At 41.1% G+C, this 123,169-nt stretch overlaps 10 protein-coding genes across 27 annotated transcripts in view; 5 read left to right on the top strand and 5 right to left on the bottom strand.

Annotated features, from left to right (window-relative positions):
- The window catches only part of dlgap1b (discs, large (Drosophila) homolog-associated protein 1b), an 80,914-nt gene extending 49,617 nt beyond the window's left edge, over nucleotides 1-31,297 (bottom strand). For 5 of the 9 annotated variants that reach the window (XM_081695781.1, XM_081695773.1, XM_081695777.1 and 2 more), the window contains exons 1-2: nucleotides 31,106-31,297; nucleotides 7,854-7,924 (exon numbers count right to left, since the gene is read on the bottom strand). The gene's annotated coding sequence lies outside the window, so the exon portion shown is untranslated. Of the gene's footprint in view, nucleotides 1-7,853; nucleotides 7,925-24,471; nucleotides 26,841-31,105 lie in introns of all 9 variants that reach the window. The other 4 variants (XM_081695774.1, XM_081695776.1, XM_081695778.1 and 1 more) reach the window with 4 other exon arrangements.
- An 8,834-nt stretch (nucleotides 31,298-40,131) lies between these two features.
- Nucleotides 40,132-54,780, bottom strand: pdcd6 (programmed cell death 6). The gene is made up of 6 exons (XM_027007253.3): nucleotides 54,544-54,780; nucleotides 50,857-50,918; nucleotides 45,514-45,558; nucleotides 43,764-43,922; nucleotides 41,399-41,508; nucleotides 40,132-40,805 (listed from the first exon to the last, which is right to left on the bottom strand). Exons 1-6 carry the CDS (start codon nucleotides 54,624-54,626, stop codon nucleotides 40,707-40,709), a joined length of 558 nt encoding a protein of 185 aa, XP_026863054.2. The 5' UTR covers nucleotides 54,627-54,780; the 3' UTR covers nucleotides 40,132-40,706.
- Nucleotides 54,781-57,414: 2,634 nt separating this feature from the next.
- Nucleotides 57,415-66,887, top strand: rec8b (REC8 meiotic recombination protein b). Its single transcript, XM_081697031.1, has 18 exons — nucleotides 57,415-57,547; nucleotides 58,904-58,979; nucleotides 59,134-59,254; nucleotides 59,467-59,521; nucleotides 59,701-59,768; nucleotides 60,079-60,160; nucleotides 60,246-60,330; nucleotides 60,802-60,878; nucleotides 60,998-61,103; nucleotides 62,136-62,313; nucleotides 62,404-62,556; nucleotides 63,304-63,376; nucleotides 63,701-63,923; nucleotides 64,045-64,093; nucleotides 65,093-65,268; nucleotides 65,669-65,791; nucleotides 65,872-65,978; nucleotides 66,162-66,887. Exons 1-18 carry the CDS (start codon nucleotides 57,415-57,417, stop codon nucleotides 66,239-66,241), a joined length of 1,965 nt encoding a protein of 654 aa, XP_081553157.1. The 3' UTR covers nucleotides 66,242-66,887.
- Nucleotides 66,888-67,985: 1,098 nt separating this feature from the next.
- si:ch211-196f5.2 (uncharacterized) lies at nucleotides 67,986-70,599 on the top strand. The gene is made up of 4 exons (XM_035530703.1): nucleotides 67,986-68,062; nucleotides 69,000-69,242; nucleotides 69,640-69,869; nucleotides 70,514-70,599. Exons 1-4 carry the CDS (start codon nucleotides 67,986-67,988, stop codon nucleotides 70,597-70,599), a joined length of 636 nt encoding a protein of 211 aa, XP_035386596.1.
- A 36-nt stretch (nucleotides 70,600-70,635) lies between these two features.
- Nucleotides 70,636-83,208, bottom strand: ipo4 (importin 4). Its single transcript, XM_027007293.3, has 30 exons — nucleotides 82,783-83,208; nucleotides 82,355-82,441; nucleotides 82,147-82,226; nucleotides 82,008-82,049; nucleotides 81,727-81,856; nucleotides 81,372-81,551; nucleotides 80,990-81,055; nucleotides 80,669-80,770; nucleotides 80,497-80,580; nucleotides 80,240-80,392; nucleotides 80,081-80,134; nucleotides 79,772-79,881; nucleotides 79,576-79,684; nucleotides 78,434-78,563; nucleotides 78,097-78,210; nucleotides 77,788-77,901; nucleotides 77,524-77,647; nucleotides 76,925-77,036; nucleotides 76,435-76,550; nucleotides 75,848-75,925; nucleotides 75,563-75,620; nucleotides 75,101-75,206; nucleotides 74,585-74,778; nucleotides 74,244-74,294; nucleotides 74,002-74,127; nucleotides 73,689-73,915; nucleotides 73,423-73,555; nucleotides 71,910-72,014; nucleotides 71,747-71,816; nucleotides 70,636-71,642 (listed from the first exon to the last, which is right to left on the bottom strand). Exons 1-30 carry the CDS (start codon nucleotides 82,846-82,848, stop codon nucleotides 71,512-71,514), a joined length of 3,252 nt encoding a protein of 1,083 aa, XP_026863094.2. The 5' UTR covers nucleotides 82,849-83,208; the 3' UTR covers nucleotides 70,636-71,511.
- A 1,591-nt stretch (nucleotides 83,209-84,799) lies between these two features.
- Nucleotides 84,800-86,605, top strand: nanog (nanog homeobox). Its single transcript, XM_035531143.1, has 4 exons — nucleotides 84,800-85,187; nucleotides 85,464-85,843; nucleotides 85,928-86,047; nucleotides 86,285-86,605. The coding sequence occupies exons 1-4, from the start codon at nucleotides 84,800-84,802 to the stop codon at nucleotides 86,603-86,605; spliced, it is 1,209 nt and encodes a 402-aa protein (XP_035387036.1).
- A 1,326-nt stretch (nucleotides 86,606-87,931) lies between these two features.
- tm9sf1 (transmembrane 9 superfamily member 1) lies at nucleotides 87,932-93,559 on the bottom strand. Of its 3 annotated transcripts, none has more exons than XM_027007308.3 (9): nucleotides 93,437-93,559; nucleotides 92,441-92,661; nucleotides 92,181-92,312; nucleotides 91,904-92,026; nucleotides 91,279-91,625; nucleotides 90,572-90,726; nucleotides 90,192-90,377; nucleotides 89,746-90,019; nucleotides 87,932-89,536 (listed from the first exon to the last, which is right to left on the bottom strand). In XM_027007308.3, the coding sequence occupies exons 2-9, from the start codon at nucleotides 92,651-92,653 to the stop codon at nucleotides 89,143-89,145; spliced, it is 1,824 nt and encodes a 607-aa protein (XP_026863109.2). In that variant the 5' UTR covers nucleotides 92,654-92,661; nucleotides 93,437-93,559; the 3' UTR covers nucleotides 87,932-89,142. The 3 variants fall into 3 exon arrangements, with proteins under 3 accessions (XP_026863109.2, XP_081553013.1, XP_026863108.2); XM_081696887.1 differs by lacking the exon at nucleotides 93,437-93,559 and adding an exon at nucleotides 92,933-93,313; XM_027007307.3 differs by lacking the exon at nucleotides 93,437-93,559 and adding an exon at nucleotides 93,048-93,313.
- A 151-nt stretch (nucleotides 93,560-93,710) lies between these two features.
- fen1 (flap structure-specific endonuclease 1) lies at nucleotides 93,711-100,328 on the top strand. Of its 2 annotated transcripts, XM_027007252.3 has the most exons (12): nucleotides 93,711-93,746; nucleotides 93,900-93,998; nucleotides 94,236-94,338; nucleotides 94,466-94,568; nucleotides 95,786-95,849; nucleotides 96,108-96,217; nucleotides 97,539-97,675; nucleotides 98,160-98,226; nucleotides 98,330-98,461; nucleotides 98,654-98,805; nucleotides 99,365-99,479; nucleotides 99,675-100,328. In XM_027007252.3, the coding sequence occupies exons 2-12, from the start codon at nucleotides 93,917-93,919 to the stop codon at nucleotides 99,750-99,752; spliced, it is 1,143 nt and encodes a 380-aa protein (XP_026863053.1). In that variant the 5' UTR covers nucleotides 93,711-93,746; nucleotides 93,900-93,916; the 3' UTR covers nucleotides 99,753-100,328. The 2 variants fall into 2 exon arrangements, with proteins under 2 accessions (XP_026863053.1, XP_081552375.1); XM_081696249.1 differs by lacking the exon at nucleotides 93,711-93,746 and having other exon boundaries at nucleotides 93,753-93,998.
- Nucleotides 100,329-101,448: 1,120 nt separating this feature from the next.
- esco1 (establishment of sister chromatid cohesion N-acetyltransferase 1) lies at nucleotides 101,449-110,978 on the bottom strand. Of its 5 annotated transcripts, XM_081696243.1 has the most exons (11): nucleotides 110,884-110,978; nucleotides 110,701-110,776; nucleotides 107,881-109,855; nucleotides 107,542-107,623; nucleotides 107,019-107,094; nucleotides 106,799-106,886; nucleotides 106,579-106,710; nucleotides 106,008-106,097; nucleotides 104,339-104,482; nucleotides 104,025-104,209; nucleotides 101,449-103,609 (listed from the first exon to the last, which is right to left on the bottom strand). In XM_081696243.1, the coding sequence occupies exons 2-11, from the start codon at nucleotides 110,736-110,738 to the stop codon at nucleotides 103,462-103,464; spliced, it is 2,958 nt and encodes a 985-aa protein (XP_081552369.1). In that variant the 5' UTR covers nucleotides 110,739-110,776; nucleotides 110,884-110,978; the 3' UTR covers nucleotides 101,449-103,461. The 5 variants fall into 5 exon arrangements, with proteins under 5 accessions (XP_081552369.1, XP_081552368.1, XP_081552370.1 ...); XM_081696242.1 differs by lacking the exon at nucleotides 110,884-110,978 and having other exon boundaries at nucleotides 110,701-110,839; XM_081696244.1 differs by lacking the exon at nucleotides 110,884-110,978 and having other exon boundaries at nucleotides 110,682-110,712.
- On the top strand, nucleotides 110,898-122,472 carry rbbp8 (retinoblastoma binding protein 8). 3 transcript variants are annotated; one of them, XM_081696247.1, is made up of 20 exons: nucleotides 110,898-111,036; nucleotides 111,211-111,377; nucleotides 111,810-111,852; nucleotides 112,358-112,453; nucleotides 112,639-112,745; nucleotides 113,943-114,006; nucleotides 114,082-114,236; nucleotides 114,513-114,608; nucleotides 115,836-115,906; nucleotides 116,634-116,713; nucleotides 117,092-117,278; nucleotides 117,437-117,545; nucleotides 118,468-118,538; nucleotides 118,617-118,722; nucleotides 119,591-119,665; nucleotides 120,099-120,302; nucleotides 120,508-120,568; nucleotides 120,664-120,751; nucleotides 120,940-121,081; nucleotides 122,211-122,472. In XM_081696247.1, exons 2-20 carry the CDS (start codon nucleotides 111,248-111,250, stop codon nucleotides 122,306-122,308), a joined length of 1,983 nt encoding a protein of 660 aa, XP_081552373.1. In that variant the 5' UTR covers nucleotides 110,898-111,036; nucleotides 111,211-111,247; the 3' UTR covers nucleotides 122,309-122,472. The 3 variants fall into 3 exon arrangements, with proteins under 3 accessions (XP_081552373.1, XP_081552372.1, XP_081552374.1); XM_081696246.1 differs by having other exon boundaries at nucleotides 117,092-117,299; XM_081696248.1 differs by lacking the exon at nucleotides 119,591-119,665 and having other exon boundaries at nucleotides 117,092-117,299.
- The last annotated feature ends 697 nt before the right edge of the window (nucleotides 122,473-123,169 follow it).

Below are 123,169 nucleotides of genomic sequence, written 5' to 3'. Positions count from 1 at the left end.
AATCTTTATTAATAAAAATTGTAATTTTGCGTTATGGATCCCATGAACTACGTGCGTCCCATTATCCTTGAGACCCTGTACTAACTATCGGCTCTCAACTGTTGTCATGGTACGGCCCCTCCCTCCGAACGCCTCCTCTTGTGTGTGTGGCCACGCCCTCCCTGCGTCTCACACCTGCTCCTCATTGTGTCGTTAGTATACGTGTATAAATGTCTATCGTTTATGTATCTGTGCAGTTGGTGTTTGAATCCAATAGCCTGCATGCTACGTCGTGTGTGTTATATGTGCAAATAAAACGTGTGTTCTTGTTTATGCGACTCGTCCCCGCATCCTGCTTAACCTCCTCGTAACAACCGTGAAATGCTCCTATAATACTCCTACTTTCTGCCTCTCATCTCAGTGACCCATAAACAGATGTTAGATGTCACAAGCTTTGCAAAATTAGACTTGCAAAGTGCCTACAATCTCATATACATATGTGACGGTGACTTTTATAATAGTGTGGGCTATGAGCACCTAGTCATGCCTTAAGGTCTGTCCAACAACCCCTCTATTTTTCAGGCATTCATGGACAAGATCTTTCAGATACATAGTAGGCAACTTCCTGATTGTTTACACTGATGACATTTTTTCGCGGTCGGAAGCAAAACATGAACACATCACAGCGGACCTGACACATCACAGACAACATCACCTGTACGCAAAGGCCAAGAAGTGTGAATTCCACCGTAGTTCTAGTACTTTTCTAGGCAGTACCATCAAGCCTGGTAACATCTTTATGGAACTAGATAAGATCTCAACACTATAGAGTTGGCCTAAACCCACCACTCTTATAGTGGGTTTGCTCATTTTTATAGAGGGTTCATAAAGGGGTTTGGCACCATCTCCCCTCCCCTTAGTGACTGTCTCAGACACCAGGGCAGAAGCTTCAGTGGCCCACAGCTGTCAACTAGGCTTTTCAGATCTTGCAGAAAGCCTTCAGCTCCGCACCTGTTCTCCATCAGTCTGAGCCCTCTCCACCCTTTATGGTAGAGGTTGATGCATCTGAAGTGGGGGTAGGGGCTATTTTGTCCCAGACACAGGGCACTCCACAATGGTTATACCCCTGCACTTCTAATTCAAAGAAAGTGCAGCCAGCTGAGAGGAATTACGATGTAGGAAACTGGAAACTTCTTTCCATTAAATGCTCTAGAACAGTGGAAACACTGGCTAGAGTGAGCAGAGCTTACATTCGTGAATTTTACTGACCTCAAAAGCCAGGAATACCTCAAGTCAGTACAGCGGCTCAAGTCTGGACGAGCCAGATGGGTGTTGTTGTTTTGACGGGTTCGTTTTTCCATCTTTTTTTACAGGCTCAAGGAATCATTATGGCAGTCACTCTCTCTCATGTCTATGACAAGGGAGACACCAACCATGATCCTGAAGCCATGCTGACGAGCAGCCATTTCCTGGCTCCTATCACTTAGTGTTTTCATGGAGACTTAGAAGAAGCTCTTAAGAATAACCCCAGCCTGGAGGAATAACCCCAGGAAAACAATAAGTGGCTGCTACTCTCAGAGAAACTCTCTTGGAATGGGCTCATACTACACTGTGTAATGGGCATCCAACCATCACACATCCTACACGCATACTGTCCAGAAAGTTTTGGTGATCCTCCCGTAACGATGACGTGTATGATTGTATTATGTCCTCTGTCAACTGTGCACAATCATGTATCCATTATGCTCTTCCGGCCTGGGGAATTACAGCCCCTGCCACATCGACCATGGACCCACCTAGCAGTGGACTTTATCACAGATCTTCCAGCTTCCGGGGGGACACGTGGTAATAATGGTAGTGGTGGACAGGTTTTCTAAAATGTGTCTCCTCATTCCTTTTCCCTGTTTGCCCATTGCACTAGAGACTGATGAAGCAATATTTCGCTATGTTTTTTGTATCTACGGCCTACCAGAAGAAATAGCATCTGATTATGCTTTACAGTTCCCTTTGCAGGTATGGAGACAGTTCTGTCTCCTTCTGACGATGACCTGACAACAGGTCATCGTCCCCCAGTCTAACAGTAAAATCTAAAGGGTTAACCAAGAAATGGGAAGATTCCTCAGTCAGTATTGTGCCTCCCATGGGCAGAAACTGGCACAAATACCTCCCATGGTTAGAATATGCACGTAACTCTCTCCCTCACTCTTCCATTAAAATGACACCTTTTCAATGTGTTTACGGTTACCAAGCTACCTTTATCTCATGGGATGACTTCCCCACAGACATACAGGCGCTAGATCAGTGGCTCCAGCACAGCTCTCAGACAGGGGAAACAGCACACATCCATCTCCAGTATGTACGCAACAGGAGTCCGCCAACCCTGGAATTTCCACCTGGTCTGGTCTGAGTATCCACTCCAAGCAGGAAACTCAGTCCCTGATACATAAAGCCATTTAAGGTACTCCAACAGATCAAGTGTGTGTCAAACTCCAGATTGCCCCATGGTACTGGACGGCCCACTTTTCATGCTTCCCCTGCATTCTTCCGCCCTGTGTCAGCAGCAGTGGCCTCTGTCAACCCTCCGATACCAGTGGAGATTGATGGCGGCCCTGCCAGTGCCGCCCGGGAACTCCTGGATGGCAGGAGACGCAGGAGACGTTTGCAGTACCTCGTAGACTGGAAGTGGACATGACTAGCTGTCCTAGGTGTCTGGGGCTGACGTCTTGGACCCATCTCTGATCGCGGAGTTTCACGCCACTCACCCATATCGCCTGTTCCAACAGTGCCACGCCCACCTCCTCTTCCCATGGCAGGAATACTAACTAGACACACCTGTCTCTCCCTTACCTAGGTCTCTGATTTAAGCTTCCCTCTCTCACACTCTCTTTGCAAAGTATTGGTGCTCTGGCTTGGCCTGACTTACATTCAGGATCCTGCCGAAACCTCTTTAATAAGTACAAGCCTGCTTCACAATCACAATAAAACCGCTTGCATTTCAGATCCTCGCTCTATCTCTCATGCTTGCATTCATTACATTTTGCTAGAACAAATCAAATTCTGGATATCAAAAATTCTTCATTTCAAAAATATTGTTTCCACATTTGGAAAATAAGGGGTTAAAAAATAAGGGGGTAAACAGAATGATTTATAATATTTAGATATTTTAATTCAAGATAGCTTATGTTTTGAGTCTTGGTTCTTGATATGTCTCATTTGTTAAAATCGTCTGATGAGCCATAGACACTATATATACGACCATATACACACTATAGCGATATTGACCCTGAGATGACGAACATCCACTAAATGTCTGGCAGCAGATAAAGCTGGCGTTGTGTCAGGTGTGAAGCCTCTGAAGCCTCTCCAAAGAGGCGGTTTATTCTTTTAAGTACTTAAATTCATATGGTACATTCAGTAACGCAGCGGTATTGTATACCGGCGCTATTACACTGGGCAAAGAACGAAACATGTGGCACATTTCCAACAGTCACTGAAGGCAGTAATGCATGCAGAAGCTCTAACAATGTTTCCATGCTCAATTAATGCTCAATATGATGCAAATTAGCAATTAGAGAATCAATAACGCCAACAACATTCAGACCTGTCCTTACCTTGCTGTAAATGTCTTTAAATTGTCCTGAGTCTCCTCATAATTTGTCCAAGAAATAAGTGCTCCATTGCCAAAGCTTTTCCAGGTTTTAGTCGGCTACGTTTCAAATCTGCACCAGTGTGCCCCATCAATGTCTAATTGCTTGTGCGTTCTGCACAACTGGTTTAAACAGGGCAGTCAAACACTGGTACTCGCTGTTGTCTCCTCAAGGAAAGCACAGTGAATATAAACCCCACATTCATATCCACGCCACTTAAAGTCCTTAACTTTCTATCATTTAAAAACTGAACTATTACATGTTACAAATGGAATAAAAAGGTTTGACTAATAAGACATTAATTTCCATATGTAACAATGTAATTCTCCATATCAAATATTGAATTCTTCATATCAAAAACTCTCTAGTAAAAATACATAAGAAATGAAAAGTAGCAATTGAATTTTTACTAGTAAAAATTTTATTAGTGAAAATTATATTAGTACTAGTCAAAACTGAACTACAACAAATAAAATTTTGAATATAAAAAATGAATTCCTGAGAGTAGGATTAAAAGCCAAAATGGCGTTTCATAAAGTTTTGGACTTGCTGTGCTGAACATCATGGTAAACTGAAAAGCAGCGAAGGACATAGTGCTCACACCTTCAACAGGTACATTAGTGCCACACTACACACTCACCATGGAGACCCAAATGCTTTTTAGACTGAATATTAATTAGATGTTTCACTAAGAAAATCTGTGAATCCATTCAAGAATTTAAATTAGTCATACAAAACACGTGACTTCTGTCCCAGTTGGCAGTTCAGGCAAAATAATTTTTCCTGCATATGTTCACTGAAATCTTATAAAGATTTATATCTATAAAGAAAAAACATGGTACTTTTTTCATAATGTAATGTTAAATTATTTTTATTTCTTAAAATGGACTGTGTTCAAGTATCTAGCATTTTGTCTTCAGTATATTGGTCATCAGTTACAATGCTCTCTAAAAATCAGCATGGCATCAGCCCTTGAAAAACCCATACCAGTCTATTGCAAATAAGATAACGTGTATTAATCTGACTTCTTAACATATTGGTGCAGTGAAAATATACACTCTGCCATAAATGCACACACACACACACACACACACACACACACACACACACACACACACACACACACATACATTTTATTGGTTGCCTAATAAACATTTGTAGTGAAAATTCTTGGTCCTCATTAATCTAATTCTAGAACACACATACCTCCTGTAATCGCACACAAATCAAGTTCCTGAAAGTTTCAATTGTGGATTTTAAAGTTTGCTATTGAATATCTAAACTAAAGCATTACTCTTTTGGGCCTTTTTTGCCCTATCCATAATGTTCACACATCACACACACACAAATCTGTCTCAATAACCATATCCTTCACCCCTTTCATTTATACTAATTGAATCACTGTGCATCTGCAGTAACACCCATGGTGCTTCTTTGATGTGCTTCATCTGGGCTTCCCTTTCTCTTGTTCAGAAATCCTCCATGGCGTGAAAGTGATCCCGTTGTCCTCCAGGGGTTCCGCTCTCGGAGCTCTTTTCCTATTATTTCCCCAACCCTCTGCTTCCAGAATGCTCCGGAACACTCTTCCGCCCCACAGTTCCCCAGTGCATTACAAATGGCCTTTCAGGGTTGGCGCTAGGCAACAACACTTTGAACATCAAAAAGGCTGGTGCACCAAATCTGGAAGAAGGCATGAGATCTTCAGAGACCTGGCTGTAGTGGGTCATAGTCTAGCCCAGACTGCACTGCTCAAGGACAGAGGACGACACGTTTCCAGTTCTCATGTCACTCAGAGCCTTCTTATGTCGCACAGAGATGCTTGCTTTCTAATATCTGTTCATTTTAATTACAGCCAACATTTGAATGATGAGTTCGTCTAAAGTGCAAATAATTTCTTTATGACACATTGATTAGATGTTTTTAGCTTTCTGTCTGCCTGATTTGTACTGTCTAAAGAAGAGAGTCTGACCGATGCTAATCCAACTGAAAACTGACACAGAGATAATACACAGATCTCCCAGTAGAACTGTGCATCAGTAAAACTACAAATAAAAATCATAATTTCAGTTCCATGTCTCTAGTAGGTACTGTTCCAATAGCTACAGAACTGTCCCAGCCTGGTTGCCTAAACGTTTCCACGAATGCTGTTGCAGCTCTGTGTGTGTGATGCCATGGAGACTGTGTGTGTGTGAGTGTGTGTGTGTGTGTGTGTGTGTGTGTGTGTGTGTGTGTGTGTGTGTGTGTGTGTGTGTGTGTGTGTGCGCGTGCATACATTTCCACAATGCTAAATTCTTCAATTCAAATTAAGTCAAAAATCAAGCCTTTTTCCCAAGAAAACACAGTATGCAGGCAAAACCTTCAGCTTTCCTTTCTAGTGATGAAAATTCGTCTGAAATGTCCTTACAGCTTTTATAGTCAACATCTCAGTGCTGTGATCCGAACCCCAGCAGAAGAGTCCACAGGCCTCTGAAGGATCTGGAGAGATGTGGCATGACTGAACGGTCTCAGATGCATTTATACGTGCTCTCCTGCGGTCGCCAACTTTATGCTCAACTTCCACTTCATTAACGCTAAGTGCTTTGGCACCTGCACCCAAGATACACTTATAGGTGCCCTTTATAGATGCACAACTGCGGACTAGAGCCTATGGGGCAAGCTGGAGGGTTTATATTGTTAATACACCTACAATGTGAAGTAAAAGCCATGATTTTTATCCATGCCACTCAGAAATGACTCCATACCTCATACCCAGATTTATTGGGATGTGTGAAAGCTATTTCCCTTTTCAGAGAACTCACAGTGCTGGGGACTACCGACCTGACAGACACACCACACGGTGCAACGAATATTGAGGACCTCTTTGCCAAGGTTGAGTGTGTGAAGCGCTCTTTTCCTCTGTGTACATACGTGAGAGACACTCAAAATAATTCACTCAGCTTGAAATGGCTTATCACCTGACACTGCACAGTCATAAATACTGAATAAGTACTTTCTAATATGTCCTTAAACAGTGACTGACAAAACATTCCTCACTTAACAAATATTTGGAGCAAATCATGACAAATCGTGTCCCAGTAAAATTTCGGCTAGATTACAAAATACGTCAGGTCAGGTAGCAGCTGATTCTCAGAGCCATTTGGTCATCTGATGGAAACCTATAGCTTGAGAGGTACGAACCAAATCTGCAGCACACACAGAAAAAAACAAACAAAAGCCACAGTTCTCTCGCAATGTTCTGTCGCGCAAGCTTTCCTTAAAAAGCAGGAGCCAATACCTCCGAAAAATTCAACTCAGTTTCCCTTCTCAAGCCATGGACAGGAAGCAGATTGTGCCTTACGAAATTCATTGTTAAAAACCCCAAAACTGCTCTACAATGTGCTTTCAACCTCCGTAAACAGCATTGTAATGGTAATCTTGGAGATGCAGGAAGCAGGTGCATGAAACAATGTAGTGGATCAGAGGCGAACAAACAGAGCACACAAACAGGCCTTGTTTGAATGACTGTGTCTGGGAGTTCATGTCTAAAGCTCTATGTAATAGGTTATATTCAGAACAACACAGAAGAAAAAAACATCAGACTGCCAGTGAAAGAAAGAGTAAAGTGTGTAAATGGACTCCACCAGCTCTAGATATGGCAGCAGTAGTGACAAGCATCAACCATGGACCTTCATTTTGTCAAATTACAACAGTTTATTATACCTGCAGCTCACCACTCAAAACCAAAAGCAAGGAGTGGGACACTTTGGATTGTGCCTATTTGGGGGAGTGTAATAATGTTAAAAAGATAATATTGTAATGTTTGTTGACATTTTTATGACACATGTATATCAAAGATACACTTTCTATGTAGGGTTAGCAAGGATTCATTTAGGGTTAAATAATTCACTAAATTCCCAAAGACTAAGAACACAAAGTTGCATCAACATTTCTGCTCCGTTAACATTTCTGAGCCTTGAAGGATTGGACATCCATACCTAAAGCTATCAAAAACTTTTCATTCAACTTTTCACACTTTCCAAATTCTCTGAACATTGTCCAGCCCGGTTCCAGTGATTACAAAAACAGTGGAGCCTTCGGCAAACCAGTGTGCAACAAAAACAAACGTTAATGCCGACATGTCCAGCTCGAGCAGCAGGGTTTCAGCGCCGGGTGGCAGCGTCTGGTAAAAGGACCAGATTGCTCCTCTGCTCTGTTTAAAGGTTTTCGTCCTCCCTTCACTTCACTCACCTGCGCTACTTGTAGCTTTTGTCCATTCTTCCCACCATCGCCCTCCTTCTCCTCGCAGGATGTGCACCTCGCTGGAGGATGAGGAAGAGAAGAAACATGAGACATCTCCCAAAGAACACGTCCACTGGCCAGGACACGGACAGCGATGTCCTTTTTTTGAAATCGAAGATGTGTTTGAACAGAACAAAAAGACAAAGGAAAGGTTTGTAGTGCTCAGGCAGACCGGTTGCTGGGGTGGTTATTACATTTAAACATTTTCAAAGGGGCTTTCATGAAGTTTATATGATTCGCCTTATACAGGTGTCACTAAAAGCTAAAATGCAGACGCACAAAGAGTTCTCATTGGATTGGTCCGTATGGATCACTCACTGTTATTATGTTGCCAAGACATCAGAGTAAAGGACAGTTCTCTGTGGTATTTATGTAATCCAGGAGTGTCCTTGTGGTGTGTATGCATGTGTCTGACAGAGAGAGAGAGAGAGAGAGAGAGAGATAGAGAGAGAGAACCAAGATGCAGACTCCGCTTTTGTGGGTCAGGTCGGCTCACCAAGAAAATCAAAACGGCAGTTTCTTGATGAACTGGTCAGGGAATGTAAAGGAGGTCACAAATATGAAAGGGAGAGAGAGAGAGAGAGAGAGAGAGAGAGAGAGAGAGAGAGAGAGAGAGAGAGAGAGAGAGAAAGAGAGAGACTGAGGGAAAGACAGAGAGCGAGCAGAACAATGCTTTGAAAAATCAGCTCTGGCAAAAAGAGAGAGAGAAGCACAAGTCTTTTTAAGCCTGTTTGTTGCCCTTGACGATGACTGTGGCTCTTGAACCATCTGTCCTCTGTGATTGCACACAGTGATCCGGCTGGAATGAAAGCAGCCTCAAAGCCTCACCGTAACCCAATCAGCAGGAACATGCCAGCTTTTCCCACAATAATTTTTGTTAACTCAGTTATCAACCCCAGGACATACTTCCAATGAATACCCAAGACACCTAAGACACACTTCAAATAAATATTTAAATGTGAGAAGTGCATACATTATGAATATGTAAATATGCATATGGGTGCTATGGTGGTGACAGTTTGGCAGTCTCCAGGCGACAATCCCAGCAGATGGTAGAGTGGGGATCACTGAGGCAGGGGGCATGTGGGTAGGAGAAGGTGATGGGGTCCAATCCCCCTCTTGGGGGCTCTCCTAGGGACCCTGCGAGGTTTAGGACCATGCCGAGTTTGACTGGACGAGGTCAGGGAAAGCAGAAGTAAACGCTGTGTGGAGCATTTGCATTTGAGATGTATTCAGGTGTAATGATATTACCCTCATCTGCTCTCAGCTTTCCCTTACATCCTTTCTTTCTCTCTCTCTCTCTCTCTCTCTCTCTCTCTCTCTCTCTCTCTCTCTATCTCTCTCCCTCTGCCCCCCACCCTGCATCGTTCTTGGAAGAGTTTTCAATTTCACACACAGCTGGGGTGCATCACGTACATACTGCACATGCCGCAGGTTTACACCTTTGGTAGAAACGCTGTAGATCCGCATCAACACATCCTGAAAAGCATCAACAGCTCGCGCATGCACGCGTGAGCATCCATTTACAAGTCATTTGTATTTATGTATTCATTTGTCACACAGATGGAGGTGCAGGTAACCGCTTAACCACGTTACATATGTGTTTCAGTTTAAACGCCTGCAGTTTATCTTATGAGACTGGTTGAGAAAGGAGTTCTCCCGACACCATCACCAGCAGATTCTGATGCAAGTACTTGAGTTCAATTAATAAATAAGTGAAGAATTTAAAGGAAAATAATTATTTTGTTTTGCCAGGATTCAATTCAAGAATAAATGAAAAATGGGATTTACCAGCAGTGCCATATGTGCGTAATTATCCAGTAACTTTGACAAGTGTCAGCAAGCTTAAAAGAGGGAGAATATTTGACATGTAGAGGAGACTGCTGCATTCCACAACAACGATGCTTTACTGAATACTGAATTTCCCCTTTTTACTAGCAGAATGTGTAACGAGTTAGAGACTGAGGCTGTGCTTCGGTGTAAGATGGTCCTTCCTGTAATAGCAACCACGGTGTCTCCAGTTAAAAAATTCTGTCTCCTGTGTGATGACCCTGATTAATCATACGTAATATGCACCGGCACCATGTGAATTTTTCATCATTGTGTTTAAAACATATCTGAATAACCTGCCTCTGAAGGCAGTATTGAGGCAGGCTTATAAGCACAGGGAGAAAGCATAGAGAAGAGTTAGAAGAGTTAGAGGAGTTAGACAGTTAGAGTTCATTACAAGAGTCTAATTCTGATAAAACGAATAGTGTCTGAAGTGATGCAGGACAGCAGTCGGATAGAGAGATGCCTGTATTAAGGCTCAGCCAACAGTCGTAAGCAGACATGCTCTCCAAAGTTATGAAACTGGTTGGTGAACCCAGGTGCACAGAAAAGCAGGAAACAAGGCAAACAGGAGTAAAAAAACAAGAGAACAACATTAGCTTCAAGTTAGACTGAAATGTGAGAGGTGTAGATGAACAGACGAGCGGGACTAGCAAGACACAGGTGAGGAACACAGACCAAGATTTAAGAAGCACACCTATTAAAGAAAATGTTGAAATTTGAACACTGGAAAGAAAAAACAAACACAATTTCAATCATAACCACAGCACAAAATTTGAGCACAGTAATAGCAACAGCACATAATTACTAACAAGCAGGACAGCTGAGGGGGACAAACCGTAAATGAGGACAGAAAGATGAACAGGCCTGGGTCTGCCAGAGTCATCGTTAACACAAAGGACATCACTAACTGACAAAGGTGACCATACCGTTCACCCTACTACTGTCGCTACTACAATAATGTTTGTCCTTAAATACCTGAAACAAGATCAAAAAGAACATGCTAATGTACTTCTACACAACACAACATACTTAAGTGAATGTAGGTAGATCACCCAAACAACCTCAATTCCATTCAAATGCATATGCAAAAACTTTCCATGCATATGCAAATCTAGTCATTTCATATGTGCTTTAAGTCTTCTCTGCTCTTTTCTCTCAGTAACAAAGTCACCCATGTACAGAGCAGTCAGTATTCATGAAGACTAGCAGTGATAAGCATACATGCACACGCAGGGATATGTGCACGCACACACACACACACACACGCACACGCGCACGCGCACACGCACACGCACACGCACACGCACTTACACGCACACACACACACTCACACACACTTACACACACATACACACACACACACACACGCACGCACACACACACTCACACACACACACGCACATACACACACACACACATACACATGTCCGCACACACACACACACGCACACACGCACACACACGCGCGCGCACACACACACACACGCGCACGCACGCACACACACACACACACGCACACACACACACGCCCGCACACACACACACGCGCACACACATACACGCGCACACACACACACACGCGCGCACGCACGCACGCACACACACACACGCGCACGCGCACGCACTCACACACACACGCACACACACGCACGTACACACACATATGCACACACACAAAAATTTTGCTGATTGTCTGTACTGTGCCCTCGAGAAAGAGGATTATGCTGGCCGTAAAGACAGTGAATTATTGACAGGGAAGGGCTGGATTTAAATTTTAAGGCAGCCAGGCTAGAAAGACAAAGAAAGATGAAGAGAAAACAGAGAGAGAACGCGTACTCTTCAGTCAGAGCAACCTGCCTCCTCACTCTTTGTTCTGAATTAACTGAACATCTATACAAGGGACAGCTGTAGTCATCTGCTTTCTAACTTTGTACAATAGTTTCGCTGCTAGTTTGTTGTGCTTGTGTAAGTGTGTTTTTGGAGCAGAAACATTCCCCAGAAGAGTAAGCCTCTATGTGCCTCCATAATTACCAGAACGTTCCATTAGTATTTCTGGAGCCAAAGTCGTTTTTGCGATATCCTCGAGTCTAATTTAAAATGTTTCTCTTATTGTATTTCTCCATTTTTTTCCCTGGAATTTGAATTATAGCACTACAATTCATAATACTGCTTCATTTATCAAGAGAATTGATAAATCCTGCTACTGGTGCACTAGAACCACCCCACCACCCCCAACGTGTACATTTTTCATTTTTTTATATAGTCTACAGACCTCCTCATATGACACACATGCAGAAATCAAACACTCACCGTTATGTTAGTCTTACTTTCCAGTGTCCAGTGTTTCACCCCAAACAACCCACCCCATCCTCCTCCACCTAAAAAAAGAGGGCTGATTCCATAACTATCAGAGGCAGAAGATCAAGGCTAAGGAGCAGGGCAGATGAAAGATTAATGTGACATAGTAAAAGAAAGCGCCCGCTGTTCCTTCATGGAGCCACTTTACACATCTGAAGCCGTGACACCGTCACCAGCGATCAGACACCTGACATACCGGCTCTGCACTCGGCTCCTCCTCTCTCCCCTTCTAATGAGTCACGTGATCCTTTCCTCCTTACACGCGTCCACCTCCCTTTTGATAGCTTTTGATATCCTAAACTTAACTTGCGCCAATATTTCCTGCATACATCGCACACCTACATCTGCCCCTAGGCCTTTAACGCAGCATTGATCGCTGGATTATCTTGCAGATCGTTCCTCCACGTGGGCTGAGTCTGTTTCTGTTTTATTCCTGTTTAAATCTCACTTACGTAAATGGTTATCCATGATTATGATTCCAGGACGGCTTCCCTTTTGGAGTATCGCACAGCAGTACTGTCTTTATCACCCGAGATCAAAAGGGACCGGGACCGTGGTTCCACATGCAGGGCTCCTGCAGTGGGAAGGATGTGTGTTGCCAACAAAAGCCTGCGATTTGCAAGTAAAATTCGACACGTCCTACTAGAGGCAAGACTGTGGATTTGCTTTTGTGCTGTGTGGACTATGTAAAAGGTCCTGCAATGAACTCGCAATGAACCCCTAGCGCACCCCCCTGCCCCCAACATCACCACCACCACCCGATTTCCACACCAACAGTCCCACCATCTGCAAGTCGGCTAACACATACAGCTGGACAGGCCCAGGCTTCACCGGGGCATGCACACATCCACACCCGTGCGGTCACGCTCTGCAGAATCTGGCCGGGAAGCATCTGTGCAGCTGCCGACTCTGTTGCTAAAAGACGCTGTTTGATATAGAGTCAAATGTACTGAAGCAGAATACTGAGAGACATAATGGAGTTACATGCGCAAACCTTCATTCAGCTTCTAAACTGCTTAATCTAATTCAGGGTTGCTGGGTGCGGAGTCTATCCCAGCATCACCAACCCCGGGCAGGGTGCCGATCCATCACACGGCACAGACACCATATGGACACAGTAAACAAGACACAGAGGGCTGTACTGGCTTTGTTCAGGTACTGTATCATCTTAAAACCAGGACCATTTTGTGCACATGTATTAGGAAATTTACACATAAACATCTTTCATAGCAGGTCTGTGTAGTACATGCTCACACACACACACATACTTGTATTACAACTTTTGTAGGGTATATTCATTATGTATCAATGTAGCTAAATAATGGTATTGATGCACCTAAATCTAATTCTAACCTTAACTTCAGTAAACCAAAGGGGAAAATGGTGACTGTTGAGGTTTTTTAAATTAAACTGCAATTTTGTAATTAAAAAAGATTCCTGGATCCAATGTCTTCCCAATGGTCCAGTTTTACATTTTTATTTCCTATCATCCTGAGGCACTCATTCCCTAGACTGAGGATATGTGTGTGTGGACTTACGAGCAGTACCAGTGTCCACATGAGAACAAAAGAAAAGCGAATGCAGTCTGAAGTGGAGCCTGGAAGATCACAGGAGAACTATTCCCTAAGAAAGAACCCAGTCAGCACAGCTGGGAAACTTCCGTTCTTCCCCTCCCTTTACCAGCGTGGGCTGTTGGGAAAACTGGACACTCCTATTCTGTTACATTCAGCACTAATGTGTCATCCAGTGTACTTTTGTATTTGACTTTGCCTGCCGATTTTTGACTGGTCTAAAACTGCCAGTTGGCGGCGAAGTGAGGAGGGACAAACACGTGATTGTATTGCTTGTCCCACCCTGCCCCTGCCATTCAGGAGGAGAACCCGGACAAACCCCTGACAGATGGCAACCCTAGCCGCGCATTCTGAGAGGCAGCTGACCTCCAGTCAGTTCTCAGTCTCCATAAACAACATTTCTTCTTAAAGGGCCTTGGTCTCTACCAGCTTCCTGTTCCCAGAAACACAGGCCATGGGGAGCAGAACAAATAAAGTAACATGCAAAGTTAGGAATATGCAAGGCCTGAGATCTGAACTCTGATTTGATTAGCTTCAGGGCACTGAGCTACAGAGGAGAATGGTATGATGATTACAAGAGGGCCACTGCAAGCTTGTGTATCATGAAGCTACAGCATCTAACCTGTACCCGGATTACATCACCTCTACCCGGATTACATCACCTCTACCCAGATTACATCACCTCTACCCAGATTAGATCACTTTACACACACACACACACACACACACACACACACACACACACACACACACACACACACACACACACACACAGTGGATTAGAATTACAAGATCAAAAAATAGATTAATACACGTGCACGTGCAGAATACGGACACTAATAGACAGGTACTTAATTCTGGCTTTTACAGTGATGGTACTCAGAATTGTGGAAAGAAAAATAAGACAGACAGCGTGGTCATCACAACGAAGGACAAAAATGAAGACAAACCTAAAAAAAAACACTGCATGGGGATGAAAACAATGACTAAGATCTTCCTCTGTGCGAATGTAATGATCTAAAATGAAAAACAGCACCTTCCAGCTGCTGACACATGCTGTCAAAAAGAGCTCTAGGCACATATCTTACAGTATGTGCCCTGTGTGAGCTCTGTGTGTGCACTGGTCCCCCAAACAAAGTCAGGGAGGCTGTGTTCTGGGACATGCACCAATTGGGCTTTACAGTGTCTGACAAATTGACGAGTCTGTGAAGACTGCTCACACACGGTGGGCCGTTAGTCTAAGCCCCGCCCACATCACACTGCATCTCCTGTGATACACATCATGTGATTTTACAGCATTCCGTCTTTTCCAGGATTCTTCTAGACCAAATCAATCGCCAAATCAATCACCAAATGTGCCATGTTTGATTTAGCGCTCGTGTGCCATCTCCAGCTGGAACCGTGTGAAACAGTGGGGTGGCCCGCCAAACTCAATGACCTACTGAACTAGTTCACGCACTTCACAGTGCTCTAAAACCTCGCACAGACGTGACAAGACACTGACACCCTCAGCCTTCCCCCTAGAAAGTCCCCTAGGAGGTAATACAAGGTAATACCATCCATATCGAAAAAATAATCAATAAAATAAAAATCAATAAACATGCTATCACAAATTCTGTGAAAAACTACAATGTATTTTAGTCTACGGACTAAATCAGAAACGAACAGTGCCCAGGTGTTTGAGAAGAAGGGAGCACTTTTAAAGTGTGAACACGGTGTTATTTTGATCCAATTACAGGATGTTCTCCCAACTGAATTCTACAACACAATTTACAACACAATTTTGACCTTCAGGCAAAACACTTTGGGAATTACTCAGTTTTGCCATGTTCAAGTCACTGATTTGCTTCCTGAAAGTCCAGATATTAAGTGCTTTGATGATCAACAAATTGCTCATGTAATTCCCTCTATGTGATAAAGAATATATAGATGTATGATATGTTATTTTTCTTCACAAATAATGCTTAATTAAACACAAGGCTTTAGCTGAGTGTGTGTGTGCACGTGCGTGCGGAGGGAGAGTAGAACGATGGATAGAACCAAAGGAAGAGCTGGATGAGACTTTTAGTCTAACCTTTAGCCGGCAAATTGCTAAAAACTACAAGGGAAAGGTTACAGACTCCCCATGTGTGTGTGTATATGTGTACGTGTGTGTGCTCCGTTTGGCGTGCAGCCTTTCCGGCTCACTAGGAGTCATATTTTATTAAACAAAAATGGCGCCCAAAAGTCACACTCCAACACACACATATACCACCCTACCCACACTCAGGCACGCATGCTCAACCACAACCAATTGCCCTCACAGAATCTGACAATGCATTTAAGACTTCAGGGGAAAGGTTATAGACTACAGGGGAAATTACAGTGAGTTATAGTCCTGCAGCACAACCTGATAAAAAAGGTGTATGGAATTAATGAGCTAATGGTAGTGAAAGGTAAAATGATACAGACAGGAAGATAAAGGTATTGATGGGTGTCAGAGACCAATTCAAACAGTCCACCTTAAACAGACCAACTCAAACAGACCAACTCAAACAGACCACCTTAAACAGAAGCCAGGCCCATTAACCTACAACTGCCAGAGGTTTATAGGATTATGAGTTTCATCCACGTTTCTCCTCCCTCTCTCTTTCTCTCCATTTCTCACTAACTGAATCAGTAGTGGTGGATTGAGTGAACGCAATAGGGCTGATGTGATTATCGCGTTAACATTTGTGTGTGTGCGCATGTGCATGTCTGCGGGAGCGCGTATCTGTGACTGTGCAGGCGTGTGAGCTCTTCATGGCTGCTGGCGGAGATGAAGCTGTTGCCTGGGGGTTATATCTCATAAATAAACAAATAAATGAGAGCGTAAACATTTACATAAACAGTTGAACAAACCGCCCTCCGAAGGTCTGACTCATCACTGGCTCACCATCACTCAACCCCAGTGTGTCAGCACACTGACAACACACACACACACCCTTCAATTAGTCTCTCTCGTTCACTCATCCCTCCCTCCATCATTCTTCCACACCCCTCCATTTTTTCCATCCCTCTATCATTCTTTCTTCCTTCTCACCATCATCTTTCCCTCCTTTTCTGTCATCTTTCTCTCCATCTCTCTCTCTCTCTCTCTCTCTCTCTCTCTCTCTGTATCACTGCATGTTTGTCCACTCAGATTTGTTGTTAGTTAAAGCTTAACAGATGCTCTGGTGTGTAAGCTTGTGTGTATCATGGATTAACTTCAGTAACTTTACCATATGGCCTAAAAAGCAGTGTTGTTTAGTACACAGTCAGTTAAATAATACAGGTCATACACACACAGGGAGTGAGACAATAAGGCAGAGACATGAGCTAAATGCCACAATGGTTCCACCCAGCACAGGTTTGTATGTCAGACGATGCATCATTCACACACACACACACACACACACACACACACACACACACACACACACACACACACACACACACACACGCGCACACACACACACACACACACACACACACACACATACAACTTTATAATTGCAAAAACACACATTTAGTATTTAGGTTCCAAATAAAATATGTTTGATTATGCTTTCCCACGTTCCATGTTAAAGTGTCGACAGGATAATATATATATATATTTTGCACTGCTCAGATTCTATCTACAGTCCATCTAATCAAAGGAAATGATTTAACTGCCAAAAAGCTGAACTGATAAACAAGAAATAAAACTGAATGCTGCTGTTTTACAGTATATAGGCACAGACTAAAGGAATAGATTATATTCCCTTCATGGGAACTGTGTGCATCCTGTGATGCTAGGAGTTCAGAACTAGGAGAATCTACCTGTTATCACACAGACCTTCAAGGACACACAGACCTGTGAGGACCAGATAGACCTGCGAGGACACACAAACGTCTGAGGACACACATATCTGTGAGGACCACACAGACCTGTGAGGAACACATTGACCTGCGAGGACCACACTGACCTGCGAGGACCTGAATGAAACAGGAAAGCAGACCAGGCCAAGTGTCATCAGGCCCTTCAAAGTAGCCTATAGGACTAATGCTAAAATGCAATGGATTGACCTGACTGATTTGATTTTATTGGGAGTGAATTCAGCTGTTTTCAAGTCAGCTACAGGACAAGAAACATCTGCTCAAATACATAATTTAACATAGAATGAACATAACATTCTTTATTCTTCACAAGAAATTACAGATTGTTCTGTGGTTCATACATATTGGAATTATTTTCAGGCATACGTGCGTGCATACGCATGCACACACACTCTCTCTCTCTCCCTCTTTGTCCATGGTCCTGAAAGCCTAATCATCATAGTTCATTTAGGTTTCTCAGGCATAGCAACAACTCTAGTCTATAAACACACCAAATGCAACTGATACAAACTGATAAGAAGATATAGCAATCAAACCCACATATAACCTGCAATTTCTCTTCATCAGTTAGTGATTAGTGATGTTGTTAACAAAAATGTTTGCTGGCAAAATAAATCTTGGAGTGCCTTAAATTGCAAGTTCCTTGAAATTTCTGTAGCTTTCTGCTTACATAGTGATCACCTAGCACCCATCTTACCTTTATAAATCCATCCACCTAAGAGTACCTAATCATGGCCAGTGCTTTTGCAATGATACACTTAAAATAACAAGCAGTGTTCTACGGAGCGTAGTGGTGATATACCTGGAGCCCCAATGAGGATCAGTGAAGACATAAGAATAGGATTTGGATCAGGGTAATAGTTAAGGTTAGGTTTAAGTGGGGGAAAAAAAAGAGAAAATAGATAGATAGATAGATAGATAGATAGATAGATAGATAGATAGATAGATAGATAGATAGATAGATAGATAGATAGATAGATAGATAGATAGATAGATAGATAGATAGATAGATAGATAGATAGATAGAGATTTAATTTAAAAAATTCAAGCAGAAAATAAAGCACATTCTTTCATCAGAAACACCAGATTTCTTACTTCTAAACCACAATTCGCTTAATTCCATTTGCATCATTTTTGTGCCTTCTTCAAACACACACACACAAACATAACAATCACTGTATTAAGAAAACTATTACATGAGCTTGATTTACTTTCTACTTTACTTCATTCCATCAGCAGCTTATTAATACACTCATCTAGTGTGAATGCTCTCTCCTGCTCATGCTAACATACACACACATGCACACAAAAATCTATAAAATGATATTAATCTATGGCTATTTGCAGGTAATAAGATAACATTTTTCTCAAATGTGGAGGGGGTTGTTGGTTAATGGTTTTCTACGCATCAGGGAGAGAGCCACTAAAACAGCTATAATTAATATGTGTGCATGTGTTTGCGTGCGTGCGTGTGTGTGTAGCAACACCATTTCCATTAAAGCCTCTTTTCCAAGGACCAGCAAAACTGACCTCACAAGACATGTGTGTGGGCATTTGGCACTCACAAACACACACAGTCACACACAGATACACACACACACACACACACACACACACACACACACACACACACACACGCATGCACACCAGAACACATGTGTGTATTTCCTGTGTCATACACATATCCTACATTCCATAGCACAGTGTAAACACAAACACACACTCACCATCTGTCAGACAGGAAACCTTGCTAATGCTTTCTCGTTGTCTTGCTGCTCACTGACAAGCTAATTTGGTTGTCACCTCATTATGGCGCTTAGATGATCCAACTGGAAACCAAATCAGCCACATCATACAAGATATCTGCACACACGAAATGGAAGTTCAGGGCAATCTGACAGCTTCCAAATGTTACTCAAGGAATGACTAAACTTTTGATACAATATTCTAAAATATACTGCCTTTAAAATAGAAGCCAGCTTGGTGGCCAGTAAATGAGCTCTTCCTTCACTACGAAAGGTTCTGATTGATCTGTTGTGCTTTTTGTTGAGATTGACAGAAAGGGTGTAGATCAGTACATCATCCATGTTAACAACTTAATTGTGTTCGTTCAAGGTGTCTGCGAACATCGTTCATGACTGCAAGACTGAAGGGCCATTAGCAAGTATATAAGGTATCACTTGACACTTATAATGCCTCAGGTGATGCTGAAAGCCATCATCCAATCATCTCCCTCCTTGATGCAGATCTGATTGCATGCACTCCGTAGGTTAAGGGCGGCAAAGCGGCACACACCTCCGAGGCGTGTGATGACCAGAAAAGAGTGGATAATGACACTTGACTGCAAGGGCAGAGGACACTGTCCTTCTTCTGCACAAAGAAAATGTCTGCTTGGGGGACATGGAGGTTCTGTAAAAACCTGCTGCAATACCTCTCAGGCATAACCCTACATAACCGCTGACGGCCATACATGAGGCTCGCCATTTGGGGAGGGCTTGTCCCCACCAGAAGATCTTTCAGTTTCCTGGGTGATGAGAAGACAGAAATTAGACTTTCTAAGACTTTTGTGAAGGAGAGACTATAATGGATTAACGGAATATCCATGCTCGTAAGTGACGTATGATCATCCCAAACAGGGTAATTCCAGCTTTACTTCCTCACATGGACCGTTTCGAATGATGGTGCTGATTCCAGGCACTGGAGGCAGCGATAGTGAGGGCAGATTCAGAAGGTGAACGAGGGCCTCGTCTCAGCTGTAGTTATTCCATGCTGCCATTTTTAACACCTGGGAGGATGGACAAAAACTGCTCTGAAACAACGTTGTGAAAAGACAGCAAAGTCTCCAAGTCTCCACCTCACCTTGCTCCCAAACCACAGTAGCCCACTCCAAAGCACGGTCAGTAAAGACTGATATCAGATTGACGATTTTAGAAGCATGGAAGATTGGAGTAAGATAGCAGGCAAAGTACAAGGAGTGCTGGAGAGGAAAACCTTTACACTTCTTAGGAGTGCCATCAAGCTTGTCTGGTAGGGTGGATTCAGTGACGGGAACGCTCAGCTCACTGGGCTGGTGAGGGAGTGGGAGTCAGCTGCACTGGGAGAAGCTGTGCCGCTGAGGTGGAGGGTTGTTATACAGCATCCATTACCTCTTTCATGGCAGGACCTGGATCGAAGAGTGACGGTCTCCCAGGAGTCTTCCGTGTTCTGACATGGCCTGTGTCAAATCAGACCAACTCTCCAGGCAGCCCACTCCCCCTGTATGTGCCTGAATGCAGGGGCTTAAGCAGAACGGACTAGGCAGATAAATCCAAAGGATGGGGAAACAAAGGCAGAGCACACGCCACAGAGAAATATTCCCAAAATGCTAGACAAAGACTGGAGCGATGTCGACGAGCGTCGGGAATGACATTTCATCAACAACATGGCAAAAAAGGCAAGGAAGTTTAGCCAGATATGAAATGATTTAAAGCAATAAATCTAAATGTTAGCTTACCTTCGTTGATTTATGGATGAGTGGAGAAAATATGAAAAACCTTCTTTTATGCTAATGAATTAGTGTATTAACCCTAGAAATAATATGGCTGAATCCATACTGCAGTGCCCAGCACTAGCAAAAGAAATCCTATATCTGACTTCTCTGTGATGAAAACGGATGTCTTGTCTGCGGCGTGGCTCAGGTTTAAGTAATTGTATGCTATAACATCTAACTCTAACTTGCTGGAACAAAGACAAATTAATCATGATGACATTTTAAAAGGGGGCATATTGTGGAAAAAATCACCTTTTCAGTGCTTGTGCACATATATTTTTATACCTGGGATACCTACCAACCCACAAACTGTGAAATACGACAATCCAGTCAGTCTCTTGAGGGCTGTCTACATCAGAAAATATGGGCTAAAACAAGCCGGTTAGATTTGGCTCCCTTAAACATGTCACTAAGAGAGTCATTAGCATTGTACCGCACTCTCCATTTGAGTATTAACACCCCCGGCTACCTTTGCGAAGGTGCGCCTTTATTTTGTCTCGTAAGCACTGGATCTACTATCAGTCTATCAATATGTCAAATCTAAGAGGTTAGCACTGTAATTGTTCTGTTGTTGGTTGCGCAGACCAGCACAGAGCCATATATCAGCCTCCTGCCTGTGAGGACAGAACAGCTGAGTGGATAAAGTTTATTTTTGATGGCAACGTCCCACTTACAGTAGGCAAAAACCTGTAGCTGTGTGTGTGCTAACCACTTTGTGTCTGACTGCTTTTACCTGGGTCAGTACAACGCAGAACTAGCGGCGACCCTTTTACTAAAAGAGGGATCCGTAGCTATTAACTGTCCACGGCAAAGCTGCAGACCAGGGAACATGTAGTTAGCTAAGTATTTAAAAATAATTATGCCAAAATATGTTTCTTTGGCCACTCTCTAATGCTAACAGCTGAGGTAGCTAATATATTAGATGTAATTTTCTAGAAAGTAATTGGCATTACAATCGGCAGGATCCACAATAATGTTAACACCATTGAATTGATATCTAGTTAAACTTGCAAGACAACTTGTAAGACAAACTTCATCTCACCAACACGTGAATAACGTGAGAAGAAACATTTCAGTTGCATTCCACCCAGGTAGCTAATCAGGGATTAGTGACATTAGCATGCTGTGCTGAGGGAAAATGTGCTTTACACACCTATAGCAAACGGACACGCTTTGCAGGGTGTAAGTGTATATGTTAGCTCATGTTAGAAGGAGCAGGGAGCTGCCCTCAGTGGAAAGAATGAGATTCTGGTTCAAACATATGGTGGTACACTGCGTTTTTTCAGGCAGCCATGTTTCTCTCTGTTTCTCGCCAAAGACTATATAACCTACCGTCCTTGATACTTGTAGTATTTTGGCAAAGCATGTCATAGACATTTCATTAAGACCACAAGGAACTGTGGTAATTTGTGTAAAGGAGCTATAATAGGTCCCCTTTAAGCAAATGTCAATTCAATTTGGGTGACCTCATTTATGATCATGCATTGGTGTGTCATTGCAATTAGTGCTGTATGCAAACACAGAACCTTCATTTCAAACAAGACATCTTACTGGGTTTACTTACCCAGGCCAGTCTTCTTAAAGACACCATATTATAAATACATGTTGTGAATGTAAGGATCCAGCCAAACACACAGCAAACTGCACTGTAAGTCCATTACAAATATGAAAGACTCATTTATTTGTTCACATCTCATGTCCTTCAGTTAGTGTCATTTCGTAGAAAAAAAAAATTAGCTGCTTATAAGAAAATGCCTTTTTAAAATGAGTGTATTATCTTTGATTGCCTTAACCTGCCATAGTTTACGATGTCTGGGCTATTCCCTGTTATAGAAACCAACACCACTCCCCACCTTGTCTCCTTCTCAACATAATCCTCTAATTTATAGTGCAATTACTTGTTAAGGCTTCACTATTCTTTCTTTCTTTCTTCTTCTCTGTCCTCATCTATCCATTCATCTATCCATACAACTATCCATCCTCTCTTCAATGGCTTGATTTAGCTGCTTCCATGTGCTTTGACTCCCTGCCAGTGGTTACAGGAGGCCACATAAATGTCACTGTGCCTTCCGTCTCAGTGTGCGTTTGTTGTGTGCATTAGCGGATGTGAGTGTGTGTGTGAGTGTGTGTGTGTGTGTGTGTGTGCGCGCGCGCGCTCTACCGGGCGTGAAATTAAATCTGGCAGAGTTTTAGGGCCCAGGCTCATGTGGACATCTCCTCAGAAGGCCATGGGTACACAGTGCGTATGTTATGACTAAAGCACTACACCCTCCCACCTCACCCCTTTGTTTATATGACAGAGACAGAGAGGGGGGGGGGAGCAGGCCAAGGCAAAATGCATTACTTATGACATGTGTAGTCTTTCTCCACGTGAACATCAGTACATCTTCACTCTACTCACGCACCGTATAGACCAACATAAACACCCAGCAGAGGTGAATGAATGTGTGTGTGTGTGTGTGTGTGTGTGTGTGGAGAGAAAGAAGCATGTAAGCATATAGCTCTTATTTTTCTCTGCTGGTTTTCTTTCCTTTCTGTTTTTGCAGTGTTTTTATGTGAATACCTCTTGGTCTAAATGACAGTTTATTATTTCCCTCTGTTTCAAGTTAGAATGAGAACAAGCTAGACAATGCTGGGAAGAGGAAACCTGGCAAGCTTGAACACACCCTTCAACAAAAAGGGTTAATTTCTTCAGTTCTTGCTTCAAAAATATTCACATCACTAAACCTATATAGCAGTCTTGTCTAGTCTTTCGTGTATCATTAAAACAATTCCAGTCAACATCAGGCCTGTTCTGGCCAATTATTGGCCCGTTTATGGTAAAGAAGCAGTTCCATATCTGTTCTGCTGGTATGTTACCCTGGCTTAGACTAGTTTTACTTACATTTACAGCATTTAGCAGACACTCTTATCCAGAGCGACTTACAAAAGTGCTTTGTCATTTACTCATAGAATACATCCTAGTACAGTACAGTAGGTTAGACTCCAACATACCAATGAACTAGAATACTGTGGAATACAAGGAAGAATGCTGATACCTAGAAGTGCAAGTTACATAAGGTCTATCTTAAACAATGATAAGTGCAATAAACAATAAGTGCTAGAGTGTGTTAAACAACATAAACAATTCCCTACAATAAGTACTAAATTAGTCAGTCAATATGGGAGCAGTGTCAGTTGTCCTTTAAATATTCTGCAAATAGATGGGACTTCAGTCTGCGTTTGAAGACTGCAAGGGACTCTGCTGTCCAGACAGCAAGCAGGAGTTCATTCCACCATCTTGGAGCCAGGACAGAAAATAGTCTCCATGCTTGTCGTCCATGAGACCTGAAACAAGGTACTTCTGTCTCCTCTCGTCTGACTCATTACGCCGGGCAGATTAGGGAAGCACTGAACATACTGTAGTCTGGCTGTCCCACAACAGAGTCCATCCATCCTCCATCAGAGTCTGTCCATCTGTACCAGCTGCAGGAACACCTGGTCTCCGTCTGGCGTTGGAGAGGGAGCCCTGAAGCCCTAGAACTGTTTCAGCACGTCCTGTCCCACAGCCTCTTTCCCCCATTTCATGCACTGAAGCTGCGACTTAAGGACACCAAACCTTTCTCAGACATCAGTGCTTTAAACACTGTCTACTGCCAGAAGGATGAGTGTCATTTCCGCATATTGTATTGTGTTTCAGTGAGCTTAACATACAACTTCAGGATTTGTCTTATTTATTTTACTTTACTGTCTAATTATGGAATCATTGTATCGCGGTAGAAAGTAGGCAAAATATTACTGTGAAAAATCTAAAAGATGTTGCCACTACAAATCATAAGAAAATCCCCCACAACACCAAATCAGATTAAAGGTTTGGCCTCCTCATCTCATTTGAATAATGGACATTGAATGGTGGGTTGTGGAAAGCAGATAATACAGATTCTACTTTTATATATTTTATTCTGTGTCCATGGACTCGGGCAGAAAGTAAAAGGGATCAGGTCAGATTACAGTGCAGAAGTCTTGGATGAAAGATGGACTTTGTGTGGCTCGTTGTGCAGGTTGGATTAACTGCTGCTCACACCAAAAGAGACAGCGCTAATGTGGCTAAATTACATTAGCTACATGACATGTAGCTAATGTAACAGACCAGTGGTAAAGGTCCCTGTTGACGAGGTCTTACACAAATCTCTGCGCTTTAACAGAGCTATCGCACTGATAGGACGGGGGCACATAGGGCATTGGGATTTTGTGCGGAGATAAAAGATCCTAACAGATCAGTGAAGGAAATACAATGGCAAAGGGAGGAGGCATGTGAGAAAGAGACCATACAAACAAACAAAAAAAACCTCCTCATGATACTGTTCCACGGCAAGCTGGCCGCTTTGAATATGTGAGTCGTCGGATTAAGATGACCCTTCTGCCCCGCCCTGTTTCTGTCTCTGCATGTTTTTCAGATTTCTTCCTTGCCTCTCGTACACCTCTCTCCCACGAGAGCCGCGCAGGTCTGTTACCTCCCTGAATCAATCACTCCTCCTCTTCCATCCCACCAGTCTCAGAAAAGAAGCACATATGGATGTGACCTTATGGCAAGTTTAAAGTTCTGAATCTAAAGCAACATTTAAAAAGTATATGAATATAAAACATTGGACTTGAAAAAAACCCCCACATAATTCACATATCAAAATACAGAATACAAAATACACAGTAAATGGCATGGTAGGTGCGTGCACACACAGACACACACACACACCTGAGATGAGCCAAGATGACATTGAGTGAGGCAGTGTTGACTGTTCAGTCAGCCTGGTCACATTGGCTCATCAGCCTCTGCGTCATTAATCTTCATTTTCCACACCTTGATTGGATAATGACATCTTTCATGGTGTCCCGTTTCAGACAGGAATGCCTACAGGAGACTGGGTTTGGCTGACTTTCTCCTCTGGTCAGCAGGCTTCATGCCTCCAACTCATCAGTGAAACACACATGTACATTGTGTGCGTGTGTTACATTTAGTTTAGGTTTACATTTTTAGTTTAGTTTTCTTTTTTTCAGGACAAAATATTTTCAAATGTCCTCCACAAAAAAAGTTTTTTTTTACTCTTTCAAAACCAGTAAAATGGTTACTAAGGTTAAGGGTAAGTTTGGGAAAATATCTAATAATTACATTATTATGTGATATATGTATGACCACTTCATGTCAGCAAATGTATACGCATGGCTGGAATTTACCTACACTCTGGAGTCTTTACAGAGATTTAGAATTAAAGGATAGGTTTACTCGTTTTCATGGCTTATTAAAATTCATATTTCCCATCATTTATAGTCATGTGTAGGACAATTTGTCATGACTGGACTCTTCAAACGCTAGTGTAGCTTAATAGCAGCTAACAGTACAAAAACAAACAGTCCAGAAACCGGCTGCCAGGTAACGGGTAGTAGTCAAACAAAAAACGTAATCCAAAAAAATCAGCACAGATCAAAAACCCCTACACTAGAGAGCCACAACACTCACACCGCGTACTTCTCAAAACACAGATGGGTAAACGAGAAGTATTTACAGGGAGGTGGTAATGGATAGCAGGTTAATAGTCAGAGAAAGGCAGTATTCAGGTGAAGGCATTCTGGATGGGCGTGGACTGTTGGCCAGCGACGACTGACTGGGTGAGCTGAGGTGGGTTGCAGACGTGACAACCTCATGACGGCTTTCGCATTTGAAAACCGCTACTTCTCCCTGGACATGTCCCATTGACGCAATTCCTTGAGTCTTCCAAAACCCTAATGAAGGTCCTTTTCAAAAACATAAAGCAGAGATTTACAGATGTTTGTGTCTTTGTGTATTTAATTCAGGACATGTTCTGAACATCATTGATTATTTAGAATTACCTCTAGCTGCCAAAGTCAGAAAAACCTGATTTTTTTTTTCTTTTGGTAGAACAAGTTTGAATATACTGTAAGTTTACCATTCTCCAAAAAGGGCATTTTTGAAGGCTAAAACTATTCCCACTGGATTAAGTTTAAGACCAGTAAAAGGTTTAAGTAAGGTGTCCACACTAAAGCTTTTCCATGGGGTTATGCTACATGCAATTATTGATAGAGAAACAACATTTTTATTAAACTATAGATTGAAAAATCACAATCCTTTAAGTTCCTCTTCAGGGAATTTCAAACTTCCGTACTCCACCTTCTCTCTTTGCTAATCATTCTCTCCCTCTGAACCATTCCCCGCCCAGTATTCACAGCCGTCCGTATGGAGCTCAGTCTTTGCCTCCACGCTTTATATTCCACTCCTGCTTTGTCTAATGTCTTTCCGTCTTTTTCTCCCTGCACACCTTTTAAGCGAGCGTGGTGTTGAGTTGGCGTGTGTGTGTGCACGTTGGCTAGATCAGCACAGATCAGAACTGACAGCACAGTGGTGCGTTTGTGTTTGCCGTGAATGTAATGTACCTACCAAAGACACAAAGGAAATGTGCTAACACAAACATGTGCCAGTATTGGTATCTTGTCTTCTTTCTACTATGTCTGTAGTATATGTTCGTTTACCCTTGACACTAATTTCAGAACATTTCCTTGTAATTAAAAAATAGGAAAAAACTGACTCAAAACACACAGTCAAGGCCTAGAGACAGTGGCTGGATAGTTGCAGAACACCTTTGTGAATTTTCCAGTCAAAGGTTTTTGTAAATTAAGCAGTAAATCTGTAGAATTCTTACAGAGCTGGGACTACTTTTTGACAGGGAAGAATTTTTGGCAAAGCTGTATCAAAACTTCTGCCTGATTGTGGAGAGATATCACAAAACCTTAGAGAAAGTCATTCCAATTGGGGCTGCTTTACCATGTTGCTACAGCACTCAAAACTTGGACTAAACTTTCAGAAGACATCCAATCATGTCTGTCTCGTTCTGCATCTCCTCTGTAGGTAACAGTCTACCCTGAGCCCTTGAAATACTGACAGCCCAGAATAACACAAAAAGAAAGATACAACTGTTTGAGGGCTGAACTAAACTGCTCCATTAACTTTAACTGATTGAGTCATCGCAAATCAATAGCAAACAATTTAGCCCTTTGGTGTTGCAAAAGTAACTGTGTGTGTGTGTGTGGGTGGAAAAAAACACACCCAAGCCTGCTACTCCAAATATGTATAACTGGTCATTATTACCTAGTTATTAAGAGCCCGTGCTGCAGTTACGACTAATTTTGCATTGTAGATGGATCTTTTGCCCTACAAGCCAGTGGCGGAACACTGGAGCAGAGCACTAGTGCAGAACGCTGGAGCACAACGTTAGTGCAGGACGCCGGAGGACAGCGTTAGTGCAGAACACTAGTGTTAAAATACCCCCATTAGCTAAAACCCAGGCCCTTCAACTAGTGTCAGTATCAGATAAACAGTGTACTGGGAAAGGCTACAGTTACGGTCAGAAGTTCACCTCTCCTTTATCGGCCCCTTTCTCTCCCCTCTTCGGCACTCTAAAACAAAGATCCAACACCTCTCAGTTAGTCTCCTCCCGACACACTTCTGCCCACTTACTTCTGTGTTTGCAGAAAGCTGAGAGAGGCCATGTTAGGGGGCTAGGATTACTGACAGAGTGAAAAGAAAAGACATCAAGGAGTAAATCACGAATCCTGGCGGACGGAAATCGGCCCTAGCACTTCAGTTAAGGGCCCTAGCTTGCATTCTGGAGGACACCCTCCTGTGAGTCAAAGTGCATTCACGGAGGTTCACAGCAGTGCGGAGCTTATTGTCCTCCATGCTGTATCACAGCTGAATCTACGCACTGGCTAATTGTTAAGCCCTCTGTGGCTGGAGTCAGGTGTAGTGCTGTGGTTCTTCAGGGGTGCAGTGTGACACCACTGTCACATGTCCTAGCCGGCATTAGGGGACTTGGCAATGCAGTGAAAGAGAAGGATCATGTCAAAACCCAAAAGATTTATGGGACTGAATTGCACAATACTCCAAGGTATCATGGGAGTACACCCTGAAGTACCTTGAAGTGGCAAGTTCTTTCTGCCCTAAATGTACCATGAAGGTTGTCGAAAGAAGAATTGAATGATCGAGGGATTGTGGTTCAAGCTATGATTTGAGTGCAGTGTGGAGAAGTGCACACTACGAGTTACAGAGAGTGTAGCAGCAACATCTATAGTGTCCCCTTAGGCTAACAGTTCAATGTGAAGAGAGCCCTCAGGCTATGCAAAACCATAGAGTAGTGCACACGCTGTACTGTTAGAGTATCCTCAGGCACTGTGGAACAGTCACTGGTGATAGTAACACGCCCCCCGCCTACACACACACACACACACTCTATAATACATTTACTTAATACTCCAACAGCATGGAGGACACCATTCATAGAACTGGAAACACACAGCTGTGTACATCTCCCCAAAAAGACACCCAAATAACTGATGCACATACACTCTTAGCCTGAGCTATTTTTAGAAGCCACCCAATTCATGTTGGAAATGTTTTAATTGATAGTGCAGTCTCTTTCAAGGAGGGATATTACTACAAATACATATGCTCAAACACATTTTAACATTTTTATTTGGGTCCAATATTTTAATGCCTTATAAAATGTAATATTAGGATAAAAGTTAATGTGAGATGATACATTTTAAACATAATAAATGTTAATAACAATTACTATTAACTGTTTTAATGGTCAAAACAATAGCAATGTTTAAAATGTTTGAGTCTTATTACAGAAATTCCTTTTAATACATGCATGCAGGCAGACACACACACACACACACACACACACACACACAATGAGATTCATTATTGATGATCTTCAGAAGGGGAAATGAAATGAGTGCAATCCAGACCACATGTAAACCCACTCGAAGTATGAGCTCATGTGAGAGAGACTGAGGTTCTAAATAAATGCTTAAATATGAAAAATCTTTATTCTTGGTATCTGAAAATCTTTGGTCCATTTAAATCCCCCACAATGAAAAGCCCAACAGTATAAGCTGTGTGCAGGGAGTGCACATGCATGAGTGTGGGGCATTTACATAGCTTTAAGTTTACCAGTTATCACACACACAAAGTGAGCATGCCTTTTCATTATGTCTCTTTCATATACACACAGTGAGTCTCTGTAGAGGAGTAAACAGATTTTGCTTGCAGGGGCTGTATTTGTAGCTTTAGTGAATGTACCATTCGTTTCACAATTTGCTACAGTTATGATAATTATGTGGTGGTATGCCTAGATCTGGAATGCTTTTTTTTAAAGCTGCTGAATCTGTCCAATTATTTTTAAACTAATGAGACAATGAAATATGTTTAATACGTTTCATTTAGCCATTTCCAATACCGTGATCTCGCGTTAATGTTATTCTAAAATGTTCATTCTAAAATGATTGGCACAGACAGAAAGTCTGAGGAAAACCGTGCGTATTGTAACACGTAAGCGTCATGTGTGCTGCTGTATCAGACGGTTCACTGGCCGCGCCGCATGTCGAGTGTTTTCACCAAAGTCATGCGTTCAAACGGGGCTGGCGAGCTACTGAAATTACTGCCATTATCGCACAAGTCATACAATTCAAAATCCTTTATGATCCCTTTCTATAACAGTGTAGATTTACTAACTCGTTTTAGTTATTCAAATTAATACCTCCGCATTTGCCTTATGTGCGTAAACGCCTTAATTGTCACATTAAACTTCTTTTCCACAAAATTCATGGCAACGACCACAAGCGAATCAACCGGCTTGTAACCAACCTGCGTGTTTTACATTAATACACGAATACAATTTCAGTTCCGTTCTGAAACGCACCGATCAGACCTTTTCACAATCAACAGTTCAGAGCCTCGGAACCAATTCAGTAAATAGCCGCTAACTAAAGTGAAATTGCATATGCACATTGTAAAACAGAACAGAGCCCATTGACACAGCTGTCAAACTGGCAAACTCGCTCAAATAGACACAATAGCCATATGCTCGCTTTAGTGCTTTGGTTTCGGAGACTTGGTAGCATTCCTGCTGACAGCCCATCAAGCCAAATGTCCAGCAAAATGACTAACAAATTTCTACTAGGTTGCACGTCGCTCTTACCTCCAGAGTTTCGGGGCAGCTCACACGACGTAGCCTCTTGACAAAAGACACACACAAAAAAGAAATAAATCCGTTAAAAGTGTCCACTGTATGTATCGTTGTAGCGGACCCTGCTGGGGTCCTGCCGTGCGAGCAGAACTGAAGGCAAGGATGGTCCCTACAGCCTAGTCCCAGCGCAAGCGTGTGTGGCGGGGGCTGCAGCATCATAGGGATCGATAGCGCCGGAGCTGGGAACGAGCGGCCGCGAAACCCCGGAATGGATCGGGAATCAGCTCCATGAGCAAGGACCAGGAATCGGCGCCATCATCTGCTGCCACTGCTCGCTCATTAGCGCTCGTCTGGAGTAGTCGGACGCTGTCGTGAACACGCCACAGTTCTTACACCACTGACAAAATGGGCTTTATTGGTTAGCAAATGAAAGAGAAATCACTTCCCGCAAAACAAAGCAGGTGTTGTCGGTGAATCAGAAAAAGACCCACACCTGCGGGATATGGCTGTCGATCAATGTGGACAATACCCCGGAGTGGAGTGCTGGCTGATTGAAATGTGTAAAATTGATTGTAAGAAAACACGCGAAAACAGAGAGAGAATAGGGGACTGAATTTTTTTATTAGGTTTCATCGTATTATACATGAAACATAAACAATATTGTTTTTAATTGTGTTTTAGCAAAGACATTGCGACATTGCATTTTTTTTTTCCCCGCCCTGTGCAATTCTGTGTACTGTAGGATGCTAGGCAATGTGATCTAATGCACGAGGACATGCTCCGTTGTAACTCCTGTAGCGTGTTTCCCTTCTGCCCCGAGCTCCGGTAACGTGCTGTAACGATGCTTCTTGCTCTCTGCCCAAAGCAAGCAAGGTGTTCTGCCCTCTCCTCGATGTGATGCACAGACTGTGCACACACAGGGAGAACCACAGGTGCCACTGCTCTGGCGTAACGAGCCAAGGCATGCGCATGTTCATTATGCATAATTCCTGAGCGCGCTTGTGCCTTGCCTATCAAAGACATCGGAGTGAGGACATAGTTTAGATGACATAACAAATGAGACACATCTAAAACCAACATCTTTCTCTCCTTCCTTTATTCTTGTATGGACATGTCTCTCTCTCTCTCTCTCTCTCTCTCTCTCTCTCTCTCTCTCTCTCACACACATGCACACACACAGATGAGGCAGGTGTAAGATATTGCTCATCATCAGTAAAATGGGCAGGTGTGTACCGAGGTGGATTCGAAGGGTGAGTGGGGACAGAAGGAACCCTGCTGTCCAATGAATGATCTAGATAGGTTTCCAAGGAGACAGAGGTCACAGAAATGGGCCTCTGACACAACAGACACACAAACCATGCACATACTTTAGGGGAGAAAACATTCTCTGCACTAGTGCTGTTTAAACTCTTTATTAGTAGTCTGGGTGTAACTATAAGCAGCTATTAAGAGGCCAAAAGCATTTGTGAACATTTCTGACCCCAGATCACCATCCATCAACCATGCTAAAATGATCCATTGGCTCTTATAATTTACATTTCCATATGCCAAGAAGACACAAAAGTAATGCTTTCAAAATGTTATAAATTTGATTGAAAACAGGTTGTAGTGCTTCTGTGTTTTACACTAGTACCTTGACAACAAAGGCTGTCCACCATCCACAGTGAAGAGATTGTGAACAGTAGAGACACAGGTATGGTCTAACTAGAAAGGAATGCCTTCCAAAAGACAGGGGAGACTGGGGAGGCTTCTCGGAGGAGACTTGTGAGGGAAAACGGCGCATGGGGCCTCTTTGAAGAACGAAAGCAGTCTTGACGCCTGGCATACTTCTGTAGCAGCCTCTATTAACAAACTCATTCATGGTCACATACATCAGCAGAAAGACAGAGGCAACGTGCTAATAAGCAAATAAAGATAGCGGATCTGGGAAAGCAAGGTACCGGAAGATATGAAGAGGGGCACCAGTTAATGACGCAGGTAAGAAGGCTTTGGGAGACATAGAAGATAGAGCCCAGTTCATTAACTAAAGGTGGAGGGTGAGATGTTTTCCAGACCATGAAAAGATGACCAGGCAGGAGAGCGTATAAGAAGCGACCCAGGAACCATTCCTGCCCTCAAGGACCTGAAATCATGGGGGTATCTGTTGCCCACCAAAGACCAACACTGCCTCAAGCTGCAAAAGCAGTGGCAGTGACATGAAATGTTAACCTCTCCTGACACCCCCCCCCCCCACCCTTAAGCTCAATTCATGATGAATTTGCTTCATTTTACCCTTGTATAAACACTAAGCTAATGCGTGATCCACATATAATTAACATGCACCAATCACGATAGGTCCAAAGCATAATAAGAGGAGTAGTCGTTCCATTATTGTATAAAGATGATTATTTGTCTGGCCTTTTGCACATAATTACATTTTTGCTTAATAGGTATTATAAGGGGGAGAAAACACTGCTCAAGCTGTAATATCCTTCTATTGAATAAATATGAAAAAATGCATGCAAATACAATAATGGCTAATTGCACTTAAAACTAATGTTAATATATCTGAAGCAGAAGTGTGCAAAATAAAAATTGAAAATACACAAATACACAAGAGAATCATATAACATTGTTCAAACTGACATGTATTGTTAGGATAAAACAAAATGAATAGACTTGTTCTTTCCTCATGAATTAACTGTGGTTTTGCCTTTGGAAAGGAAAACAAAATGGTCATTTCTATAATGAATAATTCCAGTCTTACAGTACAAAGACACTGTGCTGTGGGGATGTGTGTAATCATTAAAAAATTATTTTATCTTATTAAGTGTTTTAAATGCAATTTGTATCTGCTTGTACCCTCAGAGGTATGCTCAGGAGGCATTAAAAAGCATGTGTGTCCTGTTGTGTCCTGATTTTCATTTATTTAAAACACTTCAGACATGCATATCAAATCACCAGGACTAAATATATAATGCAGGTGGATAGGTTTATGATGAGTGAAGCGAGAGGTCTGGGCCCTCCGCAAAACCTTAATGGTGTGGTGCAGGTTATTTGACATCATATGCTGTGTATAATTACAGTAGGAAGGATGGGTAGGGCAGCAGGGCTGGACGACGCCCTGCTAAATCTGGCAGTACATTCTCTTTTGCTTCCCTTAACACACCACCCTGAAATCACCTTAATTAAGCGAAACACTGATGAATGGGGGAGCCTGACCCCTTTGAAGAGCGGGTGAGGCGGTGGGCTCATGGAGGATACTATGAGGTGAGCGGACTGGGCCATGTGTGAAACATTCACTAATGGTTTGGCACAGGATAGCTGACATCTTATCCTGGGTGTAATGCCAGGGTGTGCAAAGCAGTGTATGTTTGCTGATGAGCGACGCTATTGAGAATCAGTGAATTATAGATGTGAATTGTACACCCCGAAAGAAGAGTCTCCCAGCGGGGAGTCACTCGGGGCCAGTCACTGTGACACCCCCCTCCCCACATGCCATGGCCACCAGTGGGATTCCTACCCCCCCCCCCCCCCCGCCCCCCTTTAGTTATGACACTATCAATAACCACACTGGTTGCACTGCAGTCTTATGAGATTCATAAGAAAAGAGCTGTCTTCCTTTGAAGTAAAAAAATTAATTTTTGTCTGCTTTTAATTTTTTTTTAATTAATTTTTGTCTGTTACCATGAACGAAATATTACCTCTGCAGAATTTATTCTGTTAAAAATATTATGTGTAAATCAAGTCAAATTAGGGATATTTTGATTGGAAAGTAAAGCCTGCATTGAATTAAACAGTTACAGTTTTCTTTTTTATGAGTCATGTTAGTCCAGTGGTTAAAAAGCTCGTGTCTTTCTGTTTTTCTATCGTTTTTGGTGTGTCTTCTGTGTCACAGTAAGAATGAAGGTGTAATTAAGAACTATTTGTGAAAAAGAAACACTAAAATTGTGTAATGAGCCATCTTGTAACTGCAGACCTTATCACTTTAAGACCAACTAGAAATGGCAGGTGACTCCACATTCTACTAAACAGGGTTGGCAGCTCAGTAAGAACCATTCCCCCGGTCCGTTCTACTCTGTCAGCTACGGTCTGACAAATAAAGATAGATAGATAGATAGATAGATAGATAGATAGATAGATAGATAGATAGATAGATAGATAGATAGATAGATAGATAGATAGATAGATAGATAGATGAGTGTTAATAGATAGATAGATAGATAGATAGATAGATAGATAGATAGATAGATAGATAGATAGATAGATAGATAGATAGATAGATAGATAGATAGATGAGTGTTAATAGATAGATAGATAGATAGATAGATAGATAGATAGATAGATAGATAGATAGATAGATAGATAGATAGATAGATAGATGAGTGTTGATAGATAGATAGATAGATAGATAGATAGATAGATAGATAGATAGATAGATAGATAGATAGATAGATAGATAGATAGATGAGTGTTAATAAATAGATAGATAGATAGATAGATAGATAGATAGATAGATAGATAGATAGATAGATAGATAGATAGATAGATAGATAGATAGATAGATAGATAGATGAGTGTTTTGCAGCTGTGTGCTTCGCACGTGTTTTCTTCGTTACATGTAAATGACAGGCATTGAGATGATATTTTCATTTCTAAAAGTGATTCATGCGACCGTTGTAATATAGGAATCTAGCTGTATGATTATTGTTTATATCACATAGTACTCCAGTACCACAGAACTTCAGTTAACTACGCGAGGTAAAAACAGGAACTCATAAAGAGACTGATGGATCAAGCCAGCGTGTTAATGTGGTCATTTAGCACTGATCTGGTAAATGTGGGCAACCACCACTAATTCCAGCTCATCTTTTTAAAAATGCACGTTAGATTTGCTGGTGGTACCACTAAGGCTGGATAGAGGTTGGAAAATGTGTAGCTAATGTCGAAAATGTTGACCTGTGCTGCCGTTTGCTTGTGTATATGGCTCTCTTTACATTAAAACAGATTACTTTTTCAAACTTGTCAATCTTAAATGAAGTGTTTATTAACACTCTTAATTTCATTCACTCCTGCTACTGTTAAAGTATCTGCTACTGGCTGTATACACCTGTCTGATTTCATACACACACTGGCTAGCAGAGCACATCAGCTCCCGGTATATAATGTACCAAACCTGCCAGACGACCCACGGCTCTTCACATTGGAGGACATTTCAGTGTTCCTTTGATATTGATGGATACTTTACATTTCCATCCCTGACTAAATTGACACTAATAATTCCCATCAGCAAAGCGGAACGGACATTGTGGCGTCTGTCGTAAGTGAATTTGATGGCGGTATTCAGACCTTGGATTAGCTAGTTTCCATTAACAGTGTTGTGAGAAACTATGCTAATTGCCATGTTTTAGCTTTTGAGGGGTAATTTAAAAATGTATAAAATAAACTCGAACAAAACTCCAGTTTTTGTAATTCAGTAAATACTGTACAGGCATCATAACACCTAGTTTTTGAATAAAAGACACCTGGAATTCTCAATTTCGTATAGAAATTTTCTTATGAAGTTAAGTATAATCAGATCCACATAGACAAGCTCCTTTTTCTTAAATGCTGGTTAGGCTATGTCTGCCTTGAACATCAAACTGGACGAACAGCTGGATGAGTAATACTTCAAAACTGCAAACAAATTAGATTTCTTGTCAAAACAGGACCTCGAGGATCTCATCCCTACCTTTATTTCTAGTACAGCTGATTACTGCACTCGTCAGGAGTAAGTTCAGCTGATTTAAAATACAATCCATCCATCCATCCTTCAGCTGGAACTCAGGACAGAATACGGGGTTCACCGATCCAGGAGTAAAGGACATCTCCAGATGAGTCTAGCGTCTCTGTTTACTGGTAAAAATGGTGAAAATAAATAAAAATAAATGTTTGGGTTTTTTTAAAGTTTCATTTTATAAATATTTTAAAAGTAGGACTCCAGGACTCTAGCTTCAGTAGTTCAGGCAGGTGACTCTACAGAAGAACAATAAAACCAATCTCAATATAATACAATATAATAAAAAAGTGTCAACGTCAGTCTTGTGCATAGTTCAATGGCCGTTATATCAATCCGTTTAACAGTAAATATGAACATTATTTGACTTGGTCATTTTCTCTCCACAGGTGCTCTTCTTTGGCTTTCCCCTTACATTCGTATGGACATGTACGGGGATTGGAGATGCAGCTTTCACTGTTTAGGAACAAGGAGCTCAGGTAAGTCTACATCTTTGGTTCACTACATGTTGCATCAGATACGGCTACTGTCAGAAAAGCTTGAAAATGCATTGAAATTAGAAAAATAAATAAAGAAAAACTTAAAACTTGCCTTTGTAATTAAGCTTTTGTTAGTTTTAAGGCACAGGACACTGGTGAACTATTTTTCATATATATTTTATCTCTTATTCTTTATTTGACTTTATATACATATGCCTTGATTTTTCATTCATTTCAATTTAGCTTTATTTTTAAACATTTAATTAAAAAAATTTTAATGAAGATGAATTAAATTAGTCTCCATATTTATGCTTTTATTTGTAAAGTACCTTTAATTTGCCATGTGTATAAAATTATGAATTGAAAATGAATTACTTCCCAAATAAACATACCATATTGAAGCTGTAACAGCACCCAGGCTCTTTGCAGGCTCTCACTGTAACTGCTGTAGCTCTGTGAGAATTGTGTGTCTTTGAATATGAACTGCAAGTCCTGCAACCATACTTAAATAAGGTTTAGGTTAAGTTGCTTAAATGTTCTTTTTTAATTGCTCTGATATGGGCCTAACTGGATTTTGAATCGCTGTGGTGATTCAGTCAGGCATCAGGTAGAATTCTTTCATGTGGACATATGAGATTTCAGAGTAAAATATGCAAGTGAATTTCACTGAATTAAATAAAACCAGCTTCCAATTTCATGTTTTAACTTATTAGTACTGTAATTATGGTCTTAATTCTCACTGAATGTCCTGACAAGAAAATGTTCAACGATGACATGGACATATATGTACTTTGGGTAAGTACTAATTCTCTTGCTCTTGGACATCTGGTATTGGTGATAAGAGATGACACCAATTTCACTATAGATTCTTAAATTCCTGGAATGCATCACTGAGACCATAGTACTCTTATAAATGTAGAAATGTAAATGTAAATGTAGTACTGAATGCGATTTAACATGCTCATTTTGAATTTTGCTTTGCTAGCTTAACCAGTCACATGGTTTATTGAAAATTATAATTACACTCACTATGAAAGGTTTGAGCTGTCACTACAATGTAGCATCTTCTTAAACAAAGTTAAATATTAAATATAATATTGTATTATTACATAATATTAAATATAATGAAGGTAAGAGCTGGGTTAAATTAAATAAGCAACCAAAACCAATAAATGAGACAATATGCATGGAATAATAATTAGCATACATCAGTTTGAATTAAACTGCATAAGTCACCTCTCATTCATTTTTGTTATTAGTTTAATTAGGAAGCTATTGAAAATTGAAATTAATTAGGAAGCTATTTTGTAAAACAGGATCATTAGGATAATTTAAAACACTTGATCTTGTATGCAAATACACAACAAAATTATACATTTGTTAAAAAAGTAACATTTAGATAGGTATGCAGAGTACCACAAATTCATTTTGTGGTAACTCATTCATAAAAACATGTTTTTACTGCTCCCAAAAAGTAAAAATTGAAAAAAGGCGCCTGCATTATGGCATTATAACTACGGCATTGCTCCAACATAAGCTGCTCAAATTTATTAATACATCACTTAACTAGCTACATGTCTGCAGTGGTGTACAGTGCGTGGAGCAGGCATCCCTTCTGCATATGCCCGAAAAGGACTATACATACATACACATACACACACACACACACACACACACACACACACAGAAGGGGGATTTGGCCCACCATGCAGAATTACTGTGAACTTTTCATTGAAGGGTAGCCTTGGAAACAGCTTTTCAATTAGGTATGCCACAATGTCTGTCTCCCTTGTAGGTGCTATTAACCATTCGCTGTAGCACATTCAGACAGTGATGTTTTACTAATAATTTCACAGCCCCTTATTCATAATGCCAGGCTGCTATAGGCCATCCCATTGTGAAAATCACACATTTCATTGGTCAGATTTCCTGTCATTACTTGAATAGGCTTACATTACCAAACCCTTGAAAATATCACCAGAAGGGGCACATAGATGCGTACAATGCATCCTGCAGCCAAACTATTCAGCAGTTTTGATTAGTACCGTTCTCAGATAGCAATGCATCCTATGGAAACCAAGAATATGTAAAGTAGCCGACGTGAGTGGGTGATTTTTTAAATTTTATTTTTTATATTCATCTATTTTTTATGTTCATCTACTTTTTGTTAATCTTGTCTCTGCAAACCATTGCATGCCTCTCAAATTCCCAAGTCCTGATCCTGAAAATGATACATTGCATTAAATCATGCAGCAGGGGGCAGAGTTTACGCATAAATAACAAATAGAAACTGAAACATCCAAGCTGTTCTAGTCGTGTTTAACAGCTCCAGCTAAAACAACATGAACAAAGAAGAGTAACTTTAATATCAGACCATACCAATATAAAAAAATGTTATTTTATTAAATTGTTAAATTGCATTGTTATTGTGTAACACACAAACACACACACACACACACACACACCCCTACATCTGATATAAAGGTAACTGCAAGACCTTACAGATTATTCCAAAAGATTGATAATAGACCAAACTCTAAAAAAGGAAACCTTTTAAATGTTAAAAGATAAAATATTTACCAAACAAACACATTCGATGAGACATGTCAGCTATTGACACATCAATCAAGGGTAAGTATAACAGTGAACCTATTAGGTAAAAGAAGGGTATTCATGAGTGTATCTCTAGGAAAGATACTTACACTATGTTCATTTATAAAGTTAGAGTGCAGTCAAGTCAGAGAGAGGAACTTCCCCCCCAAATTTAAAATGCAGATTCCAGAAGAAAAAATGCAGACTAAAAATAGTTTTTTAAATGGTTCTTTTTTTTAATAAACATTACCTTTTGCATTTATTGCAATTGTAAAGCATCATGCACAAAATATAGGCCATACAAAAGCATGTTTACCTGCTACCTCAAATAAAAGGCAAAATTTTCTGCATGTTCATACGCAGATTAAAAAGAGTTCTTTATAAATATGGGTTTAGATGATGTCAGTGAATCCAAAGCAGGTTTTTCTTATATTCTGTGTAAACATGGCCTCAGCAAAAACACAGAATAAAATTAGTTCATGCTTCACAATAAGATTTCATAGGGCATGCACATGATCTGTAAATGATATGTACAAACATTCCAGAAGTGAAAGGAGATGGATATTACTTTTTAGGATTATGAAGTTTAGCATCATAAACAATTGTGAGCACAGACAGACAGACTAAGACAGACAAAAAAAAATAATTCCACAAATCCAAAAGTCCCAATATTCCGTGCCCGTAATCTCCTACAGACCTTGGCAACTCTAGTGGAAGAGTTGAAAGGGAGGGAGGGGGACTTGGTGTTTGGCACTAATCTGTGCGGTTGGCACTGTGCTGTGGTCTGCTATACAATGTTAAAAACCATAGAGAGGTACTGCTCATAGGAGACCTGGATCCAGCCATCCTGATCAGTGTCATATCGCCTGAACACATCAGTTAACCTCTGGAGAGTGAAAAAACAAACAAACAATCAGCTGTCAAAAGTTAGTATTCATTTGGCTTAGCTACTATGCCAAGTGACTGCTACAGATGGTAAGAAGTATGACTTATGGAAAGTAAGAAGTGTATCGTTGTTGTATGGAAATCCCATTCCTTCCAAGAAGCATTGCTCTAAACACTGCATGTTATTTACTAAAAACATCAAATGACAAATGGTCCTGCACCTATGTTGAGCAACTGAAATTCTTGTACCTATTGTAGCATATTGTTTATTGCACTTATCGTTGTCTAAGATAGAGATGCGTTTTGCACTTCTAGGCATTAGTATTAATCCCTGTATATCAATAGTATACCTGTTAAATTGGAATCTTGACCTCTAACAAACTGTACTGACTAGGATGTATTCTAATGAGTAATTGACAAAGTACTTGTGTCGCTCTGGATAACAGCATCTGCCAAATGCTGTAAATATACCCCTTTAAAAAGGCAAACCCTGAATCAATGAACCATGGAGGGCTGCATATGTTGTATTTGTATTTTACTTCTTTAAAGAAAACATCAGTGACGAGAGCCCTGTGTATTATGAGCTGGTTTTACCTGTAGTACGATGCAGCACTGTATGAAGTCATCGAAGGCCACCTGACCTTTTCTTTGTCGGTCAAACTTCTCTATCAGTGTGTTATAGAACTGATCTGAGAGACGATAACCTGGACAAGGAGAGGAACATGGACTTCAGGAGACAGGAATCCACATCAGTATATATTTACCAACGCTCAACAGCAAGTATGGCACTGTAACATAGGGCCAGCACGGAACATTTGGGCCTGTACAGGACATTCCGTCCAGTTGATTGATCCATCACTTATCCAATCAGGTCAGTTCTGCCTTGCAGTTGCAGCACTGTGACTGGTTGGAGGGTGAAACATCTTTGAATTTTTCAGTGCTTGTTCCAAGATTCTCTCCAATCTTATTGGATACTGCTGCTGTCACTATAGTGAAAGTGTAAAATGGGGACCACGTTCCACTACAAACACAACTATTCCAAGCATAAACAGTTTTCACAGGCAACATGCTGTCACTTTCCTGTGAAGGTTGTCACTTTCTTGTGAAGGCAGATAAACTGCCTTCATAGGCAAAATCAAATATAACAAAAACTCTTCATTTGTGTAACAAAACCAGTAAACATGTTGCCTGCATTACTGGGCTGTTAATAACACGTCAGCCAATGCAATCCAATGTCACAGCAGGATTTCTGAATTAGGGTAATAAATCAGCACATCATGTCAACAAACGGACACTAGCCTGGCAAAAAAATAAATACTTTTTTTTTTTCACAAACACACACACACACACACACACACACACTTTGAATGAAGCCAGTTGTCATTTGAGCAGTTTGTTATTGCACTCATATCTAAACTTCATTCCATCTTTTTATATATATATATATATATATATATATATATATATATATATATATATATATATATATATATATATATATATATATATATATAAATTTGTTTTTATTTATTAAAAAAACCACGCGCGCGCGCACACACACACACACACACACACACACACACACACACACACACACACACACACACACACGATCCAGATATATACCATATGGTCTGGCATATATATCCATCTATTAATGCTGCAGGAAGTAATTTCTTTCACCAATCTTTTGATTATAATTTTCAATCAATCAATATCACTTATGCTTTTCCTTGGATGTAATAACATGTCACTTATAAAATGGTGAAAATTTTCCTTTTATAAATCATATTAAAAATAAATTGCTTGTTTTTAATTAAATTTTAATATCTTTGTAAAATCACAGAAAATTGTACTTCCCAAACTTTTACTATGCACTCTATAGTGGTTTGTTACCAAGAGACAGTACAGTCAATAATCAGCTTTGTGTTATTAACCAATTATTTTTTGGTCAAATAAGAGACACATTCACATCCATTTGGCACTACAGTATTAGGTGAAAGGACACGGCATTAAACCTTAAATTAAAAAAAAAATTTTCTTTTTAAACTACAACTGCCTAGTAATACTAACAAAATGATGTGACTATCAAATGACAGTATCAGCTAACGGCCATCACCTCCTGTGTCATGATTACATCTGGCATCTTAACATAAGTGAATTACAGTGATTTTTTTCCCCTAGCCATTAAGATTGCTATCTGCTTAATCTATCCAGCCATAGAACTACTACATGTACCCGTTCAGCTGGGGTTACAGGACAGGACAGGAGAGTTTCAGTAACATCTTAGGTATGCATCATCAGAAAGAAATTCAGTTTTCTTTTTCTATTGTACATCACGCTATCCAATGCTGCAAATGTGTTCACTGTCTAGAATGTAATAAAGACAAAAAAAAAGTTCAATATAAACCACTCAATTCAAATTATTAATAATCTAAATTAAATTAAATTAAAATCAGCAGCAGCAACATCATACACCCAATACAGATATTCATCTTTGGTGCTTCAAAGATTGGACTCTCTGAATAGGGATGCATCAGGTTGTGTGCTTCCATTCATAGGATTTTGACACCATCACTGAGACTGGAATATTAAACTTAAGTCATGCTACGCTGTTCCCAGTGATTCAGCTGAAAGGGCATGATCTTTTCTAACCGAGAACTGCTCCGATTATGAAGGTTGATTAATGCTTCTAACATTAACATTATCAACATTATTAACAATAATGATGCAGTACTCTAGAGTGTCTACAGCTGATGCAATAATCTCCAATATCTAGAGTGCCTGACTTCCTAGAAGCACGAGTTTGAGCAATTCAATACGCTGCAGTAGGACTCCTTCTCTCAGGCTTCAGTGCTTGATAAACAACCTTCTGACCTCCGGCCCAGGTAAGTGACTTCATCTACTACCTCTGGCCCACCGCCACTGCTAATCAATAAGCCATCATCACTTTGCTCACCAAAGCCGGTGAGAGCCTGTTTCAGCTCATTCTTGTCAATGAATCCAGAGTTGTCACGGTCGTAGGTGCGGAAGATGCTCTGCCAATCGGTGATATACTTCCATACTCCAGCGAACTCGTTAAAGTTCACCCCGCCTTTGTTGTCTCTATCGAACATAGCTGGGGGAGAGAGAGAAGAGAAGAAAAAGATACAGACTCACTTTTTCAATGTTCACAACAAAAGAACAAATTCTGTGAAAGTACATCTGTGCTGGCCAATGATTCAGGTCATTTCAAAACTGTTAGTCTCCATTCTTTTGACTGCGTAGGCAAATGAGTCATTTTCTTGGCTAACTTGATACTTTCAACAAATAATGGAGGCAAAGGTGGTGCTCACATAAAATCTTGCACTTGTACTTACTTGTATTAGGAAACATTTGCATGGTGTTAGCTAGCATTAGTGCTGTACAACCCTTACACATCTCACAAAACGCAGTCTTGTGACTTAACTCCAGCAAAACTTGGCACTGCCTTGGAAGACATCAGCATCAGCTGTAGCTGCGGCTTTACCCATTAAACCACACGCTCAAGACAAAATAGCTGCCTAGTGTAAGGAAGGAAAATGACACTTCATTCAGTTCACTTGACTTGCCACAATGATATAAGCCTGCCCTTTTCAGTCAGATTTGCTTTAGTCCACAGGCATCACCTCATGACAGCCTTGTGAATGAGGGGCAGAAAAAAAATTCAAAAGTTACACCCAATAGACTCAATCTAGTCCAGGAACATCTCACCACAGACTTCAAATACTTTCAGAGTGTTCATTTTTGCCCTCAGCCATCATCTAAGGCCTAAGCACTTGTTCATCATAAGCAGGTGCTTCAGAGAAACTTGTTCACAAGGCATGTCCACTCTAGTGGAACTGAGGACAGTCAAGCAAATATGATTAGAAATAAGTGCAAGATTTCATGTCAACATGAGTTCAGTGTCTGGTTGTGTTGCTACACTGCCTTCTCTTCCATTTTTTGGAAGTAGCATCAAGGTTGCCATGAACAAGAGTCCATTTGCCCAAGGCGAGGAAGCCGAACTCCAGCATGTGACAGCTGGGTAGATCTATCAGTATCAGTGCACGCATGCTGTTATTTTCCATTCATTGTGGACACTAAATGAGAGCGGAAAGTCCTTTTCAGCAGCTTGGTACGGATCACACCCTGTGTGAGATGCAAAAAATAAATAAATAAATAAATAAAATTAAAAAAATAAAAAATATCACGAAACAATGTATAACAGCAGAAGAAATTTTATTTAAATTGAATTCAGGATTTCCTGAAATTGTTCTTGATACTGGTTTGGATAAGAGAACCTGGAACGTATTTTTTTTTTTATATCTGGCAAAAATAATTTAACAGCTATGGATGCATCTTCATAAAATACGGTAAAAATAAAATCTCTGCAGACAGCAAAAGGAGGTCTTTTCACGTAGTCAGAACTGAATGTTTTCTTATATGCTTCATCAGGTCTGATGCATTACCAGATTTGGCACTTTAGGATATTAGCAGTAAGCAGTTTATGAAATCTGGCAGGGTTATCATCTAACACAGCCAGACCCTCCACTTCTGCGGGGGAATTCACTTATGTCCTTATATATCCTTGTTCTGTGCTGCAGCAGGCCAACTGTTGTCACAGTAAAATATCAAGAGGTTTGTTGGAGAAACAGTTTTGTACTGAAACACCAATTCATTGTCACAGCACAGAAGACAAATACACTTACATATAATTGACCGAACTGTGACGGGATTGAACGGCGTCCATGTGCCTGTGAAAGCAGAGAAACAAGGGTTAGAGTTAGAATAAAAGAAGACGTCATGGGCTTGTGACCAGCATTGTGGCTGCTAGTTGCTGGTGTGTTGGGGGGGAGGTAAGGATTTTTCATACCTTATATATCATTTGCATATATTCGTTTCTATTAGCTGTCAAGCACCAAGGCTTGAAGGTATGAAGCTAGTCTGCAATTAAAGAGAAGTTACAGTTTGATCATGTCAGCTCTTTCAAAAGGTTCAGTAGTCAAGCTTTGAAAATGTTTAAAATGCACTTTTTAAAAAGTCTGTCTGCCTCCCCATTCTTGACATATGTCACGTGACTCTAAAATTCCTAAAGCTACCCAATTACTAAAGTGCAAAATGACCCATCTAATCAGTATAGCAAGAAAGCAGCAGAGTAGCTTGTTATCTAGGGAGTCTTAAGGAACCAGTGCCACCGTAAAGACACCTCGTCATAAGAGATTTCCTTAAATAGGATACATCTTTTTATGAAGGTTAGGTCATTGCTGTAAGAAACAACTATTTGATAATTGATTACTCAGTTCACTTTTGTTTCAGCTAATTGATTAGCCTGAGAAAGGAAAGTTTGGCACAAAAGATAAGTATAACAAAAAAAAAAAAAAACACCCTATATTCTTATTCACATTTTCACACAAAAAGAACATTTATCAACAAGAGCAACACAACAGATCTGCAGATCTCAGAAATGTTATTTTACACAGTGTGCTCAGTGTGAAATGTATAGGAACAATAAAAGTAACACCACACACAATAAAGAATTCAAGCACTCTTTTGTATATAGGTCGCCCAGTTGTCTAGTGGCAAAACCAAGCTTGCCTAATTTGTTATAAGTAGCTAAATTGGTTAGCATCATAGTTTGCTTAAAGTGCTCTTCTGCAAAAAAGTAACAGTTGAGGAGCCAATTAAATTTTGCTTCCATTGCAAATCTGAAAAGTCCCACAAAAGTCCCACCATGTGTGTGAAAGAGAAACAAAAGAGACCGCGCAAGAGAGACCAAAGCTAAGTGATGAACCAAGAACATTGGTGCTTCAGGAGCTCATCATGGAAGGGTTGCTTTATCCACTAGCTGTACTGAAGGTGACATAATGAAAGCAGACAAGGTGCAAAATAAGTCCCCCCGTGTTGTCTGCTGAGTCATAGCTCTTGCCATGAGCAAGGCAGCCTCTGCAGGGGTGATGAACTACATTTGAAGTCATTCCACCAGAGGCTGGAAACTCTGTGCAGGGTGACACCGGGACCAGGACTCAGGAAATGTGTCACGGGGACACTAGCACAGGGACAGACCACAGGAAATGTGTCACGGGAATAGCGGCACAGGGACCACAGAAAAAATGTGACGCGTGGACACCGGGTGATAAAGACATGAAAAGGGAAGAACAAACAAGCACAGGAAAAGCACTGGAGCACCAAAGAGGGCGAAGAATGAAGAGAGAGGGCGTGAGAATGCAAAGAATGAAAAGAGAAGGAGTAGAAAGACAGTAAGAGGAACAAAGCAAGAGGCTACGTGACCTACTGTACAAGGTCTGAGGATTTATAGTCTCACCTTCAAGGACATCCTAACTACCTGGGGTCGTGCGGCATGATGAATGTGTGTCACGTGGGCTGCCGACAACCATAGCAATACTGTAGTGTGAGTGAGTGAGTGCATTTGTGAATGTGTGTGGGGGCTCCTGGGCTGGCTAATGGGGGGGGGGGGGGGGGGTGTCTCAAAGTCCCTACGGCACAAAGCCTCTTCTGTGCAGTGCATACTGGCCGTTCTCACGGCACTGCTCACTGAGATGGGGCCCGGACACACCCACCAACCAAAGTGATTGGCAGCGAGTCAGAGACAGGGCCGACAGCACACCAGCCAACATAAGGCCCCCATTATTGGCATATTACATATGCACACACACAAACACACAGCTTATTAAATACATATCATCTACAGCTGTAGCTCACAGTCAAGACCTAATAAGCACAAATACATAATTACATACATGTTTAGACATGTGCTAGGGATACGCAGCAAATTGCTGCACTGCTATAAACTGGAGGAGCTTCTTGGCAAGCATCATATTAAATAAATAAATACATTAATTAATTAATTAATTAGAAAAGGTAAAAAGCTTTATAAACAATTCACACACCTGATACACACCTCAAAAAAATGACAAAATCTAACTAGGAGGTATATCTGCCATGAGCACCTTTATGAGTACTGCTGAGGGGAACATCAGTGCCTACTGCTCTACAACATGAAGCTGGCAGCTAGAGCACCTTTTCCCCTCCCTTCCATGTTTTAAAATTTATGACTCTCCCATCACAGGGATAAAAGCACAAAGCAATACGAGTCAGTAGGGAAACCAATTTGCTTCTAAAGGGTTTTTGGCAGGATAAATGAGAACTTGGAGTTTTCCATTGCCTTGTTACTGCTAGGCTGTGTCCGGTTAAATAATTATTCTGGAAATACATCCAGGCAAGGAGCAGCAGTCTTAATAAAAATAAATAAATAAATAAAAAATTAAAAAAAAAAAAGGTCAAGAGCAGCTGAAATGAGGAGTACAAAAACAGAGATGCTGAGTGTTTTAAGTGCTTTTAATGAAACGCTGCGGAATGCAAGCAGGTGGTTCTCTCAGGTCAGGATGACACCAGCCACAGGGTGAAGGATAGCTCAATATCGGGTTGGACTGCCATTGTACAATGGTTATGGTGTCAGGAGTGGGCAAAATAACACACTCAGGCCAGCTAAGGGATGATGTTCCATACACCACGGAGAAACTTTCCTAGTATAATTTCATCCTCAGTGAGGGCAATGGTCATAGCGTGTATGGATGCATGCATTTCTTCAAAACTGTTATGTGCAACTTTAGATTAGAACAGCTGTACTCCATGATACATTATTCATCATACTTTAATCTGAAGCGAGTAACTATGAATTTATGTACATTTGTAGCACCTCTATGTGGTCATGGATGCTTTTGAGCTAAATATAAGTATAAATGCAACACAAGCCAAATTTCTCAACTACTCCATCAATCAACAAAACACTCTCTCCATCACCAACAAAAAGAAAGATTTTAAAACAAGTGGTAAACCTGCTCAAGAAAAAATGAGAAAGAAGATGGTTGTGGATCACACACACACACACACACACACACACACACACACACACACACACAAAGTTTCCAAGGTCCTCAGTTGATGGCCATATCTTGATGTCACCAAGCCTCTGGCATCTCCAAGCCTGCCAAACGGAAAGCAACTACTCCCGTTAGACCATAAAGCTTAGTGTCTGGAGTTTGTAAATTTGGCAAACTCCAGACACTTACCTTTATGATACGACGGTCAGTGAGACCAAAATAGCTTTCTGGTCACAAATACCAGCCACACCAGAGGTGGGTTTGGCAAATGTAGGAATTAGTCATGCAGAAAGAATCATCCTGCGTAGTGTGTTGTTGCCCTTTTATTTCCAAAAGCTCGTCGACCCATGTCAAAATGTATGGCGTCATGGACAATAGATCCAGTATATATTTACTAAAATATGGCTGCCTTCGGATTAGAATGATAGCAGTGACCTAAATTTAGTCTCAAAGCATCCTTCCAAAATCAAATCAAATGGGAATATTCTGCATCAAGGAATAGTTCCACCTCATTAAATATAATCATTATTATATAATTATTATTATATAAATCACTAATTATCTCCAACATCTTACAGTGCTTAGCACAGGAAACAATTGTTAAAACAATAAAAAGTTCATGTTACTATTAAGAACTTAACTGTTTAGAAAAAGTAAGGAATTTTCCAAGTGCATTGCTCTTCACATTTGAGGCTTTCAGTGACCTAGCTCTGAAATAACTTCCTGATCTCCTGAAGCATCAACATGGTCACTCCTTTCTTCTAAAGCAGCCATATTTCTATTTCCCAGCATAACTTGTGCAGCTCGGCTGGAAGATGCTCCTCTTATGAAGCTCCTAAACTCTGCAAATGTGTTACAGAAACTATTTGAAGTGGAATCTCTGTTTTCTTAAATCCACATTAAAAGACTTACTTGCTTAGTGGGACCTACCTGTATTTTGGAGGCTCCAGGGATTAAAAATCTAAATTTTGGATACCTTAAGCACAAACTGTGAGGACCAGGGGGCTTCGGCCTCTCTGAGGGGTGAGCAAGAGCAGAGGGGTAGCAGACAAGCTGAACAGAGACAGACACGGGCACTTATCACCTCCTGGCTCTTAGCAAGCCACTCAAGGCACATGCTACAGACACACCCCATACCACACGACACACACACACCCTGCACGGAGCCATTTCACCACACCCACGCAGGCCGTCGAAGCACAGCCAGCGTTACTTTATTGTGATACAGTACAACACCTCCACGTCATCTCGTGACAGTGTATTCCCATGTTGCAGTGCAGACCAGGGTCAGGGTCACAGGACCGTTCCAGCTTAGAGATGATTCATTTATTAAAAGATCCCGGGAGTGCGATACCAGGCCCTGAAATCGAAGCTAGAACTGCAGCTCAAGGATAAGAGCTGCACACCAGGCGAGGATATTCTTCTCCATGCTGACCACCACCGACCAGCCTTAACAATAAACACTTCCAAAAGTTTGACTTTAAGCATTAATTCATCCAAAATTACCCCACTTTGGCCATGTTTCATTATGAGTTATGCCCTGGCCCTGACGCAGCTAAAAGCTAAAAGCTTACACAAGACCCCTCTATGCATTTCAACAGGCTCATTTTCACAACGGAGTGATGTTGACACAATGCAAAAGCACCGACCCGCAAGGTAAAGCTTCAGAGCCAAACATATCTATATGGAAGGGACACAAATCTCTCACAAATCTCACAAATCAAAATGAACACCGCATCCCTTTTAAAACCTTGGTCAGAAGCCAGGGATATTGCTGCACAACACGTAGGCCTAGATTTTGAGGTCATTGTGAAACAGGAAAACAGGCATTTCACAGGTTCAGGGTAAACTTCAACTGTTATTAGTATTCACATACAAAATGCCAGTATTTTTCTGTATGTTCAAATGTTATAGATTAAAGAAAAATAAGAAGCAAAAGTATGACTTATGTTGTAGGTATTGCACATACATCCCTGATCATTTGAAAATCATTCCACTCTGTGTACTTCTGGGTCGCACATTCCCTAACCATCCAGACAGAATTATTACGCTAGTTCAACACTTATGGAGTTCTTTACATCAAGTAAACACTAGCTTTGGTTGAAACTGTGTAAAAACTAATAGAAGGGAATATACAAAAAAAAGTCATACCATTTGATAAAGCTTGCTGAAGTTCTGTGTCTGATATTGCTCCACTTCGGTCTTTGTCCACCCTAAGAAGGAAAGAGAATTGCAATATTAGTTTACTAGTCAATATAATTACATTCATCTGTTGAAATGTGTCACACACAAAACACTGCAAGAATCTAAATCAAACAAGAGCTACCGAGTTCCAGTGTCTTCACAGCAACTTGAAAAGCTAGCATGCTCAAACATTTTGTGTTTTATTAACCAGACAAGGGGCCCCATTTGCAGGGGTGGGGGGTGGGGTGTACAAATGCAACCAAGTGCAGTGCTAAGACATGGACAGTGCACTTTTGTAACTTCATGCTTTGTGCACTGTGAAGTGCTGAGGATTGGGACTGAGAAGTAGCCTGTGTGTCTGAGGTAGAGCTGAGGTACTGACGCCGCTGCTTGGGCCACAGACTTCCTCTGCTCCTGCTCCTAACACACTCTGGCTAGGTCGTCAAGAGCCCTGCAATTCCAAATTACCTGGTTCGGGTGAGGAGCTGGAAAAGACACTTGGACTGGATAAGGATGCATGAAAACCGGTTTGAAACCCTGAGGCTCAGCAAAGTGAGGCGCTTCTAGTTTGTACAAGTATGCACGTGAATGCTCGTGACACTGACGAACATAATTAGGATTAGGATATTAATTACAATGGCTGCGATTACGAATAGGCACAGTGTAGAAAAGGACAGGACTGTGGAACTAAGACAGGTGGAGGTCTGAAAAAATGTGCTACGAGGAGTGTGTACGAAAACTAGCACAGACACCATGCATAGCAGTAATTTTCTGTTACTGCACTGCACACACTCGATGTGCCCACCAATGTTTGGTGTGTGTATACACTTTGCTGCAACATAACGGGGAAAACACTAAAGTGGTTCCAAATATTTACTCACATCGGGCTTGTACCTGCAAGTCTGTCTTCTTAGTGAACCCCTCCTGGGGTTACATTGATTTTTGTTATGCGTAGTTGTATTATATACTGTAGTCAGGAGAGGGTGTCCAAAAGATATGTCCTGTTTTCACACAGGCACAATAATAAATGATATGTGAAAGGGTTGGTTGAAGTGCAATGTAGTTAGTAATGTTTGGTGATTCATAAGTTACTCATCAATCGATCACACTGCTTGTCTTGTAGCTTTTAAACATCTGTATTATACACAACACTTAACCTTGCACTTTTCTAATGAAAATAGGGCCCGATGGCTTATAGAACAGTTAAACATTTATAAAAATATAAATAGTATATATATATATATATATATATATATTCCAACTCTAATGTTTCCCAGGACCCAAACCAACCATAGCTTCAGTGAGCACATTTAAAGACTGAACCTGAGCTGAAACAACATCAATTCTGAAAATATCCTAGGTATTATGTTGAAAATCACTTGGGTTTTTTTTAATCTTCAGATGTGATCACTTGTATTGTAATACCAGATGTATAGGTGCCATAGTTGTGAAAAAACAAAAAACCTCCATTCTCCAGTGAGTCACACATTCCCTAGCAACCAAACATGCCCAGCCCAGAACACCAGCTCCAGTATTGAAATGGGAAAAAAAAGGCTTGGGAAAACCCCACAGAAAAACAGACAGCTGAACACAGCCAAGCTTCATACTAAAAACTTTGGTTCAACCAAGAGGGAATGAATGGGACACACTGTAGGTTTGTTTGTCCTAGTTCCTACTATGTGCAGTCTGTCCACAGAGTCACAGATCTGTGAACATATGACTCCCATTCACATATGCCTAATCCAATGAAAACTTCTCAAGGACATTTGAATCACTCAGTTACTATGTTAACAGAGGAGGAATGTGCCAGATTGAGGCTCTCTTCTTGCCTGGATTTGAGGCAGAACTTTGTGTTGCAAAAAGACTAGCTACGAAGACATTACAAAATGAAAGTGCTTTCTTTCTAGGTGAGACTATCTTTGTGTATAGGCTCTTCCCCTTCCCATTTCCCTTAACCCGGGATAAACATTCACAACCTACACACCATGTCATATGTTGCATTATGGAGTGCAACAATCGGTCTGTGGCTTGCCAATGTGATCATTTTTCCACCATTTCTGCTCCATTAGCTCAATGTACCAACCGCAGCTGTGAAGAATGACTCATAACAGCAGTTTGAAAAGTAAAACCATACATAATGACTTAACTCAAAATAAACTGTTATAGAGGGGCTCTAAAGTAATTTATATAGACCTATATAAAACATCAGGAAAACATTAGGCATTCAATCACTCAAAGCAATAAAATTTTAATTCTACATTGCTTTTAATAATTAAATTCCTCATAGGAAGGGAAACATGGAGAACACATTCTCAAGAATGTTTCATGACAGTTTGTCAAAAGAGAGCTAGAGAAAGTAGAGTTATAAACCTTTGATATCTCTAAAGTCAGCCCACATGAACAAGGTCAAAACATTACTGGCTTTCTACATCGTCGCTGTAGGAATCTCAATGCAGATGCACGACTTTCACATGAATAGTTAGTTAGCTAAGCTACGTGAGAAGACATTTAGTTTAATGTTGTATATAATTAAATTTTGATATTTAATGCGAGAAAGCAGCAGTCAACCCAATGTGATCATTTTTCCACCATTTCTGCTCCATTAGCTCAATGTACCAACCGCAGCTGTGAAGAATGACTCATAACAGCAGTTTGAAAAGTAAAACCATACATAATGACTTAACTCAAAATAAACTGTTATAGAGGGGCTCTAAAGTAATTTATATAGACCTATATAAAACATCAGGAAAACATTAGGCATTCAATCACTCAAAGCAATAAAATTTTAATTCTACATTGCTTTTAATAATTAAATTCCTCATAGGAAGGGAAACATGGAGAACACATTCTCAAGAATGTTTCATGACAGTTTGTCAAAAGAGAGCTAGAGAAAGTAGAGTTATAAACCTTTGATATCTCTAAAGTCAGCCCACATGAACAAGGTCAAAACATTACTGGCTTTCTACATCGTCGCTGTAGGAATCTCAATGCAGATGCACGACTTTCACATGAATAGTTAGTTAGCTAAGCTACGTGAGAAGACATTTAGTTTAATGTTGTATATAATTAAATTTTGATATTTAATGCGAGAAAGCAGCAGTCAACCCTCTGCAGTATTACATAATTCATTACTACAAGAGGTAACTTGTTAACTAAAGCTAGCGAGTTAAGCACCAACCCTGGATCACTGAGGTGCTTTTTATACTGGAGGTAAACTGAACTGTAATTACAATTTTTCAACGACACAGACACAGAGACACAGAGACACAGAGACACAGAGACACACACACACACACACACACACACACACACACACACACACACACACACACACACACACACACACACTTTGAACGATGCTGTGAGCACCCAGTCCACCGAACCCAGCCTAACGTACTAGCACAGGAAACGTCGTCAAAAAAACAACAGCTTCGTGAACTCGCTGAAAAAAACACATTTCGCCTAGCTGACACAAAATAAAACATCACAGACACGTAGCTTACTTTACCGAGTCATACAACACGGGGTCAAAGTTTGGTGAGGTATTTCGACGCGTCTATCACTAATCTGATTAGATCCGTTAGCTTCGCCTGGCGCTGCGGTAAGGCCACACAGACGAGGTCGCCTTCCGTGTGTCTAATGCGGGAGTCTTACCTCTGAAATATATTCCACAAAAAACCTTGATCCGGCGGCGCGCTGTTATAGTGGGGAGGTCTGTACTGGCTGTGATATGCCATTTCCACTCGTGATCGTGCCTAAAAAAAAAAAATAATGCTAAGCGCACAAAGCGTGATCTTTTAACTTGCTTTCCTATCTGTGTGACATTCTTCACGCAGGGGCGTGGCGTGAACAGAAACTCGCCACTTATGTAAAAAAAAAAAAACACAAAATCACGGACGTCATGAGCCCGCCTGCTGTAACCTCGCCTCCCATAAACCCCGCCTCATATAACCCCGCCTCCTACAATCCCGCCTCCTATAACGCCACCGGGGGGGGGGGGGTACTTTACTTGAGTTTTGATTGGCTCGCTGCTTGCCATCGTGTAAGATTTGTGCTAATGGGGTGGAGCTATAGCCATGACTGAGGGAAAATGTCTCCAGAGATGTACCCTTTTGCACAACGTCTTGTCTTTTTACACAACGTGCAAAAGACAATTCAAATCCTAACAACAAAAGACAAAGACAATGAAATCTTAACAACTAAAGCCTAAAAAGATTTAAAAAAACCCCAAAACATTCTGTCTTAACATTGCTATAGTATAGTTGTAACGTCTTTATTATTTAACATAGGTGAACAAGCCAGACTGAGTGTACCAGTACTTATCCGAAAATAATAATCATTTTAAACTAAAATTATTCGGTAATATATTAAAAAAAACATGCTGAAGACCTTGTCAGAACAAGACAGTTCTGAGGGACAGTAGATCGGTCTGATTGGTTATAACACAATTTGACATGTTCATCTGGTTGTGGGTTGGATGAACAGATGTGGACTCTCAGTGTCTGTTTCAGATTTTAACGGGAAATTGCATTTATCTGATCTTTTTACCAACTAATAGAAATACCTTTTGTAACTGCATAATTAAGTGGTAATCAGATTTAGTAATATATCAGGGTTTTTTAACATAGTTTTTTTTAACAATTGCTACACTTTGAGATAGAAATCTGGCTATCTAGTCAACAAATTAGCTAAAATGTTTTACTATCCTAACGTTCTTTACCGTCATGCCGGTTGTTTCTCCACAATCTGGTAAGACTTGTGTGTCTGAAGTAACAAAGACGTGATGGCTAGGATAACAGTAGCATATATATGCAATTTTATTTTATTTTATTTTTTCCCTTCATGAGTATCTGTAAATCTGTAGATGAAAGAAGGAATGTCTATCTTTACTGTGAACACTGACAGGTTGGCTGCCACTAAAGGCATCAGGATAACTAGAAGGGAGTTCCTCAAGGTCAACATCGGAAAAACATGGTACGTTATCTAGCCTAGCCTCGTGTAGCCTAGCGTAGTTGCCTGCGCATCTTAGGTAGTAGGGGTCTCCCTCCCTGAATTTACATACTGAAATCTTAACACCCCATTACTGAATAACTGCAAAGTTAGTTTATGATAATTAGAATAGTTTCACGTGCTTGGGCTGTGTCCAGTTTGTAATAGACCACTGAGGTCTCCGCGCTCTCACACCCCCCACCCCCATTTGTTTGAGGGAGGGAAGGTGATAAAGCGGCCTGTCACGCCTTCGGGTACACAAAAATGTTCCTAATATTATACGTTATTGACCTTTGTACATTTTTAATTTGATTATTTCAATTATAAGGTCGTTAAAGCCTCGAAACAGGACATTTGCTACAAATGCTAGCTCTGCGCGATGAATTGGTGTAACTGGCTAGCTAATAAGCTCTCGTTTTAGTTTTTTTCACTTATTGTTTCCAGGTTGGATTTGTCAACCCAAATTTATTTCTATTTATTATCCAGATGTCAGTTAGCTAGTTAGAAGAATCTTGCAATATACGATATGACGCACTTAGTTAGCTGGCTAACGTTTTTCGTGTGATCCCGACAGGATAAACCTTTCCCTCATAGTCATATCTCAGACTACACTGCGCAACCTGACTAGACTGAAGTGGTTATAATAGGTTGTTGTCGTTATTATTGTCATCTGGGACAACGCTGCAGTTTGTTTCAAATTATTTAACCCACAGCGGTTAAGGTACTTGACTTGTATTCAGAAGGTTGTCGGTTCAAATCCCACCACTGTCTAGTTGCCACTGTTGGGCCCCTGAGCAAGACCCATAACGCTCAGTTGCTCAAGTTTTACTCATTCATAATTGTATGCTGTTTTGGATAAAAGCATCAGCTAAGTGCTGTAAATGTAATGCGATAATCCAGTGTGATTTACTTATCAGTATGGCCGTACATGTGCACCCTACAGTTCCAACCCTTGACCTTTGTGTTACTGACACTACCAGGCTGGGGGATTGCTGTATTGGCATTTCATCTACTAATCAAAAGTTCAGAACTTATCTAATTTTAACTGTTTGTATTTTTTATTTTTTTTATCACAGAGTGCAATAAAGGAAATTTTTGAAATGTGCAACTTCAGTATTCAGATTTTCAGAGATCTCAATCTCCCGGCAGTAAAAATGTTGAGATTCTGGTCTTAATGTTTTATCTTAATGGTTTAACTAATGTGTTAGTTATTCAGGAGCGAGTTTAAGGATCACCAGGAACATTTCACATTTGTGCCGCTGACTGCTAAGCTGCTGAAACAACCTTTGACAAGCATTACTGCAGACACACACTGCATGAGGTTACAAGAGGGAGACATGGAGTGTCCAGTGGTTCCTTAAGTTTTAAGTCAAGAACTCTGTGTGTGTGTGTGTGTGTGTGTGTGTGTGTGCGTGTGTGTGTGTGTGTGTGTGTGTGTGTGTGTGTGTGTGTGTGTGTGCGTGTGTGTGTGTGTGTGTATGTGTGTGTGTGTGTGCGTGTGTGTGTATGCGTGTATGCACACGCAGTGAGGATATAATGGACTATGTGCTAGTCCGGGTTCCACCTCTTCACCCAAGCCTACCACGTCCTCGATTCTCTCTCTACCTCTCCTCTCAGCTGCAGTATGGAGTGGTCATTGTCTACCACCGACAGTGTGCCTTCCTACTGGGTAAGATGCTCCTTTCCTGAGCTTCACAATGTTCATTTTGTAGGTGAAGGATTAAGGAGAAATGCCAGAAAAGGTGTTTCAGCTCTCGTTTATGGCACGCTGTACACAAACACAAAGACCAGTCAAGAACACAAAGGTCCAGTCAGGAATCCATAGTGACCCCTTCAGTGGGTGTGGTACTGCAGCTGTTGCGGCTTATTCAGAAGCGTCTGTTTGTGTGTGCTGGTATGTATTTATTCTGACTGTTAATCTGGTTCAGTTTAAGTGTGCAGAAGTTCATTCAACACTGGTAATATGATTTTTTCCCAACAGTGCTGTAAAGCATTCTGCATCTGTTTTTAAACACCTCTCAGACCAAGAACATTTTCACATCTGCTTGAGCTTATATTCACTACAGCATCGCGTTTACAGCAGTTTCCTCTGTCTTCTTTTTACTAATTGTGCTCATGCTGTAGCAAAGGCAGGCAAATGGCCCATTATCTCAACACGAATACATTAGCATTTACTGATCACTGACCCATCCTGCATTTGCTGCAAGAGTCCATGTTTACTTGTAATTGCCTCTCAGTTTTACTGTTTTAGCAGCAGAGAGGATGATATACTTTGAAAAATTTCTTCAATTGGTTGCAAATGCTATATAACATTGTGAGAGTCATTTTCATTCTTGCACAATGAAATACTGTGTAATGCTTTATGTGTCGAAGTTTTCTGTCATTCTGACTAAATTCTAATGGGGTTTTAGCATGGCTCACTGTGAAAGGCTGGAACAGTGCACTGCTATATAATGACTCTTAGGATCAAGATGAATTTAAAGTTGCATGTTATATAGGCGTTTTAAAGAATTATGTATAAGTTTTATGTAAGCTATGGTGTGGGCTCTACATGTAACTAAAACTGAGGATATATTGAACATTTTTGAATTCCACTATTATACACTATTAAATTACAGTTTGGAATTGCCAAAGTTCTGAGTGGGCCAGATGGTCTCAGCACAGAAAGCGTTTCTTTGTACCTGAGATAAGGTGATATTGTCAGGGGGGCGGGGGAGGATTTGAAACATTTGCAATAAATCTCAGCTTATCTCTCAAGCAGAGGTCGGCAATGAGATTAATGTTTGAGTGCCGTATGTTTCTCGCCCAGTCGTGGTACAGTCAGTTATCAATCACAGTGGCCCAAATTTCTGTTCAAGACCTCAGGAAGGCAAGTCCAGACTGTACTATTGGGAGGGCTGTGTAGGCAGGTGAGATGATATAAAACTGAATAACATGGAAGGGAACCAACATGCAATAAAACAACCTTCAAATAGTTTGTTTGGTCAAACACTAATTGTGTTTATTGTGACCGATCTCTCTCTAGAGGAGGTCCAGAACACCATTGAGCGCCTTCTGCGTGCTGAAATGCACTCGCAGATTGACATCCAGGAAATGGACAGGTCAGTCTCAAGAACTTCCTGTTACTAATGTGTTTTATCCTGTCACATACTTATCACATGATTCTTCAGAGATCTTACAGTCATGATAGGGCATGACTGTTATGACTATTTGACAGCTCAAGTACCCACATTAGGCTTGGCTGGTCTCTTATAGGTTGGCTCTGGATATCCCTGACCCGCTGTTCCTGATGGAGGAGGCAGGGGGAGCTATAGAGCCATTCTTTGGAGTAATGGGGATTGAGTATGAGTTGCCTAGACCCTGTCAGCTACCACAGGTTAGGAATTGGTGTGTATGGCATGTGCGCACACCCCCACCCCACACACACACACACTGATTGTTACACACAATGCAATATTAATGCACATGAATGCATACACATGTATATAATTCTCTGTTGCCTAAAAAAATGTTACATTACACACACTTTACCAGTCATTAACCCTTGTTATTTGAGTAGAGTTATTGTTATTTATTGTTCATTTTCAGTCATGGCAATTTAAGGAGACTTCATCTCCAGAGATCGCATGCCGTCCGGTGACTAGTAAGCAAAACACAGTCCCAATAGGTGACAAAGTAAAAGAGGTTTCCCTTAACCACTAGCATCTCTGCAGTTTTTCTTACACCTGCCTGTGTATCTTTCTTTGATTGTGTGTGTGTGTTAGCGTGATCTATATTAATTCAAACATCAGCTCAGCACATATTCTCTCTCACCTTCTGAAGGCCTCACTGTCTCTCCTGAAACAATTACCATCAAAGATAAGGAGCCACCGAGCATCCTCACTGCTGAGGTAGGTACAGTAACACTTAGATAATTCTTTCTATATTTTTATCTCAGGCTTCTGAACTCCTTTAGATTTTGTGAGCGGTTTGCCCACGCCGGACCCATGACTCGGCTTCCTTTGAGTTTCCCTACGCAAATATCCACCCACAATGGCAAAGCCGTTCGCGTCATTGCCATAAAACGTGAGCTCGGCTGCCTAAAGCAGTGCCCACGTCGAACTGTAACATGCATCTCAGCTGTACTTACCCACACGCGCCGCTCGGGTCTTCCCCGTCCACCAACCGCTGTCCTCCCCCCCCCCTTCCCCAACCCCTCAGTTTGGCGGTGCGGAGCTGCCCGAGGTCACGGCCCTTCAGATTGAGCTGCTGATGCAGCAGGAGGATCCCTTCCTCCTCACAGGTGATGCAGACACACTGACGAAACGAGTGGATGCGTCACTGGACGGGCGGATGGACGTTTCTCTCTTCTCTCTTCGTGTCAACAGGTGAAGTGGAGCACGACGAGAGAGAGAGGGTGGGCGAGGGGCAGAGATGGAGAGAGGGGAAGGCTGCCATGGTCCCTACGGAGCAGTGAGTAGTACAGAGACGAAAAAGAGGCTTCGCTTAGTCTCGCTTAGAAAGTCAGCAGTACACACAGGAGTGGACTGGATATAACTGGCTCATTTAACATCGGAGGGTTATCAGTAGCTACATGAAAAGGCAAGCAAAACTAAAGTTGTGACTTTGGTCATGCAGTGGCTCACAGTACACAATAGACAGCACACTGCAACTGACAACAGAACTTTAACACTGCAACAAAGACCCATAGCTGAGTACTCATACTGAGTACACATTCACACACCCACACACAATACGAATACATGTACAAAAAGTGTAGGGTACGCATCTGGGGAGTAGGCCAGGTAGCAATGCTGAATATAACCGAATAAAAAATATATAATACAACAGGAAAAAAAAAAAAGGTTCAGTATAAGATGGTGTGTGAGTTAGAACAGCTGTGTTCATGTGTGTTAATTATTCATGAGTGTAATGGCATGTCAGACTGCTGCTTTTCTGCGCCCACTTTGGGCTGAAGTGCTATAGCCTGAGGGGAAGAGCTGGAACAGGCGATGGCCAGGGTGTGATGGGTCAACAATGACTCTCTCTGCACACTTCCTGCTTCTTCAAGTGGAGAGTTCGACTAGGGTGGACAGGTTTTTCTGCAGACCTGATGATGCGCTGTAATGTTTGGTGGCAGAACTGCACCAGACTGTGATGGAGGTGGTGATGACAGACTATGACGGCCATGTCGACCTGACCCAGACTGTGATGGAGGTGGTTATGACAGACTCTATGATGGCTGTGTAGACCTGACTTGACTGTGATAGAGGTGGTGATGACAGACTCTATGATGGCTGTGTAGACCTGACCAGCAGCTCCTGAGGCAGGTTCAACTTCTTCAGCTGAATAGAAGGTCTCAGTCTCACACACTTCTCTCTTCTAGTGAGGAGGCTGATCATCCAAGAGCAGGCTCACCGAGTTGGGTGAGTTTGTTGTGGTGCAGTTCTGGGACGACACTTTTGAGCTGAGCTGAAGTCCCAGAACAGAACTCTCACACAGGTCCTGGGCTGTTCGAGGTGTTGGAGCATGAAGTGAAGCCACATGTTCACCATTGGTCCATGGGCCTGCTGACCCAGTGTGCAAACTGCAGTGGATCCAGTACGGGGTTTGCGATGTGTTAATATTAGCCTCTCTAAGAATTTCATGACCACAGAGGTCAAGGCAATGGACCTGTAGTTATTTAGTACCTTGATGACTCTTCTTTTGTGGATGATTATGACTATGGAATGTTTGAAGTAGGCAGGCACCTCACACATCTGTTGAAGATCTGTTGTGAAGACAGGTGAAGGTTGGTCAGCACAGACTTTCAGGCAGGAGGGCTAAAACACCATCTGGGCCTGGTGCCTTCTGACCTTCTGCACACATTATCTACACAAGTCTTCAGCACAGTCAGAGCTGGGGCGGGGGTCTGTTCTTTCTGATGTGAGTTGAATGAGATGTAAATGAGGTGGAGAGGTGTGTGGTGGTGAGCTTTTCAGACCTGCAGGAGTGTGTATTCAGCTCACTGGCCTGCAGTGATTTGCTCACTGATGTCTCCATGCTTCTCCAGACAGTTGACGGGTCTCTGGCTGACAGCGTATTGCTCGGCTTACTGGAGTAGCTCTTGCTGGCTGATTTTATTTCTTTAAAGTGTCTCCGTGTCTATATGCCTCTATGCCAAGGGAAAGTGTGAAGAGGTATATAGGGTGTGACAGATTAGCATGTGGTGTTTGAGTATATAAGGCCAAGCCTGTGAAAGCCTGTATGTGTGTGTGTGTGTGTGTGTTTGTACCCAGATTGAAGGAAACAGTGGACAGGTCTTGGATCATAGAGGACACTGGACGACCAGTGGAAGTTTTCAAGCAAATGGTTGCCATGGAGAAGACCCCTCCCCCCTTAACCGTACCAGCCATTAGTGAGCCCAGCGAGAAAGATCTTGAACAGAACCAAGACACAGAGTGCTCAAGTAGTGAGGTGTGTGAATGTGGGGACGTTTGTGGTGGGTTGTCGTGTCGTCCGTGACTTTGAGCCTTTCCTTACTTGTTTTCTCTCCGTCCTTCTCAGATTCTCATACCAGACGGGGTCGCGCTTCCAGAAAACCGCCGCCACCACTGCCTGCGCAAACGCCAACTGATCTTCGCTGACCAGCACATGCAAATTTCCCAGCATGCAATGCGAGAACAAATCAGTAATCCACTGACTGAGACTCATGCATTGGTATGCTTTATGCATATGTTACAAAGTGAAAAATTTTACTGTTACCATGGAGACTGACTATCGGTGTAAAATGCAGAATGTCATCTTTGGAGGGGACGCACGGGTCCCGAGAGCAGGAGGAACCACACACAGGACTGGAACATCAGAACACACCCATGTTGGGCAGCGGGAACGCCATACGCGCTGCTCGCCTAAGCTATACTAGTGTGTTTGGAGTGTATAGTAATAAACATGGGGTGTGTTTTATGGTGATTCTAGTGGAAACAGATTCTGACAAGTGAGATAATCACAAGGTAGCAGAGGCACCCTGGTGGTTTGTTATAGCTAAGCACAGTAACATGATGTACAGACACAGCGGCACACAGCTGGCCAACTAACAACTGAGGAGCCAACTGTCCGATTACTTTTGGTCCTCAAAACCTCTAAAACTGGGAGAAATTTTGTGTAAAAAAATGCAGCACTTCCTACAAACTTTAACCAATATGTATGCATACTATTTGCATTAAAGCCGACCGTCTCCATGGTGATTGTTCTTTCAGATCCAGAGTGATACTGCACAGAGTACAGAACCAAAACATTGTGTCCGGTTACACGCAGTCTGCATTATGGGTTTGCATGATGCACTGACTAACCGTTTGGAGAAACCTTGTATTCCTATTTGGTGCTTTGAAGAGGCTGTGTACTTTTTCACAGGGAATGGCTTCTTTCACCACTGTACCTTTCTCTCTCTCTCTCTCTCTCCTGCAGTCTGATGTCCTGCTGAAGGTTCCTCCCACGTTCCGGTTCTCGTCCACAGATCTCCTCAGCTCTCCTTGCAACTGTAAGTCTTCACACCATCACATTTTTAGGGGCTCTAAGCACAACCAGTCAAATTATGTAAATGCTGTTGTGACTTCAGGGACTTCACACTCTGTACAAAGTGGCTTACTTTACCGTTTGTCAGAGTGACTTATCTTACCCTTAGACAAAGTGGCTTACTTCTTGGAGTAACTTGGGTTGAAGTTTTCCTGCCTTAGACGTTTGCTTTAACCTTAAAACTTCATGAAACCACACAAAGCAGCGTAATTAAACTGATGGCATTTACAAAGATAATTCTGCTTCCACACTCGGACCGACACAAATCTTGTCCCACGTGCCCTGGCAGCCCTCTTCCACCCGGATCTCAGGTCACTGTGGAAACAGTGCTGTCTCCTTCCCCTGAAGAAGAGACAGCGCCTGCAGGAGCGCAGCGAGCCGTCCGAGATGGAGAGGGAGCGGTCCGTGGAGGAGGACAGACAGCAGAGGAGGAGCGAGTCCAGCAGGGAGGTTGGAGCGTCATGGCAACAAGCTGCACTCCATCAGAGCTGCCCATTGAGGAAGCTCACTTTTTAAGGCCTTAAAGCCATATCACAGGCTGTCAGGCTGCAGCCAACGGTGTCGCTCTTGGGTGAGACGCTGTGCTCATGGTACCGCTTCTCAGGCAGGTTCTTTGTGCTTCTTCTACTTCAGGTGCTGCGAGAGTCTTCGGAGGCTGGCCTCCTCCTCCCTGAGGTCTCAGGTCAGACACCACAGTCAACGCGATGCAACCATGCAAACTGAGATGAAACCAGTTTGAGTCAGAGTCAAACAGTTCATTTGTTGACTGGGGTCACATGATCGGGTGTAATCGTTTCGCCAGCTTTATGCTTACCGTGCATGTTAGTCATGCAGAACAAAAGTTGTGCTCCTGTAATTTACCTGGATGGGCAGGTGACGTGTCTGTGATACGAGGCACAAATCCCAGCAGGCAGAGTAGCACCAGGAGCTACAGCGGCAGCCTGACTGTCTCCGGTACTGGCACGTTTCTGAATTAAGCCCAGTGCAGGAGAGCCTGCTAATTTGGACAGAGCAACATGCCGAATGTGTGAGCAGAAGATAAGCGTAAAAGCAATCAAAAAGATTAACCTTCCCACACTCCTACAAGCTGCTAGTCCATTGTTTAATGTCCCACGGTATGTGGCTTATTGGTACACAGGCCTGTGCTTAATATATGTATATAGTACCCATGTTTGTTATTAAAATGACTATATCATCGTATGTCTTTATGCTTTCACCTTCAAGTGGACCATTTTCTTCAGGCTCTACCTTTGTCAAACTGCTCCTGGGACCATGAGTAAATGCAAACAAAACAAGATGGAGTATTCACGCACTCATGAATGTAGTCACTTTGTAGATAATAATAATATAATATTAATATTACATAATATTCATAGCATGCAAGGGTAATGACCAAAGGGTGCAGCACACTGACCTGGTCATGATGGAGAAATGTTTTTGTAACAAAAAATACAGCATGAGTTCAGTTTGAAGGGCAAAAGTAGAGTTTGACCACAGCATGTAATTATCTACCAGTACCTAGCTATTACTAACGTTAAAGAAAAGCTGATCTGTTACCAGGGTTACTGTAGGTTGTCATGTGGAAGAAAGATGACTCTGTAAACCTGCTTTGTGACAATGTAAAAGAATGCAGATAAAATTTGAATTGAATTGAATTTAAGTGAAAGGTAAATTACAATGCGTTTGTGTGTGTGTGTGTGTGTGTGTGTGTGTGTGTGTGTGTGTGTGTGTGTGTGTGTGTGTGTGTGTGTGTGTGTGTGTGTGTGTGTGTGTGTGTGTAGCTGCCTCTGATGTGGTACTGGACGAGTCAAAAGGAGACTCCTCTCAGAATGACCTCATCACCCCCGTCAGCAGAAGGTAAAAACAAAACTTAACTTTCACAGACTGACAGAAACATAGGGAATAAGACCACTCACAAAGCACAGCCATCAGAATCCGTTAAAACCTGCCAGGTGAGTGTGAAACTTCATAAACTGAGATATGCTACAGATAAGTTTGAGGGTGTAGCTGGCTATGTACTGAAGGTATGTTTGAGTGTGCACTGTGTACAGCTGGATTTGTATTGCTGGTGTGGGTGGCCATTTACTTAGTTCAACGTGATCGTAAACATGTAGGTTTTGATATTTTGTTTATTTCTTATTTGAAAAAAATAAAATTAAGGCTTGGTTTGGTTACTAATATTAAGGTTAGACATGGGTTTAGGTGTAAACAAACCATTTTGTTGCTGCAGAAGCATAAAATGGGTGTGTGTGTGTAGGTCCCCTATGGAAGAGGGTGCAGGTGATATTGGAAGAGGCTCCATGGAGATGATATTGGAGGAGTGTGTGGAGCTGAACACAGCACCTGAAAAAGGAGAGATCACTCCACACACCTTACTCAGGTGAGCTGTGTTAATGAAATGATTATATAATGGTTAAATACCCATCGGCCAATTTGCTCCACTCCATCTCTTACTGACAGGATGCTGAACACGTACCTCCAACACTATGGGGAAGTCTCTTTCCACTCACTGCTCCCCCCAGAGGCAGACCGAGGCATTGTAGCTCATGTGTTTTACAAAGTACTAGGTAATGTGTGTGTGCACATGCAGTCGTGGATATGGGATTGTGTGTGTATGACGATGCAGAGCTGTGTGTGTAAAACGTATATTCTTGGACTTTTCAGAGCTACGTGTGTGTGTGTATGTATATGACATGTTATTAGACTGCAGGGGGGTACATGTGTATAACGTATGTTCTTGGACTGTGCAGAGCTGGTGTGTTTAAAAAAGCTGTGGGTGAGACAGACTGAGCCATATGGACTCATCGCGTTCAGGAACACACCACTGTAGACACACTTAACCTGCGTACTCATCTCTGTGCATGTTTTAAATGTTGCACTTACATGTTTTGGGAGAAGACAGAATGTTCACTGAAGTACTGTGTTACTTCTATTAACAAGAATGTTTTTTATCTGATGAGTTACAACTAAAAGCAAATTTTTGCAATTTTTGGTTTTAAGTACAAATTTCTAATTCAAGTTATTAATTGTTACTATATAGGTTTTTAAACTTTTTAAAAAATCATTTTTTTAAACATTTTCTATTAACAGTTTTATATTTAATATTTTCTTTTGCCTAATCTTGTTCATTACTTTTCTACTAGTTTAATACTGCTGACCTTGTATTGGGTGACAAATGAAAAAACCCATGAAGTGCTGTGATGCAGAAACAGCATTACGCATTAAAGAGTGGGAACATGTAAATAGACTTAAATGTAGGGTGTTACATGTACACAGAAAATAAATATTAGATTTTATTAGCTAGAATGTTTTCTTAAATCACTACTAAAAGCAAAAAATGCAACTATTTAAGTACTGAAGTTTTTAATTGTTATTGTCTGTTTTTAAACTTTGTCTTTTTTTAAAAAGAGTGAAGTAAAATATTTTCATAGGATCTTGTTCATGACTTTTATACTTGTTAAACACTGAGCTTGTACTGAGAAGTGAATAAGAAATGTAAATTAATATCTTTATTATTTTAAGTTGTGCTGATTTTTTAAGTGTTTTTTAATGTTCAGTTGAATAAATGTCTTTTTACACGATGTTAGCATTTACCCAAACGCAGCACACCTGCGTCTTAAACCAGTACAGCCTTGGATATGTTCTTGCTTTTGGGCATGTGCTAGTCATATTTACCCCTTTTAAAGTTGTGGTCAGTAGGATGTGATACTGTGGTTATGATCAGCCCACCAGTCGTGCAGAAAATGGAAGTGTGTGACCTCTGCTGCTGTGCCTTGCTGTAGTGCCTGGCTGGCAGAAACCAGCTCTGATCTCATAGCTGGCTTACATCACACAATGGAACAGAGGGACGTGAACTGCTCCATAGGCATTTCACGCCAGCCTGCTACAAGCCCAGCAGACTTCTGCGTCATATCTGTTCATGTGCTGGTGAATTCATACCTTAAAACTGATGTGCGTCATGCTGTATGTATATATTGTATATTTGGCTACGTACACTGTTGCCAGACATATTTGTTTTGATGGTGACCTTGTGCAGTTCAGGTTGCCCTCTAAAACTGCTGCCTCCCTGACCTTTAGCATTACGGTTCCAGTCAGCAACATGAGAACAAAATGATTATATAGTAAATGACATAGAACTGAAATGCTAATTATACAGCTTGTCATAGCATAATAGAGATGATAAATGATATCCAGTGTTAGCCCAGGGAAAACAACACATCCCAACACGTGGCCTTGCTGAATCTCCTTCCCAATGCTCCACTTATTTCAAAATGTTTTATGCTGTTTATTTATCCTCACACTGAGGCAGGTTCTTGTGGAAATTTCTACTTACTCTTCTATTTCAAGAGCAATCTCAAAGCCACTTATAACCCTTTTTATGCCAGAAAAGCCCACTTTTGTTTGCAGTCTGCACAGAATAATGTTATCTCCCATCCCAGCTTTGTACTGAAACGGTTTCAGTCTATCTGCCATGCTTCTCCATATTTAGTGAATATACCATCTATGCTAAAACTGACCTCTTTACATGAAATATACTGCATAAAAACACATCAGAGTGGCTAAATAGAGAGCGCATGGCTGCATTTATTATAGTGGGACTCTACTGGTATGAAAATGGTAAACTTATAAACAGTGATGTGTTACAACACTGGTATGTAGCAAATCCCATTCAGCTCACTAGAACAGGAGGGGATAGCTAAACACAGGAAGGAAGGGCAGTGGAGATTCCATACATGACTATGACATGTGACACTTGAATGAACACTGGCCAAGTTATGGGTGCAACACGTTTTCTAAAGCAATTAAAATGTGGCATGTTGTTGTCAGCTCTTAGTAAATCACTTCTTTTTATTCATCTGTCATAAAGATGAAGGAACATGACAAATGTACATTTTCTGCTAACTGACATGCCTGATGTAACATTTGTATAAAGATTGGTGGCTAGAGTATTTACAAGGAAAATGATACGTGTGATGCACATTCAAGAGTGACAGGAAATATGTACATCAGTATTTTCATGACATTTTAACCTTCGATATCCATTTAAGTCTAAATCATCACCATGAAAAATGTTCAGTTACCTGTGAATTGTGGAAATGACACTAGAGACAATTTCCATGACTCATTTTGTTATGGTGGTGATCTGTAAAGGTCTCCTGGAATGAGCACAAACAAACGCAAACCAAACTAGAAGCGCCCATCATTATACAGAAACATGTCACATGCTCATTTATCTGTGTCTGACAGTCTAATAAACCTCACAGGTTAGCACAACATTACACACACTCACACTGGCCCTTTAAATTCCCACAGGCCTCGGAATCTATAAGGGTCTTCATGCTCTGACACGAACTCAGTGGGAAACCAAGACACGCAGAAAGGCAGCACTCCGCTTCTTACATTCACAGTCCTACAGAGGACTGTCACAGCCACATGCTATTGTTTTAGTTTACAGTAGCTGCTTCACCTGATCCCTGGGACGAATAGAACATCAGTGGAAGAGGTAGAAAGAGCCACAAATCGAGGAAAGAACATCAGAGCTAAAAAAGACAGGGCCTTAAAAAACCCCAAAACATTTAAACATCCAGTGTCCAGCAGCCAGTAGGACAGAAAACCAAGCAGGAACCGCAGGACGGCAGGTGGCTTCAGAAATCCCAGCTAAACGGCGTTGCAGGGGAAAGCTCAACAGACTCCACCCGCAGTGAGAAAATGGTACGGATTGAAGTGGAGAAGGAGATTCCCATGTGTGTATCTCTGCCAATCGAGGTGATAAGCCCTGAGCAGACCTTTCCTTTCTTGAACACCACACTCGCGGACCTGGGCATTGAGGAGTGAGTTCTTAAGTTATATAAATGATCAGAGTGCATCTTTGACAATATATGGTAATGTAGTAACAGTACAAAACCCCATGTTAATTATCCTATAGTTTTGCATTGTATACACAAAGTATAACTGACCTATCATTTTACTTGAACTATAGTATAGTAGTGCCACTGGTGTAATCTACCTACCTACGTGAAATATATCTCATATGTGAATTGTACTGAAAATATTAGTTGTTTAATGTATGCAGTGACATGTTTCTCATGAAATAAAGGGGTCATTCATTTATTGCCAAGAGTGTCCCTAGATCACTTATTAGGCACGTAACCTAGCATCGCGTCACCGACCGTCACCATGTTATTTTTGAGTGTTTTTCTGGTCGGTGATTAACATGGGATTGTGTAGATCAGCAGTAAAGGAGCAGGTGGTGTGGGTGGACACCAAGCGCACGCTGGTGAAGAGCAAGTCTGGGAAGCTGAAGGAGAAGGAGGTGACAGTGCTGGAGGTGCGTGTTAGAGCGCAGCACCCTGGACGAGACAAGTGCCAAGAGGTCCTCTACAGCACTGAGTGGCGCACGGACCGCGCACACTGCCGCAGCGGAGTGACCATCCTGCCCTGGCCCTACCCTCAGCCAGGTGAAGAGAAGCAGCACGAGACTCGCTTAGTATTTCAACACACCTAGCTTTGGGAACTACATTATTTATAGTAGAATCATTATATTCAATTTAAAAATGTTAAATATTTTCCAAGCCATAACTAGGGAAAATTCAGTCTTGCACTTAACAAGCAATGTAATGGCAGCACAAGCCATTCACTAAAAATGACATGGAACTCATAAAACATTGGAAACAAACATGAATTCAAAATGGCTGTTAAAGTGTAAAAGGATTGTGGTGACATCACAGGGATACCTTCACACTACCTTTATGAGCTGTAAATTAATTTAGTACTTGTGTACATGTCCAGCGGGGAAGACTGAACTCTTTAATTATTCCAGAACATTAGTAAACATGACCAGAAAGGTGTGTTCACTGACCCCCACTCAAAAACAAAAATCTAGGTTTCTCTATATTACACTGTTTACCACAAGGAAAGTATTTTTCTCTAGAATGTGAAAATTGTGTTCTAATGGATTACTACAATTTTACTAATCCTAATTTAAATGGCTATGCCATACTCTTCTACTGAAATCATGCTCTGTAATACTGAGTCTCATAGTTCACCACCAACCAGCCATAAGTGGCAAATAAGTTTGGGTTTGTTTGTTTTTTTTGTACAGCTAAAAATGAGATGACCCTGGCCTTGGATACCCAGTCCCAGTGTGAGAAGAACGAGGACTCAAAAGAGGTGCCAAGTGTGGAATGAGCAGTCTCCCACAAACACTGAGAACACCAGCCAGAGCAATCTAACAGTGCATTTTAATCAGGGTCCTGTTTGTTTAAACTGCCATTACCCATACCACACTGACTACTGTAGCATTTCCTGAATACAGATGTGTTATTTCAGGGATTTTATGAAGTCCTGGCTAGGGTGGAAATTCAGTTGAAAGAAAACTCTCAAACAAACTCTCAAAAGAAAGGGCAGTTACAATTCATTGCAAGTGTGTAAAGAAACTGACAAACTTTAAATGCTCTCTCATCCATTCAGAAGAAGCTTATTTTAAATTGTTAACAATTTGCATGTCAAATACAAATAACTGCTTGTAGTTTACTGAAGATGATGTGTCATTACTGAACTATTAACTAGGAACTATTGGTAATCCAGGAGATTAATTTTCTGGACATTACACATTTTGAAAATACTGTGTGAAATATCTGTACTCCATATGAGCTACTATACACTTTCCTTTAAAATTCAAAATGTATCTCATAAATAAAATGATTCTTTCATAAAAATGATTAACAGTTCATTTAACAATACCAACATGACTGCAACTTGTAGAGTGATGTGTACTAAATATAGAAGAACGATGAGCATGTTTTCAAGTGGCATTTCTTTCCATGCAAGGTGAACTCATATCTTCACTCTCCAAATTATCCACAATGTTGTTTAGTTGCTACAGTAGCAGAAGACTGTACTAAATAACAGTTAATTTAAAAAGAAAAAAAAGATATGACATTGTGAAAAACAAATATCAACAGGGAACATCGCTGCTGCAAAACAGTGTAGTAGGGAAGTGCTCATGTGCTTGGATAACTCAAATAGTCAAGGTCTCATGTAGGGAAAAAATCCTATTAGAAATACATTTCTGGTGGAAGCCACGTAGAAGGAGACAAGCTATGACCGAGCAAGAGCTGCGGTCAGCTTGGTCCTTTGTTCCACAGAAAGTGACATCACAGCACTCTCAAATTCCTGGGAGTATCTGTGGGCGACATCTCTCAGCATCGTGACAAGTGTGTTCTGGGTGTCTAATGGACAAGAGCAAATAAAAAAGAAATTAAAACACCAAACACCAGAGCACTGGATTTCCCACAAAAAGCATCAGAACCAAGCAGAAACCCGCCATATTCACCTGCACCAATATCCTTCGTCCCTAGGATGGCTGTTGCAGCAGACAGTACTGGCTTCATATGACTAACAACCTAAAATGAGAAATAATTAAGTGGTTACAGTTTAAAGAACTAGAACAGAATGATAGGACATCAGTTCCTAGAAATGAATGGATGATTGATTACCAGTGCTGGATTGCGGGAATAGAGGAAAGCCAGGCAGCTGTAGACAGTCTTATTTTCCTCCATGTCTTCCTGCAGAGGGAGGCGCACCAGGAGAGCAGGAAGTACCTGGGCAATGGGGAAGTCATTGTAATTAAGCCAAAAGCAAGGGGTTAAATTCAACATTTCCAGCAGACCCTTCATGTAATTAACACAATTAATCCCCTATGCCATCCTATCATAATTCTGTGGTTAGTGTACCACATCCATTTCACAATTGGAAAAAAAGAAACACCACTCCACTTTAGAAAACAAAAACACAGTTGCCTTTTCTTAGAGATGTTCCTATACATGTGAATACATTCTCCACCCACTTTATTAGGTACACCTGTTCAACTGCTCGGTAACAGCAATATCTAAGCAGTCAATCACATGACTCAACGCAATGCTTTTAGGCATGTAGACATGGTCAAAACGACCAGCTCAAAGTTCAAACTGAACATCAGAATGGGGAAGAAAAGCGCTTTAAGTGACTTTGAACGTGGCACAGTTGTTGGTCCTAGATGGGTTGGACTTAGTATTTCAGAACCTACTGATCTACTGAGTGTTTCACACACAACCATCTCTGGACTTTACAGAGTATGGTCTGAAAAAGAGAAAAGGTCAGTGAGTGGCAGTTACTGATGCCAGAGATCAGAGAAGAATGGACAGACTGGTTCGAACGGATAGAAAGGCAACAGTAATCCAAGTGCAGAAGAGCATCTCTGAATGCACAACATGCCGAACCTCGTAGTGGATACAGCAGTGGAGGACCACACTGGGTCTCTCAGCTAAGAACAGGCAACTGAGGCTACAATTTGCATGGGCTCACCAAAAGTGGACAATAAAAGGTTTGGTTAAGTCAGTTCTGATGAGTCTCGATTTCTTCTGTGAACCCTAACCTTCCACAGTCACTAGATCAATCCACAGTACCTTTGCAATGTGCTGGAACAGGAGATTCTCATCATGGATGTGCAGGTCAAAAAACTGTAGCAACTGTGTGATACTATCATGTCAATATGGACCAAAATCTCTGAGGAATGTTTCCATGCAATGAAGAATAGGAAGGAGGTCTGAAAGCAAAAGGGGGTCCAATCCGGTACTAGCTACGTATACCTAATAAAGTGGCCAGTGTGGTGTGTGTGTGTGTGTAATATAATATATTATATATATATATTACACACACACACACACACACACACACACACACACACACACAACAGAGATTAGCCCCCTAGAGGTGTTTTAACTATTCTTTTTTTTTGTTGAATGTTATTCAAAATTTTCCATTAATGCCATTTGCCCCTTCACGATCCATGTGCACTATACCTGTCCACTGTACATTTTTGTGGTTTCCCTTCTCCAGCTTACCTGACAAACCTCAAAATTAGAAATTTACTTCATGAGTTACTCCGTTTCAGAGCAAAGGAAAAACCAAAACTGGGTGGTGCCTGAGGTCCTGTAGACCGAAACCAATGACCTGCCACCAGGTCAGTACCTGTTCGAGTGGGACGCCATCCATGTGGCTCATTATCATCCTGCACAGAGCAGCACACAGATTGTCAATCACCCTTCGGTCTGACTCTTTGACCAGGAGGTTCGAGAAGAGAGACAGCATCATCGGGTAATTGCTGCAGGCCAGGGTTAAGGAGGTACCAAAACTATGGGCATTTTTTTTTTAATGCAGAGCAACAGGAGAGATGGTCAAATAAAGGATAGACATGCAGACCCGTGCACACACGCAGGGCCTTGGGGGAAGGATACGAGGAAATGATGGGCCCAGCAGCCTCAGCGAGAGCCCCCAGGCCAAAAACGCTGTTGTTGCGCACCTCTGCATCACTGTCCTTAACCCCAGCCACAAGCACGGGCAGCAGCCGATTGGACAGCCGCCCTGCGACGGCCCTGCCCCCCTGCACGTTCACTAGGGACTGCAGGGTTTCCCCTAGCGTGCCCACAGAGAAGGAGCGGTCTGCCACCGTGCACGAGGACTTCTGCAGATCAGACAAGAGCAAACAGGATTCTGAAATTTATTTTCATTCAGCAGAGGAAAAAAAAGGAAACTGAGGAGGAAACTCACCGCTTTGTTCATTATGAGGGGCAGCAGGTCGTTGAGGTGTGGATAGAAGGTTTCAGCTGGAACGGCTGAAGCCAGGATAGGAATTCCCTCGCCAGCAAACTCCTGCAGCATGGCATCATATTCAGCCTGAAACACAAGGCAGCCCCGTCATTAGATCTCGACAGTGGACTATAGCTCAGGGTTACTGACCATTCCTGACTTTGTCTGGTTGGGTGGAAGGATAATGAGATGCTAATAAGGACCTGCTGGTCATCATCATCTGCCTCATCGCCTCCTGCATCCTGACAAACAGTCTGTGAAAGAAGGAGAAAGAGCAAGAGAGAGTGAAAAAGAAAGAAGGACTGATTAAATAAATGCCTGCAAGACCTGAGATACAGCCAATTATAAACTATTCATTACAAGTAACGAACCAACTTGCCTGAAATTAAATTTAAAATCAATTAAAACTAATTAAAATGCAACAGGTCACATCCTTGTCTTCGTAAAAGATGTTCTGCTACCATGATATGTGTATGCCAGGCATTTCTTTGATGCAGTGAGGATGCGCAATTATGAAGGAGGAAGCAAGCATTGGAGCCCTCACCTTCTTCTTCAGCACGTCACGGATGGTGTGGCTGATCTCGGCCAGCCTGTCTGGGCTCTGCAGTGCCTCCTCCTTACAGGACTTGATGACAGCGTTCATGGCCTCTAGGACCCCCATCACCACATGCCTCTCTCGTTCCTGCTTCACAGCCTCCATAAAGCAGGGCAGCACCACCCCAAGCAGCTTCTGCAGAGCTGTGCGTGCACACACACACACAGACACACACACACAGACACACACAGACACACACACAGACACACAGAGGTCGTAAGGCACTGGTCAGCAAAGATAACACTAATCTATTCATTAGCTTCTTGGATCGCTCCTAGACAAAGCACAGGTCGGAAAGAGGAGAGACAGGAGATATGAGCTGTGATGGATGTGTAGTTTAAAATCAGTGCAAATGAGAAAAGTCAAACTTTATCAGAGAGAGAGAGAGAGAGAGAGAGAGAGAGAGAGAGAGACTGGGGGAGTGGTGGGTAAAGGGTGTGGGGAGCTCGTGCGTGTCACACATACCCTGGTGATTACCCTCAGTAGGATTGTCTTGCCACACTTTGTGCTGAGCCCGGCAGAAGTGGCCTATGGCACCGAAGGCAGCTCTCCTCACGTCCTCATGCGGAAACTGATGTGCGCATGCACACACGCACACACATGGATACAAAGACGGGAGAACACAGAATTCTTGCATGTGGAGACACATTGCTGATTACACATCACACCAGAAAAACCCAAAATAATACAGAAGGTGCAAACTCTACGGTGCACATACAGTAGTAAAAAGCCACTACACCCCATCAGTGCATTGGGCCTGACAGTCACAAAACAGTCAGCACACATGCATTTCCACCGTTTCATACCAAAACTGTCCTTTACGGCGAGTATCCCACTAGTGCATACACTCCCACTCACTCACACTCTCTCTCACACACACACACACACACACACACACACTCAAGGGAAGCGCATTTAGCAACTTACGTCACGCAGCTCATAGACTTGCTCAAAGCTTGACTCAAGAAAAGGCTGGAACGCAGCACTGAGAATAGGAGAAAATCACATCAATTGTCTGTTTGCATGTGTAGAAGAATGTGTGCACATTAACCACATTAGAGCTAAAGCTCAGTAGCCCATGCATGAACTTCTCAATTTGTTTTTACAACAGCTAGAACAAGAATGGGTGCATGTGTGTGACTTTTTGAATTAAATGATATGTGTGTGCGTGTGGTAAAAAGGGCAACTTGTGTAAAATCTGAGGTTCTTTACCCAGTACTGAAGGCAATTTCGCCCAGGGCATCACAAGCATCCTCTTTCTCATCAATGTAAGCATTCTCCACACAGAACCTTTGAAACAGGGAGCATTTTAAATAATTTAAATCACCAAAATACCTTATAGATTAAAAGGGAACGAGGAGGAAGACACACAAAAAAATTTCACAACAGTGAAAAGACATTTCTATCCAAGCATTTGTATGTGGAAAATGCTGTAATGCAAAGAAAAACAAAAGATACTGCTAACTAAATTACACAAAATATTTCTAACTCGCTTTGGATTACATTTTTGTTAATAAAAAGAATTACAATAAGAATTAAGCATTTCCTGCATAAATAATATAACTGCAAACAAGATATGACAGATCATTTTATTTCTGTTTTTGTTATCACAGTGGTTGTATGTTTGTTTCAGTAAGAAAGTTCATTCCTCTAAGCAGTTTATACAGCCAACACGGATAAGCCAACAGTAATGTCGGAGCCGAAGACCAATGGATTGGTGAAAAGTCTGAGACAATTTGATTGCATTTCCTTGGATGGAAACATGGCTGCAGAGAGATGGGGTCAAAAAGCATTCATACCCAGTAACATCTTCCAACTCATTCTCGCCATCTTCCTCCAACACAGCATCACCCTCATCATCATTGTCGTCATCATCATCCAACAGAACAAACTGCTTCTCCTCCTCTAGGTGAGCCTGTCAGGAGTGGTGTAGACCTTATAAATGCAACTCTGCTAAGCTTTAGTGTATTATCTGTCACCTACTGAATACAACACATTTCTGATGTTAGCAAACAAAACATTCTGCCAATAGCTGGCAGCCAGAACCAGCAAGAGAGTTGTGGCCAATGATCTAAGGACCATTTCATACAAAATGTATCTGAAGTTTGATAAATAAGCATTGATTCATTTCCTAGAATACTGGCTTGGGTTTGTATTACAGGTTTATATTACTGCATTATATTATATAATATGTCTTTTAAAAAGGTAGTATATACTTAATTAAGATCATTAACATGATCAGAGGTCCAAGTGTTTTGTAGAAATATCATTGCAACACGGTGCACTTACCATCACACCCTCTGTAGATTTTAGTGACAGTAGCATCAGTGTGGTAATGGCAGTTAGATGGGGAGTAAGACTTTCTGGGCTAACGGAAGACACGGCCGAAAATAAGCTATACCTGGTGGGATGAGCAAAGGTGAGAGAGGGAGAGACAGAAAGAATGAAAGAAAGAAAGGAGGAATAAATAAACCCAGTTACAGCAGCCACATCTGTGCTGATAGATGAATACATGTTAACTGGTATCAATTACAGATGTTTTCCAGTGAGGCTAAAAGTCTCTTCAAAATGTGTTTCAGGACCAAACTGTAGCTTTGGTCTGTGAGACTGTATGTGTGTGTGCGGTGGGACAGAAGATCTGCCTTGTATTCCATATTGTCTCTCTCAATCTAGGTTTCAACACAAACACTTGTTTCTGGCAGTATCCCAGTTAAGGGGCATTTTGGACGTATTTGTGCTAAGGATACTTTAGTAGACAAGTAAAGCACTTTTTTAAAATGTCACAAATGTAAATGCTGTGTGGAGAATGGGCCTCCATTAGAGAGATTTTGGGGAACTGGCACTGCTACATCCCCCATTCCCCACTTTTGTAAGACAAAGGTTCATACGTGCACCGCCGCAGGTCCGGATCATCCACAGAATTCGTGAGGTTCAGACCCAGCTGTACACACTCTGCCGCCAATGGACTGAAGACATCCTTACCAATGGTACGAGCCAATACAGAGAGAGTGTCTATATGCGTGTGTGTGAGAGAGAGAAAGAGAGAGAGAGAGAAAGAGAGAGAGAGAGAAAAGAATAAGGGCTCTTGTGGCAACATAAAAAAAGAACCCAAGACTGCTAAAAAAGAAAAAGGTATCTTTCATAAACCCTACCCAATGCCTGGGTCTGCAGTGACCTCACTTCATCCCGTGTATCTGTCAGGAAGCCTTTCAAATTCTCTATTACAGTGCAGAAATAGGGTACCAGCATCTCTTTGGCAGCATTAGCTGTGAGGAACAAAGTAAATGTATTAATAGTTTGAGGAAATTTTTTTTTTTTAAGAATTAATGAAATAACTGACTGAATGAAACAGCAAAAAGTCATTAGAAGGGTATTAGAAGATGGGGATCCCTTGTAGAATTGCATGTCTACAAGGTTTTGCAGTTAAGGTAAGTGGTCCAAGGTTTCCTATGTCTCGTTACCTATAGCTCCTATAGCACTGACAGCAAGCTCCTTGAGTTTGAGGTTGTCTGTGGTGTTGAGTGCTGAGAACATAGTCTCCATAAGAGTAGGCAGGTATGACTGAATATCCTCATCTGGTCAGGAGAAGGAGAGAGTATACATGCATTTGTCATTAAAGCAAGATTGTGTCAATATCCTTATATTAAAAAAAGCATACATTTACACCCATCAACAGTCATGTGAGCTTTAAAAACAAAAGAAGCCAGTTCCTCAGAAGTGCCATTATAGCAGATTATAGCAATAGTTAAGATCATCTTATTTTGATCCATTGTATACTAAGCTGTGGTGCTTTCTTACCCAGGTTCTCCAAGAAGTTCTCCAGGGCATAAAAAGCCTTGGTGACATGGCCAATTTTGGCCTCTTTCAGAGAGGACATATAGCCTAGTAACAATGGCATCAACTCTGCATGGTATTTGCTCACTTCAGGCTACAAGAGACACAAAGCGAAATCCTCATTTAAATTGCACATTCTTCAATATCAATACCATGAATTACACATACAGGTTTTTATTTTCCTGAATAGAGAATTACACTGTGGCCACTTCTGTCAAACTTTGTGCTGCCTGACAGATGCATCCTTGGTATCCCTATTTTCTTAACAAGAGTTGCGCTCTCTTTTTCCCCCTGTCCAACAAGTGGTTCCTGAGGCCTCAAATTACCTTGAAGATAGACAAGGTCATTGTCCTGTCGTAGGCTAATGAAGCTATTAGCTAAACTTAAATCAGTAAAGTGTTTCCTCTACAAGCTGCATTTGCTTTATTTACTCAATAATAATTTACATAATAAAATTCATTTGCACCTCTTCCTTTCAATACCAGCACTGATTTCTTTTCAGTGAATGTGTGCCTAAGCACTTGATTTCGTAAAGAGAATGCAAATTTGAGGGGTAGCTGAATTGAATGCAACACCTGGGCCACATTCTTGTCCCAAGTACTTTTCCAAGCAAAGTTACGCCCATGAAAAGTAAGAATTCATGTTGTTGACAAGATGTGGTAAATTTCATTGGCTATTTTGATGTACAGCTCCACTGCAAGAGCTCCACTGTGAACAGTATTGAAAAAAATAGTACATGTATATATTAGATTCTATTTTGAACAATTTTGCTGTTAAGTTAGCTGTATAAAATTAACACATTGCTTCTATGTTTATATTGAATTTTATGTTGAACAGGGAACTTTAATATTTTAATGAAATATGCTTTAAATGTGATCATTGTCATTTTCTTTATTTATATAATTGCAAGTTCCTAAAATAGGGCTATGCTGCTTGTAAAAAGTGTGTACTTGAGCCAGTTGAAGGAATGTACATGCATACACATGACTAGGATGAGTCCACCTCCGCCTCAATCTGAACCCAGAAAAACCCTGCATATACCACTACAACAATGAAAGATATACCCATTATATACACTGCATGCTTTTAAATATATGCCATCTTACCTGCAGGTACTCAGAAAACTGACCCAGAGCAAAGAGGCCTGCACTCCGCACCACCTGATTACTGTCAGATAGGCTGTGACACACTGTCTGCAGCACTGATGACAGCATCCTGGTACACACACACACACAAACACGCAGTTTAAAAAGACATTTATTTCTGTATGTGGAGAAGCGTTGAGTGTAGGACACAGCCTACTTCGTGCGGATGTGGTCTGCACAGCCCTCTGCCAGTACTGCTAGACTCATGAGTCCTCCCTTCCTTTCATATGGGTTCTTACTGGCCAGGCAGGCCTGAATCATGGGCATCTAGCAGAGAGGAAGGGCATTACTTATTAAATATTCTAATTGGCTGGCAACCATCAACTAGATTGACTGACAAGAATAAAGAAAAATAACAACAAAAGCTGTGACTATTAAAAATTGTGTTGAGTGTGTTTAGCAGCAGATGAGATTTAATAGATGCTACTGATTGGGTCTTACACTGTATATTTATGTGCTTACTAACCAACTGGTTAAAAAGCTTCTCTGGCGGCATATGAAGGGCCATCGTGTCAATCACCTGCAAATTGGAATCACACAGACATCTTAAAAACAAACAGTCAGAGATGTTTTTTCTTTAGAAATACAAGGTGATATTTCCAGTGATTAAAGGGGAGAGGCATACCTGAGCAGCAAAATGCTTAGGGCTCTCACTGTCACTACTGCCGTCACCGTTTTCCTTATCCTCCGGGTCCTCCTCTCCAAGAGGTGGTTCTGCACTTAGGATGGGAAACACCACTTGCAGGATCGGAGCCAAGAGCTTGTGCTTTAACACAGCCTAAAATAAAAGGGACTAGCTGACATTCACTCCCCTCACAAGTGTGGGCTTTCTGGCTAACTCCTGAGAGCGTCCATGTGACATTTATTAGTGAATAGGAATACCTTGCTCTTAAGTCTAATGAGGAGGGCAATACAAGACAGAGTCTTGACACGTAGAGAGTCACTGAGTGAAACATCTGCACTGACCTAAACCAAGAGTAAACAGATGAATTAATATATGCCCATTCTTAGTTAGTACTCAACACTGTAGATAAAGTTGATTGTTGATACGCACTTCCAAACAGAACTGAACAATCTCAGCAATATAAGGGACCACAATGGAAACCTCACTCTCCATTAACTCATCAAGAACCTCCATGGCTTCACTGGCCTGGTCCTGCAAAATGAGCCAAACAAAGAAAGAAAGTTAAATGTACAAGAGGCTAACCAAATTCAAATTCAAGTCAAAGAACAGGCACAAACATGAACTGCATTCCTTCAGCTTGAACAAAGAGCCCATAATAGAGTGCTGTTCTGCATCTTTAGCACATGCTTGAACTGAACAAAGAAAGTAATCAGTACACTAGCATAGGGAAGATGTATAAAGAAGCCTCACCTGGTCTACTTGAATGAGGTGTTTAAGAGCAAATATCAGTTTGGGGATCAATGAACGCATCAGGTTCTGGGAAAAAAAAACAAGGAACAAAAGAAAAAATTTAAATGTTTCTTTAGTGATCCCATAGAACACATCAGCACATCTATAGCATTTCCAGACTACCCAGAGCAACTTATGGAAGTACTATTCTGTCAAACACATCTAAAGATGATTTTCTGCCAATCGAACATTTAGAGCACCATCAATAGGATGAATTTCTTTATCGTGTTTGACCTAAATGGTTTCAATTCAATCCAGTAAAAAAAAAAAAAAAAAAAAAAAAAAAAAAAAAAAAAAAAAAGTCACCCCCCTCCCCCAAAAATGGCTACATAAGTTTGCTAACCATCTCCTCTGTGCCGGTGTAAGGTGTGATGCCAGTAAGGGTGAGGATACAGTAGTACAAAGCAGTTGGATTCGTCCCATCCTGGAGCACAGTGCCAAACAGCTGAAGCAGTTTCTTGTAGTGGGGCTTAAAGGGCTCTGGGTTGGACTCTACTACTTTACTAAGCAGCAGAAGACCCAGCTGGGAAAAATGTTCAAATGTAGAGAAATAAAAACAGGACAGTGTATCAGTACAATCCCAGATTGTAATAAAACACGTCATGACAAAAAAATCCTACTTTTTGGAACTGAATAATATGCATTTAAATGTGTGTTTTATACAGTGTGAAAATTTTCTGACCACCAGTAATCACTACCTGCCTGTCCTGAGGATTGTTGCTATTGGTGGACTCATTTAGCAGTTTAAGCAGGGCAGGCCAGCGGTCAGGGGCCTCGTTTTTCACCATCGCTGCACTCAGCTGAGACAGAGAGTGGTGAACTGTGTGCCTAAAGAAGTAAAAACATACATTTGCATATATGAAACTTACTGCTACTTAATGTTTAAGTACTTACTGAACTTGGTGGTTTGAGATTGTGAAAAATAAGGTTAAAAACTGGGATCTTAACTTGAAATGCCAGAACAAATTAACAGACTTACTCTGTTTCTTGTTGAAAAGCTTGCAGGACTACTGCTTTTAGGCTGAAGGATCAAAAATATACTGTGTCATGTATTCCATTATGTTAAATTTGAAATGCAGAATGCCAAGAAAAGAAGAGCTCAAATTAAAATCTTTAACCTCTCTCTATGGTCTAGGCTGATCTTCTTCCAGTGCTTCTTCACTCTCATTCTCAACATTACTACAGCTGACTGCCGGATCTAAAAAAGAAATTTTTTTTTTTTTTTTAAATGCGGATAAAGTCTTCCCAACTGGACAGAGACTTTGATATGAGGAAATGTAAGCGGAGCATGTTTGCAGCATGTTGAAATTCCGGCTCGTTGTCTACCTGTGGATTTGCGGACTGAGTCATAACTGTGCATAATGCTGGAATGATGGCTGGGTCCTTGAAAGCCTGTTTCAGCTGAGCAGTGGCCTGGCACGGGACATTACACATTAAGCTATAATGCAACTTAAAAGTAACATACACTTGGATATGCTGTTAACTTAGATAGCAACAATTACTAAAAAATCTTTCACGTCACTTCAACTACAATGCTTTATCTACATCAAACCATTGATAGCCAGGCAATGTTATGGCCCGACAATTCATCGTTTATGACAGTTAATTAGTTAACTAGTTAATTAACTTACCAAGCTATCTAGTCAGTTATCTATCTGATGCTATATGTTATAGATCACAATACTTTTAAATCCCAGTCAAACTTCACCACGACTGGTTAGCTAGCAAGCGATCAAACTTACATTTCACCTTACCTTTTGGATAGCTGCGTTATCGGGCTGTGTCAGCTGAGTGAGGATATGTTCTAATTCTTCTGACATGTCGAAAATGAACTTGGCTGCGCTTTAACTGAATAAACTGACTGCGAAAATATATAGTGAAGTTGTGCTAAGATACCGAGCTCCCGGCGCCGGCTTAGAAAATGACAGGTAGCTGGCTAGCTAGGCAGCTAAGCTATATAGCCAGACGTTTGGACAGCACAGGAATAGTTAACGCTAAGGATACCGTTTTGTAAATGAAACAACCAGATCAGACATTATCTATAATGTAGCTTTGTACTAAATGGATAGGTTCTCCCAGGCGTTTTGTCAAACGACTCGACGGAGAAACTCGAGAGACTCCCGTTAGCCGACCGCTGAAGTTCCTTAGCTACCAAACTTACCACGCGGGGATAGCAGGAGCACGAGCGCCACAGTACGTTATAGGGAAACACACGTCAGTCAGCGTGCCGAAATGAACCCGACGAAACTCGAAAGTTACCGAGGCGCAGAGCGCCGGGCATTGGCAGAGAGGGCTCGCTACTGGCATTGCATAACGCCGCTCAGATTGCAGAAACGTTGTTGGTTACAGTAGGCTAAGGCTAAACCGATTTACAACTGAAAAGAAAAGTCTTTAGACATATCCCCTCAAAAGGTATTTTCGAGAACGAAGATCTAGCTCTTTTCTAAGTTTCAAAGTTAATGGTGTCGATACATATTCACGCAAGAGACAACGACGTGATAATGGCCTATTTGCATATGAATTTGCGCCTAAATGTAAGGAATGCTCTTTACCGACACGAAAACAACAATTTTACATCGCTGTAAGCATACAAAAATACCCTGGTCTTAACAGAACACAGTAAACTCAACGTTGTGTTTGCTTTGTTTGTATTTCTGTTTTAATATGCTAAATGCAAAACTTAGCGCTATAAATAAGAGCGCCTGCTAAGTGCTGTAAATTTAAACGTGGTTCCATGACACAGAAATAAATTTGCCCTAATGCATTTGTTAGAACGAATTAAAAAAATTACAATAATAAAAATAACTAATGGCATACAAGGCACTCATAGCCCTCTGTAACACAATTGTTCATCATATAGGATACATAACGTTCCACCTTCTCTACATGTTACCTCGCACACAAATGTACACAGACTACATTGTGCCAACACGTCTACTAAATCGGCATATTATGCTAATCAGAATACAGGATGTTCATTGGCGCCTTTTTCACATTTAGTTTACATGTTACAGTTTCAAGCAGCGGACAGGGTCGATTACAAACATTTATTTTCATAATAATACTAATGCAAACTTCCCTCATAAATTTCAAGTAGTCACATCAGTGAACACTCAATACAAGAATGAAAACATTACAAAATGAAAGTCAACTTTATTTATATAGCGCTTTCACAAACCACTGATTCACAAACAACTGAATAAAAAAACCCCCATCATAACTAAACTTGAGATAATACTGAATTTATTTAGAATTTAAGATCAATAAAATAAAATATATTGAAGAACCACAGGCTTGACCAGAAGTTCACTTCCCTCTCAACACAGCACATGGCATTTTAAGGAATAAACTTTGTTTCAGTCTCACAAGAAGAAAACCCAAAGTTAGATCTTATTTGCTTTGTTTGGTGTTTTCAGTGTGTAGGGTCACTTAAAGATCGTCTGGTATACCCCCCCTCCCCCATTTCAATTGCTCACCAAACATGAATAAGGCCGTGGATCTCCCAATTTAACCTCGCCCCCTCTCCCATTTAGCGGTTTGATTGGGTTGAACATTTACTTCCGACTCCACCTAGTCCGCCCCATACACCTGGCTTTATAAATTAACGTCAGTGCGGCGCAATACTTGCTTTCAAATGTTAAAGGCATTGCTTAGAGGTGTACATGTGGACTAAGAGTGCTTATTTTCGAGCGAGTCGCCTTGTGGAAGTTGTGCCTTAAATTTAGCGTCCGCACCTACACTTACTCGGCTAGATAGCTTGCCGCGGACGAGATGGCGGATTGGAAAGTGCCGTTGACTTACAACTACAACCCATCCTATCACGCATATGCGTATGGGTTAGTGTATCCTCAAGGAACGGAGCAAAGTCATCCCAACGTGGGCTGGGCGGAGGCCGCGTACGGTCCCCCGGCTGGCTTGAACGGCGGCTACTATTCCTCTCCAGCAACGTCGACATCTCCACCAGAGATCACGGAGTTAGCCAGCACGAATATTAACGGACAGTACCCGAACCCGGCGGCGTACTACAGAGACCCGCAGACGCACACGCAGAACGGACGGCTTTTCCTCTCGCATAACGGGGTTCATTATGGACAACAGATGAAGGCCCGGGATCGCGCCGGGAGTGACGCGCCCAGCGACTCGGAGGCGCACACACCAGGTTGCGAGCTGATGGCTATCTTAAATAGTTATTACAGTTATTATAGATATTTACATTGCTGTGATATTTATAACAAAGTAGGATACTTGCATAACTTGGATTTGAACACAAGCGATCCTGTCAAAGCATTAGCTTTGGATATGTTATTTTTACATTTATTTTTCAAGGGTAAACAATGTAATTTACGCAAAGTGAGATGGTCTTTCTAACTGATGCATAACATCACCCCCTGGCCGTTTTCATTAATTTCAAATGTTCTGTACTATTTTTATTCAGATTCTTGGAGCTCTGGTAGCAGCCGCGGTGGGGGCAATCCCCAAGGCGACCTCGATGTCCCGCCGTGGATCAAGAAGGAGCGGGCGTATGAAACGGACAGCGGCAGCTCTGACGGCAGCGAAGTTGTTTCTAGCTCCCGTTCAGTGGCGACAGAAGCATCAACGAGTCTAAATTTGGGAGGCGACGGCTTGCTCCCAGCACCCACTGTGGTACCGTCTCCTCCCGAGCAACCGCCGGCGCAGCCCCGGAAGGCCAAAGCGCGAACTGCGTTCTCGGAAGGGCAGATGAACGCACTGACCGACCGGTTCAACGTGCAGAGATACCTTACACCCGCAGAGATGAAGACTCTAGCCGGATTGACTGGGCTCACTTACAAACAGGTAAACACCAAAACATGATCATTCCCCCCCCCCCCCCCCCCATTGAAGTATGTTTGATTTATACCCCTTTTCTTTTGTTTTAAGGTGAAAACCTGGTTTCAAAACCGCAGAATGAAACTGAAGAGACACCAGAAAGATAATAGCTGGGTGTCGGAGAGATACATTTCTACTGGGATCACAAATGCCTCAACCCCACATTCTCAGGTGGTGATTGGATTATTACTTTAATATTATGTGAATTTGTTCTTGGTGTCTATTGTCTGAAGTCCTATTTGATGTAATAGTGACTTTCACAGTTTGGACACAGAGGAAAATCATCTATAATGGGGGCATTTCATAGCCAAGAAAATGTCCTAAAGGCAATATGATACAATGAATCAGACTGTTTGTGTCATCTGGAGGCTGTTTATTGTGTACTGACTTGGATATTTTCCCTCTCAGTTCCATGTAGATGCTCCAGTGCCGAGCCAAGACCTTTACATGAACACCCAGTTCAGAGATGCTGTCTTCAGTCAGAGTTCCCCGCAAGTATCCTCCTTCTACCCTGGCTATAACCTGCCTCTTTCCCCTTCTCAGGTCTCCACTAGGCCCCAGGGAAACTGGCCCCTGCCCCCAGCTGTGATGCACTATGAGTTTCCTAACCCCTCCAGTTATGTGCCAGCCAATGGGAGCACTGGCTTTAACAGTGATGGTGCTGTTGATCCAGGCACCAACGCTACGCAAATGACCACGACGCACACGGTCACCCAGTGGTCATCTTGAGCAACTGCACTTGGCTGTGACTTAGAGGGAACACCTGTAAATAGTTAAGTCCATAGCTTTGGTTGTAGACCATGCATGTACATAGTTTTAATGCAAAGAGTACATGTTTGATGCTCTTGCATATTGAGAAAATTAACATCTTGCCTCAACCACAGAGTTAAGTGCATTTTTTTAAAATTTTTTTTTTTCTCATACATTTTTAATCTGATCCAAAAAAGGGGGTTTCTGTAACTTTTGTACCAAAGCTTTATTTTTGTAAATTCATAGACCTTACAGAGCACAGATGCCCAAGTCTAGTCCTGTAGGTGTCCGGCTCTGCAGAGTTTAGAATTGATTGAGTTGGATATTTTAGAATGGGTCTGTTACACTAACCTCTATGGACTACCAGGACAAGATTAGAACACCACTGTTTATCCGATTTTAAAAAAATATCAGGAACCGTTGCTCTTGGTAATTAGTTTCTCCTTCAGATGTTTTTATATTTCTATGCAAAGTACTGTTCCATGTCTGCTAGTGTAGATCATCAATACTGTACCGAGTTGTCCTGTTTTGGTTTGTTCTTTACTGCTATTTGACTGTCTTTACAGCTGTATGCATTTAGAAGTGCCCTTGGCTACATTACTGGTCTTTGTTTAGTGCTGTTGAATAAATGCTGTATTTGATGGCTATCTCTAATATAACCATGTTTTTTTTTTTTTTCTTTTTCTTTTTTTTTCTTTTTTTTGGCACAGTGGAATGTGCCTAATTTTTCAGTATAGCCTGTCTAAACATGACAGATAAAGCAAGCTGTGCTGTGGCACTGCAAGCAGATAAATAATGATGTGGTACTATAAGCAATCAGTGTAAATTAAAGCCTATATGGCTATCTTAAGTGTGACTTGTTGGCTAAAAAGCCTTACAAGAGGTCAGGGACTGTCTTTGGTCTACTGTAATTTTAGTCAGGGGATCCTGTTGTAGTTTAAATGTAATGTAGACTTAAGTGTCATTTGAGCCCACTTCTCCAGGCCTAAGGTACTGTATGAACTACCTGCTTATCCATGAAAGGACTGCATATCCGATGATTGCACCTTTCAAGTGTATCAAGATGTGTTTTTTTTTTTTTTTTTTGTATTTTTTTTTTTTGTTTGTTTTTTTTGGTTTGGTGTGTGTATCTCCAATAGTGGTTTAAACTTCACATGGTGTTTAGAAATAATTTTTCATACCCAGTTAAAGTATTTTACTTTCTACTGGGGTTGAGTGAATAAAGAACTTCACTTGCAGAAGTAGTTGTGTTTTTTATACCTCCTCCATAGCTCCCCAAGGTTCCTCCAGATGTGGGGACAAACATTTTTGTAAGAAAGTGTGACTTTTTATTCAAAAGATTATATATGTACATCTGAAGTGAGATCACAGTACATGGTGACTATTGTACATATTGCTCCCATGCCCACATTACACTGCTGACAACCCAATCTTAATCCTGTATGGTGTTCCACTCCATCGATTTGTAACCATTACTGAACCATTTGTCTACAAATGTCACTACTGGGTATTAAGCAAATATTTCATTTCAATCTCCATGTTAAATTAAGCCCTCTTAAACTTCAAAGCAGATAGCTGCTGTTTCCCAGGTCTGCTGGAACAGGCAATTTAGCATAACCTATTGTAAAAAAGTTGTCTTTGGCTTGCATGCCCTAGTATGCTTACCTGTAAGACAGGTTGAAACAGATGCCCAAAGAGACTGCTCACTACTGGGGCAATACCAGACAATCTGCTATACAAAAGCATGCAAGTTAGACTGATGATGGTTTTACCTAACTAACACACTTCTCCTTGCTCATGCTATAAATGCCTTTTCCAGATAAAAATTATATTCCCTCACACATTAAGCACACCATGCTCTTTCTCCCCATAGTTTTAAAAGAAGACAAAATTCCAAACGCTCCTGTATGTATAAATACAAGTCCTTCATATGCAACCAGCTATACATATGAAACTTTTTCCTGCCTTTTGTACCTCATAGGAAGTAACAGTTCATATAGAACCTTAGTTTCATTAAAAAAAAAAAAAAAGTCCTAGTGAGCACTTTTAACATACAATGCACTGGACACTCCAAATACCACTAGTAACAGTGTAAGTCCAATAAGAATTCAGTAAACTGTAGTTGCGATTGTGCAAGAACTGAACATGCAACAGTTTTCAATTTAACTGCCTTAACCAAAAGTGAATCAAACACATTTGTGTAGTTTTCGCTGAGCATAAACCAAAACGATGTACCTTCAGAGTTTTAGGCAGCAGGGTCTTATTGAGAAAACCTCAAATATTTGAAACAAATGGTTTGGATTTTGATGCTCAGACAACCAGTTGCTTAATTCTATTTGACGACTCATCCATTTTGACGTCTGCAATTTCTGAGGGATGGAGTTATTCCAGTGCCACAAAACCAGCATACGCAGGATTCCTTAAGGTACTGGTGTTCTCCACCTTGGGCAGGGGTTGGGAGTGGTAGGGGCAGGGGGGTGGGGTCAGGCAGGATGGGGACTCCTCCATTTACCCACTCAATCCATCTTCAGACTGCGGTAGATGTAACGGATGAAAGCTAAGGAGGCCCAGAAGGAGACGGTGCCCAACATGAGCGAGAAGACGAAAGCAGTGAGTAAGGAGTATCCGAAGAACTCCACGCTCTGCACCAGGCCGCTCATACTGGAGCGATTGCGGTAGTAGAAGAGGGAGTAGACGAAGATGAAAAGACCTGTGGAGCCCGTGCTTAGAATGCTCCGCCACCACCAGCGGTAGTCCTCGCCCGACAACAGGAAGTAGGTGAGGGCCACGGAGATGCAGGCGCCCACTGACAGCAGGATGGCAAAGACGCAGAGCAGGATGCCATAAAGAGTGTAGTGCTCCCGACCCCACACGGTGGCAAATATGTAGTACAGCTCCACTGAGATGGCACTGTGAAATAAAGGGGGAGGGGTGTGTAGAGAGAAATACGAGAGACGTCTCAGACGCAGTCATGGTTTTTGACCTAGAACCTCGTTGCTGCAGTCATCTGCAGAGTACATAAGGTATAACGGTTTAGGAGAAATGTAAGATTATATATGAAAGAGTCATTTGATGAAAAACAACAAACAACTTATTCTTGTGATAGCTTCACCACTCACCTGAAAGGTAGGAATCCTCCGATGGCCATGTGCACAGCCGTGTGTTTGTACCATGGCTGCTGAGGGATCTGGCGGGCAATGTTGCGCGTGCGGCATGGAGCCTGGAAGCTGCCTGCCCGGTTCTTACCCACAATTCCCCCGATAACAGTGAGGGGAAAACCGACCAGCACCCAGGCTCCGAGCAACAGGAACACAGTGGATGCTGGGAGGGCCTGCGTGGAACCGCTCCACCAGTGGACGGAGTTTACTACACTCCATGTCATAAACAGGGGAGCTGCAAGGGGGCGGAGCAACATTGACGTATACGGACAAGGGTTAGGGTTTAATGTTTGCTTTTTTTTGACATACTGTGTAACATATACTAGCTATTGTACAAAATACAGGTACCACATGCATTGCATTTGCTAACTAGTAAAAAGTCCTGTATAACACAGCTCGCATCTCACCAGAAAAGAGGGTGGAGGTGAGGATGATGTTCCAGACCCACCGCTGCCCATGGATTTGGGTGTAGAAGCTACATGAGCAATATCCTGATACACAGCTGGTCAACGCATAAAGTACAATTGCTGCAGAGTTTATGGCACCATGGCGATGCACGTTAAACATCCCCAGCAATGCCATGACAATGATTCCTGGAAACCGCAAGAGGAAGCCATAAGGAAAGGTTAAGAGGTAAAGAGGGATTCATTTGCACCGCCAAATTATAATCTTTAGCCACTTTACAGCCTGTTATCTCTTCTCATTGTCGTATTACCTGTACAACATCCACTTTAAGTATTTAGTGTGTCAATATGGAAACTGTTTGTATTGTTGGGCTGATTTTTACCTGTGGCCAGAGTGAGGAACTGTGCCCCCACTCCCAACACCGCACACAGCAGACTTCTATATGGTGGAAAGCGAAAGACGTCAGTGTGAATTATCTTCCAGCCATTATCTCCCTGGTCCAGGTCATCACAGCCCCCGTCTTCTTCTACATTATACCTGTATGAACAGTATGAAAGAGTAACACAGCTGCACCCAGAAATGCTACAACTAATAGTGGAAACAGGAGGGGATTCTATTCATCCTTGGTATACGAGCTCAATGAATTGGAAGGCGAGTGAGAATTCTCGTTTATAATGAGCTAGAAAGATGTTCTGGCAGAGCACTGTGAGAATGCTAAACAGCACCTTTTCAGTATACTTGCTCCTTTTCAGTATAGTTGGACTCTCTTTGTTAGCTTATTTTAATTTAAAAAAAAAAAAAAAAAAAAAAAAAAAGTTATTGTGGTCATTATACTTTAGGTAGAAGACTTTTTACACATAGTCTGTAAAAAATAACACTGGAGTGTTTCCATTTGGCTTGTTATGTTTGCACTACACACAAGTTAAATAAAGCAACAATCTCCCAGCAACTGGTTTACAAACAAGTCAACTCATTTATTTAATTTCGTCCCGTGTCTCACATTCACACTCAGCTTATCCAGGCAAGCATGGCCCCATCGTCCTTTTAATAGGTAGATATGAGCTCGCTCTTCTCCAGGCCTTCCCTCACCTGGCAAAGTCGTTCTTTAGCACCCGCATGAGGATGATGATGACGAAGCCCAGTAGCAGCACCACCAGCACCAGCGAGTTGATGATTGACAGCCAGTGGATCTCCAGTGTCTTAGGGAAGAAGGAGTAGTCTCGAAGGCGCTCGGCCCTGCGCGAATGAGGCAAGGGACTCTCAAACCAGCGCACGCTGTAAGTGTGGGTCACTGAGAGGCCCCCTGGCCCCTGGCCTGGCCCTCCGCCACCCTCTTCCAGAGGCACTGGCTTCACATCCTTTACCGACACATTAGCAAAGATCACCGATTCGCCATTATACTCGATGTTGAAGTCCAAGTGGGTCCACAACCCCACCTGAGGAAAAGAATTGGGGTAACAGTAATGTTCAGATCATGTTTAATGAGTTCCTTAATTGCAGGAATAAAGGGTTGTAAAACAATGTTAGTCTAAACCTGAAGACATAGCACAATTCCTGTAATTATATCAGAAAACACTGAGAATGTATTAGAAAAAGTGAAAATAATGTGAGAACAGGAAGGAAGGAAGGAAGAGAGAGAGAGAGAGAGAGAGAGAGAGGGAGAGAGAGAGAAAGTGAGAGCGAGAGCGAGAGCGCGAGAGAGAGACTGGCAGACCTTGTGGCTGTGTGGTAAGAATCCACTTTCCTCCATGTATCCCACAAATCCCCAGATAGGAATATCATCCAGGACAAACTCAAAGTAATACAGCTCCTCAATAGCTTCTCTCAACTGATCCACCTATTAAAAGAAAAGCATCATCAATCAAATATTCAATTAATCAAAACACAGAAAACAAATGAAGCGTTATCAAGCAAAATAGCAGAGAGAATGTTATATTGTTAAATCCCATCTTAAAAAAATGAATACAAATTAACTTCGAGTGGGACAATACCTCTTTCTCAGACAGTGTGAGCTCACATAATGTCTGCCTTTCTGTGTTTTCCATGAAGTGGATGTTGTACAAAGACTCTGCCATCCTGTCCCCATCTAAAACCTCTCCAAGACTTAAGGCTTTATGTTGCACCTGTGCAAATCATTCATTCACGAAGATTGCATAAATGACACAACCATATCCTATTATTTGACTGCAATGGACATGAACAATATTTAAACAGCCATAAAAAGAAGCCACTAAAACCCTCATGAACTCACCTCTTTAGGTCTGCAGACAGGTAGCGTATAGTAATGATACGTTTCCTGGGGATTGTGATAAGGACCTACTTTGTTAACATAAAGAACCACTGGGTCGCCTTTCTTGTAATTGACAGCCAAGCCAATATGTGACAACAGGCACAGAAGCAGTAGACGAGTCCCCATAACCCATCCAACGACCTGCGGGTCAGGACGCGCCAGTTTTACTGTCATGACAGTTCCTGTCAACGAGGAGATGGATTTAAAAATCAGGATCATAACCGTCATAACTTTATGGACAGAGCAGAAATGATCGGATGAGGTGTATTTATCATCGCACAATACATTTCATGCAGAGATCTACCACGGCTCCGTTGTACATTGGCTAGGTTAGCTAGCTCGTCAGCTGACATTACCGGCTACCGTTATAGTTCATATCATAAAGTTAGAGCCTTTACGGGCCGTACAGCCGCATGTGGTTGGCAAGCGTTAAGAGTCAGTAATTCAACTTACGATGAAATCACAATCAGACATTATCACACAGTTAGCTGGCTGGCTAATTGTTCTGTTTCAATTGGAAATAGCGAGCTAGCTCCAAATGCTTCCGCATCACCGAAATGCAGCAAACCTGTTTCGGACGCCTGAATGCCTCTGACTCCACTGGCTCGGGAACAGTTGATTTTTCTTTAATTAATTAGTCAATACCGAGCGCACATGTGCAATATCATATCTGCGCCTGTTAGTGAACAGTATGTCATTAACGGTCCGCCAAACAACAGTTCGTCTCAGTGTTTCACACTCAAATGACTCCAAAAAATGTGAAGCGCTACCGAATCCACGTCACCTCAAAAATAAATATATCGCCCTCTGAGCTTTTCCGGGATAGGCGGCGCAAAGCAAAAGAACACCTCCACCTGTTTGGACACTTCCCCCCCCCCCCACCTAATTTCAATGGCAAATTTCCATTAAAATGCAAAAATACAATTTTTATTTTTTTTTTGTGGCAAAAACACCTACCTATCTACATGAGTGTGAAGTGCATTCGGTGTTATTAATCTACATCCAGTCCCGGCTAATCGCACCGTGTAGGGCGTCTGAGCAGCACTTCTCACGCAGGCATATGAGAGTTGCAGATCTTCAAACGCAACCACCCTCCATATCCGGCGGAACATTATATGTAAATCAAGCAATCCGCGAAACGCGTTTCTGTTCCTATTCCTGCGAAAGCCTAAATAAATCGACTTCGAACAATCGATTGGTAGATTTCAGTTAACATCGACGTTAAACTCGATTCATAATGCCTATTAAGTAGGTTTTCGCGCGAAAGGTAAAGCGTTAAAGCTATCTAATTTAGCTACGATAGCAAGTTAGACTTCGATAGTATTTATTCATGTTTACAAATTAGGACGTGTTTTCATATAATAACAAGGCTGGTATTTTTGGAATAGTCTATTTACAATCGTTCTTAATTTCTTCTCAGTCCTAAGGTTAATCACAATGGGAATTCACGGCCTAGCAAAGTTAATAGCGGATCAGGCGCCGTCGGCCATCAAGGAACAAGATATTAAAAATTATTTTGGTGGGTTTGCATGTCATATATATCCAGCTTGATAATTAACTATTAATAATTAGCTAATTGATCGTGTGCTCATTTTCCATTATATGCTGTTTTAGCTAAGTTGAAGTATTGTTTTAGCTAGCATAGACAATTTTTGTGATGGGTTTAATGTAACGTATATTTCCTTGCATATACTGGTTAGCTGGTATACAACCTTTTGGTTTGTTTTTGACTCTGGTCTGTTGAAATCATACTTAGGACGGAGGATCGCTATTGACGCGTCCATGTGTATTTACCAGTTTTTGATTGCTGTCAGACAAGATGGTAACGTTTTGCAGAACGAAGATGGAGAGACAACGAGGTAACGTTATCAGCTAGTTAGCTCAGTAGCTGACTCAGCCCAACTACTGCTTAATACTGTCTTGGCATTTCTTTAAAATACGTTTTTGTTTTGACACGAACATCTCAATTTACTTATGCCTCTCCAGCCACCTCATGGGCATGTTTTATAGGACGATCCGAATGTTGGATAATGGCATCAAACCCGTGTACGTGTTTGATGGGAAGCCCCCGCAGCTCAAATCGGGAGAGGTAAACCGATAAATTGTGAAAATAGTCCATGCGGAAGGAAAGGGGTTTAGTAGCCATACCAGATTAGATGAAAGGGGTTTAGTAGTCATTCCAGATTAGATGAAAGGGGTTTAGTAGCCATACCATATTATCCGAAGTTAATACACGAGGTTCTGATCAACATCTATAATTTAATTCTGGAGAAATCAGGGACGGATTTTCCCTTATCTTGTTCCTTGACAAATTTGAAAAGCGTTATGAAAGCTTTATGACAGCAACGGTATAAATAAATCTCTGAAATGCTTTTTAGATACATATAGACTATTGCTTTATTTACATAGACTTTTGTCTTGGTTCAGAAGCAACTTGAAGATTATTAGTTCCAAAGCAACATTTTTGGAAGAGGAATTTGATATCATGCCATAGCTAAATGCAAAACACAGGCATAATTGTTTTTGTATTTTGACACATTAAAATACGATCGGACATTGCTTTCCTAAATGAAATGTTTTTTTTTTCGTGCTGATTTGAAATACAGTCCAAGCCTAGGAATTTAAATATGTAGCTCGTGCATTTTACTCCTTTCACAGTAAAATGTCATGCATGTGGCTTACTACTTTTCATTAGTGATGTGAACAGCTGCAGCAAGTTGTATTTTGAGGGTACAGAAGCATTGTAACTACTCACCAAATATCTCTTACTTAAATATCTGTGAAGGTTTATGAGAATTTTCTTGTCTGGCCAAGCCAAAACACTCACCTATCCTGAAGTTACGGAAGGCAAAAAATGTTCAAACTGAAAATGGTTGCATTATGGGCCTGGCCATCACCAAGTCTCTGCTGACATCTGTCATACATTAATTGCAAATAGTTTGCAAAAAAGTTCTGAACATGAAGATTTTATAGCAAAGGTTTATGAGTTTGTCTAATTACTCATTGGTCCTATTTAACGAGAGTGTGTTATAATGGAAAAACCTGTCACTTCTATATGGTTTACCAATACAGAAGTAAATACCTTTTGGATTAAGGGTGAACTGTTGTTTAAGATTATAGTCACTGCTTTGATTCAAGACAAATATACTGGAGTACAGATAAAGTAACAAAAAATGTTCCTGTCCAGTTACTTACAGACTTTTTTTTTTTTTTTTTTTTTTAAACTAGCATAAAAGGAAGCGAGATGCTACTAGCCAGAACCCTACTTAACTCATTTTCTCATGTAACCTTTGGTCCTGTTTCCAGTTAGAGAAGAGAGGGGAAAGAAGAGCTGAAGCTGAAAAACTGCTCGCTCAGGCTCAAGAAACAGGTATGACAGCAGAACCCTCATCACAGGTACCCAGCCCTGCACTTCCATAGCTGGAGCCAAGTTGATTCACATCACATCTGACTGTTATGTTCAGGTCTAGTATATTTGCCCTTGAACTATACTCCAGTGGATAGATTTCCAACAGGAAGGTTAGGCACCCTCATCTGATCACATTTCTACTTTGTTTCTCTGTGGCTTTTTTTCCCCCCTTTTTTTAAAACAAAAATGAGAATAACTTTCCATTGTTTTGACTCTCAGGTGAACAGGAGAACATTGATAAGTTCAGCAAACGTCTTGTGAAGGTCACCAAGCAACACAATGAGGAGTGCAAAAACCTTCTCAAACTAATGGGAGTGCCCTATATTGAGGTACTGTTTGTTTCCAGGTTAATGTTAAAATGCATTATGCCTACATACACTGAATTGCCACTTTATTAGAGACACCCGCCCTTTCAACATTGGAACTTCCCTGTATGCAAATTAGACATGTGACGCCTGTATGCAGATTAAAATCAGGTGAGCAAGTTTTCCGTGGATCAGTTTCAGTGTGAATCCCCACCTGATGGGCAAATCGAGCGATCGGAGTGACTTCGAATGAAGTGTGGCCGTTGGTACCAGGGCCAGTGCCAGTGCCAGTGCCAGGGCCAGTGTTTCAAAAACGGTCAACCTTGTGGCTTTTTCTCATGCAACGGCATTGAGTATACAAAGAAAAACATCCAGTGAAATGGATATGGACTGTTAATGTAAACAACTCATCTCCGAAAGGTGACAGAGGAGGATGTTGAGAATCGTTCTGATGAACATTTGGTGCACAGTGACGCAAACTACTGCAGAATTCAACTCTGGTGCTCCAGCTAGTGTATCTGTATGCACAACTTGTCATTCCTCAAAACAGACAGGCCACAACAGCTGCCTAAGGGACACACAAAGGCAAATTTCCAGTGGGCAATATAACTGCAAAAATTGGATTGCCGACTACTGGAAAAACATTGCCTGGACAGATGAATCCAGAGTTCTGGATCATGCATCATGCTGATCGGTCAGAATTTGGCGCAGGCAGCATGAATTGATGAGCCTTTCCTGTCAGGTGTCAACAGTTTGTACTCGTGGAGGTGGAGTAATTGTGTGGGGAATGCTTTCTTGTCACACCTTGGGTCCTCTTGTTACCTGTGGATGGACATTTGGACAACAGGACTTACCTAATGACACTTTAATCAGGACAAAGAACAATACCACAAGGGTTGTATGGTCATGGATTGTTTCCAGGAACATGACAGCATGTTTTCCTTGCTTCCCTGGCTTTCACAGTCCCCAGATCTTAATCCTATTGAACATCTCTGTGACAAGGTAGAAAGGGTTGTTCATGCCAGTATCTCCATCTAATTTGCGGCAACTGCGAGAAGCTGTCCTGTCTGCATTAGCAGAACAATTTCAACACCTCGTGGAATGTACACAACAAACTGCTGAAGTTCCGATGGCCAAAGCAGGTCCATCGCATCTCTAAAAAAGTGGCCAATCGGTGTCTAATGCCCTGGTGGCACAAACAAAATATATTTTAGAAGTTTAGTAAAGGTTTTGACTTAAGAAGATTGATGATGATGATGATGATAAACTGAATGACTGTTATAAATAGGGCTTTTAGGTTTCGACATACACAGAACGAATGAAAATTGGTCAAATTCTCGTCCAGGCCCCATGTGAAGCAGAGGCCAGCTGTGCGGCTCTAGTAAAGGCGGGAAAAGTGTTTGCCACGGCAACAGAAGATATGGATGGCTTAACCTTTGGAACGAATGTTCTGTTGAGACACTTGACTGCAAGTGAAGCTAAGTATGTTTAGCTTGAAGAACTATTTTTTGTTTTTTGATTTTGAGTCATTTAATATTAGATACCTTCTAGAAAAGGGGTTTTCAGTAATCTTGTCATGGGTCTAGTACAACCCCGGGCCCCCCACAAAGTAACAAACAAAATAAGTAAGTAAAATGTCAGATGTTTTGTTTGGAGATGCATTTTTAGTTATTTCCTATTGAAATAACTATGGTGCTCATATAATTAAATGACAAGGGACATTTTAATTGCTTTAAGGGATCTTACAGTACTTGGCATGGCAGTGTGTTGAAACTTCTACATACGTAGAATCCTAGAATGATGATTAGTTGTCCAGTGGTAATTTGGGGACATTTTGAAGGTGTTGTCTCAGAATAGATATTTTGCAGAAAACCATCAGGAAATAAAAACAGTTTAGCCAAAGTTTTCATTATCACTTTCTATCTTTAAACCTATGAGATTAACTGAATTTGCTTTTAATCTCCAGGAAACTTCCCATCCAGGAGTTTCATTTCAATCGCATTCTTCAGGATATGGGCATGACACATCAACAGGTAAGACGTCTTTCCAACAGCTGCTTATAATTTGAATTTCTGCATAGAATTGTCACGTTCCTCTTATCTGTTCACTTCATTCATATTTACATTTCTTCTTCAGTTCATAGACTTATGTATCTTATTGGGTTGTGACTATTGTGGAACTATCAAAGGAATTGGACCCAAGAGAGCTATAGACCTGATCAGACAACATGGTTCTATTGAAGAAATCCTAGAGAACATTGACCAATCTGTGGGTTCATTCACACACTCTTAACATATTCCCACAGTGTTATAATTTTGCATATGAATACGCACTGTTAACATGCCATGTTTATCGATTTATGAATAATTTATGCGACTCCTCACCATCCTTTTCCTCCCCTTCGATACACTGAACTTCTCCACCCCAAACACACCGTGGATGTGGGTCTTCTCACTACAGAAACACCCTGCCCCAGAGGACTGGCTGTACAAGGAGGCACGAGGGTTGTTTTTGGAGCCCGAGGTGGTGGACTGCTCCACTGTGGAACTGAAGTGGAACGAACCTGATGAGGAAGGACTGGTACAGTTCATGTGTGCCGAGAAACAGTTCAGGTACATCTGGACACACCACAGCTCTCCTTGATTTGAGGATGCTGACCTCTAAATGTTTCTCAGAAGATTTTATTGCTAGCTGAGTGCTATAGTCCTGCGTGTATATTGAGTTGAGCTGACTTTATTGTTTCTGTCTCAGACTATATCAGATTCTGGTAGCATGTATAATTGGGTATAGGTTAATTTACTTTTAATGAGAACACAACCATTGCTGTGATGCATATGAAGCAAAAGTGATCATCATATGATGGCGTATCAGCCATGATGAGCTGTTAGCATTGATAGGTGTGGTGCAGAGTACATCTGCAACCAGTGTTTATGGTCAAATATAAAAATAAAGTGTCTGTCGTCTTAATATAAGCAGGAATGCAGGACAAAAAATAAAGGCAACTACCATAAACATTTTTTTGCTAGATGTGTGAAATTCAGTGTTTCAGTAGCATAGCACAAAAGCACTGAAAACACCTAACAGTACATTTGAGTTCACTTTTCTGCTTTAATGTGTGCGTATACCATTCCTCCCAACCCCCGTTTGTTTTCTGCTTATTTTAAACTCCAGTGAGGACCGTATCCGTAATGGGTCTAAGAAGATTATGAAGAGCAGGCAGGGCAGCACTCAAGGGAGGCTGGACTCGTTTTTTACCGTGACGGGATCTCTCTCCTCCAAACGCAAGGTGTGTGGACTCCGTGCGTATGGCGCATGACATATTGCTAACGGAACAATAAGCTTGGGTCAGGAATGCGAGTTTCTTTTGTAGGTCTCGCCTGTCTGTGGATGAAGACTGCCATGAATGAGGACTGTTGTTTTGTGCAACCATTACTGCACTACTTTTGCCAGTTAAAATATTTTTTTTCTTCTATAATCATAGGAGCCAGAAGTGAAGGGTTCAGCAAAGAAGAAACAGAAGACGAGTGCAACCCCAGGCAAATTCAAGAAGGGTAAATGAAAATGTAAAAAGTGGACGTGGTTTACGACATAATGAATACAACTGGGAACCAAACAATACCGCAAGTTATTTTAAATAAGGTAGATCATTTGATTTGCCTTGAAAAGAGAGGAAAAAAAACGAAACTGTTTAAAATTACTTGATTCATATTTTGAAATTCATTGACTAGGTGAACACTGGGGAAATCTGTGATGCCGAGGTATCTGGCCCTTAAAATGCGCTTCGGTCAGTGTTGTTAAGAGATATTAAGACTTTAAAGACAATTGTCTTGGCATAGATTGCATGTGTACTGTGTAAATTATCATTTTTTTCCTCATAGGATAGTTCTCTACAGAACAATGGAACAATAAATGTCATAAATACGTTCCATGAGGTAGTGTAACTTCCATCTTTCCATCTTTTGTATATTTTACTCCACTCCAGACCAGTTTGACTAAAGAAGCGATGAAATGTAAAACCACAGCCAAGAATTTGTTTTATTTGGGTATTTCCCAACAATGTTTTATTAACTTGGAGTAATGTTATGTATTCATTCCCACATTTTAAGTACTTAAATAAATGAAGTGAATGGTACAATAGTGTCTCCCCGCCTAAAGGTTTGCACAAAGTGCTCACTGAACACACAGGGTGCTGGTTCCATGGAATGCTTTTGCCTTAATTTGCACATTTGATGAGTTGAAAATCAGGTTCTACTTTATTATCCAAGTAGGCAAATCAGTTGGTTTTTATATTAAGGTTGCCTGCTTTGAAGCTCCTTTATGCGCCACTTGTCAGGCTCATCTCTCTCTCCCTCTTTGCCTGTTATCTGGCATCATGAACCAAAGTACTTCAACTGTATCACTATGAGAACATGTTTCTCAACATGTGAACTGTCCACCATTATCTGTATGATTATTTGTAGGGCTGTGTTGTCAGTCTGATCCTTCTTGTCACTGCTGGTGGCTGTGAGCCTGCCGACTCCATCCCTGCTGGAGGCATTGCCTTGTGCACAAGACTTTGAACTCCTCAGTGGAAATCAAGAGGGTCTCAGTATTGCAGGTGTCTCCCAAAAGGGCAATGCTGCTCAGGTTCTTTGGCAGACTTAATTTTCCTATATATAGGATGGCTCTCAGTTCCAGGTCTGTGGTGATTGATTATGAACTTGCAGTTGAGAAGCAGCCTCTGAATAATTATATTGATAAACAACGCTTAGGTCAATGAAATGTACTCAAGATTCTGGAATTTGACTTTCTGTGTGTGAGCTGACAACTATTCAAACAGTTTTGTCACAGATTATCTTTAAAATGTGCTTGAATAGTTGTCATGGCATTTTTCTCTACTTGGCACCAAAATAAAAATAAAGTCCATAAAAGTGGACTTGATACTTGACTCAGGTATGTTATCGTATGCAAGTTTCCAGGGCATTTTGAGGCAAAAATAGCCATTCATTTGGGACAGGTTATTTGCCACACTATCCCACCTGTATCTTTCTAGTGACAAAGCTAGTTTTTGGTTACAGCTGATGATGAAACCTAACGGCAGAGTTTAAATGACATTTGTCAGCATTGCCTCCTGTTACAGAAATGTTTTTGTGCAGTTTGATGAGTAGAGGCCTTGTAAAGCTCACCACCTAAAAATTCTATGACATTCAGATGAAACTAAAATTAGTTCAGGTAGACAGTCACAACACTTTCTAGGGGTGCCCATAATTGACACATTTTTGGGAAAAATATTTATTTGATTTAAAAAAATTGAATGTAAAAGAATAAACTGAGAAACAAATGACATTTTTCATACCCCTCCCCCCTTAACAACCAACGCCAAGAATTCTGGAGGACACTGTTTTATTTATTAACAAGTGTATCAAAAGGTAGTCCAGTAATGTATTGGGATAACCTGCTTTATTTCTCATGAAACTTAGTTGTTGATGTAATCAATTGATCCCAGATGCAGCATTTTTGTTTGATTTCTGATCATCTTGTTTTGATCGAGACTGGAACGACGACACGACTCCGGAGTAATTCAACCTGCTAAGGCACTATTTCCATAGGAGAGATGTGTGAAAAGTTGGGTTGCCAGAAATGTCACTGTTAATCATGACTATTAATCCACAAAAAAGTACATTTTGCTCATGGTCTGATTGGTTGATTGGTCATTTTCCTTTTCCCATTAATACAAAGAGATAATCATGGGCATGTTACAAGAATGACTCTCCCCTCCACGCTTGCTGTGCTGTGATGTCTAGGTACCAAAAATTGTGCCTGACTTCAGGGGACATGATGTAGGTGGAGGAAACAAGTAGTAGAAAGGAAAAGGGGACCCATTTCTTCTAGAGGATTTTTTTTTATGGCTTGAAGGTTGTGTCCCCAGACACGGACTTTAAAATGTAAGGGGCATTTCAGTTTTCAGGGTTATGCTACAGGATGATCTAGTTACAACTTGTGGCACTGAGCTGCTGAAGCCCGTTTTAATATTAATTTTCCCTTCTGCATCACTGAAAACGTTCTTACAAAATGATAAAAGTGTATATTTCTATAGACAGGCTGTTGGAGTAAATTAATATAATTAAATACACTGGCACATAAAAACCAAATCATTACCTACAACTATTAAAATGAGAGGGCTGAGTCATTTTGGCATGTCGGGGTGGGTGGGTGGTTGTATTTAGTACAGCTTGTACTGTACTTATAGTGATAACTGAAATTATTAGCAGAAAATGGTATCTATTGCTTTCATTGCCAAATGCCATGCATATAAAATCTCAATGAAGTCCAACTAGGATACACTGCATAAAAAAATATGCTCTGAAAGTAGTTGCAAGGAAGAGCCAAACAGAATCAAAATGGACTAAAGCATTTAGCATGTGTAAAAAATGTTTTGCTGGTGCAAAAATTCATAAGCTAGTCATTGATTGGTTTAGGCATTTTTTTCAATTTTCCAATTTACAGTGCTATATTGTAATACTGAAATTTCATGTGCAAACAGTTTTAACATATGCTTAAACGCTTGGAAAAAAAAAAAAAACTAGCCTCAAACGATTTTCCGATTTTCAGTTGATTTTCAACCTGAGATCAAAAAGAAGGGTTCTGTTGTTGAGAAGGGTCTGTTGTAAGGAAGCCTCGAAGGAGAGACATTGCTTGCAGCAGTAGAGTTCATACATTTTTCCCCTGTGTTAAAAGAGGATAAGTAAACACTGAATTTATAACTGTGCTCTAGACAAAATGGCTTCTTCTACATATGGTAAATCCTAAAATCCACTTCCAACTAAACCTGAGAGAACAGCATCAGTGTTTTTACCCAAACAAAACAATATCTTAACACTACTGCCGAGCCTCACTCAAGGCAAATTTCCATGTTGGTTGGTCTTGCAAGGGGGTAGATGACATGATTGCATAACTGCATTGTGTGCCTTCAGAAGAGAGGTAATAAACCTCATTCAGATGGAAAAATTACTTACTTAGCATATCATAGATCTTGGATTAGCTTCTCACTGTCCATATAACTCTGTCCATTAGGATATAAAAAAAAAAAAACCTAGATCCAAATCAACCTCATTTTAAAAAGGCTGTTAAATATGGGCATAACTAAAACCTGTTAATGTCCTCAGGGTGCTCTCATCATTCTGTGTTTGGATGCAACACTGGCTTGTTTGAAACTGTTCTTAGTCTGTTGTGTGTTTGGGGGGGGACCGGGGACTCTGTGGGAGTATTGTGTCCATATGCAAATAGTGTCAGGTCAAGCGTGTCCCACTGACAAAGTTATACACCAGAAATTGTGATGTACCACAGTAATGTGTAGCAAAAAGCTTGCCATCGGGTGTGGGGTCAGAGAAAGCAATCTCATCTTTGCTCAAATGAGATCCATAGATGAAATTGTTCCTGAAATTGAAAGAAAGCAAAAACTGTGGTATGAATGACAGTTACATTACAGAGGAAGAAACATTCAGTTTTGGTCATGTTTAAATAGTTTTTCTTTTAAAAGGACACACCGTATCAAAATATCACACTATCTAGTGGCTACATGCTGCAATAATAACTTCAAGAGAAATGTGTTCCATTGCAGTTGCAAGGACATTTGTGTAATGTCCTTCCTGTTGGTGCAAAACTAATACAGGAAACATTTAAATATGTCCAGCCTGATCATATACATTTGAGTTAAGTGGAAAATTTTGTAAATGAGATTGATTGCGGCAGCATGCAGTATTCATTTTAATTGTGAGGAAAATTCACTAAAATTACTGCTGCAATGATGCAACAGTTACTGCTCCCTGATGAAAGGAAGAGCACTGCGTACCTCAGGCACTCGATCATACGCGAGGCGATGCCTCTCCGCCTCATCATGCTGAAAACCCAGATACGGCTGATCCCACATACGGCCGGCTCTGGGACAATAGAGCAGCACCATGCCCTCTGACGCTCATACATCACCTTCTCCCCCTCTGAACCCTCTGGCAGTGGCTCCTCTATCACCCTGTAGCCCTACACATAAAACCAGTATCATCATCTTAGCCCTTCAGCAGTTACCATGAACACACACCAAAAAAAGCTGTTGTTTTTACTGTCAACACAAAAGGCTGAACTTTGATCGATAAATAGATGGCAACTGACCTCCTGAATGTGCTCAGCAATCAGGCACCCAGCCACCTTCTTGTCATTTGAAATGAAGAGAAAAGTTTTGGTTTGGGAAGGGACCTTAGTCTCCACTTGCTGGAAGCCCAGGTCATTGTCCACCATTTCTCTAATCTCCTCCACCTTGAATAGGAAAAAAATACACTAGCCTATTTTACTGGAGCTGTTTAGCCAACAGCAAAATACCAGTAACATAACCAGTGAATGAACAATGACATTATGCGCAAAGTAATTACAAACAATTATATTATATACACACACACACACACACACACACACACACACACACACACACACACACACACACACACACACACACACACACACACACATACATACATATACACACACACACATACAGAGACACACACACAGACACAGATCAGCCATAACATTAAAGCCACCTGGCTAATGTGTGGGTCCCACTCGTGCTGCCAAAAGAGCTCTGCTCTGACCTGTCAAGGCACGGACTCCACAAGACCTCTGAAGGCCTCTGTGGCATCTGGCACCAAGATGTTGGCAGGAGATCTTTCTGCGACTTGTGAGGTGTCCTGTAAGGTCCTGCAATTTGCAAGGTGGGGCACCCATGTATTGGACTTGTTTTTCCAGCACATCCCACAAATGCTCAATCAGATCAAGATCTGGTGAATTTGGAAGCCAAGTCAACACCTTGAACTCTTTCTCATGTTCCTTGTACCATTGCTGAACATTTTTTGCAGTGCGGCAGGGTGCATTATCCTGCTGAAAGAGGCCACTGCCGTTAGGGAAAACCTTTGCCACTTGAAGTGGTGTACTTGGTCTGCAACAATGTTTAAGTGAGTGATGTTTGTCAAAGTAACATCCACACGAATGCTAGGACCCAAGGTTTCCTAGCAGAACACTACCCAGAGCATCACACTGCCTCCTGGTACCATCTCTTCCCCAGATAAGTGATGCATACCGCACCTGGCCGTCCAAAGGATGTAAAAGAAAATATCACTCATCAGACAAGACCACCACCTTTTATTGCTCCTCAGTCCAGTTCTGCTACTCACATACCCACTGTAGGTGCTTTAAGCGATGGACTGGGGTCAGCTTAGGCACTCTTGCCAGTCTGTGGCTGTGGCCTCCTATGCAGCAAGCTGTGATGCACTGTGTGTTCTGACACTTTTCCATCATAGCCAGTATTAATCTTTTTCCAGCTATCTGTGGTACAGTAGCTCTTCTGTGAGACTGGACCAGTCGGGCTAACCTTTGTTGCCTACACATATCAGTGAGCCTTGCATGCCCCATGACCCTCTTGCCAGTTCACCGGTTGTCCTTCCTTTGACCACTCTCAGTAGGTGCCAAAACACTGCATGCTGGGAACACCACAAAAGAACTGTGGTTTTGGAGATGCTCTGACCCGGTCGACTAATGAGACACACACTGACCCAGTGTGGCCCTTGTCAAAGTCACTTAGGTCCTTAAGCGTACTCATTTCCCTGCTTCCAACACATCAACTTCAAGAACCGACTGTTCTCTTGCTGCTTAATATATCCCACCCCTTGATAGGTGCCATTGTAGCAAGATAACGTTATTCGCTTCACCTGTCAGTGGTTTTGATATTGTGGCTGATCAGTGTGCATGTGTATGTGTAGTGGTAATAAAAACTGCAGTGAATGAGTACCTTTTTCAGTGCATATTTGGGGTCATCTGGGAGGACGAGTATAATCTTGCCATCTGGGTACTCTCCTAAAATCCTCTCCTTCTTCCATCCCTGCAACATATTCAACTCAAGTTGAACTAAGCTGCAAGATCAAAGTATGTGTAAGAAAATTGCAGAGGTCCATCAAGTATGTTTTCAACGTAAGCATTTAACAACAGAATTCATTTTCCATTAAAGTCTGCAAAGATAATCAAAAATCTAGTTCATCAGTAAGATTTCTTGAGAAGAAAGCCAACACAAGCTAGGGCTGTACATGAACGGGTACGCTGTAATTCATCAAATCTCCAAAAAAGAAAAAAATCTGGAATGTCTGCGATTGTTAATGCTGGTCAATTAAAAACTGACTCATTGGACAGCTCATTTACATACTGTAGCCTTCTGTGATAATATTACAAAGGCCAACATTTTGCCTTATTTAGTTTTTGCAGCTATAACAGAAAGCCACTCTTGGCTCAAAGACTATTTCCCAAACTATCAGTGCACAGACAAAATGTATCCAGTGATCTTGTAATAGGCAGTGTAATGTCCGCACCACATATCTGACAGCGCTGATGAACTGGTTGTGGAAGAGCAGGTGCTGGGTCTCGTCCTCTGTGGTGGAGGGAGAGTACAGCATCCCACATATGTTGCAGGTCACTGCTCCAAACGCATTCTGGCTCCTATCCTACAGTGTACCATGTACATTTTATTTAGTTAGGGAAAACTTTACTCACACAGAGCACATCCACATTCGTCTTGGTAGTTATACTTACTAAGCTGGTTTGCTCTCCTCCTGTATTCGCCGACTTTAAATTGTTCTTGAACTCTTTATGAAGCTCTGTGTCTGATCCACAGCTACTTCTGAATTTAAAAGTACAAGCATATTGAAATAAAAAATAATGCTTTTATCACAATTTAGAATGATCAAACGATATGTTGGCTGATGATAAAAAGAATAAATTACTTTCATTACCATTTCAAAGAAGCATTTACCTGTTTGTGGTCTGTGAATTTTCTGCTGATATTTGTTCTTGGTCGCTGGAGGATTTCGGTGTGCTGTCTGCAGACACTTTTAAAGGAAGAACAGTGTATTTAGTAGGGGAGAAAAATAATTCCACTTCACATTGAAGCTACAGTATCATACTAAAACTGCATTTTTAATACTTACACAATACTAACAACTTTGTCAATGTCTTGAGCACAACAAACTAATTGAATTTGTAATAAGAATATTTTATGTTTACAAGACTTGTTTTATTTTAGATTGTTAATAAACAAACACTAGTAACAACTTTTTCCATTTCATTTTTTTTTTTATGTAGGACCAAAATGGATTTTGTAACCGTAACCCTTGAAATTCAGACTTGTTCTGACAAGCTTGTGTTTTAAAAAAAAACAGTAAGATAATCAGAAGGTATGATTTCACAATTTTTTTTTAAACATTATATTTCTATTGTGTCTAAATGTAGCTATAGTGGACCAAGAATAGGGAGTTCCTCCACACACTGAATCTTACCTGCAGGACCCTGGGGACATGCCTGACTTGCCAAGGTTTTCGAGGGCTCGTCTGCCACAGATGAGGGATGCTCCATTCTCCCCTATGAAATGAAACACAAAACAGTGATATCTTGTGTTGGTCCAAGGTGTTCAATCTGATTTATGGTTCATTTTTTTTCTTGTTTTGAAGAGATGAGTGGATTATCTATTTAATAACCCATGTGTGGAAGTAAATTAAATCTCTTCGATAGGTATGACTAACTTCAAGCATTACAATCGCAGTGGTCTTGTGTCAAAGATAGTGTAGACTGCAGTGCATTTATTAGGTTGCACATGACATCGGCATCGGCGTGTTTACCTCGTGTCTGGGGGTAACTGACTTGCCGCTTTCTTCTTCTGGTCCATCCAGCTCAAAGTCATCCGGTGAGTACTTTGGTCTGGGTTTGTACGCCTTATAGTCTATAACAGGCTTGGGCTTTGGGCTGGTAATCCCGTTGGGCATGGGTGGAGCTACAGCAGGGAGGGCCCTCCTGCGTTCACCGAGTCCCACTTTGGGCGCAGCTGGCGAGACAATTTCGGGAGGAGGGCTGTCTTGTCTAGCAGATGCCGAGACAGGCGACTGCACAGAGTCTTTCACGGTGTCCTGACTAGCCTGTTCGGTCTTCAGCTTCTTAACACGTGTCCACGTCAGTTTATCCCTCTGCAGCTCCACCTGCCGCAGTCTCTGGAAGCGGGACAGCTTCTTCTTCTCTTGCGTTTTGAGCGGGACGTTCACTTGGCTGAGGAAGAAGCGCTTCGTGGGGGTTTTCTCTTGTAGTGTGTGCTCAGCTGTGTCCTCAACCGTGTCCTCAGTTGGGCTTTCAGAGGGAAGCGGGTCACAAGAAGCAGTGGGGAGAAGTGAATCCTCCACCTCAAGTTTGCTGTGGTTCACGTCATCAGACGGGGCGATTCCTTCCACTGTTTCTTCGCTGGCCGTTGCTGTGTCAGAAGCAATGTCATCTGCGATCTCCTCGCACAGAGCCAGGAGATTGAGCTGCTTGGGGGCCGGTTTCTTAGCAGCGGCAGCCCTCTCTTCAGCCAGTGCTGCCAGGCGAGCTTTGGTTCTGGCCTGAGGGTTCATCGCTTGCTTCTTAGGAGGTTCAGAGCTCGCTTGTGCAGGGGAACCTTGAGTGGAGTCTTTTGCACTGTCCTGTGGCAGGGAAGGAGTCAACATGCTCTCCTTGCATACCACAGCTCTGCTGGTTTCTTTGAGTCCAGTTGATTCCTGCAAGTCCTGGGGTGGTTGTTGGTTATTTTCGGAGGCTACACAGTCACCGACTGAGTCCTCCTCTGTTTCAGCCTCAACTACTTCTTCCACAGTTTCGATCTCAACCACACAGTGTTCAATCCCAATATCATCAAGCTTAAAAAAAATCTCTGATGTGAGAGGGCACTGCATTATTCCAGGTGGACCAGAGATCTCTGTACTCTGAACAGTATCCTGCAGGAAACATGTATTCACCACCTCAAGCTCATCCACAGAGATATTTTTACTATTAAAGCCATGTTTGCTGAAGCTAGTCTCTTGAATAACTTTAAAAAGTGCTTGGAGAGGTGGTGAGGAATGTCTCGTCAGACTCACCTTAGCGTCTACATTTACAGGCATTTTCTCACTGGTATCATTTGAGAGCTCTTTTTGCTCAACTGATATCACGCTTGGTGGCTTAGCTTCAATGGCTTCAATGGCTTCATTCTCTACGGTCAATGAAACACACACGGCAGGATCTTGGTCCGTCAGGCCCGCGTTTCCTCCAGCCTTGCGTTTGTCTTGCATTGTTGTCTCTTCACTTTGTGAATCAGGAGGTTGAACATAGCTGTGCTCTATTAGGACAGGGTCAAGAGCTGTTAACACCGTGTTCACTCTTTCCAAAGGGGGAGACTGACATTTACCTCTCTTCACTCTTGGAGAGTATTTCCGGCTTCCTTTTTTTAGGACTGGCAAAGTCTGACATGTTTTGTCACCAGGTGTATCTGAAACTGCAGCACCATGCTTGGAGCCTGTTTCTTTTGACACAGTATTTGATACTCTCTGCCTTTTTCTATTTGCCAATTTCTTTGGGTTTGTTTTCAGTCTGGAGGACCGACGAGGTTGCCCTTCCCTCCCCTTTTTCAGGCGTCCTGAAGAACCTTTGGACTGAACTAAATCTTTCTTTTGTGAAGCTCCAGCCCTTGTAGACCTCTGGGGCATCTGATACATTCGACCAGATTTATCAGATGCTACCAAACTCTGATCCACCCTTTTCTTCTTAACTGGAGGTTCAGAAGATTGCATTTTTCTTTTAGGGCCTGGCATTCTAATGAAAACAGAATACAAAATAAAGCTACAATAAACGATAAAATTATGATTTACAGATCATGTTGCATATTGTGTTTAAGTAATTATTGGTACAGGAATCTATAATAGTCTATAATAACTTTGCCTTCTGTTATCACGATAGGTTATCATTTTTGACAATATTTAACCTAAGGACAACATCGTCTCAACAGTTCCACACTGACAGGTGGCAGAAAAGGTTTGTGACGGTATTTTTACTTCTGTGATATTCACCCGAACAAGCTACTTACTTAAAGTGCACGTTAAAAAATAGAAAATTAAAGAGGCAACCTTAAACTAATTCATGAAGTCTCGGATGAAACCCATCACGACACCTTTACGACGTTTAACAAGTAACTAGCCAGCTACATACTCAGAAGACTGAGCCAGCTAGCTAGTAGCTAACCTTTTCATTACAATAAAAGAAATACAAGCATTGAAGAAATAAGACTGCTTCTGATGGAGAAAGGAGGTTTAGTTTAATGGCGAAATTCATTTTTCTCCTCGGCTTTTCTGGTGTGTAGGAGAACCCTATCCGAAGCAAGTTTATTAGGATTAGGAGCCTGACCTGTCCCGTCGCCCGAGCTAAGAAAAGCCAGCTAGCCCACCGGCTAACACGCATGAGCTATTAAACGACGAGAGCCTCTAAGTTGCCAATCACTGCTTGAAATCCATGGTTATACGAGAAAGAAAAACATTAAATGTGTTGACAAAAACACCTAACATAAACCAGAACAACGTAAAACTCACTTATCGCTGTTGTTTCTCAAAAAATAAACAGCTGTTGTGCGCTGTGTGAAGTTTACCTTCACTTCCGGAGCTTACCTTTTCTTCGTCGTCTTTCGTATAATTGGCTCTCGCATGAATCGTCGCCACCTACAGGATTGGCGGCACAGAGCCGCTGCAATTTAAGGAAAGATATGACGAGTGTTTTGTGAATAAATCGATTATATTTACCGACTTTACCTACAGCTATATATCCATTTTTTTTTAATTCAGCTTTTCTACCTTCTCGGCGCTTTTCTTTGCCCTGCCGACGCCCAGCTGGTGGCGATAAAGCGTCCGTCCAGTTTGAGTTGGTTTTGGGACGTTAGAAAGCGAGCGAGCAAAGTTCACAGTAGCGGCAGTAGAGGGGTTTGTGGCTGTGTTTGTCATATTTTGGTAGGAATTTAAACTTCATTTGTTGCCTTCAGTGTTTTCAGCCATATTGCTAGATATAGTAGTTAACGTAGCTAGATTATTCTGACAACAAGTAGCTAAAACAGTCTTCTGGGTAGCAACTTTAGCTAGTAGAAACTAATGGTACGCTGCCTTTTGTTCCCTCGTTAAAAATAGGTTGTTAGTCAGGATTTACGTTGACTGCTAAAGAAGGATGACAAGTCCTCAGTTTCCTGGTGGACATGAGAACAGTCCTGGCATTGGTGGCACACCAGCTGAGACGAATGAGCTCTTCCATGAACTACTGAACCGCCTCAGAGTCTGCCATGACAATGCACTGCAAGGTATTACTGTACATACACCTAATAATATGAGGCTTGGTGTTATTACCTGTGTGGTCCAACGGCCAAAAAGATTAGAATTTATTGTGGGTTGTATTAAGCTAGGTAGGTATCAGTGGCATTCAAAAGTTTTACAATTGCTTTATATATATAAATAAATTGTAGTAATGTACACAGTTTCCAGAGAAACAATGTTTCAGACAGAGGTCCTTCATCGGCTGTGCAAGCAAAGTGCATCTGAATTAGTAGGAGGAGCCAGTTAAATTGATAAACTGGCTGATAAACTACTACAAATTCAGAAGTGTGTGTATGTATATATATATATGTGTGTGTGTGTGTGTATATATATATATATAATGTATGTATATAATGTATGTATATGTATGTATAAATATGTATGTGAAAGCCATGTGAAAGTTACTGTTTTTCATATAGGACTGCAGTTAAAGGTGACCAAACTGAAGAAAGAGCGCTATCTGTAAGTGGGGTAAAATTCTGCGAATATTAGTTTTCAAATACATTGTTTTCTCAAAGCAGTCTAACAGTTTTGTTCAGTTGATGTGTATTAAAATCCTCTCTGAATATGGGCCATGAAATAATTCAGGTAATTTGCATATACTTGCTGCTGGTAACACAAGTTCACAATTTTAAAGGACGTTTTTTTTAGTTTTTTATATGCGGATCTTACCTGAATTAATCTTTTGACCATCGCTCCCCATATCTCTTTTTTTATTCATAATGATCAACTATCATTTGGTATATTAACACCAGTGAAAGGAGGTGTTATAACTAACCGTTCTACATGCATGTTTCTTCTATATTCTGGTAATATTTCTCACTTCATGCAGTTCCCAATAATATTTTTCTATTTTAATTTCACTACACTTAATGTCAAGCAATCCACACAAAATGTAAATGTAGTATAATAAGCACATTTTAGTGATTTCCCCAATTCTGTGGAATTTGTTTGCTGTCTCCATCAGTGATGCACAGAGGCTGGAGGAGTTCTATAATAGGAACCAGCACCTGCGTGAGGAACAGAGAAATCTGCAAGATTCCATCACACTTTTGAAGGATAGGTATTTCAAGCAGGTTAACTTGACAGCACTGTCATGACTTGATATTTTCTTATGCAGACACCATAGTTCATATGTGCATATTTGAAAGGTACAATGAACAGAATTTTAGAAGTGTGTGTGTGCGCGTGAGGCCGTGCACCCGTGTGTGTATGAATAAGAAAAAATCTGTTTATATTTCTTGCTAGATTAAAATCTGCAGTTTGTGATCGCTGCAGAGAGACAGAGAGAGAGAGAAAAAAGACACAGGCTGGGACTGAAAATCAAAACAATCTTCCACTCATCAATGAAATTAGTAAGTCTGTGACACGAATTGCACTTTTTGTACAAATGTAGTGTGCAACTTATTTATTCTATACCCATGGGTCAATGCAATTCATGTTAAAGCTGCACTATATAAGATTTGTTGAAGTCACATTACTGAGACAAGAGGAAAAAACATCTGCTAAAGTAGAATCCTGCTGTTTCAAGTCACCCTGTAAAGCAAAAAAGTAATTCATTCAAAAACAGCTGTCGGATGGAGTTTTTTTTTATTATTTAAACATGTCAGACCTCTTTAGGCATCAACCGCACACAGACTCAAAATTAGCTAATATCAGTCGATTCATTGGCTGATGTTTTTTTTTGTTTTTTTGTTTTTTTTTGTTTGTTTTTTGCTATTTGATAAACCATAACCATTATACTTAAATAATTTATATTGCTACAGTTTGTCTGTCAGTGTAGGTAATAGAATTCTCACCACAAAAATGAGCTAGATTTGTTTCTTATTGTCAAATTTATATATTGAGCTGGAATTAAAATATTTGGAGAATACATGGTTAATGGTGGATAGCTTGCTAAATTAACTGATCTTTTCTGTGGTTGCATTGAGCTACTGGCTCATGTAAGGTTACGTTACCTAACATTTTGACAGACAATGTTGACACAATGGATATTCAGCCAAAAGTTTCATAGCACAGTAAATACAAATTGTTTAGGTGTAGCTTTCTAAAGAACAGTACCTTCTCCTAGCTAAACTCCTCCTGATACTGACTATAGCAAATTAGACTTTCAAATTTACTGGACACTCTTGTAGCTAAGGTTTAATGTAGTACTCTGTGAATAAGGTTCTTAAGGTTCTCTATGTTTTTATTGTCAGACATCTGCATTTGAAAGGTCCCAAATGCAAATCCAACATTATACTGACATGGTTACTACAACAGATAATTGACTTATGTCCTCAGAGGACATTTCCATCACAAGTTCTGACTTCTTTCTCCTTCAACATGAACATGCCTCCAATCAGGTGAAGCTGCTGGAAAACCCATGTTAACAAATGTTCTTTGGTGTGGGTTGTGCAGTTACATATTTCCACCTGAGAGGTTGCCAATTCCCCAGACATACATAGTGCAGCTTTAAGCTATTGTGATTTGAGTTTAATGAGTTCATACAGTATAAAATGGATTAGGTTTTTCAATGGTGTATTTTATGTATGCATGACGATGATGTTCAGAGGCTGAGAGGGATATTCTCAGAGAAGAGAACAGGAAGTTGAGGCTTGAGCTGAAGCAACTACGGTGAGTGAAATAAACAATTAAAGAGACACCCCACCCTGTTCACAAACACAATTAAAGACGTGTCTCCATCTTTAGTTCAGAACAGACCTCGTTCGTAGATCCAGAGGAAGTCATGATCCCAGATTCTCCGCTTCAACCAATGAGTTTTCCTGTAGTCAGCAAGTTGAAGCGCAAGAGAGATCCGAGCCATGTCCGCTACGCTGAAAGACCTCTCTCACAGCCGCTGCCAGGTTGGTTTATGGAAAAGAGACACATTTTACTTGTGCTATAAAATGAATATAGCATTTTATAGAATGCTATAAAAATACAACACTGTTCTTGGATGGAAGCGGTTAAGATTAGTGAAACCAGATTCACATGTGCTTTATTATTATTATTATTGTTGTTGGGTACATTTATATAGCGCCTTTCTCAAGCTCAAGGATGCTTTATAGACGGATATCTTGTATCTATACTTGTCTGAAAATGAGAAGTATGCACTTATTTACAGAATCTCTGTTTTATAGACCTTCAGAAGGAAGAGTACTCCAGGTCGTCAGGCAGCCGTGGGGGAGCCGTGCTTGTCCCGGAGACATGTGATTTAGATGTGATGCATTTTACTGGTAAGTACTGACTCCAATGATAAAACAGTACTCATATGTTAATTCAGCAGTGTTGAACTTTAAATCATTAACACTTTCTTTGTACACTTGGAAAGAGGAGAAATAAAATAGTAAAAAGGTTTTTCTTGGAGAGTGACTTGTGATTCTATCCAGAAAAGGGGAAAATCAAAAAGTCTGAAATTTGGGGATTTGGTATAGTCATGCCTTTAGGGAAAGGGCTATTTATAAAATGAAAAAGATGATTCATACCGTTCCAGTATGTGGATATTGTCCAAATGTTGTTTACCCCCCTTTTTACATGCTAGCATCGTTAACAAGAAATAGAAATATATTGCCATACATTTATACACTTGCCTCAAACTGCATCCAGTTCTTGGAAAAACAGATAGTAAATTGCATTGTTGAATTAAATATTCACTAAAATATTAGTTAAAAATAGAACAGAATATGCTGTATGATGTAATATTTCAGTGAATATGTTTGACTGACCTCTTGCTGGTGCAAACACACAGTGTGCTATGCTACTCAAGCAAAGCTGAATATAAAAGTGCTATATAGGAGGATCATACTCATACAACCATACGTGTACGTACCTACCAAAGAGGATTTTGCAAATAAACTCCTGCAGCGGTATGTTTTGGTTTACTATAGCAATGTATGGTACACACAGTACACACTTGGTGTACATATATTATGTACACTGTATGGCCACGAGACCACGAATAACCTAATTATAAAAAAAAACACTGATTTAGGTCCCGTGCAATGTTAGCTAATGGCTCACACATTCGAAAATGCTATTTAGGATAAAGAATGATTTAATGTCTTAAAGAAAGCAAAAGCAAAGTAAAACTTCATAGCTGAAAGCTGCAAGGTTATGGGGCCGCCTCCTTGGGCAGCTAGAATCACTTTTTCCTTGGCACATAATTTGTACTAATAGTCTATATTTACATAATCCCTATCCTTATTATTTATTTGTTTATTTTTTTAAATGGCATTGTTTAGGATAAGTATAAGATTTGGACATGTAGTTACTGTAAACTACATACTGTAAGACGAAAATTTAACTATTTACTTATTAACAAAATTGACATGTAAAAAATTCAAAAATAGAAGTAAAATTTGGACGACATTCATGCACTGGAAGATCAATTGTAAGAAAAGTTAAAACACAGTCAGAATATATGTATTCTTTCATAATTACATTGTCTCTGCTTACCCTTTTAGAGCACAATTCAAAGATCCATGGCAGAACTGTGGTTGCGGAAACTTGCCGTCTAGATCTGCACGCTGATCAGGTTAGTCAGACATTTGTTGTGTTTTCAATTAAATCTCATAATTACCTCTTACATGCCGATTTGTTTTCATCACACTTTTTTTTCCATCTTTAAAAAAATATATTTTTTTTTAATTACTTTTATTACTTAAGCCTTTATTGTATTAAGCCTCAAGAAGGTACTAGGAATGTAAGGCTTACGGTTCTTAGGTTGTTACAGTTCTTCATGTCACACTATTCACCCAGTGTCTGATACTCTATATGACGGGTTGTACCAGGCAGAGTCAACCTGACATACTCCTAGGAGATAATTTGTGATTTAGGAGGATGCTTAATTCCATTACAAAAGTTAATTGTGAGGTGGCATTATATCCTATCACATGGTCCTATAATGCAATAACAACTAAAAAAAAGCCAAGAAGGTGATGTCACAAGCTGGTGTGACATTAGTTAGCTAGCCACTGTAGGTTCTGAGTGCTGCGGGAAAACATTTAGAACATTTTATTAAAAATTCCAAAGCTACAGATTAGTGATTACTCTACAGATACCTTTTAACTATAAAATACAAAATTATGATTTGTATTTATTTTTCCCCGTAGTGCCATTATGCTCACATTATTTTATACTTGCATTTATCAGTGGCTTTGAGAATTTGTTTATGAAAGAATTTTTAATTGCTTTGGCATGAAATTTGTATGCCCAAAAGAAATTGCTGTGCTCACTAAACTTTCGGCCTCTCTTGTCTTCAGGACTCTGGGAGGGATGGAGACTCTCAGACCTTGCTACACCATCCACTTAAGCAAGGGCAAGAGGAAGATGAATCTAGTGTGTACGTACTGTGCAGACATGCAATAAATAATTGGTGATTTTCAGCGTTGACTGTACTTCCCCATTTTCAGGTAAACTGGGCAATAAAGACACAAGGCTGAAGTTACATGGAACCCCCCTCGCCATACACACAAACAGAGCTACAAAAACTGAGCTGTTACACTTGAACAGTCTCCGAGCAACCTAGCGAGTGAAAACTACCGTAGCAAGCACTGACTACAGGGTTATTCTCAAAAATCAGCATTTTGAGTTCATTTTCTTCCCTCCCCACAAACGTTTTAATCATACAAACATTTTTTACGTTTTATATGTTTCCTGCAACTTAAAATATTATGTGACGGTAATGGTTCACAAAGTTTTTCTTTATTTTCTGTGCCAGATCAACTACAGTAAGGAATGCGAGTGTCCCCAAGCCCAAATCCGATGACCCCTCATGTGTTTGGAGACGTCTTTTTCAATATAAAGCTTGTCCGGTGCTTGAGGAGCAGGATATGAAAAAGAACCACAACGGGCCAAAATCTTCACAGCAACGGCCCGGCAAGATGATTGAGCACATTAATATCCATGTAAGAGCCAAGAGCCATGATGTAGGTGTGAATGTCTTTGGTTTACAACCAGTATTGTAGCTGATACTGGATCACTTCAGCATTAGTTGCTTCACGCCATTCTGTTTTCGAAGTTGCATTTTGTTTGTTTTCATGGAAAAAAAAATTATATCTTCAAGGACCCATGTGAAGGCAGGAGCTGTGAGCCAGAACAGGGCAGGCCAGAAGATCTTCCTCCGTGCAGTCCATGCAAGAGTCATTTGGCGAGCCAGAACTGTAGCCCTTGTGGTATGTTTGTAACACTAATGCTACAGTTTTATGGATTGTTTGAAACATTGCCTAATTCTGCAACACAAGAATAAGCGCTAAGCACTAGGTCAGTTGAAGCAGGGGTGTACCAGACCAGACGAGACACAGGATTGTGCCAAGGAACCCCTGAGGTCCAGCACCTAGGAGTAGGATGCAAGATGCTGGTAGGAAAAGGGAAATGGATTCTAAACAGGAATATGTGCAAGGCCTATGAGCTGGACAGTTGGACGCCCCCAAGTCCAAGTGGGAAGAGCCACAGAAAATGGAATACAACAAATCTAAGAGCCCGAGGGACCTCCAGATCCAGACGGACAAGCATGTAATGGTGAATTGTGACAGTAGATAACGATGCAGAAAACAGCAGTGGAAATAAATGTGGCAATCTCAAGTGATGGAACAATACAATAAGAAGCAGTATGATCAGAAATAGCATGGACTGAAAGAGGAAATGTAGAGAATGTGGAAGGTTAAGGCCAAGGTTATCCTAGTGGTGATGGAGGCACTTGGAGCTGTGACCCCCTAAGATGGAGGAGCAGCTGTAGCAGGTCCGAGGAATGACGACAATGATCTCAGTCGAGAAGAGCGCAGTCGGAGGAACAGCACAAGAACTGCATTGCCTTCTCTAACTCCCAGGCCTCTGGAAGAAGGCCGGATTTATATCATTGATTTATTTAATTTTTTTAAAATCTGGGATGGTAGTGTTTGTAACGAGGTTTTGTGCAATCTGTAATCTTTTGGATGTTTTCAAGGAAACTTGTCATTTTGGATTTTAAATTGATTTTAAGGTTTAAACTAATGTGCATGTTTTGTTTTTTTACATAGGCAATTTCATAATGCAAAAGACAGCAGTGTATTGCAAGGAAAACGGGGAAAAAATGTTATTTTACCCCTGTATTTTTAGACCAGAGCTGGAGTGTGGATCCAGGAGCTGCACTATCACAGTATGGCACAGATAACCCCACTTATCCAGAGGTACTCTTATTCTGAACTGTACAGTCCTTGTATCTTGAAAACGTTCCTTTATTGATTGATTGATTGCTTTATACCCAGCCCAAAGCACAGCCACCAGAAACTGTGGACATGGACTGTACGTATGTGAGCCACAGTCTGCTGATACGCAGCCGGAAGCAAACTGGGCTGGATAACAGTGCCACAGGTACCAGCAGTTCTACTGGCATTTAACTGAGGCTTTCATCCAAATCCAAGTCTTTTAATATATTTTGGGCATTTCTTCGATTAAATTTGCCAATATTGTATCCAGCATGTACATTAGGTGATCAGTAAATCGACAATATAGATCAATATAGCTCTTTAACAGTCTAAACCTAATGAAATTGCAGTATAAAATGACATATGAACTTGCTACCCTTGTACTCAACATATTTTACTACTTGATATCACCAAAATTTCTTCCATGGAGCAGGGTTTTTTCTTCCTCAGAATATAAGCCAATAATGAGGATGATGTCAACCAGTTAGGTCAGCTGCAGTAACCTATTATGAAAATACTTTCTATAATATTATTACTTTTGATATTAAATGTTTTTTTGCTGCTTCAAATTTTGTTCATCTATTCTCAAGCTCAGACTGTCAGGTAACCAACCATTGTTTTTTTGCTACATGGACACTGCACAGCTGGGCATGCCTGTGTTATTTCCTGTAGTCTGAGATGTGGTCAACATTTGTCAGCTATATGTTCACTACAGTTAAACCTTTAATAATTAATCTCTCCTGGCAGCACTTTTTGTTGCTGTTGAACTTTGTGTGTAGATCCTGCATGATTCTGCTGTTGAAGGGCTCTGAAAAGCATGAGTACCTCTCTAGGATTCCAGTGACTTTAATCTCTGACCTTTTTTCTGTTAACACAGTGGAGTTTTCCTCAGTATACCTTTGTTGTTGTTGCTGCTGCTGTCTGATGTTTTTGATTCTTGTGTTTTTGTTATTTATAGCATCCTAATTGCTTCAATGCATTTAAATTCCAGTTAAAACCAACATTTGGTCATCTGTTTCTATGTTTATGCTTAGAAAAATGGCACAAAAAAAAAAGAAATTTAAAAAAATGCTTAAATACATATGCCCAGCCTTACCCAGGATTAACAGGTAACTTTATCTGGTATTTCCTTTTATCTTTAATCAGAGGACCTTGATTATATACCAGATTTAATAGTTTGACTTCAGTATTTATCCTCCAGTATTTATTAGATAAATACTGTACTGTATTCACCCTACATTACCCATTACTTATTAACCTTATTCCAAAGTTCATGGCTTCCCTTTCCAAAATGTAGCTTCTGTTAATCCTAAAAATTAATGCAAAATGTTAGATTTTATTTAGCTTGTTTATTCAAGCCAGCAAGATGATTTTTATTTTTTTTTAAATATAGTATGTTAAATGCACCTCTTCCACACAAACCAACACCATTTGGTCGCCATTTGATCCCATGACAGTGCTATGCAGAAAAGACAATGATTTTATGCTGACTGGTATATCAGTGTGTGGTAATTGCCCAAAGCTTTTGTTTTGTTCTTGCAGGAATAGGGCTGAAGGCTAACGACAGCCTGGCAAACATCTTTGATACAACTGGGGAAGGAGAGTATGAGTCCTGCCCTCAGGATGACGTGTCTGCCCAGGAGCAGGAGCACGTCTATGAGAATGAACCAGAGGAGGAAGGTGAAGAAGAGGAGCAGGAACAGGAACAAGATGAAGAGCACACGGAGGAGGCAGGTTTTATGGAAGGTAAAGACTTGCTTTCTATTTGTTCAGCAGACCAAATGCACCAGCTTACACAGATACAGGAAGGAGTGGTATTTAACTTCAGCAAGTATATCACTTAGAAGAAGACTGGATTGGAATGGAAAGACTGAAAAAGTTGCAATATGCAGCATAAAGTAACAAAAAACGACTGCTGTTCTTAACAGATTTATTAATATCCCCTCCACAGAAGACCTTCACAGACCATCAACACAAGCTGGAGAGGGGCACACTGGAGACATCACTGAGAAGTTAGATTTGCTTCTAGTTAAAACTGTTCAGGTGCAACTTTCAAAAGCAAGCATATTAATTATGTTTCATTCTTTTATCCTGTATTGTGCGACAGGACCAGTACTATAGCTCGCGTGGAAGTTGTACGCAAGAAAAATGAGAGACGAAAACTCCAAGGCCACACATGCAAAGAGTGTGAGATTGTAAGTTTTATCTCATTTGTCTCTCAAAATAATTTTTCCCTCCTCATATGTCATTGTTTTCAATATTTGCACAGCATGTTTCAACAGTAGAGACTATGATCTTTGTGAAGGCACACTTTATGGTCCATCAAGCAGCATGTTAATGGAAAGTTATTTAATCACTATCTGTGGCTCCATATTTGTTTCAGTATTACGCAGGCCTCCCTGCGGCAGAGAGAAAGAAGAAATTGTCATCCTGCTCTCGCCATCGTTTCCGGTACATTCCTCCTGCCACTCCAGAGAACTTCTGGGAGGTGGGCTTCCCATCCACACAGACCTGCATTGAGAGAGGTACATACCGTCAACCCCTACATTTCTAAAAGTCTATCACATTATACTTATTCTATTTTGTCCCTTTGTCAGAATATTTGAGATATGCAATTAGCTGGTCCATCTCACTAGCATCACTGTTACACAGTGATTTGAATGACACTGCAGGTTTCAGTGCCTCTAGTGGAAAGAGCTTAATGGCTAATTGTATTTGCTCTTCCCCAAATTTCTGTGAATATAAAGATGATTAGTGTTCACGTTTGTGTTTTAAGTTCACTTTAGATATTTCAGAAAATCTAATTAGTCTAGGAAAATTTAAATTTTTATTTATTTATACAACCATTTATTTACAGATAGGTATTCTGCAGCCTTTTAACTGCTTTATGCATCTTGCCTCTACTCATTAACACGTAGCATTTAGTGTGGATGCGTGCACTTTTACCTCACTGTCTACATAGTTATTCCCTCATCAGCATGTTTCCGGCCTTTCAGCTGCTCTCACTTTATAAATCCCCATGTTTGAAGGATTCATGCATGGGTGCTAATTTAGTCACTTAGCAGTTGTAATAACTCAAAGCTCAATGAGAATAAGACCCTTTATAATTCAGCTTTAAAACAAGGTCTCCCCGCACAGTCTAATGTTAAGACTGAAAAAAACATTTTTACAGGCTTAGCCATAGAGGTACTGCTACTCTAGTGGGAACTGGGTACACCTCGGTGGCTAGGAACCTGGAGCAGTTTATTTAGAAGAATTACTTAGAAACAGTAGCAATACAAAACCCTAACAGGGTTGAGAAGGTTCCAGAGGAAGAAATGCATCCCTTCATAAATGAAAGTTCCAACCGGCAGTTTTATTTTAATCAGGAATTCTATTGTAAACAAACGGACTCGCCAGGGTAGGGAATCTTTTAGCTAGATTTTTAACTGGGGATACAGTTCTTTAAAGACTGGTGGTTCTCTAACTGGGACACCTATTTAAGGAACCATATTTCTTTCCTCCCCATGAGAAAATTGGGAGGTTTTCTGGTCAGTGTGTGGTGGTGTATCAAATGAGCTTCCTGTTGGGTCATGCAGACAGAATTGCAGTTAACTTCCCTCTGCCAGTGCAAAAAACCTTTGAAAACATACTTGCATCTCTGCAATTTAACAGGATATGTCAAAGAAGATAACCAAGTAGATCCACGGATGAGGAGGAGAAGACCTTATCTTGCTATGTTCTCACCAAAGGCTAAAGCTTCAAAGATTTAAAACAGTTTTATACCCTCTTTGTGTATGTTGAACACCATGACTTTTCAGGTCATGGAAAAGATCACTTAGTTACTGTACAGATTTAATTAACTAACACTTTTTAATGTGTTTTTGTACATGATGCATCATTTTTGAAATTATAATAAAAAAGGCATTTGCTTGGTTTTCTTTTTGTGATTTATGCTATGCATACTCACACTTTTAAGAATATTTACAAATCTTTATGATCTTTATATTTTTTAATGTATGTGTGAATTTAAAAAAAGAACATCTATTCATGTACGAGTGCATGAAATATTTAGAAAAGGATTTTTTTAAGGTGATTACAAATTTATTGCAACTTATAAGCCAGTGACAAATGTTAAAATGCTGTTTGTTATAAAATACTACCGATTGTGACGTATACGTGATTCTGGAGATACATGTACATTGCATGTTCAGAAGCCTACGTTCTAAATGTGGAGGTTGTGGCAGTGGTAGCTCAGTGGTTGAGGTGCTTGACTTGTAATTGGAAGGTTGCTGATTCAAGTCCCACCACTGCCAAGTTGCCACTGTTGGGCTCCTGAGTAAGACCCTTGAGGGTTAAGTGCTCAAGTTGTACTCAGTCATAATAGTAAGTCGCTTTGGATAAAAGCGTCAGCTAAATGCCACAAATGTAAATGAAGTTGTCGGCCTTTGACAACGTGCTGCACTATAAAACATATGAGATGGTAATTCAGGTACCTCCAGGCATGTTTACAGATACTAGATGTGACATGTTACCAATATCTGTAGTGTTTTGGTTATGCTACACTACATGTTCTCTTTTATTTGTTGCTTTCCATTGAAGGAAATTCATGACTAGTGGCTAAATAGTAGCCA

The sequence above is a fragment of the Electrophorus electricus genome, chromosome 14 (assembly GCF_041902795.1).
Source record: "Electrophorus electricus isolate QZ-2024a chromosome 14, ASM4190279v1, whole genome shotgun sequence".
Lineage (NCBI taxonomy): Eukaryota > Metazoa > Chordata > Actinopteri > Gymnotiformes > Gymnotidae > Electrophorus > Electrophorus electricus.
Note: the sequence above shows the minus strand (reverse complement) of the source record. Positions and strands in the feature narration are given on the sequence as shown.

What these genes read in the sequence shown, in the direction of transcription:
- fen1 (XM_027007252.3), top strand. Translation starts at nt 93,917, where the DNA reads ATGGGAATTCACGGCCTAGCAAAGTTAATAGCGGATCAGGCGCCGTCG. An exon ending in AGATATTAAAAATTATTTTG is followed by an intron (nt 93,999 to 94,235) that starts GTGGGTTTGCAT and finishes AATCATACTTAG; the next exon opens with GACGGAGGATCGCTATTGAC. An exon ending in CTCTCTCCTCCAAACGCAAG is followed by an intron (nt 99,480 to 99,674) that starts GTGTGTGGACTC and finishes CTATAATCATAG; the next exon opens with GAGCCAGAAGTGAAGGGTTC.
- tm9sf1 (XM_027007308.3), bottom strand. Translation starts at nt 92,653, where the DNA reads ATGACAGTAAAACTGGCGCGTCCTGACCCGCAGGTCGTTGGATGGGTT. An exon ending in GTTCCTCACTCTGGCCACAG is followed by an intron (nt 90,378 to 90,571) that starts GTAAAAATCAGC and finishes TGCGGTTTCCAG; the next exon opens with GAATCATTGTCATGGCATTG. An exon ending in CACCTCCACCCTCTTTTCTG is followed by an intron (nt 90,020 to 90,191) that starts GTGAGATGCGAG and finishes GCCCCCTTGCAG; the next exon opens with CTCCCCTGTTTATGACATGG.
- ipo4 (XM_027007293.3), bottom strand. Translation starts at nt 82,848, where the DNA reads ATGTCAGAAGAATTAGAACATATCCTCACTCAGCTGACACAGCCCGAT. An exon ending in TACTGAGGGTAATCACCAGG is followed by an intron (nt 74,779 to 75,100) that starts GTATGTGTGACA and finishes GTGCACGCACAG; the next exon opens with CTCTGCAGAAGCTGCTTGGG. An exon ending in ATGGCGTCCCACTCGAACAG is followed by an intron (nt 72,015 to 73,422) that starts GTACTGACCTGG and finishes CCCATTGCCCAG; the next exon opens with GTACTTCCTGCTCTCCTGGT.
- rec8b (XM_081697031.1), top strand. Translation starts at nt 57,415, where the DNA reads ATGGACTATGTGCTAGTCCGGGTTCCACCTCTTCACCCAAGCCTACCA. An exon ending in TGACTGAGACTCATGCATTG is followed by an intron (nt 62,557 to 63,303) that starts GTATGCTTTATG and finishes TCTCTCCTGCAG; the next exon opens with TCTGATGTCCTGCTGAAGGT. An exon ending in ACTCCACACACCTTACTCAG is followed by an intron (nt 65,792 to 65,871) that starts GTGAGCTGTGTT and finishes TCTTACTGACAG; the next exon opens with GATGCTGAACACGTACCTCC.
- rbbp8 (XM_081696246.1), top strand. Translation starts at nt 111,248, where the DNA reads ATGACAAGTCCTCAGTTTCCTGGTGGACATGAGAACAGTCCTGGCATT. An exon ending in CCATGACAATGCACTGCAAG is followed by an intron (nt 111,378 to 111,809) that starts GTATTACTGTAC and finishes TTTTTCATATAG; the next exon opens with GACTGCAGTTAAAGGTGACC. An exon ending in ACAGACCTGCATTGAGAGAG is followed by an intron (nt 121,082 to 122,210) that starts GTACATACCGTC and finishes GCAATTTAACAG; the next exon opens with GATATGTCAAAGAAGATAAC.
- esco1 (XM_081696243.1), bottom strand. Translation starts at nt 110,738, where the DNA reads ATGCGAGAGCCAATTATACGAAAGACGACGAAGAAAAG. An exon ending in CGAAAGACGACGAAGAAAAG is followed by an intron (nt 109,856 to 110,700) that starts GTAAGCTCCGGA and finishes TGTTTTCATTAG; the next exon opens with AATGCCAGGCCCTAAAAGAA. An exon ending in AATTCACAGACCACAAACAG is followed by an intron (nt 106,887 to 107,018) that starts GTAAATGCTTCT and finishes TTTTAAATTCAG; the next exon opens with AAGTAGCTGTGGATCAGACA.
- nanog (XM_035531143.1), top strand. Translation starts at nt 84,800, where the DNA reads ATGGCGGATTGGAAAGTGCCGTTGACTTACAACTACAACCCATCCTAT. An exon ending in CTCGGAGGCGCACACACCAG is followed by an intron (nt 85,188 to 85,463) that starts GTTGCGAGCTGA and finishes ATTTTTATTCAG; the next exon opens with ATTCTTGGAGCTCTGGTAGC. An exon ending in CTGGGCTCACTTACAAACAG is followed by an intron (nt 85,844 to 85,927) that starts GTAAACACCAAA and finishes TTTTGTTTTAAG; the next exon opens with GTGAAAACCTGGTTTCAAAA.
- pdcd6 (XM_027007253.3), bottom strand. Translation starts at nt 54,626, where the DNA reads ATGGCATATCACAGCCAGTACAGACCTCCCCACTATAACAGCGCGCCG. An exon ending in TCAGCAAGCTTTATCAAATG is followed by an intron (nt 45,559 to 50,856) that starts GTATGACTTTTT and finishes CTGCTTTCACAG; the next exon opens with GCACATGGACGCCGTTCAAT. An exon ending in AGTGCTGCATCGTACTACAG is followed by an intron (nt 40,806 to 41,398) that starts GTAAAACCAGCT and finishes TTCACTCTCCAG; the next exon opens with AGGTTAACTGATGTGTTCAG.
- si:ch211-196f5.2 (XM_035530703.1), top strand. Translation starts at nt 67,986, where the DNA reads ATGGCTGCATTTATTATAGTGGGACTCTACTGGTATGAAAATGGTAAA. An exon ending in AGTGATGTGTTACAACACTG is followed by an intron (nt 68,063 to 68,999) that starts GTATGTAGCAAA and finishes TTAAACATCCAG; the next exon opens with TGTCCAGCAGCCAGTAGGAC. An exon ending in CTGGCCCTACCCTCAGCCAG is followed by an intron (nt 69,870 to 70,513) that starts GTGAAGAGAAGC and finishes TTTTTTGTACAG; the next exon opens with CTAAAAATGAGATGACCCTG.